Source organism: Heteronotia binoei, chromosome 2, assembly GCF_032191835.1.
Source record: "Heteronotia binoei isolate CCM8104 ecotype False Entrance Well chromosome 2, APGP_CSIRO_Hbin_v1, whole genome shotgun sequence".
Taxonomy (NCBI): domain Eukaryota; kingdom Metazoa; phylum Chordata; class Lepidosauria; order Squamata; family Gekkonidae; genus Heteronotia; species Heteronotia binoei.
The window spans coordinates 89493704-89637882 of record NC_083224.1 but is presented as its reverse complement, the minus strand read 5'-3'; the positions used below and the strand labels follow the sequence as shown (position 1 = coordinate 89637882).

General features: G+C 43.2%; 1 protein-coding gene across 1 annotated transcript; it reads right to left on the bottom strand.

The window, feature by feature from the left end:
- Nucleotides 1–31611: 31611 nt before the first annotated feature.
- CACNA1S (calcium voltage-gated channel subunit alpha1 S) lies at nt 31612–138307 on the bottom strand. Its single transcript, XM_060231563.1, is given in 45 exon segments — nt 31612–31980; nt 32976–33113; nt 34307–34410; nt 34813–34880; nt 36484–36692; nt 38483–38611; nt 39133–39257; nt 39435–39536; nt 42402–42504; nt 42724–42820; nt 43800–43927; nt 46745–46904; nt 48297–48388; nt 48953–49018; nt 49186–49326; nt 51738–51794; nt 54686–54769; nt 55714–55824; nt 56226–56384; nt 59242–59443; nt 59938–60084; nt 63571–63623; nt 66238–66345; nt 66614–66701; nt 68588–68694; nt 70293–70352; nt 71427–71556; nt 73874–74006; nt 77356–77425; nt 78595–78688; nt 78792–78906; nt 80913–80976; nt 80978–81034; nt 81304–81511; nt 83807–84032; nt 85769–85929; nt 91308–91389; nt 92106–92254; nt 94709–94812; nt 96783–96988; nt 97690–97842; nt 101187–101320; nt 103472–103611; nt 120947–121052; nt 138078–138307. Coding segments are annotated over 45 exon segments (5550 nt in total). The 5' UTR covers nt 138242–138307; the 3' UTR covers nt 31612–31764.
- Nucleotides 138308–144179: the final 5872 nt, after the last annotated feature.

Sequence of the window (144179 nt, the reverse complement as noted above, 5' to 3'; positions counted from 1 at the left end):
AACAGCCCCTCTTTTTTTTTTTTTTTTTTAAAGGAGAGAAATATTCATTAGTTTTGGTGTGAGTAGCAATAACTTGCTAAGTGGGTCCTATCCCTCATCACTGATCACCACTGAAAGAGGAGACAGAGGCAGCAATGGAACTGCTGGGATCACACCTTCAGCAGAACCTGGCACCAGTAAGCAATGTCCCCCCTCTGAGTTCTATTAGCTTCTAATCGGATATGCACTTCAATGGTGCTGTAACCGTGTGAGCTTATTTAGAAGGTGTCAGCAGGGGAAGATTTTGGCATCAATGGCTTGTTTATTAGCCCTTATGGTAACTTTGTGAAATGGGATGTGGGACTAGATGGACCATTGGTTTGATCCAGCTACCTCTTATGTTACTAGTAACCCTGGAAGTATTTTAGGCTGATAATCCAGTGTAATAGAGATAAGATATAAGGCTTAAGGACAAAGATGATTTACATAAATAAAAAGCTGGCTGGTATCAGCTTTCATATTGTTGTTTATTAAAATGTTTAAATGTTAGTATTCTTCAAGTGTTTATGCTTTTGTTGCTCCCAACTACAAATCCAGTACTTAAACTGTTGTCATTTGTCAACACTTGACAGAAGCATTTTATTGTTATGGCACTATATGTATGTGATGAATTAGTGTTTCAGAAGCACTATCTGTATGATGGGTGCATATATCATATTCAGTACATAGGTTGACCTTTATGTTTCTTTGAACATAATGTGATAATTCTAATTATCTATGAACATATGAACATATGAAGCTGCCTTATACTGAATCAGACCTTTGGTCCATCAAAGTCAGTATTGTCTTCTCAGACTGGCAGTGGCTCTCCAGGGTCTCAAGCTGAGGTTTTTCATACCTATTTGCCTGGACCCTTTTTTTGAGATGATGATGATTGGCAAGAATGAAATACTGACCTCAAATGATGGAGCAGTTTTCTAAGCAATTACTCATTGTCAACATATATCTCATTATCTGAAACTCTGAATGTACTGTGTATTGGCTTTCCTTCCAGTTCTCATCACAATATTGGTTCTGTAGAAATATACTTGAATGCTTCTCATCAGAGCACTTGATCTCAAGAAGGACCAGCCAGAGACAGCATAGCAAGAGAAAATGGGCATATCTTGCTATGACTGACAAAATACCTTGGACCAGCCCTAAGAAGAGAGGAATGAGAGGCAGCCAATATAGCATAATGGACAGAGAACTGGGCTTTGAATGGAGACACTTGGCCTCAGATACACCTCCTTACACAGACCACTGCATGTATCTACATGCTTCTAGCTAACCACGTTGAGGACCACACACAATCCACCAGCTGAGCACTACATTATAACCACATTTATTCCAGCTCCTTGGACAGGGACCCACATATGAATAGTTAACAGTAGGCATTGTTGGGATTACAATACCTGATGTTGTATAGTGGTGACCAAAGCAGCTTACATTGTTCTCCTCCCCTAACAACAACCCAGTGAGCTTCCACAGCAACATGGGGATTCTCCCTGCTCTGAAGTTCTAAATGGTGTATCACACTGGCTTTCATAGGTAACTGCTGTTGAAAAGTAGAAAGCAGCCAGTTTAGGTGAGCCATGCAAGTAGGGTGTTATCAAGTTATCCAATGGTTGCTGTCAGGCCTAGCCCTGATGATTCTTCCCTCAAAGGCCCAAACAGTCCTGGACGGAATCCTCTCCCATTTTACTCACAGAAACCACACCATGGAATGCTGTGGTTGTCTGGCAACAGCCACTGAGGAAATCTGTTTGTTATAGGGTTGCCAAGTCCTCATCAGCTGCCGGTGGGGGACTTTTTTTTCATGTGCGTGGAGCGTGTGAGGCATGATGATGTCACCTGAAAGTGATGTACCGCACCAGGCATGTCAAGTGTGTGTGTGCTCTAGGAAATCACAGGAAACTCTATGGTTTCACACGGGGATGCTCTAGCAATTTGGGGGAAACCATAGAGTTCCCCCCAAAAAATTGCTAGAGTGGCCCCACTTGAATCTATAGAGTTTTCAGTGATTTCCTAGAGTGCCCTTGTGTTATGTTCCTGGTGCAATACATCACTTCTGGGTGATATCATCGTGCCATGGGGTGGCGGGACACTTCGGGGGCGGCCTTCTCCCTGCTGGCAAGCTTGGGCCCACCAAATGGGGGATCCCCCACCCCCAGCAGGAACTTGGCAGCCTTAGTTTGTTAAAGCTACAGGTATTACTTTTATTGTTTGTTTGTTTTTTTAAAAATTAGATTTCAGATTTTTCTGCAAAGCTGAGGCATTGTTCAGGTTTGTGAAAAGATGTCTTATCATTCACAGCTCCAGTCATAGGCATAAACTACGGGGTGGGGAAGGGCTCAGGGACTCGAGCTCCCTCCAGGCAACCAATACAGGACTTGGAGGCTCTGGGGCTCAGGTCTCCTCCAGATAAAATGGTTTTTCAGTCCATTTTAGATTTTCAAGGAGGAGAGATAATGATCTTCAAAGGCATGAATGGGGTAGTGGATTCTGTGAAGAAATGCATTTTTCTCCGGGGACATTGTGAGGCAGAAAAACCTCCCTGTGTGTTTTTTTCTCTGGGCTGGAAAGAAGGGAGTCAGTGGTGTAATGATCTTCCAAGCTCACCTTCTTACAAATGCTAATTGAGCTAGCAGAATAGACAATGGATAGATAAGAAACATCAGGCCCGTAGCTATGAGAGGGCCTGTGGGGGCACAGCCCTCTGACTGTTAGGCAACGCCCCCTGACTTGGGGCCCCTAACCAGCCTCCAGTGCCTCGGCTGCATCCTTCTCCATTCTGCCGTCATCATACACAGTTGCTTCTGCTTGCTTAGAGGCCGGAAGAATTCTCTGACCCCTCAGCAAGCAGAAACAACAGGGCACTTTCAGCGCTCAGGACTGAAAGTTAAGCTCTGTGTTGCTTCTGCTTCCTTAGAGGCTGGAGGAAATCTCTGACCCCTCAGCAAGCAGAAACAACAGGGCACTTTCAGTGCTCAGGACTGAAAGTTAAGCTCCCTGTTGCTTCTCCTTCCTTAGGGTCTGGAAGAAATCTCTGACCCCTCAGCATGCAGAAACAAGAGGGCACTTTCAGCACCCAGGACTGAAAGTTAAGTTCCCTGTTGCTTCTGCTTACTTAGGGGCTGGAAGAAATCTCTGACCCCTCAGCAATCAGAAACAACGGGGCACTTTCACTGAAAGTTAAGCTCCACCTTGGGTTGACATTGGGCTAGAGGGCGCCTGCAAGCAGAGGCCGTTCTGGCCCTCAAGTGGGGCGGTGGGGGTAGGAGCAAATGGCTTTCTCTGTTACAGGCTTTCTCTGTTACACCTCAACTAATTTTTTATTGGGGAATATATATATTTTTTAGCTCAAAATGGTGAGTCTACGAGAGGTGAAGTGAGCCAGGATCTCTGTCTATGTTTACGGAGACAGACCACTGAAAATCCTTTGGTTAATAATGGATTTTATTATAGGTATAGGGTTCAAATAGTTACATCCCAATCAAACAATTTCAAGCATACAAAAGGAATACAGTGGTTAGCTGAATAAGTATGGATGGGGGAAGGTGATACAATACCTAGATCTTGCAGGGTAGGCTCAGTCAGAGGAAATGAAAGGCCTCTGGAGGGAGATTTCTCTTGAGAAGAAGGGGGGTGAGGGTAGGAAGGGATGGAGGGAGGAGAGGATGGAGGAATTCCCTTTTCTTTCCGACTCTCTGACTTCTCTTTTTTCTTTCCTTTTCTCTTCTCTTACCTGACAGGTGGGGTTGCCTGTTTTCTAGGGTAAATTACGTCACATCAAGCGATTCAGTTACCCAATGAGGAAGCAGAGTGTCACACCAATGGAAAATCGGGGTGTCATATGTGGAATATCCAATCAGAGATAATTGTGTCATAGATCCATACCCCAATAGAGGAATTTTAATTACACTGGCCAAAAGACTTTTTATGGCCCTGTTTTTCCAAACTGATTCCTTTGAAGCTCCCCAAAAGTGATAGATCTCTCTCTTAGAGTCAAACATGGATAAGCATCCATCAAGTGTTCAGGAGATTGGTTGACTTTGATAGCCTTAGCAATAATTAAAGAAAAATAGAAACTTTGTTAAAAGTCATTCCCTGGCAGAAAATATGAGACCAGTTTACAGGTATACCACACATTCACAAGATGACCATTTAACCTTTAGCCTTTGTGTTTTTGCTGTCTTGCCCTGAAGAATAACAGAACTTATAAATATACAAGCCATTTATTTGTCTTGCAGGGTTCCTGGTAACCCTTATTTCTTTATGTTTTGATAACAGGACTTAAAAGGTTGCCAAAAGAGTGAAGGAACTTTTGCAGCTCAGCCCACCATATGTCCCTCTCTGGGCCTGGAATTCTTCATTTCCAGGAGCAGAAAGATGGATGCTTCTTAAGCTTTCAGCATTGGCCACTATGTCTGTCCAGCCTGTGAATCAGACTTGACATCATTCCAGCCTTCCTGAGGCCTAGAAGGAATTGGATTTTTCTCCCTTATGTGCAAGAAAGACCATTCCAATTCAAATGGGCATTGCTGTGTCATATTAATATTCTAGGGTTACATTGCAATATCACATTCCAGGGGTGCATGGCTTGGGAATCAGTACAGGGGTGTCTTTCTGGATATCATCTCTGCCAGACAGGGCAGGGTAGGGTAGACTGGCGCACACAAGTGGAGGTCCTGGCTGCAGTCTGAGGCTGGGGATCAGTGGAGAGGTGATGTTCGCCTTCAGGGGTTTTCTGGCCTGGTCTCGCTGGCCACCCGAGCGAGGGTGGGAGTTGCACTTGAGCAGCCTCGGCTCGCCCTCCAACAGGAAGAAATCCAAATCAGAGGTCTTGTAGCCCCAGAAGTCAGTTGCAACTTGGTGGTGCCTTCCACCACCTCTTGTCCCGCCAGGCTTGCCTAGCTGGATCATGCTACAGGTAAGGGCAGCAGACCGTGCGGCATAGGGTTGCCAAGTCCCATTTTTAAAATATCTGGGGACTTTGGGGGTAGAGCCAGGAGACTTTGGGGGTGGAGCCAGGAGACACTGGGGTGGAGCTGGGGGAGAGGGGGAAACGGCTCCGGGGAGCGTCGCTGCGCTGCCATGGCTGCTCCTCCGAGATGGGCTCAGGCTGGGCCCATCTCGGAGGAGCAGCTGCGGGGGGGGCCGTCGCGGCGGCGTCCCGCGCTCCGCCTCTGCATTGGAATGGGGGGGGGTGGAGGCGGGCCAGGAGCGTGGCGAGCCGTGAGTCCGGGTCCTAGAGGGGCCTGGATTCGCGGCTCGCCATGCTCCTGGCCTGCCTCCACCCTCCCCTTCTCTGGTTTGGCTGCTCCTCCAAGATGGGCTCAGGCTGGGCCCATCTCGGAGGAGCAGCTGCCGGGGTGGGGGGTGGCGCGGTAGCGTCGCGCGCTCCACTCAGCCTCTGGGTTGGAATGGGGGGGTGGAGGTGGGCCAGGAGCGTGGCGAGCCGCGAGTCTGGGTCCTAGAGGGGCCCGGATTTGCGGCTCGCCATGCTCCTGGCCCGCCTCCACCCTCCCCTTCTTTGCTTTGGCTGCTCCTCCAAGATGGGCTCAGCCTGGGCCCATCTCGGAGGAGCAGCTGCGGGGAGGGAGGGGGCGGCAGCAGCGCGGCAGCGTCGCCCGCTCTGGGATGGGGTGCCCGCTGTTTCTCCCCCTCCCCCCGCTTCTGTTTTTGGGGGGAGCGGGGGAAGAGGGTGGAAAACCTGGCATCCCCCGCCAGAGCGGGAGGGTTGGGAAGGCTAGTGCGGCACGTATCTAAACCTCTGAGTGGCTCCCCACCAGAGCTGCTGGAAGAGGGGTAGAAAGGATCACCTTGGGGCAAGTGGGGAGGGGGGAGGCTGTATGGCAGTGAGCTGGCAGCTTTCCTCCTCAGTGGTGGTAGGAGAGAATGCCATGGAGGCTGGGGCAACTATGTGCCCCCTGAAAAAAATCAGGGCCCCCCAATTCTTCAAATCCTGACTACAGGGCTGGGAAACATATATGTGAAGGTATCAAATAGTAGACTATCTCTGGAGACAGGAAAAACTGTTTTGACCTGAGCAGCCCTGGGTCAAGGGGGTGGGGAAAGAACTTTGATAATGTTTCTGGGCAATAGGAAGAGATGCTGCCTTGCTGCTGGATCCATCAGGGAGGACAGATCTCTCACCTGAGATCTAGGAAAGGTGGCAATTTTGTCCAGCCAGCCTAGAGGGCTGAAGGACACTTGATATTGTAAAAGGTAATGGTGATCTGCAAAAGTTTTTGGCTGTATCTTTGGACTCTCTATTGATTACTAAGGTTTTGATATCCAGAACACATCAATACTTAAATATGTTTCATTAGATACAGCTGAAACAGAATTTAGAATCAAGAGGCATAAGTATCAGGTGATTATAGCTGAGATTGGATGTGTGAGTCTATGAATGGCAGTAAATTAGCAAGTAAATACAAGCGTTAACAAGCAGGTGTGGGAACAAGGTTTGAGTCCAGTGGCACCTACGTAGGGTTACCAGGTCCCTGTGGCATCGGTCCCATCGTTGTAGGGCCCAGGGGGCCGGCGCAGAGGCCCGCTGAAGCAGCCTGTCGGTCACTTCCGGGTTCCTGTCCTGCATCTTGACCTGTGTTATTAGTGACAGGCTGCTTCGGCGGGCCGCTGCGCCGGCCCCCTGGGTCCCACAATGATGGGACCGATGCCACAGGGACGGGCTCGAAACACTCTATAACCCCCCAAAAGAACAGCAGTCTAGCTCGCTTCCCCCGAGCCCTGCCGCCATAAGCCTCAAGGGGCATCTCCCGGCGGGAGGGTGGCACCCGCACGGGACACATATCAAATGAAAGAGGGGGCGCAGGGCTATCAGAAACAGCCGGCGGAGGGAGTCGGGAGACCACCCCACTGGGGGATCCACACCCCGAAAGTGATGAAGGTGGCGCAGATAGAGCCAACAGAGCAAACAGGACAAAATAAATAGGCTGCATTATGCAGCACAGTTGAGAAAGTGCCTTATCCCATATACTGATGAAGTATATACAGGATTTGAGAACAAAATTGTTTCCGGCGGTGATATTTGGGGGATTTTTGGGGACGTCACAGGAAGTGCTGTGAAGTCACTTCCTGTTTCCGGCAGTGGCATTTGGGGGAAATGATGTCATTTGGGGGAAGTGATGTCACAGGAAGTGATGTCACTTCCCGTTTCCGGCAGGTGACGCGGGGAAATGATGTCACAGGAAGTGGTGTCACTTCCTGTTTCCGGCGGTGGCATGACATCACCGGAAGTGACGTCACTTCCTGTTTCTGGCGGGGTGCGCGCGCTTCGCGCGTGCACCCCTGCCTCCCCCCTTCCCCCCCAAGGTGTCCCTGGCTGGCCTTCAGACATTATGGTCACCCTAGGAGCAGGTGCTTAAAGGCATGAAGGCCTTGGATAGGCAAGATAAGTTACTGTATAATGATAAAAAAGTGTTGGTTTTTGAAGATTTATCACAGGAAACAATTAACAGGAAGAAAAAAGTTAAGAGTGTTTACCAAGGTGCTGCAGGATAAAGGAATGAAATACAGCTGGAGAATGGCACCCTTTGCTCTGAAAATGGTGCATGAAGGAGTAGAGTTTTTTGCAGAAGATCAGAAGCAGATGGAGGAGCTATTTAAACTGCAGCTGCCTAAGGATTACAAGCATTTCCCTGACCGGGACTCAGAAGGGGAAAATAGTTTGGAAGAGGAAATGGGGAACACTCAGAAACAGAAGAAGGGGAAAAAAAAGAAGGAGGAAAAAAAGACTTGGGACTTCAGGGAAAGGACTAAGACTAAGAAATGATTAAGGGAAGATGGATTAAGGAAGAAGGAAAGAAGATAGAAGGACCGGAATAGCTCAACATGAACAGTTTTTTTGGGTTTTTTTTTTATTGTTGCTGTTGCTTTTTTTGAGTTTACAGTGTGGGAGAGATGTCTTTTTTCTCCCCCCTCCCCAATATGGATGTCAGTGGTAGCTGGATGTCTGATGTGTTTAGTGGTATGATTGGGAAGAAGATGTGTAGATGGTGGCTGATTGGGATGATGTTGGTATGTTTGGATGGTGTGATTGGGGTATGGATGGATGATTGGGATCTAAGGGGTGAATGGGTGGATTATGAATGGAGTAAGAAGGTGAGTGAATGCATATTGGGTAGAATTTTTTATACAAGAGATATGCCACGAGCATTGGCATATTGCATTTCTCTTGGATGGGTAGAATTGGTGATGGAGGGTAGGTGGAGGGTAGATAAGCAACATCAGGTGGGGCTGGTTAAGGGTTGTTGGGGTTTAGAATTCCAGGCTGGTAGAGAACAGAAGAGATATGGGGAAGAGCTATGGTTAGGTATAATATGATAAAAAATGTTAATGTTATATGTACAACTCTTAATGTTAGAGGGCTAGGAAATCCAGTGAAACGGGCAAGAGTTGGGAGATCTATTCAAGAATTAAAAGCAGATGTGCTGTTTTTGCAGGAGGTATATAATGGGGGGGAAAGAGAGATGAATTCCCCTGGATTTGGGAAAGGTAAGAAATTTATTGCTCCAGGCTCCTCGAAGAGCAGAGGGGTGGGAATAGTATTTAATTCTAAAATAGATTTTGTTGCAGATAAGGTAATGAGAGATAAGGATGGAAGGTTTATTTTTGTACAGGGTCATTTGGAGGGAGAGCCGGTGGCTTTAGCTTCTTTGTACCTCCCTAATGTGCATCAGTTGAATGTATTGTATAGATTTTTGCAGAAGTTTGAAAAATTTTCACCCTATACTAAAATAATAGGGGGGGATTTTAATATTGATTTGCAGAGGAAAGGCAATGTTAAAAAAAGAAAGGCAGAGAAATTTAAAAGAGTGTGCGGGAAATTTGGTCTGCTAGAATTATGGATGGAAATGTTTCCTAATGATGATGTGTATTCTTTTTACTCTGCCGTGCATGGAACTTATTCAAGATTGGATGGAATCCTAGTCTCTCAAGAAATGAGGAATTGGGTTAAAGATATGGAGATTGGGATGATTAAGATTACTGATCATGCCCCTGTTTCAGCCTTTTTGCAAATAGGTCATTGTAATAGATTTTTTAATTGGAAGTTTAATCCATGGTTAGTGGCAGATGAAAAAAGTAAGTGTAATATTAAAAATGCAATGGAAAGATATTTTGAGGAGAATAGGAAATCAGATACTTCATTAACAATAATATGGGAAGCAATGAAAGCCACTATTAGAGGTGTGTGTATACAGAATTTGGTGAGATTGAAGAAAGGTAAAGATAGGAAAATTAAAGAAGTAGAAGAAGAAGTTAGAGTATTGGAGGAGAAATTTAGGAAATCTAAGAAGAAGGAGGATAAAGAACAAGTAGTTAGGAAAAGGGAAGAGTTGAATGTATTGGATGTTAATAGAACTACGTTAAAATTATGGTATAACAGACAGAAGTATTATGAGTTTGAAGGGAAAGGAGGAAGAATTTTAGCAAATAAAATTAAGAATTTTCAGGTTAGGAAAAATATTAAGGCAATCAGGAACGATATAGGGTTTTTGGAAACTGAACCTAAAATGATACTGGAGAATTTTATAGAATTTTATAATAAATTGTACGCAAACAAAGGGATTAAAAAGGAAGATATAGAAAAATTCTGTGAGGGGTTGGAATTTTTAGAATTAAGTGAAGATAGTAGGAAAGAATTAGATAAGGATATAACGGAAGAAGAAGTTAAGGTGGCTATAGATTCTATGAATATGCAATCTGCACCTGGACTGGATGGTTTTAATGCGATATTTTATAAGCATTTTAAGGATATATTGGTGCCTCATGTGACTGAATTGTTTCAAGGAATTTTGGATGGATCTCCTACACCGCCTACATGGTTGGAGTCGAGATTGGTGTTAATTCCGAAACCTGGGAAAGATCAGACTTTAAGGGATTCTTATAGGCCAATTTCAATTACCAATATGGATTATCGAATATTTGCAAAGGTTATGGCAATGAGACTTTAAAAATGTATAGCACAATTGATAGGGAAAGAGCAATTTGGGTTTATGCCTCAAAAGTATTTAGTAGAGGCAGTTAGGAAGGTGATGGGTATGGTTTATTTAGCTAAAAATAAGGATTTGCCGCTTACGCTTTTGGCGTTGGATATTTATAAGGCCTTTGATTCTGTGGATTGGACATACATGAAGATCATATTTCAAAAGTATAGGATTGGGGAGAAATTTCAAAATATGATTGAGGCAATATATTCTAAATCTAAGGCGTTGATAGGAGTTGGTGGATCAGTAGAGGGTTATGTTCAGGTAATGAGTGGTACGAAGCAGGGATGCCCTTTATCCCCTATGTTATTTATTTTAGCATTGGAACCGTTAGTGAATAAATTAAAAAAGGACAAAAGAATTATAGGCTTTGAAGTTCCAGGGAAAGGGAAAATAGATGGGAATCTCTTAACAATGTATGCAGATGACATGATGGTGACAATTAAGGATGTGGAGCCCGCAGTGGCACCTTTAAAAAAGATACTACAGGAATTTGAGGAAGTGTCAGGGTTAAAAGTGAATTTTTCAAAATCTTCGATGATGTGTGTTAATGTAAAACCAGGGTTACAATTAGCAGCTTCAAAAATTTTGGGTATTCCCATAGCAAATAAAATGGTGAAATATTTAGGGGTTAATATTCCTAGGAATATTAAAAAAATATTTGAGTATAATTATAAAAGAATCTGGAGTGGAATTCAAGTTAAAATGAGAGACTGGAGGAAGAGGAAAGAGTCAATTAGTACAAGGAATGCTATGGTTAAAATGTTTCTAGTTCCTAGGTTGACTTATTTATTTTATGTATTGCCTTGGCATATACCAGAATACGTACTGAAGAGATGGCAAGGAGATATAGATAGATTTGTTTTTGCATCAAAGAAACCAAGGACAGCTAATAGGTATAGATATTATGGTATTAAAGATGGGGGATGGGGGATTCCCAATATAATTTACTATTATGATGCATATCAATTAAGGCACTTAATGATTTGGTTGGAGGGAGAATTAGGAGAAGAGCTGAACGGGATAGAAAAGGAAAATTTAGAGGTAGTAGGAGGAAAGGAAAGTTTATTTGAGAGAACGAAAAGGAGGAAGAAGATAGGTGATAAATTATCAACCTTTATGGGGCCCAGTAGGGTATGGGAGAAGTGGAAAAAAGAACTCGCTCCGGAGATATCATCTATTACTAAAATGTGGTATTATGATAAATTTGCTCCATTAAGGGGATCGCTGTCAAAGGAAGTAGGAGATAAACTGAAGAGGATTACGATTCGAGAATTGAAAGAGGTTTGGGGTACTGATGGGGTGAAGAAAGAGGAGTATAATATTTTGAATAATATTAATTGGCTGTTAAAAAGTCAAATCTCCTCATTGCTGAAGGAGGAAGAACTTAAAAATATTGGTAAAAGAATTAATACTCCCTTTGAAAACTTGGTGAAAGAGTATAGCGAAGATAAGTCAAAAATAGTTTCAAAATTGTATAAGATTTTATTAGGTACAGGGAAATCCCCGAGAGAATTTTTGAAGGAACATTGGGAAACAGATATTGGAGATAAAATTTTAAATGAAGATTGGGAGAGGATGTTTAGATTACCTCCCTTTGTTACAACATCTAGGTTAGTGCAGGAGCAGGTACAGGGAAGATGATACAGAAATGGTATTATACACCCATTAAGATGTATTATATTTCTAAATCAGGGAGTAAAAATTGTTGGAGGAAATGTGGAGAAATTGGAACTTTCAGTCACATGTGGTGGGATTGTCCCTTAGTGAAAAAATTCTGGTTGCAGGTTGGCATAGAGATGACAAAGATTATGGGATGGAAAATAAGTATATCTAAAGCAATGGCAATTATTAATTTGGATGGTGTGGGATTAAGATCAAAAGAGGATAGTAAATGGATTAATTTGATGTTAGTAGCAGCAAGACAAGTGATAGCAAGGAATTGGAAAGAAGCTGAGGAATTGACAATTAATCACTGGAGGGATAAAATGAATTATATAATTATTTTGGAGTATTTAACGATGAAGATACGAAGAATGAACGGATTAAAGGTTAGGGAACAGGAGGAGGGGTGGTTTAGGAAGATGGTGAGATATTTGGAAAAGTTTAAACAATTTAAGATGATTGGTTGCTTAATAAGAAAATGAATGGATAAGATGTTTAAATAGAGTGATGGAGTTGTATTTGGATGAAATGTTAATAGTTATAAATTTATGGAATATTATAATGTATCTATGGCCTGGGACTCTCACAGAGGTGGATTGGTGTTGGAATATATAACAATAAAATTTTTAATAAAAAAAAATATTGGGGACTTTGGGGGTGGAGCCAAGAGACATTGGGGTTGGAGCCAGAAGACATTGGGGTGGTGCCAGGAGCAAGGTTGTGACAAGCATAATTGAACTCCAAAGGGAGTTCTGGCTATCAAATTTAAAGAGACCACACACCTTTTAAATGCCTTCCCTCCATTGGAAATAATGAAGGATTGGGGCACCTTCTTTTGGGGCTCATAGAATTGGACCCCCTGGTCCAATCCTTTTGAAACTTGGAGGGTATTTTGAGGAGAGGCATCAGATGCTAAGCTGCAAAAATCAGTTTCACCAGAGCCCTAATACCCATGGCTCAATTATTCATTTTATCCTATGGGATTCGGTCTTCATAGGGAATAATGGAGCGCCCAGCAGTCATTCCCCCCCCCCCCGCTTTCTGATGACTGAAGTGGGGGGAGGAACTCCAAACCGGGGGATCCCCTGCACCCACCTGGGGATTGGCAACCCTATACCTACGAGTCAAGTAAAGTTCCATTATGAGTATAAGCAAGAACTGAGAGACTTACTATGTTCACTACCTAAGATTAATTGAAACAGATTTCTCCAAATAATATATATAGGTAAGGGAAAGTTAAATGGCCAGGAAGACCTAATTGGAGTAAAAATGTCTAAGTAATTGAGTAATACATATCGCTAAGACTGGAATAACACATTAGGTAAGACCTGAAGATTGCGCTAAATTGGTATACAGATAATAAACAATTAACAATGGATTTGGGAACCAGTGTTCCCTCTAAGCTGAGTTAGCATGAGGTAGCTCACAGATTTTTAGCTGCCAGCTCACACATTTTTGTCTTAGCTCAGGAAGGATGACCCCAGAGCTCAATAATTTATGCAGTGGCTCACAAATTTAATGTCACTAGCTCACAACTTTAACACCAGTAGCTCACAGAGTAGAATTTTTGCTCACAAGACTCTGCAGCTTAGAGGGAACACTGATGGGAACTAAGTTTGAGTGGCATCATTTAGAACAACACAGTTTGAATTCTGAGTATAAGTGAGAACTGAGTGACTTAGCATGTGTAGTGAGAGAAGAAGCCATATCTCTGTTAAGTTCCATTGTTCTGAGTGTTGTAATAGCTTGCAATTCATTAATCTCCTATTCCCATCTGTTTCTGAAGTTCCTTTGCAATAAAGCAGCTACTCTGAAGTCCCCCATTGAGTGTCCCGGAAGGTTGTTCTTCTGTTCTTGCATATATTGGAAGTACTTCTTCAGGCATAGATGGAAGAAAAAGTCTTTCAGATCCCCAGACACAATGGATGCAAATTTGACCTCAAGAATCACAAAACTGAGCAGCCTGTAGGAGAACACTTGAACCTTCCAGGACACTCAATGGGGACCCTCAGAGTAGCTGTTTTATTGTATAGTTGCTTTGAATGCACAGCAACTTTCTATTCTGCCCTAGCTCAGAGACTCCAGCCATGTATTTACTAAATGAAGGTATCTGTGATACCATAATTTTGTAAATTTCACTACAATGTTACCCTTATGAATAAGGCAGAAACAAGACACCTCTAAATGAACATCCAGGGGAACTTTTAAAAAAGTTTTAAAGGCTTTTCTGTGTTGCCTTTTACTGTCAAATTTGTGACCATTAGTTTATCCTATACATGTTTATCCTATATGCATGTTTGCAGATCTTAAAGGATTTGCACCTGCTGGCATGGCCTTGGGTCAGCCATAGCTCTGGCAGAGGTTGTCCTTGAAAGGGCAGCTGCTGTGAGAGCCCTCTACAGCCCCACCCACCTCACAGGGTGTCTGTTGTGGGGGAGGAAGGTAAAGGAGATTGTGAGCCGCTATGAGACTCTTCGGAGTGGAGGGCGGGATATAAATCCAATATCTTCATCTTCTTCTTCTTCTTAAAGTGACTGTTCATTCTAAAAGTGAATTTCAAAAACAGGACATAGTAGGAGACTGCTGAGAGACCACTATAACCACTGATCACCTCCCACCTTTTCCTGGGTTCAGCCCAGCCAGGGGCATTGTTAGGGGGGTTCCCGCTAAATTTCTGGGAGGCTTCTCCCTAAATCTCCCATGGCCCCACCTCCATAGGTAGTGATAATGGAAGTCCCTCCCTATGATGTCACTGGCTCCTGACCCTATGATGTCATTGGATCCCAATTCTTTTACGGACCTATCATAGCAATGCCTCTGACTGAGCCCCAGCCCCCTCCCCCAGGAAATTTGAAAGTCTGTGCCCCTGGCTCAAGTAACTGGATTTAGGCACCCTCAGATTTGGCTAACATTGCATCTGACATCAGGAATTACAGAACTGAGAAACCTGTGTGGGAACACTTTAACCTTCCAAAGCATTCAATGCGTGACCTCAAAGCAGCTGTTTTACTGCAAAGGAACTTCAAGAACAGAATGGAGAGAGAAACTACTGAATTACAAATTATTATGAAACTTGGAACAAACACCTCCCCAGGACTGAACAGGGATATAGGTTTTTTTCATCTCATTACAGATGCTAAACTCACTCTGAGTATAGTTATACATCCATAGTATTCCAACGTATTTCTCTTTTAGAATAGTGTATTAGAATAATTTTTTGTACTGACATACTCAAAATAGGGATATTGGCTGTTTATCTCATTACATATACTTAACCCATTTTCACTATATTTTATTGTATTCTTTTTTCTATGGCAGACTAGAATGATGTTTACGTTAAAAAGTAAATTAGGTGGATACGAACATCACTATCCAATGTAATTCTCTTTTAGCTATATTGACATACTCAAACAGGGATATTGGTTGCTTATCCCATTACATATACTGAACCCACCTCCTACTATATTTTAATGTATTTTTCTCCTAATGGCAAACTATATGTATGCTACATGTTAAAAACTGAATTAGTTGGATGGGAACACTTCTGAGATAGAAATGCTTTCCTTGTGGCCCAGGAACAGGCATTCTCACATTTTGACATATTACTGTTTTATTGCTTTCGCATGCTCATGGTACTCAGATTAAAGGTTTGCTCAATTTGTTAATTTTACTATTCTGTCATTGGATCTTAAATTTGTACCATTTTGCATTCTGAGCCACTGCCTACCAGCTATGTGTGGCTCTGCTCACTGTACTGGATTCCTCGTCTGATGAAGTGTGCTTAGAGCACACGAAAGCTTACGTTCTGAATAAAACTAAGTTGGTCTTAAAGGTGCAACCTGACTCCTGTTTTGTTCTACTACTTCAGATCAAACCATGGCTGCCCACTTGGATCTACTGCAATCTCTTAAATGGTTTTTATTAATGGAACTATATAGGGGTAGAAGGGTTAAGTCACTCCTCCCTGAATAGCACCAGAGTCCAATTATATGGCTGTAATTTTGCTTTAAAAAGACATCATCTTGTCTAGTCTAGCTAGACTGTTGAGATACTGTTTAAAGCAGTATGTAACATATAACTTTCTCACCTGCTTTGATATATGCATGTGCATGGAACATTTGGAAAATTGCCATATATATATATATATATATATATATATATATATATATATATATATATATATAGACATAGACACTTTTTCTAGCGTGTTAAAATAGAATGCCATTATGTGTTGTCATGAAAACAGCCTTTTGCTCATTGATGAAGACCAGGGGTGTCAAACATATGGCCCATGGGCCAGAACCAGCCCATCCAGGGTTCTTATCCATCCTGCAAGGCGCAAGCAACCAATTGCCATTATTGCCAGATGACAGAGGCTGTGCATTATGTCCCTGTATACTGTCCCTGTGCTAATAAGTAACAGGCAGTGGAAGTGAGAAGGTGGGCATCTGGAAGATACTTTAAGGAAATACTGTAAGAGCATTAATGCTTTAAGCATGTTTGTATTTTCAGTAAAAAATAATATTGCTTATTGGGTTTGCCTGTGTCCTTTATAAAGTTTATTTCTCCAGTACCTGACATTAAATTTCATGGCACATGGCCCAGCCCAACAAAGTGACATTTATGTCAGATCAGATCTGGCACTCATAACAAATGAGTTCAATACCTCTAAAAACAATAGTCTCGTTCACATTACAGCAAATGCACATACATCTTGCATATACGTATGTACTTCTGTTTACAGGAAGGAGACGACACATATTCACTTTATAAATAAAATCATGGTGCAATACCTGGATAAGTGTGTGGTTTTCATTACACATTCAGCTCTACATGCTTGCACGTAACATGGGGATTATTCAAAGCATTTTTTTAATTAAGTTTCCACAGTGTACAAATATTACGCAAGCCCTCTGTAATTTGTGGACAGGGCTAGTATAAGTCAATGGCAAGATACTTTAAGATGAGCAGGGAGGCAGGCACTCTACCACATCAGGCTTTGCTTTCCCCATCTGTATCATGACTAGAATGAGGCCTGATTAAAAATTTCCTGGCAACTATTTGTCTTGAAAGAGCAGGCTAGAGTTTTGCCTAATAACAGGTTTTCTTGCACATTAGTGCCCTAGCTTACTATCTATCCCTCACTATGGCTGATTTCACATTAGCCTTTGCTTTGGCTCCGGCGCTGTGTTTCCCCCGGGGTAGATGTTGGTTTCCATATATCTTGACCCGGGGCGGCAGTTTGACTCACCTCCAAAGCAGTGTTGCCCCGCATTTAGGAGATCGGCAAAATGTGAGAAGTTTATTTTTTATGCGGTTTTGGGGCTCGAAATTTATGTGCAGAACTCACACCAATGCGCTGTCAAACTTCTCGCATCAGTAGAACACACCCACATAACTCCACGCCTATGATTCTGCCCAGTTATTTCGTCATACTTCCTTAATTTTACTTCCTTTGAAAATTATCCAATATTTTCCTGAAACAGAATATTTTTTTAAACAAATCACGTTTCGCGTTACAACGCAAAAAATATATAACGATGTAACGTGATTTTCTTTTACTGAATACATCCCTTGCTTTCACCCGCCCCCATTCTTTATGGTATTCCACGTGATTTTGATAATGTGTCATTGCATTGTGATTACTTTCTTCCCCCCTCCGATAAAAATCACTCCTGTTATATTTTTTTTTTCAAATAAGATCGTTACAACGCAACTAAATAAATAGCGATGTTACACGAACTACTTTAAAGATGCATGACTGCCACCTTTATCAATTCCCACCCCCCACCCCCCAGTATGGCCTCAAACGGGAATGGGAATTTGATTATGTTTCTAGGTTTATATTTTTGATATGTTGGGGAAACTTTCTCCCTTAACCCCTCTGTATAAATCCCCCCCCCTCCACTTTCATGCATCTGTTTGTAATTTGTTGTAGCTTTTAATGGAAAACTGTGTGCTTAACATTCAGTGTGTGTGGATAAAAATGGTGGATCGCCGACTCAGATTTCCTGGGGCTTAGATAATCTGCCAATGGCAGGACAAAAGGAAAACACATGACTTTGCCAGTATTATGCCTCTGGCATTACGTTGTAACGCAAACAAAGACGATCGCGTTGTAATGCGAACACGCATGTGTGTTAAAAAAAAAAAAGGAAACATATGAGGGAGGGGGAAATTGCTACGATTGTAGGGGAAACTCCAGGAGTAGCAGTAATGCAGAATCAGAACACACCGAACAGATTGGGAATTGAATCCAGGAGAAATCCTCTAGTGCAGAATTGGGAAATCACACCCGCATGGAACAACCTTGGAGCGAAAGGGAGGCAAACGCCAAATGCAGAATCAACCTATGTCTCTTTTTCCTAAACAATCTTTGGGGGTGGGGGGTGGTTATGTTGTGTATTGCAAATGGGATGGGGGAAGAGACATGAGAGATTACAGGGGACAAAGTGAAATGAAAAGAAATGAAATGTTCCAGACACAGCCATAATCTTCCTTTTGGAAAGCTCAGACCCTGGCAGTAAAGAGAATATCCTGTCTTGTTAGTCTCCTATAGCCATTTTGCTCTCTTCTCAACACTAAATTGTAATTAAATGTTTAGAAATGGAAACAATTCCTTTGACAGCTGGGCGGGTAGGTACTCGTGGCTCCAGGGGCTTCAGTTGCCTGGGCTGCCTACAATAGAGGTTGGCCCCCAGAGAGAAGAAGATATCCTTTAGCCACTCTGGAGAAAACCTTTTCCTGTTCCCTTTTCATAGGGTTTGGCTGTGTGTGCAGCCTCCTTTATTCTTTCTCCCTTTCTGGGTTAACAGCAACAACAAAAAAGCCCTGGCTGAGAGAAGCCAAGCTCTATTGATTCAGCTTTTCCCTGGGGATGCATAATTCCTCAGTATTTAATATCTATTAGCACTTGAGATGGAACCAGTTCTGTTAGAAGCTGGCTATGGTGATTGTGTCAGGCTGATTGTTCAACACACACACAGCATGTAATATGTAAGGAAACTGGGGTGCTATGAGAGAGACACTATGAAACTATAGCCTTTCAGCTGTTTTTATAACAACAAGCTTTCATGGTATGTTTGCAGATCAAGCTGCTACTAATGGTATAGAGCAAAGGCTGGTAGAAAAGTTGGCAACTATATTTGAAAGACCTACATTAAGGTTATAAAGGTAATTTCCATCTGGCAATGATTCCCCATTGCATACTTTTTACTGGTGTGAATGCAGGTTTTGTAGTTGCAAAAAAGCATTCATGTAGCGATATTCTCTGTGTTTTTCCTCCATTTCCCGTTGCACATATGAAGTCACTAACACCCACTACCAGAGGGGTTTTTGCTAATTAAAAAAAAAAATCACTAGTAGCTATATTGCTATATTGTAATGACGCATAAAACTGAATGGCAGTTGTTCTCCTTGAAGTATGAAAAATGTGTGATTCTAAATTGCAAGCACCAGTCGTTTCCGACTCTGGGGTGAAATTGCTTTCACAATGTTTTCATGGCAGACTTTTTATGGGGTGGTTTGCTATTGCCTTCCCCAGTCATCTTCACTTTATCCCCAGCAAGCTAGGTACTAATTTTACCAACCTCAGAAGGATGGAAGGCTGAGTCAACCTTGAGCCAGCTACCTGAACCCAGCTTCCACTGGGATCATGTCGTGAGCAGAGCTTGGACTGCAGTACTGCAGCTTACCACTCTGCACCATGGGGCTCCTACATATTATTTCTACATATTTAATTTGTTCCTTTAAAAATGATTAATACCACCAAGACCTCTTTTCCACCTGCACTAAAATCTGACAATTTATCAGTCTTTGGCTGTTTACTATTTTTAATTTAGCTCTGTGAGCTCAACAGAAAGCAGCACCTGCCCTGATTTAAAAAAGCAAAAATAGCAGCCATGACTATGCCTGCCTTATTGCAACGAAGCTACCCATTTTCTCTCCATCTCCCCATCAATTACATTGAAGACTGACACTAATTCAGAGATCACTCAGGTAAAATGTTAGAAGAGAAAACTGGTTTTTTAATCTTCTGGAATAAATGAAGGTATTAGTAATGTAAGTCTCTATACATTTGCTAAAGTGCTCAACCTGTGCAAATAGGCCTAATGTAACTGAACACAGATACCACACCTAGTATTCTCCTTCAGTATCTAGGCTTTCCAGCCACTAGGTCCTGGCAAGGAATTCCCCAGTTTTGCAGACTCCTCCCTGCCACCAGCCAGCTGGCCAGTGGGGGGGAGCCCCTCCACAACAGCCACCATGTGCCTTTAAATCTTGGGAAGTTTAAGGTAAGGTAAGGTAAGGTAAATTTATTTTTGTATCCCGCCCTCCCCCGCCAAAGGCAGGCTCAGGGCGGCTCACAGACATGGAACAACCATGATTTCTATAAAATACAATCAATACAATACAATAAGACAAATTAAAATACAATTAAATTACCATTATAAGTTAGGATAAAATTAGATAAAACAGCTGTTATATGTTAATAATTAATAATTAAGGTGCTACAATTCACAGTCATATAAAAGATTGCTAGAGGTTAGATGGCTAGAGGTCAGTTTAGTCGGGTTCTATCTTGAAAGCGAGCTGAAAGAGGGTGGTTTTGCAAGCCCTGCAGAACTGGTTCAGGTCCCACAGGGCTCACACCACCTCTGGAAGTTGATTCCACCATCGGGGGGCCATTACTGAGAAGGCTTGCTCCCTCGTTGTTTTCAATCTAGCCTCTCTTGGACCAGGGATTTTTAAAAGATTTTGAGAACTAGATCTCAGTGCTCTCTGAGGACCTGCCTACCTTAGGGAGAGGCGGTCCCTAAGGTAGGCAGGTCCTCGGCCATAAAGGGCTTCAAAGGTAATAACCAGCACCTTATAACGAACACGGTACACAACCGGCAGCCAGTGCAGCTCCCGCAGCCCAGGCTGCACGTGTTCCCACCGAGGTAGTCCCACTAACAGCCTGGCCGCCGCGTTCTGCACTAACTGCAGTTTCCGCGTTCGGTATAAGGGCAGCCCCATGTAGAGGGCATTAGCCTCGAGGTGACCGTTGTGTGGATCACAATTGCCATGTCGCTACGCTCCAAGAAGGGAGCCAACTGCCTCGCCTTCCTAAGGTGGAAAAAGGCGGATTTAGCAGTGGCAGCTATCTGGGCTTCCATTGACAAGAAAGACTCCAGTAGGACTCCCAAGCTTCTGACCCTGCACACTGGAATCAGTGGCGCACCGTCAAAGGCCGGTAGGGAGATCTCCCCTCCTGGTCCGCCGCGGCCTATGCAAAGGACCTCAGTCTTCGCGGGAGCTTCAGCCCACTCAGCCTGAGCCAGCCAGCCACGGCTTGTAACGCCTGGTCCAGATTTATAGGGACATCGCCAGTTCGGCTGTCCATCAATAGATAGAGCTGGGTGTCATCAGCGTACTGATGACAGCCGAGCCCATACCTCCGGGCAATCTGGGCAAGGGGGTGCATATAGATGTTGAACAACATCGGGGAGAGAACTGCCCCCTGAGGCACCCCACAATGAAGTGGGTGTCTCTGAGACAGCTCCCCTCCAATTGCCACCCTTTGTCCCTGACCTTCAAGGAAGGAGGAGAGCCACTGTAAGGCTAGCCCCCGAATTCCCGCGTCGGCGAGACGGGTCAGCAGCCGATGATCGACCATATCGAACGCAGCCGATAGGTCTAGCAGCAGCAGTACTGCCGAGCCACCTCGATCCAGTTGTCGCCGGAGGTCATCCATGAGGGCAACCAAGACTGTCTCCGTCCCATGGCCCGGGCGGAAGCCGGACTGGCATGGGTCTAAGGTGGAAGCGTCATCCAGAAAGTCCTGTAACTGCAGCGCCACAGCCCTCTCAATAATTTTGCCCAAAAAGGGCAAGTTTGAGACCGGTCGGTAATGTGCCAATTCGGCCTGATGTAGCCTTTTTCAGGAGAGGGCGGACCACTGCCTCTTTCAGGGGTGTTGGAAAGAGGCCCTCTGAAAGAGATCTATTTATGATGTCCCGTATAGAACATCTTAGCTCCTCTTGGCAAGCCTTAATTAGCCAGGAGGGGCATGGGTCCAGATCGCAGGTTGTGGGTCGTGCAGTGCCAAGAATTCTGTCGACTTCCTCCAAGCTGAGCAGGTCGAAGCAATCCAGGATCAAATCAGAAGACACGCATTGGGCCTCGAGTTCATTTACTGTATCTAAATTGGCAGGGCAGTCGCGGTGGAGCGACTGGACCTCATCTGCAAAAAATTTCGCAAAAGCCTCACAGCCTATCTCCAATTCCTTAACATTTGAATTGCCCTGTGGCAATGTAATGAAGTTCCGAATTATCCTAAATAATTGAGCCGGGCGCGAATTTGCAGATGCAATCTTAGCCGCAAAGTATGTTTTCTTTGCGGTCTTGATTGCCATCTCATAGGACTTCATAAACTTCCTATAAGATGTTCTAGTCGCTTCGTCGCGGGTACGCCGCCATTGCCTCTCTAGCCGTCTGAGACCTTGTTTCAGCTGGCATAACTCCAGGGTATACCACGGGGCCAGCTTAATCCGAGGTCGTAGAGGGCATCGAGGTGCGATCTCTTCTATGGCCCTAGAGAGCCGGCTATTCCAGGTCTCAACCAGGCCATTGAGAGAATCGCCAGAGGGCCAGGGATCCCGCAGTGCCATTTGGAACTGTTCCGGGTCTATTTGGCTCCGCGGGCGAGCCATAATAGGCTCATCGCCTAAACAGGTTTGGGGAGGCATATCTACACAGGCCCTGAGGGCGAGGTGGTACGACCATGGCACCGCCTCCGCTGTTATATCGCCCACTATAACCCCGGCCGCAAAGATCAGGTCCAACATGTGCTCCGCCTGGTGAGTGGGGGTTGTAACAAATTGAGAGAGTCCTAGCGTCGCCATGGAAGACACTAGGTCCGTCACCTGACTGGAGGATGGGTCATCAGCATGGACGTTGAAGTCACCCAGGATTATCAACCTTGGGTGCTCCAGCGCCCAGCCTGTCACCGCCTCGAGCAGGGACGGTAAGGCGCTAGCTGGTGCGTTAGGCGTACGGTACACCAGCCAGATCGCCAACCCCTCTCCGGCCTCCCACGCCAGACCGGCACATTCAATACCCTCGATCCTTGGGGCCGGGAGCACCCTGAAGGAGTAAGTCTCCCGTATAAGTAATGCCACTCCTCCCCCAAGCCCGCTAGTCCGCGATTGGTGGAAGACTGAATAACCCGGGGGAGCTGTTTGTGAGAGGGCTACTGTATCTCCCTCTCGAATCCAGGTTTCAGTCACGCAAGCCAGGTCTGTGTCCTGTTCGAGTAGAAACTCCCGAAGGACTGAGGTCTTATTATTAATGGACCTGGCTTGCATAACACCAATGATGGAGGCGGGTTATTCAGCCTGACCCTACTACCTGTCACCCTTGGGATGGGACGCAGATTGGAGGAAGATCGAGCACTGTCCTGTCTCAGTCTTCCTCCCTTATAGCATCTGCTCCCACCGCCATACCTCCCCCTCCCCAGGAGCACTGGAATCCCTGAGCCAGCCATTCCCCGTAGGCAGCAACCGCTATTTTAACCACAATCAAACACTGCTATCAGGAATACCCTCACACTACCCCGTCCCACTAGGTCCCAATATTCCAAACTAACCCAATAAAACCCCAGCCCTAAATTTCTCTTGTATATAATTGGTAAAAATTTAACTCAAATAGCATAATTAATTATAGTCCCCCCCATTAACCATTCTTAAATTAATTAGCATATTTTTTAAACAGTCCAAATCCAATATATACAATAAACTAATCAAAGTGAGTCAATTAGTAAACAATTTTTTTTTAAACTAGTGGATTACAGGTAAGTGGAGGTAGAAGTTGTTAAAATGTGATATGAGTGCGATATAAGTTCTTCTAATGAGGCAAGTAGAGGCACCAGCAGGGTATGGGTGGAGTGTTGCAGGCAGGATGTTAAAGTAGTAATGTGGAATAAAGTGCGAGGTGCAGAGTCAAGCTCAGACGCCGGCGACAAGGGGGTGCCGTATAGGATGTACGCTGAGTAGCGTTGAGGGCCGCAGACTCCCGGTGCAGGGTCCAGCGGATGAGGGTCTTGTCTGATGTTTCCCACATAGCCTGGCAAGCCCGTGGAGGGTAGAGACCCTCCCCGTGCTCCCCCGCCACGTAGTAGGACCCACGTAGTAGAACTCGGCCCCTCCGGCACTCCTCCCGTCGCACCCACTGAATAGACGTTGCTGTCCCCTCGCCGCACCTGCTGCCCCTCGCCGCGCTCGCACAGCAAATGTCTCCGGCCTCTGCCAAGCAGCGATGTCAGCTCCACTCCCGGTCTGGGCGCTTGCATCGCCGCCTCAACTGGCTCCGCAGTCCACGCCGCTGCCTCAGCTGCAGCCGCGTTCAGAACAGGCCGGAGCAGGCCCCACCCTCGGCTCGGTTTGGCGATGGGAGCTCGGCGATAGAAACAGCTCTGTCGCACCCCAACTCTCCACAGGCCCTCCAGTGTCTCACCGCTCTCCAGGAATCGGCACCAGCCTGTCCAGGTCTTACACCACTCGTAGGGTGGTTAATAGACAGGTAGGAACCCGGTTTGCAGGAGCTCTAGAACCTGAGCTCCTTCCTTGTCGCCATCTTGGAAAGTTTAAAAGAACCTTGCAAACTGCTTGTATTTCAGACTGTGTGAACACATTTAAATCTCAGCAGGAGGAGAGCTGCATGGGCAGGGTGAGCATGTGTTTTTAGTAAATGTTGGATGTTTCCGACAATCGTTCAGTTGCACTTCAGGAAAGTCTTTTCATGGGACTTCTATTGTTTTGGGGGATCAAACATTATGGAAAATTTGGTGGATGAAGAGCCTAAGATATAACTATTTTATGTTTAGCTTAATTAAATTGTGTTTTAGCATTATGGTTTGTCCTGAAGACAGGGATAGTACTAGACTGCTGTTATACAGCTGTGTGTGTGTACATACATATATACTTGTAAATAAATATGTGCATTTATGTATGTGTGTGTAGTTTTCTATGTATGCATAGTTTTCTTCATTCCTTGTTGCTGGCCCTCACATTTATTGTTAGATAATGGTGTTAATTATATGGTTAAAATGCTGTGGAATACATAAGGGAAACGCACGATAGGTCAAGAACAAAATGCCTGGATCTCAGGGGTCCCCATGATATAGCAAATGTGAGGATCTGTGTGCCTCTACTTTTCCCTAATCAATACTGGCCTAATTTGGATATTAGAAGAGCTACAGGGTTGCTTCATACTATCTTCCAAGGGAAAATGAGCCAGGGCTAGTCTAAATACGTTCAGATTTGTTAGTTACCCACAGTGATATATCTATTACTGATTTTTTTAAAATCTGAGATGATGGCTGAGGAAGGGGGTGATGGCAGCCAAGAAGAACTGAGGCAGGGAAACTGCAAGGAGGACTTTTGTGTAGACATTCTTTTGTCACTGTAAAGGCTTCTGCAAGGGGAAGGAAGCAGCCCCTTAACTAGCAACACAATCAGTGGTGGGATTCAGCAGGTTCGCACCAGTTCTATGGAACCGTTACCTAATGCGCTATCGGTTTTATAGAACCGTTTGTTGGTCGGGCACCCTCGGATCAACGGGGACTTTCCCCTCTAAGTGCCTAAAACCAGTTTCTTTTCCCCACCAGACTGCAAAAAAGCCCAAGCGAACAAGTTAGACGCGCGCCCTGCCAGGAATTGTGTCTCACTCCCTCTAGCCCCTTCCAGCTTCACCACTCCCACGTGTGATTAAAACCCAGGCGCCGAGGAAAAAGTAGCTCAAGCTAACCACCGTGGCGCCTTCTGGGACTCGTAGTCCTTGCGCTCGGTAGCGCAGCAGGCAGGAGGCTCGAAAGACTACCAGACCCGGCATGCCCCTCGGCAAAGAAGGGCTCCGCTCGCTCGTGCGCGCTCGCGGAGTCAGGAAGCCCCGCCCACTTTCATTCTTGGAAGGATGAGTAGGCGAAGGTCTGTGGGCTGCAAACGCTTGTGGGGGCGTCGGGCTTGTTTGGTTTTTTTGCAAATGGCAGTCAAATTAGGTGACAGATTTTTCTTTTTGCAGAGAGAGAAATATTGGAGCGTGTTGCCATGTATGCAAAACAAGGCTTGATAGCCGGGCTTTTCCCCAGCCAACGGTTGATCTGTTCAGATGGGTTCTGTGGCATACGTTTGGGTGCCCCAACTGTAGTAGCTTTCAGGTGATGGTAAAAAAAAACCTCTGCCTGGACATGTGAGTCCTCCACCCGTGTTTGCTCAAGCTTGTATAACCAGCTTTGGTTGGCACACTGCTTTTTTAGGGAGGCCAGCCTTTTAAGCTCACATTGCCAGAGTGACACTTCGTTCTGCAAAGCCGGGGTGTCAAACATCTGACCTGGGGGCCGAATCAGGCCCTCGGAGGGCTCCTATCAGGCCCCTGAGCAACTGATTGTCATCTGCTTCCTTCTTTCTCCTTTCTGTATAACAGCTTGCTTTGCAAGGCTCCCTCAATTGCACAGGAACTGCAGAGCAAAACTTCTATTTTCTCCATTGGCTGAGGCTCCTCCCTTGGGGTGGAAGGAGGAGGAATAGCTTGCTTTGCCAGGCTCCCTCAATTGCACAGCAGAGATACTGAGTGAAGCCTCTCTTCCTTCTATTTGCTGAGGCTCCCCCCCCCAGTCCCCTGGGGAAGGAAGGAAAGAGCCAGAGCTTCCTTTGCCCAGTTCCCTGGATCCCGTGGGAGAAATACAAAGAAAGCACCTTTAAGACCAACAAGTGCTAATGCTTTTAGCATGTTTTAAGTTTTTTAGGAAATATATTTGTGTTTGTGTCCTTTATAAAGTTTGTATCTTTGCTACCTAATCTTTAAATAGGAACACACATGGCCCAGCCTGACATGGCCCAGCCAGACAAGGTCTCCTTTATGTCAGATTCGGCCCTCATAACAAAATGAGTTTGACACTTCCATAGCAGTCTGTACACTGGTTGTAATGGGCTTGAACCTCCCACCCCCACCCCGCTTCAGGTTCCACTGCAAGATTCTCTGGTTTGATTTTGGTTCTCTGGCTTGACACATTGGCTTGTGGTTCCTCTGGGATTACTGAGTTCTGTAGAAGTTCTGCTGAACTCGCTGTCTGTCAGTGATTCCTACTTGCAGACATGGGGGGGGGGGGTTGCCCTGGAAGCAGCTTGCAGGGTTTTCTGTCCCCCCTTCCACTGGAAATAATGTTCAGAGGCCCATAAAATTGGACTCACTCCTTGGTCCAATCGACTTGAAACTTGGGGGTTATTTAAAGCAGGGGTCCCCAACCCCCAGGCCATGGACCGGTCCCGGTCCGTGGTGTGTTAGCATCCAGGCTGCACAGGGACAGCACTCTTGGCTTCCTGGATCACAGATCTGGGAAGCTGAGAGCGGTGGGATGGATCAGCACCGTGTGCTCTCCTCCAAGCCCTGCTTCCCAGCCATAGAGGAGAGCAGGCCTGCTCCACTACCCCTTTTGCCCACCCACACAGCCTCACTCCAAAGACGGTGGTGGACGAAAGAGGCAGTGTGGCCTCGCTCTGAGGCTGCCTCCCCTTCCAGGGGAGGTGGCCAGAAGCAGCCCGTCTCCCCCGTATTTAAAGACCCCCATGGGGGCAGGGACATGGGAGCAGGGTGGCCTGGGGCAGCAAGAACCCCTGCACCACCCCCCACAGTCTGTGGAAAAATTGTTTGCTACAAAACTGGTCCCTGGTGCCAAAAAGGTTGGGAGCCACTGATTGAAAGGACAGGCACCAGCAGCTTCCCTGCGATTGTGGTGCTTGTGCCTCTAAAAGCCAGTTTGGTGTAGTGGTTAAGTGTGCGGACTTTTATCTGGGAGAACCGGGTTTGATTCCCTACTCCTCCACTGGAACCTGCTGAAATGGTCTTCGGTCAGCCATAGCTCTGGCAGAGGTTGTCCTTGAAAGGGCAGCTGCTGGGAGAGCCCTCTCCAGCCCCACCCACCTCGCAGGGTGTTTTTTGTGGGGGAGGAAGGGAAAGGAGATTGTGAGCCCCTCTGAGACTCTTCGGAGTGGAGGGCGGGATATAAATCCAATATCTTCTTCTTCTTCTTCTTCTTCTTCTAAAAACAACTCCCCCGGCCACCTGGAAATCTTTCAAAACAACTGTTCCATTTCCCCAGCCATTCCCCATACAGAATAATGGTCCTGAAAAAACTGGAAATGGGGGGGGGGACCCTCCAAATCCAATTACCATACAGGTATCTGGAATTCAGGAATATTGGAATTACCAATATATTCCCAGTCCAATATACCTGAACCTGAAAAGGTACTTTTTTGGCACGTCCCACCCAGGACCCTGGGAATTATATTGTTATGGACAGTTGTTGGTATTTATGGTGAGAAAATGGTTGGATCCAACACTGAAGAGGGAAAAAAATCAAACATTACTAAGGACATAGGTGTATTAACAGCAGTTAGTGATTAGTTTACCAGATTTCTATCCTGTTTATCCTTTCTATCAAGACCCAGTTTGCTGTGGTGGTGAAGTGTGCGGACTCTTGTCTGGAAGAACTGGGTTTTATTCCCCACTCCTCCACTTGCAGCTGCTGGAATGGCCTTGGATCAGCTATAGTTCTTGCAGAGGTTGTCTTTGAAAGAGCAGCTTCTGGAAGAGCTCTCTCAGCTCCACCTACCTCACAGGGAGTCAGTTGTGGGGGAAGAAGATAACGGAAATTGTAAGCCACTCTGAGACTGATTCAGAGAGAAGAGTGGGGTATAAATCTATGGTCTTCTTTTTCTTCTTCTTCTTCTCTTCCTCAAAATTGTTCAAAGAAATTGTTCAAATTGTTCAAAGTTAGGAGCAATCGTGTTTTATTTAATTGGCCAGAAGAAGAAGCCAAGATTTGTTGCAATCAGAATTCTGGACTGGGAAGATTGAAGGTCAGATTCCTGCAAAACTCACAGGCTGATTTCAATCAGTCACTATCAGTGCAATCCTAAAGCCATTTCCCTATGCAGCCCAGTTGCATAGACCTGCGTGAGAGTCTGAGTTAGATCTCCTAAGGATGGTGCTGTGTACGTCAGCCCCACCTACTGCACAAGGTTGTGCGGATTTAAAGGGGAAGGCTAGTAAACCATGTATAACATCATGAGTACCTGAATACAAAGATGGGCTACATCAGGGGTAGGGAAATGGCTGAGAAGTTGAATGCATTTTTTGCCTTCACTGTGGAAGACGAGAAGTGTTTGCCCGCTCCAGAACCACTAATTTTGGAAGGGGTGTTGAAAGACCTGAGTCAGATTGAGGTGACAAGAGAGGAGGTCCTACAACTGATAGACAAATTAAAAACTAATAAGTCACCAGGTCCAGATGGCATACATCCAAGAGTTCTGAAAGAACTCAAAGTTGAACTTGTTGATCTTTTGACAAAAATATGTAATCTTTCATTGAAATCTGCCTCCGCTCCTGAAAACTGGAAGGTAGCAAATGTCACCCCCATCTTTAAAAAGGGTTCCAGAGGATTTCCGGGAAATTACAGGCCAGTCAGTCTGACTTCAATACCGGGAAAGTTGTTAGAAACCATTATCAAGGACAGAATGAGCAGGCACATTGATGAACACGGGTTATTGAGGAAGACTCAGGATGGGTTCTGTAAGGGAAGATCTTGCCTCACTAACCTGTTACAGTTCTTTGAGGGGGTGGACAAAGGGGACCCAATAGATGTTGTTTACCTTGACTTCCAGAAAGCTTTTGATAAAGTTCCTCATCAAAGGCTCCTTAGAAAGCTTGAGAGTCATGGAGTAAAAGAACAGGTCCTCTTGTGGACCAAAAACTGGCTGAGTAATAGGAAACAGAGAGTGAGTATAAATGGGCAGTCTTCGCAGTGGAGGACGGTAGTGCCTCTCCCCAAAATACCCTCCCAGTTTCAAAAAGATTGGACCAGGGGGTCCAATTCTATGAACCCCAAAAGAAGGTGCCCTTATCCTTCATTATTTCCTATGAAAGGAAGGCATTGAAAAGGTGTGCCATCCCTTTAAATGTGAGGGCCAGAACTCCCAATATGGAAATATCTTCAATAAATCTTTCTTTAAACATAATCTAGTTGTCTTTACCTATTTTACTGTTCTTATTGCAGTATTTAAAGCGTGAATTATTAAACTACCTTTCGGTATATCTTTTGATATAGTTAAAATGGTCATTAGGACATAGAACCTGTTGTTAATTTATTTGAATCCCACCACTGAACACAATAGACAGCTGTAGCAGCCTCCTATGGAAGTCTCTTAGGTCTTCATATTGCAGTGCTGGCTTTGTTGTATATAGGAAATCCAGTTCCCACAACATCAGAGGCATGACTAGTCAACAGTTTTTTCAGACAAAGGTTCACATAATCACTTTACATACTTGCCTCTTCCACTGTTGCCAAGAGGAAACAAGAATTTCTTCTTCATCTATGCACCAAGTCCAAGCTCACATAGAGGGAGATTTGGGGTGCCTGCTCATGGCCATAGAATGTTCTTTAAAGTTAGCTGCAGGATTCTAGTGTGGAGACCAGGGGCTTTTCTGCACCTTCAACTTACTCATAATTTTCTTGCCAGTCAATTTGCAAGAATTGGAATCAGTTTGGGTACACGTCTACCACATATCTGCCTTCCCTTTGCATTTTTACAGTTGTGGAGTCAATTTTCCTCCTTGTGTGCCTTAAAGCAGATTTTCAAGGGAAGATGCTGTCATCATCAGTGGCATCATCAGTGGTGTCATTGCACCCCCTTTATTTTTTATACATACATGCTTATATTGATAGATGGATATCATGGTTGCATTTTTTTAAAAGGTGGTAAAATAACAGTATACTGCTGTGTTGATAGGTCAAACAGGTTCTCTGAATTCCCTGATTTTTAAAAAAGTAAGTCTCTATATCCCTCCCTTGCAAAGATATGCCTTTCTTCTTGCATCTAACAAATGAAGGGAGTTAGAGACTTACTTTAAAAAAGAAAAAAGCAGAAATCTGGGGACTCAGAGAACCTGCTTGACTTATCTTTGCAGCACTATATCAATATTTTAATGCCATTTAAAAAATGAAACCACTCATCTTCAGGGCAGGGGGAAAGATGGAGTGGTTTGATGATGACAACAGTCCAATCATTGAAAATTTGGCTGCAGGTGTGTGGGAGTGGGGAGGATGAAAAAAACCGACAGAAACAGACTCAGAATCAACTTCTAGAAAAACACTGAGGTAAAACTGATCCCAAAAGTAATGGGAAAAGACCAGAAGACCCCCACTAAAATAGAAAACTGAAGGCACAAAAATGTGTGTGGAAATTAGGAAATAAACTGAAGCAGTAAGGGGCCAAAACCTCAAGAGCAACTAACAAGTCTAGAGTGTGTACACCCAAGTCTGTAGCATTTTCCCCAAATATTTATTGGGCTGGCTTTTGGAAGACATATTTAAACTTTTAACACATGGGATATTTTAGCATAGATAATCGCTTATATGATATTATTAAATTGTGAACTACACTGCATTCTAGGAATGGGGTAGGCTAGAAGATAAATAAAATAACTCCTTTGGTGCTGTTAATGTGAATATCTTGCAGTGGACAAAATCCTTTCATAATCATTTAAGTGGATTCATTGGGGAGGGTGTCCTTGTAAAATTCAGCAGCAGATGCCCTTCACACCCATTGTATGCATATATGCATATAAATCAGAGCTGATCACCTTTCTCGATTCTTCCAGTTTATTAAAAGTTTAAAACGATGTCATCACAAGACACTTTTTGAGATATTTGCCAAGGTGCTAGAACAAAGAAATGAGTTAGGAGGGAACTTGGATATCTCTCTTCAGAATATTTATCCTATTTAGCTCTACTGAGTAGTACCATCTCAGCTTGTGTGAAACACCCTGGAAGACCCATTTCTAAGAGCTCTTCTTTGGACAACCAAGGAAAATAAATATTTTTCCCTTCTGCTATCTCTCTATCTGCCTATCATGTTGCGGACAGCAACCAGTCTGTGTAGACAGTACAGTGTTTTCACAGGAACTACCTGAAAACAGGCAACATTGTATAGCAGCTCTTCTGGAAAAAAAGGCTAGGAAGAACATCTCACAGTCTGGTATCTGGAGTAGCCTCCAAGGAGCTGGTGAAGCCATGGGTCCTGCACAAAGACGTAACCAAACTTTCCTTTCTATTCAACAACACTGCAGCAACCTCCTCCACGTCCGTCAACTCAATCTGGAAAGCAGCAGCCATCTCATCTCGCACCAATTTCAGAAATGAACTGTCTTTGACAAGGGAGCTGAGTCCCCCAGAGATCAGAGCCTGTAGCAAAGGAAATGGAAGTTAAATTGTTTGAAAAGGTTTAGAAAGGACTCTTCTCAGCTCCATCTAGTGCAATCTGATGCCTATCTGCTTGGCTTCAATCTGAGTGGGCACTTCAACTTGAGGAAAAATTGCACAGAGCTAGATTTTTAGCAGTTAACCTGCTCAGATGTTATGCTGGATATTCCTTGGGTCAATTTATAGAAGAAGTTAAGCTTTCCAAGGAAATGGGAGAAGAGAACGATAGCAAAATGAGGTCTCTGAAATAGGGGACCTTCAATAGTCCTCTCTCAAGCAAACAACACTAAAGAGATTAAAAAGAAGTTTACAGAATCTCAGAATGCACTGTGAGAAGTCATGGGTTTGATACAAAAGACCCAGACTCCTCACTGTACGCCCCCCCCACACAGAAAGTTTCACAGTTGGATCAATAAACAGCCAATTTATACAATCAGTAGAATAAAGTGGTGAAGCTTTTCCTGAATTCCCTTTAGGATGTTAGTAAGAGGATACATGTCTGAATTCCCCTCCTCTCCATGAAAAATGTCATATATATATAGTAGAATTGCATCCATAAAAAGGCTAGAAAGCAAACTTCTCCATACTAATTTCCATATACAGGGAAGGGCTTTTTTGTAACAGAGTATTTAAATATAGTATGTGACCTTACTTGAAGCAGTATAGGCCAGAAAGAGACATACCACTTGATTCTACTATTAGTATAAATTGACCCTAAGATATGTTCTGGGAAGGATTACCAAGGTTGTCTTGGTAATTGCCCCCAGGGGAGGCTTCCTTTGCACATTTTTTTAAAAAGTGCATCACGTGATCCCTTTCTTAGTTTCTCTACTGTATACCCTCACTACAACCCAACATCCATAACTGATATCTATTTTCTTTTTAGATGCCATAGCTGGCCTTGTCTCCCTCATTCTGTCCTTGCATTCCAAGCTGGAACGTTCACCAGTCCATCCGTTGTCATGCTGCTGCTGTACCTCCTGAATAAGCTGGAGAATAGCTGGGGTAGAGGTTTCCTTGTCCTTTGATGTGTTTGCTTCATTGGAGTTCCTAGATTGTAGCATTTCCCGATCTTCTGCCTCTTGCTGAGAGCCAGTGGGCTTCTGTTGGGGCAACTGTGTAGAAACAAGAACAGTTATACTGGAGCAGGAACTACTTGGCATCAGCTGCCAGCCTCCTTGTTGCCCTGGGTGCAGCAGGAGCTCTGCCAACTGCATCTCATGTGCCTTTTCCCTGCTGCCTTTGACCTTCCTTAGAGGAAGGCTGCTATTTCCATTAGGCTCTTAGCATAATGTACAGATGGCATTATCTTCAGTAACGAAAATATATGCAGACTGAAATTTGCCTGGAGTTTAAGAATTAATACAGGGTTCATATAAGGTTGTACACACTAATACTTGGATGCAGCAGTATGCCATAATTTCCTTTCACCATTTGCATTCTTGGTTTTGTACACTGATAGTCCAAGAGGGAGTACAGCAAAAAGCAATTCATCTTTTCATGCACCAATTGAAGTTAACCGGCTGCAAGGGAATTCATAAGCCAAGCACCACCCTCCATCTGTGGGGAGCGGGGGAGAAGAAAGGGAAATGAGACCCAGTTTACTGTGTCATTGGTTTGGGCCTCTAGAGGTGAGTTTAGATGATCACTTACTCTGATTGGAATCTGGGCTCTCACTTTTACCAGGCAGTCATGTAGGCTGAGCAGGCCTTGTTCTGCATAGCCCCTCTTCTCCAGGGTTGCCAATCCCCAGGTGGGGGCAGGGGATCCCCCGGTTTGGAGCCCCTTCCCCCGCTTCAGGGTCGTCAGAAAGCAGGGGGGAGGGGAGGGAAATGTCTGCTGGGAACTCTATTATTCCCTATGGAGATTTATTCCCATAGAAAATCATGGAGAATTGATCCGTGGGTATCTGGGGCTTTAGGGGGGCTGTTTTTTGGGATAGAGGCACCAAATTTTCAGTATAGCATCTAGTACCTCTCCTCAAAATACGCCCCGAGTTTCAAAAAGATTGGACCAGGAGGTCCAATTCTATGAGCCCCCAAAGAAGGTGCCCTTATCCTTCATTATTTCCTATGGAAGGAAGGAATTGAAAAGGTGTGCCGTCCCTTTAAATGTGAGGGCCAGAACTCCCTTTGGAGTTCAATTATGCTGTGAGCTCCAGGCTGAATGTCTTTGCTGACAGTCCACAAACATTATGCCCATGTTCTCCAGTGGCATTGTAAAGGGACTACTGAAAGCACAGTGTGGGCTGAGGCTTTTCCAGAGTAGTGTGGAGAGAAGAAAGCAACAGGGCCAAGTTCACATTTACCTGGTGTGTGGGAAGTGAAAGTTCTGAACACCTTGTGACGCCATATATTTGCACCTGGCTAATTTTCCTTGGTTGCTTTTCAGGCTGAAGGGAGCATTTGTTGGCTGGAGGAAAGGAAAAGAGATATGTGGAATTGTGGAGAATTATACATGGCAACTTTTAAAATGGTGTTGCTGTTAGAGCTCTGACTGAACTACAAAATTGGGATGATTCCATTTTCACTTGGCCAATTTCTGTTAAAATATGAATAGGCAAGACACAAACAGACTGTTGCACTAACAGCAGAAAACTCCCTACCTCCTATGTGTATCTGTGTTTGTGTGTGTGTGTGTGTGAGAGAGAGAGAGATAGATTGTGAATATGTCTGTGTGTGTTGCATCCACCATTAGAATGGATGGGGACTGAGACTTGCTTTGGACATTTTATCTCCTCACAGACTAGCATCGCTTCTCTTGGACAAGGAATAAAAACCTTCTCAAAAGCATGAGCAAGAGGCAGGAACTTACCCAGGACAAGCGGCTGATGATATGTTGGTAGCACCCTCTCTCCCCTCAGCTCATTTTCATATGTCATCCTGTGGAAAAAAGCACTGAGAGTGAATTCCATTAAAACACCCAATTCCAAATGATGAGGTTATAATTTCCAAAGAAAAAAGCCCAAGTTACTGCCAATGTCACAGCTCTCCAGTTTCCCTGCCCCTTCCCCAAATGTTCTTCCCTTTGTGCGCACATAAACTTAACAAAAGTAGTGCAGTCTTCACATAGAATGGTTTTCACAGATTCCCTATGAAATTATGCATTTTCTGTTACCGCAAATAGAACTCAGGGAAACCAGAAATAATGAAGATTAAGATGGCTGTGATTTGAGTATAAGGAGGAACTCCCATTCTGATGAGGTTCAGTTCTCACCTTGGTCATGCAGGATAAACTTGGGCTGTTGTTCCTGGAACCTTCTTTACACTTAAATGGTCAGGTAACTACAGTGGCTAGGAGAGCTTTTCCCCAGCTCTGTCCGGAAACAAAGCAGTGCCTACTCTTTCAAACCCAGAGTCTCAGCAAGCATCACTTATGCTTTTGTACCTGCAAAGCTGGACTACTGGAATTTGATCTGCATTACGTATCTTATTTGTGATGGTTCAGAAGTTTCAGCTGGTGCAGAATGCTGCCTCTTGACAATAACAACACATTGGCAACTTATGCAATAGAAAAATGGAACTTCTCATAAGTTTAATTTTATTTAATAGGGAAGGCGTCAGGAAGATCGCTCTGGGCAAGATACTCAACAACAGAAAAGGCCTTCTATCAGATCCCCACCTACCTCCATTGGGGAAGGGAGTGAGAGAGAGGCCTCAAATGAGGATCCAAGCATGGGTATGTTTACATGGGAGAACGCTTTAGATATCCTCAGCCCAGGCTGTTTTGGCTTAAAGACTGAAACAACACAATTGTTAAAGGATTATTTATTTACTTATACGAGGAACAACTCACTCAGTTCTCTAGTTTATGAATGCTTGAACATCTGTCAGCTTGTCTTGTGTCCTGGTCACCAGTTGCAAAAAGAAACCTGGTTCTCCAACAATTAGTCTAGTAGTTTGTCAGTCTGTTTGTGGATGTGTTGGCAGGTTGTTTAACTGTACTCCTTACTAGCCATGCAGTACAGTTTAACTGGCTTTTCAAGCATGCACGTTCTCAGCCTAATTAAGTTCTGCTCCCCCTCTCCCACTCCTTGCTGTGTAAGTCCTCTGTTTTGTTTAAAGACAATTGTTTAAAGAGAGAATTAGATCACTCACAACTCATATAAATGAGTCATCAATAAATGCCTTGTCACAATAAAGTCCTATGTTTCAGAATTTCTCTGAGTAGTCCTTAGTGACACTAATGACCATCAATCAGTTTGAATTGAGAACATCTTTGCATATGTGCAACTCTGGAGAAACCCAGTGCAAACCAGTTTGGGAAGGCATTCATGGTTGCTCAGTATGAGCTTTCCAGACTGAGTGGTTGGCTCACATTTGATTGCCATCTTTGAACATGGTTAGTTAAATGTGTTTGTGGAGAAATTTGAAGCATCCCTACTCTAGAACTCATGCCAGAATCAGTCCTTTAAAATGAATATGACCATCCAATGTTGACAAGGACCAATGCATTCCTGTTTTCAGCTCCCAAACTTGAATTTACCATGTTGTTTTGTTGTTGTTGGCATTGCTGTTGCTGTTGTTCACATTGGTGTGCCGCTCTGGTGGGAAATCATCAAGGAAGACAGGAGAGTCTAAATCTTCACTCCCCACCTCTGTGAACTGTAGGGGTCTCTGGCTAGCCATGTGGGGCGGCAGAGGACTGCTGGGTTCTATGAAGGTGTCCACTTGGCCAAACAAACCTCCTGTCCTCTGAGGCCATAGGGGAGAGAAAGGAGACAAGGTCCTGAGGGTTTTGTTGTTGTTCTAAATCTATTCAATGAATTTTAATCTTTCCTCCAAGGAGCTAGGGAAACATACAAGTTTCTCTGTTCCCCTATTTTATCCACACAACAATTCTATGAGGGTAGATTATGCTGAGAAAGTGACTTGCCCAAGTTCATGCACTTAGTTTCACAGCTGACTAGGGACTTCATCCCTGATCTGAATCTGACATTCTAACCACTATACCATACCATCTCTCCAGTAGGGCAGTTTAGATGCAATTACATTAGGCAATATGCAATACATCCTTATAATAATTACATGAAAAATTACTGTTCCTGATATATATATCCCCCCAAAAAGATAGCCGATCAAAATGATTTTTAGATAAACTAAGACCAATGAGTTAACTTTCTACTTCCACAGAATTTCTAAGTTTTAATTACGCATACTTCCCAACTTCACACTGTAAGAACAAGTGGATTAATATAAGGCATTTTTTAATCATTTCATATCATAACAGTCTTTTTGAGAGCTGGTGTGGATGAAGTGTTGGACTAAGAACAGGGACAGCCAGGTCTAAATTGCTGCTCATCCATGAAAGCTGTCTTCATCCAGTCACTCTGCTTCAGGTGTGCCTATTCCTCAGGGTTCTTGGAAGGATAAAAATGTGTGTGCCATTTATACTGTTTTGATCTCCTTGAGATTATAAGTAAACATATAATTAAACTTTCTTTTTAAAAACCCACAAGTATGGTGGCTAGCTTTATGCTGATATCCCTGATTCAGCCATGTTCAGTCCATAATTCAGCCACGTGAGACACAGTATGGGCAGCTGCTAGCTCAAGGTATCCCAGGAGTATTCTGCACAGGAATTGGAAACAGTGTTTGCCCCAGCATTCCTGGCATCTACGCAACAACCTTGTTTCCATGGAAGACTAACCTCCATGCACTTGAGCAGGGCTGCTGCTGTAGACCATCACAAGATTTAAGGCCAGCTAATTTACACTTTAGATCTATATCTGTGTTGAGGATGGTTTGGATATAAGGTATCTTGCTTCAGGGCTGAGGAGCCTACTGAAAATCTTCAGTTCAGTAAAACAATTTCTCCTAGAAGTGTAGCTCTTCAGAACCTTAATCATCCTGTTAAGTCAGTTCCTTGATTTAGTCTATTTTAGTGCGACCAAAAATGGAACTTGTGCTGGGACTCAACAGACAGTGGGTTGGTTGCCTTGGCTCTCAGTGATTCCCCTTGAGTTCTATAAGACACAGCAAAGGGGCTGCCAACAGAGACACAGTTATGTGCATTGCTGGTGGGGAGAGGGGTGACAATGTAACCATAAACATTCTTGCCCCATGGCGGAGTGGCCTCCAGCACTAGCGATGCCCTTGAATGATGTGCACAGAGAGCATAAACAGATGCAATTTTCCCTCTAAGCATTGCAATATACAGGGTGCCCATTTTGCCAGTAGAAAGATTAGAAAGATCACTAACATTAGCTAAGAAATACTGATCAGCTCAGGTACTTCTTAATATTCTGCCCATTACCACAAAAGGAATAACATTTTGTTGTTAATAAGGAGCAGTGGTACTTTCCTGCAGGGGCTCTCGAAGGGAGGAAATGCTCTCCATCTATCAAGGAGCACTCAGTCTATCAGGTAATAAATATCATAGGGGCTCCATTACCAGCAAATGATACCACTGTGGACATTTGTAGTAGGGGTGGTGTATGTTAAAGGGCTCTTTAATTGAACATTACCTCTGTGTTCACACTCACCCTATAGATGCCTTCCTCAATTGCTGCCTCCACCATGGCTCTCTCAAGCTCTTCCTCTGCAGTCAGATCCCCAGAGATTGCTCTGTGGATCTCAGGAGCAGCTTCCTCTTCAATGGTTCTCAGGCCAGCCTCATTAGAACAGTACAGATGAGAAGTTATCACCACTACCAAGGGTCATTCACATCAGAGAGGGAAGAGGACAGAAAGGCAGCAGGGTGTGATCTAGTCATTTGTCCCAAGAGCTCATTTCCACCCCATGAAAGAACCCTAGGGGTTAGGATCAGATGCCACACATCAAAATCCTACAGAGGCATAATAATCCTGCAAGCTTCCCATAAGAGATAAATCTGGGCATATGCTGATAGGACCAGTAGGAACAGGAAGAAGTAACAACCATAAGTGATTTGAGGAGGAGAAAAAAAGCTTTGTGAGAACATTATTAAAGAAATCGCCATATGATAAACAACCAGCACCCTAAGTGCAAGTTGCAAACACCCTTATGCAGACACCACAGTATAAAATCTGTTGACCATGGCAATTCTTTAGAATTCAAGTTTTCATCTTGTTTAGCCCTGTTGTAGGTAGACCAAAATCTTCATTTACTAGAGAGAGAAGAAATTATGGGATCCCCAGTCTGATTTTCAACTGACCTGGATTTCAACAGCATTTTTCTTGGGTCGATATCCATAATACTCTTCCTGGCGTTTCATAAATTTCCTGAAGTGTTCCTGTATGAGGAAGGTGGCATAGAATTTGCCCACAGTCACCTCATCATCTAGGGGGATGCACACAAACAGAGGTATTAGGCTCAGCAATGGTATTCTGCCAGGCAGAACATGGCAGATTGCCTGGAAACACTGCAAAGCAGAACAATGATAGGCACAATACATGAATCCCAGACAGAGAATCAAAGATCAGAAAATCTCCCTTGATTGCTAAATGACAGACGCACCTCCAATTGGTGGGATGACTTGATCCAGGAGCTTCATGCTTGTTCTCTTCCAGATTTTTTTGATAATCATCCTCAGTTCTTCATTAGCTTGCTCAAAGTTACCTACAAAAGTGTCAGTCAAGCATACAAATATATAAAGCTGTCTTATACTGAGGCAGATCATTGGTCCATATTAACCAGTACCATCTGCTTAAACTGGTAGTGCCAGTAGCCCTTGAGGGTCTCAAGTACAGTCTTTCCCTGCAGAGCTATTTGAGTTTTTTCAAAAAATGAAGGATTAAACCATCTCCCTAGCTGCCTTTGGCCCTTTCTACATTGTTCTGCTCCAGATTTTGTGAGCACTCAATCCGTCTGCTACAGATCCACATCACCTAAATTGATTCTGCATTTAAAATATTGCTTTGCACCTTCCCTCAGGAAACAGTTTTATCTGTGGATTTTTACTTCTGCATTTGTATTGTTTAAAACATTTCTGGGATCTAGTGTGTGTGACTGAGAGTGTGAGAGTGGTGGTGGGGAGCTCTTAAGAGTCCTTTCCCCCCAAATGAGTAGTCAGCCAGCCCGTGCTGTCAGGAGAAGATGTGTGTGTGTATGAATAACTGGGAGAGTGGTAGCAGGGGGGAGTCCTTTTTCCTATCAGAAATCGGCATGCCAGACAGCACCATCTGGAGAAGATGTGTGTGTGTGTGTGGGGGGGGATGATTGGGAGAGTGGTAGCAGTGGGGAGCCCGCACAAGTCCTTTTCCCAATCAGAAATTGGCATGCCAGTCAGTGCTGTCAGGAGATGCATATGTGTGTAAATGAGTTGGAGAGTGGGAGTGCTGGCTACTCAATAAGTGTGGGAGTACTGGCTACTATTGGTCTCAATAATGTCTTGAGGTTCCACTCCAAACAATAAAGAGAAAACATATAATTTCGTTTAGGAAAATGTCTGCAATGTAAAAATAGTAAAAGTGAGTCAGAAAGCAACTTTCAAATGGAGAAAATAAACAACAGGAGGTGGAAGGGTGAAAAGACAACAATGAAAAGTAGGACGGAGCTTTGGGGAGGAATTTGAAAAAACAAAGGAAAAGTTCTACAGTTCAGACTTCAATCCAGATCTGGGGAAAGGATCAGAACAAACCAGTTAAGAGAAACATGGAACAACAGCATGGTAGAGGTGATGTTGGTACACATTAGCAAAAAACAAATGTAGAAGCTAAAAGAAGCTGCGAGGCAAGACAGAACTGAAGGCGGAATGGTAATGTAGAAGATTGCTTTGGAATGCGCACAAAAAATGCAGCAAACAGCTGGTGTAGAAAGTTAGCCACAATGTTTCACATTATTATGTTTCTTGACTGTCATCTCTATCTATTATGCCCCAATCAATCAGGACTATTTTAATTAATACACCATGTTTTCCAACTTTTTCATTTGCTGTAATAATCCATGGTATAATATTGGACCATGTTGTACGTCAATGGTTGATGCATCTGAGGAGTGATTTAAATATGGCAAAAGCCACATGGAGGCCACTGAAAAACACATACCTGCATAGGAGCTCCAGGCAGCTTCTGTCATATTTAAATGGCTCTTAACCCCATGCACTGGCCATATGTATGAAACATTTGCCTGGGCTACATTGGCAGGGGACATAGCTTGGTGGTAGGACATTTGCTTTAGTCTTACTCATTATAAGGTGGTTATGTGTTTATAGACTCATTGCTGGTGTGCTGTCACTGCTCATATGTGGGCCAGTAGTTGGTATATGTACATAACTGCCATCAAGTCACAGCCGAATTATGGCAACCCTTGCAAGGGGTTTTCAAGGCTAGGGCTGCCAGGTTCAGTTCAGGAAATATCTGGGGACTTTGGGGGTGGAGCCAGAAGCAAGGTTGTGACAAGCATGACTGAACTCCAAAGAGAGTTCTGGCTATCATGTTTAAAGGAACCACACTCCTTTTAAATGCCTTCCCTTCATTGGGATGAGAATACTGTGAGAGATGGCATGTGCAAGAGATAGTTTATGAGTAATATTTATTCAGCTTATGAAAAAGTGGCATTCAGCGAAATGTGATATTTCAAGCTGGCAATCACAAGAAGGCTCCTTTGGAGCCGATTTTTGCGGATAGATTCCATGCCAGTAATTTATTCAGGATTTTCAACAACCCCTCAAGGATCGAGAGCTCTTCTGGAGTCACACAGTGAAATTGACTTGTTCTTTATGGGACTCTGTGCTTTTAAGTTTTGTAGTTGTATTGTTGATACACTGATGCTTGTATACTTATAAAAAGGTTTTTGAATGTTTCAACTTTAAGGATGTGTTAAGCGTATGTTTCAGGCGCAGTTGTTTTGTATTCTGTTTTTTCACTGTGCCGCCACTGTTCTCCTTACCCAGCTGGGGACTAGCAACCCTATAAGAAGCAGTGGTGATTTGCCATTGCCTTCCTCTGCAGAGCATTCCTTGGTAGTCTCTCATTCAAGTACCGACCCTGGTTAGCTTCAAAAATCATATGAGATTGGGCCATTCCATCTTCCCTTCAATATAAGAGCCTTTTAAACATAGACACTGGCTTTGTGGAATATGGTGATCTTTGTAAAGTCGTTTATTGCCCCTATCAGCTTTCAAGTAGGTGAGGTTCTTAATATTTGCTTTTCGTAAACCTTAGGCTTTTTAAAGCAAAAGATCTCCAGATACAGTATGTTGGCAAGGCTCCATTGAAGTAGGTTATGCTAATTTACTACAGATGAGGACCTGATTCCTTGATTTCACATGATTAAATGCCTTAGACAGGCATTAGTTTGTATTGATTTACAGCATCTTCTATGGGGCTTGTGTAATTGTACAGTAATGGATTTTAAGGTCAGCAGAGTTCTGCTGGCTTGTAAGGTGACTAATGCTCTTTAGAACCCATGGGATGAATCAAAGTAGCTATCAGCACAGTGGAGTTCTCCTGGATGTACCCACAGGCAGGTTTAATCTCTCACCTTCTGTCTTGATCTTGAGAGCTGTTCTCACCAGAGCAAAGAGCGTGGCATTGAAAGTGACAGTACCATCACTATTCAGGGGCATATTCATGCCCACCAGGCGCTGCATAACAAACAGTCACATATGACAAAGTTATACATATCCTTGTGTTCTTTGCTCTCACAAAAAATCAGCCCAATATTCTTATACCATTTACATAACTAATATAGTCCACTGCAGTGGGAAGTGGGGTGCTATTTTGTGTAAGGACAGAGTTGGGTTGGAGGTGGACACGAATGCAACCCTTTTATGGTTCCAAAGGAAGTATCTTCTCAAGGTTACCTTGCAAGCCACACGATGTGGGCAAAACTTTCCAAAACCAAGAGGAGGCTGGATTCGTCTCAACAGAGTCACCACATCTAGATGTTTTATACGTCCCCTAAGAAAAAGCAAGAAAATAATTGTGTTGTGTAAGGGCTATCTTTTGATACACATGATATTTGGAATGTGAATAACTAATTAAGAAAAATAAAGTTTATTTTCCATGTATATATATTATTTAATAATTCTATTTTTATTCATTTTCATGCCTTATAATCAACCTGCCTTGGCACTAACATATGGTTATATGTCATAGTGTACACGAATGTACAAAATGTGACCACTGAGGAAGTCGTTGGAGGCCAATATGCATTTGGTCTTGTTTTACCATAGTTCAAAGTTATCAGCTTAGATATATTGAATTATTGGCCCTGCTTTATTGGTTCAAGGTTTTCAACCTAGAAATATAAAAATGTATCAGGTTATATAGATTTAGGACTTCTTAGTTCAAATATTTGCCACTTCAAGGGTGGATTGTGCCAATGTTTTTAAAGTATAGTTTTAGTGCCCTTTGTTTTATATACATGTGTGTGTGTGTTTAATTTATTTCTCAAAATATTTTCCCCTCACCCAAACTTTGAGTACTCAACTTTGTTGCATCTTAAGGTTGGTTCCCCCCTCCCCTTTTGTTTTGGTTTGCTGATAGCAATCACAGTACAAGATATGAATATTAGCATTCTGACATTACCATTCTCAAACATTTTTTTAAAAAATCAATGGAAATTCCAGGTTAGTGGATCAGAATCAAGAGTTTAAAACTGGAACATCTGGTGGAACATATAAAGCTTGCTATGATGCTTCTCATTCTGTAGCTCAGGGGTGGTCAACGGTAGCTCATGCTGGCTGGGGCTGATGGGAGTTGAAGGCAAAAAACATCTGGAGAGCTATCATTGGCCACCCCTGCTGTAGATACATGTAACTGTGACTTTGTTCTCAAATCACTTCCATCAGGACTAACATCACTAATACTGGGCTTTCTTTTCACTGCTAATGGAAACTCAGGACTGATAGTTACAAGCTACATAATGAGTTCTCACTTGGCTTCAGGGTCATATTCTGCCCAGATTCTTTTGAATTCATCCAGGTGATGTGGACCCAATATGGACCAGTCCCGTGTGAGGTAGTCAAAGTTGTCCATGATGACAGCAACAAAGAGGTTAATAATCTAAGGAGAGATTGTTGGAAGAAAGCAAGAGGTAATGGTGCTGATCACTTTACCAGGACAAATAGTGCAATCCTGAAATGACCTTCCTGAGAGTAATCCCCACTAAATAGACCTGAGTAGGAGCAGGCTACTTAGGATGGCACCAAAAGTCACATGTGCAACTGGAGGAAGTATAAATGAGAGGCAGTGTACTTGGCATGGAAGTTTCATCTCTAGCAACAGCAAATCCTTCTCTCGAAAAGGTAGTCTAAACAGCTGCGTAGTCTTCTCTGGCAACAAGGCAAAATATTCAGCACATTATGGACCAAATAATATTTTTTAAAAGTTCACAGGCCATACTAAGTGGAAAGACAAAACTCCACAGACAAATTCTGTAGTGCTGGCTGGTTCATAGCTCAAAAACTAACTCATATAGCCTTTGGCCCCTTTCCCATTTTTATTCTAAACCGGATGGTATCCATTGTTGGCTGTTCCAAATAAAGCAGTATAGGGACAAAGGTTTCATAAAGTAATCTCATTTCATTAATGAACATTCTCTGAAGAGATCTGGCTGTTTCAAATTCTGCAGTGCTTTTTTCCCTGCCCTTTTTTGGTGCGTGATCTTCCTTGAACTTTTTTTGGAATGTTCTAAGTTGAGTACTATACTGCTGGACCAATATAGCACTTCTCAATTTATCTCAATGGTGTCACTGTAGCACTAAAGTGCTATATTGGTCTAGTGCTATAGCACTCAACTTTGAATGTTCCCAAAAAAAGTTCAAGGAAGATCGTGTGGTGAAAAAAGGCAGGGGTGGGGGGAAGCATGGTGTTATTAGAAACACTGCAGACATTTTATACAGCACTCTAGAGCGATTCAGAAGTGCAAAGAAGAGGTGAAAATGGAAGAAAGCAGTTTACCTAAAGAACAGCTCAACCATGCTTTGATAATCAGACGCAAGTGGCTTTGTATGAAAAGGTATAGAAAATCCATCAGCAAAAAGCACAAGAAGCTGTTAGCAACCGGCTACTAAAATGATTACAAAGGCTGTCTAAGAGGGGCAGCACACCAGTCCAGGCAGCACATCAGTTTCAAGTGTTCTAGAAGAAAAGTAGTCATTGTACTAGGATGCAGTCAAGCACAAACCATGAATGGGGCAGACATTAAAAGAATGGTTCAGTGCTTTGAAAAGAATTATTTCTGGTTTTTCACCATGAACATTGTCAGTACATGAAACATGGCATAAAGGCAATGCAGGTTGAAAACACCTTCACAGTAGTATGACAAAGAAGGAAAACTGTGCTCAACTGTTTTGGATTTGTGACTATAATTGCCTGGTTAACTTGGCTCAAAGACATCTTCTCCATTCCTTGGATTCTTCTAGTAGCAAGGCTAGGTAAAAGAAGAGCAACTGGGTTTCCGTGTTTGCTAATACTATTTTACTGTTGTGTTGTCAAGTCTACTGCTTCTATCAATTTCTATTGCAAGTCAATTTGAGGTTGTTGTTTTTTTTAAATCAAGTTTCATTAAGTTACAACTGAGATGGCAGTTTGTAAGGCATTTGTTTTTCCAGGCTAGCTGATACAATCCTTACCACTTGCTTCCAATAAATGGAGTCCTATTTGCATGACCATAACATATGAGATTTTTTTTAAAGGAATGGTAGGATTTAAAAAAAAAAAAACTAAACTGACACCAGGGAAGTGAGGCACAGGAGAGGAGATGGTTCAGTACCCTTTTACCATACTCCCCCTTTACTGTTGAAGGAAGTCACCCGTGCCATTTTAAATGTGAATGGGGCTACATTAGATTTACAGTGGCCTTTAATGTTATATATTATTATCAAGCCAAAACGACTGTGGTGAACTGATTAGAATGTTGGATGAGGATCTGGGAAACCTGGGCTCAAATTTCTACTCACTTCTGAAGAGTCTTGGGGTTACTCACTTATGAGGGTAGGCATTCCAACCACTTGCAGGATGGGAAGCTCTTAGGGATGCCAACATCCAGGTGGGACCTGGGGATCCCCTGGTATTACAGCTCCTCTCCAGATTGCAGAAATCAGTTCCCCTGGATAAAATGGGTGCTTGGGAGGGTGGACTCTATAGCCAGTTTGGTGTAGTTGTTAGGAGCTCAGACTCTAATCTGGGAGAACAGGGTTTGATTCCCCACTCCTTCACATGTACCTGCTGGTGTGACCTTGAGTCAGACACAAGTTCTTTCAGAGCTGCCCTCTCAAGAGCAGTTCTCAAAAGAGCTCTCTCAGTTCCACCTACCTCACAGGGTCTGTTTTGGGGAAGGGAATGGGAAGGAGATCGTAAGCTGCTCTGAGACTGCAAGTGAAGGATGGGGTATAAATCCAATCTCCTCCTCCTCTCCCTCCTCTCTGGCATTCTACTCCACTAAGGGCCGTGTCCTCCCCAGGCTCCACTTCCAAATCTTCACAAGTTTCCCAGCCTGGAACTTGCAACCCTTTCCCCATCCCCTGCCAGTGACCAGAGGAGACCTGGCAACCCTAGAAGCCCTAGTGAGGAGCTAGAAGCTAATCTGGCCATTTTTGTGGCTTTACCCATTTTCCACCATTCTGGCACTGCCCAGAGATGCTGCCAATTAGTAGTTGGGATCTTCAGATCCCTTTAAATGGCTGTAGCTCCATCGCAGTTGCCCAAAGACTCTCCTCCAGAGGTCCCCAGTAAGTCCAGGGACTCTCCTGCTCCCAGACAGTGGGAGGACCATATGTGGAGAAGGTATGAAATAGGATTATATTGTAATGACATAAAACTGTCATTATGCAGCAAATAATTGTTCAGAAACTGTCCAAGAGAGTAAAAATAACTTACCAGGAATGCACATATCATGTAGAAACTGATGAAGTAGAAATAGGCAAAGCCTGTACCACAAGTGTATTCTTCCCCAGGGGCATAGTCTGACTCGGGGTCACACAGTTTCCCATAGCTGGCAGCAAGTAGGACCTCCTGCCAAGCTTCACCTGTTGCACACCTAGAGAAAGGGATAAGGTAAGGTAGGCACTCCTTTTCAAAATACCTTAACTGAGTTAGTAGGAGAGGACATACAATTTTCTGGGAAGAGAATGGGAACCAGTATCTTTAGAATCTAATCCTATAGCACGTGAAATTAGAAGCAGAGATCTGATCCCATTTTTGGAATTTGAGTTGTCAGAATGTTTACAAATCCATGAGCTATGGTCTATTGTGGCAAACTAACAGCAGGGTCAAAATGCAGGTACCTGCTCTGAAGCCTAAGCATTCCCTTGACCATTTCCATTGCTGTTACATTTTTTGCAAAAATTCAGTTGTGGTATGAAGTCTGGAATCCCAGTTCCTCAGTTTGTCAGGTACTCTCAGCCCGCAGATAAATGGCTGCTGAAGTTGAAGTCATCCACAAATGCATCCCTTTGTACCACCTCTAAGCTACACCAAAAGCCCCAAAGAAGATAATTTCTGCAACAGGTACATATCCACAGGAGGAGCAAGTGGTACCTAGTCTCAAAAATCCATGTGCTGTCTATATTTGAAAATGCTTCCTGTGTCTCTTCTCTGGAATTGAAGCTACCATGCCAAACATTTTGGATGTTGAATATATTGCTTTCTATATCTCAGATAGTTCAAGGAGGCAGACACTAATGCTTACAGGATAATGGATATCTCAAAATATGTTTTACTTTTCTGAAAATCCCACATGTTACATTTATTTGTTCACTCATCTCCCACAGTTAAACAGTTCTCAGACAATCACTAATCTTCCTGGAAGCAATTTTCCTATAAGGAAAGAAAACAACATGTTGTCAACATCTTTGCCTGAATCTTGAGAATTTCTGGGACTCTACCTTCCCTGTGTAAGCAACAAAAGGATTCCTAAATAGCTGACTGCAAAGAGAGGGTTTTGACCTCATCTTACTGTAAGTTAGCCCTGATTCTCTAACACTGCTGAAGGTAGCATCATTGCAGTTCCAGTGTGTTTGTCCATGAGTGCCCCCAGCACCACTAGTCTGAATACTTTCTATTTCATCCTGTGTGATTCAAACATTTCTTCATTTCTCCAGGAACAGGGAAATTATTTTTGGTGGCAACCACATGGTGACACTAATGTCTGGATGAAGCTTACCTACCAGATGCCAGGGTTTCAAGCAGACAAGTCTTTCCCATCTATTGGGATCTTTTAGTTAGAAATGGCTAAGATAGTTAATGCTCTGCCAAATCTTTGTAATAGTGCATTTTTGTTTTAAAGGGTCATAACTCAAGGGTGGTATGAACAGGAAAGAGAGAGCAACTACACAGAGAGGGTGAAAAGGCAATTCTCTACTGCACTGAGAACTGTGGTAGGAAAGGGTTTATATGCTACAACACAGGAAAGGGTTTATATGGTACAGACCTGAACAGCAACAGCACAGCTTGCGGGAAGGTCTGAAAATTGTTATTCCGATTGATTTGGGTTCCATCCACTAGAGCAACTTTCCCAAACATCTGTAAAGCAGAAGTTCTGGTTCAGCTCCCTTGTGCAAATATCAGTTCCAATCCTGTGTTTCTCTGAACAGCTCACACTTTTTTGCACCATTTCCCTTACATCTGTTGCTACTTTCTATTGTTTAGCTTTTCTCCAATCGTTAAGATTTTTTCCCTTAAGAAAATTAAGTGATTAAAGCTGCAGACAGTCCTAATTGTATTTACTTACTTTTATTGCTATCTTAATTAGTTTGTTGGGCTTAAATATTTTATAAGGCTTTGGTGTTGCTGTTGGTTTGTTAGTACTCAGATGATATTTTAATTGGATTTTCCCCCTGCTGATTTTAAAGATTAGTTTCTTTTTATAGATACTGAGTGATTTTTGTTTTTATTATATATAATGAGTTGTGGTGTGTAAGCCATTCCAAGAGCCTGAATTGATTGAGAAGTGCAGAATATACAATTTCTAAACTGAAAATGAGCTAGATATCCAAGGAAAGAGAATGAGTCTACATTCTCTATGAAAGATTAGGGATCTTGGCTGCATATGTGCTGAGGAATATAAGTATCTCATGGAATCCTGACCTGCATCCCAATCACAGCGTAGATGAAAAACAGCATCACAATCAACAGTGCGACATGCGGCAGGGCCTGTAGGACAAAGTATAGAATTCAAGAGTCATATATAACTTCAGTAAAGCAATGAGATAAAAGGTACTGGCCTGTAATGCTTGTTCTCACCTCCCTACACCCCACTTTTAAGTTCCTTCCTGCATCTAGAGCTTGGTTCATGCCCTCTCAACTAGTATGGCACACACCTGGAAGGACTTGATGAAGGTCCAGAGTAAGTTCCTAATGCCTTCTGCTCGGCTCAACAATTTTACCAGCCGCAGAACCCGGAAAAGCCGGAAAAAGGTGATTGAAATCCGCCCATTATCATCATTACCTGTGGAAGGAGGCTGTGGGAAGAGCAATCTCTTAGCAGTGAGTACAAATGGAAGCAGGCAGAAGACAGACTTCAGGAGCTGATCTGACCTGTTCAGCAGGCTTGTCATGTTTACCAGCAGCTCTTCAGTTCGCCAGCTGCTTGGTCTAGGGATATAGCCCATAGCAACAAACACGGCAATCATTGCAACAAGAAGGGTCTCAGGGACAACAGCATGCTAAAGGGAAAGGAATGATTGTACTACTCCACTAATAGCATGCTAACTCAAAATGTTTGGAATAGAGATTAATGCCACCCCTTCATACTCAGCTTCCTAACAGAAAGATGGATCTTTTGGCCTTGGTATTTCTTCTAGAGCTACAGGTGACACACTCTGTTGGTTCTGAAACTGCTGGCTTCTCTTTTACTGAAATTAAAGATGATTCTGCATCATCAAGAAGCCCCAAGTCCAACATGAGAGGAAGGGTCAAGTGATCAAGGGAGCAAACCCATTGAGAGGAAATGTACTTAATATGAAGTCAATCTACCTCAGAGCTCATCTGCAGATTCATATTTGTACAAATACAGGATCAAAAAATTAATTCAGAAACTGCCTCCTGCAATGTGGAGTTCAGTGTAATATCTGCAGGCTTTAGGATCTTTTCCTCCTGTTGTAATGTCTTCTACACTGAAACTGCACCAGATAGGCTTGCAAGTTGGACCAGATATGGAAGTTAGATGCTTCTCCACCCCAAACTCGGTTACATATTAGCTTGTACTTGCTGTCCATTGGCAATTTCACTAATAATGTAGCCACAGAAATATTCCCTGTAGACCTTCAGAAATCTCAATCAACAAAGCTGCACCTTGGAAAATGTTACTTCTAGGCAACAATATATTTCCCAGGTCCTACAAAATGTAGAAGACTATCCAGTCTTATTAACCAACTATACATAATGTGCCAACCTCTTACTTCTGGATAACTCGTGGAAAGCAATGTTTTATCTCTGTTGGGCAGATGGGAAATTGGTGGACAGACAGGAACAGCAATTGGACGTGCTGCTTACAAATCTAATAAAAATATTGCGATAGACATAGCATATCCATCTGAAACGTATGGCCGTGAGACTTCAGAGACAAGGCAATGTTGCAATCATGCAACCACTCCTTAAATGCATTGGTTTGGATATACCAAAAGGTTTCTGCAGATGGAAGGTGAAGGTTGGGTTTGTTTTTTGGGGTTTGTTTTCTGCCAATTCCCCCCTCCAGCTGAAGACCTCCAGCTCTACCATCATACTGTTCCTGGTGATCACTTGTTCCCCAACAGCAGCATTCTAGGAAGCATTCTGAGCTACAGTGGGAAGGTGGGTATGGCTTCAAACTATTGCTTATGCCACTATCATATTAGTAAGGAACAATGAGAGTAATGAGAAAGAAACTCACAGGGTTAGATCTTTTAGGGCACAGCCCTTTGCTCTCTGTTCTCTAGACCAATGTATAACAAATGTGAAGTGCAATAACATTAGAAAGAAAATTTTTTAAAAAATAGGCACTGCTGCTGTGAGCTCTAAATCCACAATGCAAAGTGTATTGACTACCCTTCTCTTGAAATCAGCGTCAACTGGTTTATGAATGGTATAAAGGCTAAGGTGGCAGGATCTGTATAGAACAAAGTGGTAGGCAGATACAAACTGTGGATACTGGCTATGTGCTGGATGACTATTAAAACCATCATATAGAAGATATGTCTGAAACTTCAGCTGAGTTGGCACTATCATGGGATGATCTCTCCCTCCAGTTAAACATATATTTAATGATACAGTGCAGAAAACCTCAACAAAGCAGACACAGTTACATCAGGGAATTTAGGAGTGTGATCAGCTCTCAGATCTAAATGCACAAAAAGTTCTCATATTGTCCTAGTTCTCATTTGGGTCCAGGCACTCCATAGGACAGAAGGGGAACAGTGAGGCATCAGCACCAGTTGTGTAGTCTGTACAACACACCTACAGATTTAGACTTGTTTAATAGTTATTCCCTCTTCAGAAAGAACTGAAGTTCTGGGAGCAGGATCTCAGCCAAACTACAATTCCTAACCTTATTTGGGGGACACAACAACAGTTCATTTGGTATAAAACCAATATATATTTGTAAGGTAGATAAGCCCTGACTTTCTAAGTTCAAGGTAGGGAAAATATACCTTATTTACTAAAGGGCTTTCCCCCAATTTGATACCTTTGCTTTGAGTTAGTGCAGACACTGCTATATGGACATATCTTTAGATTTGTTCCCCATGTCTCCCTGAAGACTCCATTTTGGCATCAATCTCATGCAACTCATACCAACACAGCAGGACACAGCAACATGGAATGGTCTAAAAAGGAGAAAAAAGAGCACTATAAAAGAAAAGGTTGTCCACAGCAAGCTCATGCAGCTGATATTTACAATGCCATTACAGCCACCGCTTAGGCAGTACAATCCGCCTCTGGAAGCAAGAACAGTCTGTCAAGAGAACAAGAGAGTCAACCAAAGGATCCCACACCTTTAGAGGTTGATAAATGAGGAGAAAAAATGAAGGAAAGAGACAGAGGGATAGATTAGATGAGTAAGAAGGATTGTGTTTCACAGAGGGAGATCATGGAAGATGCTAATGATAACCACTACAAGGAAGACAAGCAAAAAAGAGGAAAGGTTAAAGGGCTTGGGGGGATAATGGATGAAACAATGGGAAAATTGATCAGTGTCTAGTGCACAGGCTTGAAGGGAAGAGCACTGAGCTAAGAACTGTTACTGTCCTGAACAAAGTTTTGAATTTTAGGAAAAGTCAAAGTTTGATCTTCGTAAAAAGACTGGGGCTCATATGACTCTAGTAACTTTTAAAAGACCTGCATGCTTCTAAAATTAAGCCCTTGCACCTGTCTATGGCATATGATCAGCTGCAGCAATATGGTCTAGTGACTACTAGAGAACTAGATTTCAAATGGGGCCAGGTGCTGTTTGGTTCCTACACAAGAGATGAGTTCTCAACATGACCTTTCCCCATCAGGAGCTCCAACTGCAATACTTCATGGCCGCATCTTCAAATTCTCAGCATACCTCCCACCTTGTTGAGTCCTTCTGCAAATCTTAACTCTTTCTTCTGTATATGAAGGTAATCCAAAGACAAATGGGAAAGACAACCTGGGAAAAAAGGACCAGCAGCCTTCTACAGGATTTAACACGGTGGTCTGCTTCAAGAAAAAAAACCCTGGTACCTACAATATCCAAATGTACACATATAAAAATTCTGATTCTATGTTGTTTGAGTATTTCATTTCATACTTGCCCAAAATGGTGCCACTGAATCCAGTAACAAAGAAACACATGTAGTGTGGTTTGCTAGATCAGGGCTCTGGTCTGTTCTTTCTCTTTTCTTAACTAAAACGTTATTTAGACAATAAGTTTCTTGTATCCAAAGCAACATATGAACTCTATTATAGGCCCACAAAAATGCCAGAGGCACTTTCACACTATTGGTGTTGTTTATTCCTGGATGAGAGGCTATCAGCAAGAACATTTATTAATTCATCTAAAGAACTCAACTAACAGGATGCTTATTGAACATTAATATACAGATAAATGAGACAAATGGACAAGGAGAAAGGAAAGAGGAAGACAAAAGAGGAAGTACAGAAAGGGATAGAATTGAGAGGTTTGCAAATATCTGTGGATGGAAGAACAAGAGCAATAATGGTCTGCTTAGGATGGAGTCTATTGCTATTTCAACACAGGGCTGTGATTTTGTCAGTTTCAAAGGCTGGGGTATTGAGTATTTGTTGAGAATTATGGACCAAATATGACCCCTATTATGCTTGTGCATTTTCCACCTCAGTTGTTCAATATGAAGCAGCATTCCAGTGTGGTAGATAAGCAGCCCGAGGAAAAAATGGAAGTCAGGGCAAGAACTACTCTGTCTCTGACAGTGAAAGAAAATAACACATGCCAAGCTTACTCGCCAGTCCCCAGATTCCTAATTTACATTCTTAGATTTCATTAAGCTTTATCCTCTTTTGCCTTAATTGCTGTGCACCTGGATCTCCCCTCTGAGTGTTTTGGCCATCTAATGTGCCAAACCATGTTTAGGGAGAGCTCATGGTAGTAGGGTCAGTGTAAAGCAAGTAGATAAAATCTACCAGCTTTAAGGTTGTAAACAACAACACAAAATGCGTACATCTTCTTGCTGATTATGTCTAATACCTGGTTGATTCTATAAAGAGGCACATCATGTTTCTCCAAAGAATTGATACATAAAGGAAGACAGTGTTCAAAAATGGAAGGGAGAGATGGTTGTGGCAATATGGAATTAGGCACAGAAATGACTGATGAATGCTATATTGTAAATTGATCTACTTCTATAGCAGTTCCAGAAGCTACAGCTAACTGCAAATGCATGCATTAGCATGGACAAATGAAGGCACAAAGAGGCATTTTTAACCCAATAATAGCTGTAGTTGCCAGTATGTTCTCTCTTTATATGCAACACAAAATGCAGGATATGCATGTGCTATTCCACCTATAGAACATTTTAATATTCTCTGGTGTACTTCATAGCATCCATGCATCCATGTACAGACGGAAAAGTTCACATATGCAAGTGTTGCCATAAAGATATTCACACTATAAGCACAAATAGTAAGCAGCTACTTGGAGCATGGTTACCATGCTGGTCAGTGGCAGAAATTCTTTGTAGGCACCATGAGGCAAACCATCTCAAGTTTCAGCTATATATTGCTTGCTATACATTTAAAAAGCACACAGTGTTTACAGGACGGAAGAAATCTCCTGGGCATGGTGGCACATCAGTCTCCAGGCTAAGGACAAATTGCTTGATAGTGCTTCTTGGTAGAGATGTCTATAAGTCAAGGTACATACTAGACTCCTTTATGAGAGATGCCTGTTGTTCCCTTCACTCAACAATCACAGCATTTCTAACCCATTCTGAAGGCTGGTGAAGTGGAGACCAATGTTCCCTCTAAGCTGTGGAGTCTTGTGAGCAAAAATTCTACTTTGTGAGCCACTGGCATTAAAGTTGTGAGCTACTGCATAAGTTAGGTTGTTCTGGGGCCATTTTTCCAGAGCTGAGACAAAAATGTGTGAGCTGGAGGCTAAAAAATTGTGACCTAGCTCACACTAACTCAGCTTAGAGGGAACATTGGTTGGGACATGGCTACTGTTCACTGTGAATTAGAACTTTTGCTCAAACATGCAGAATTTTTCTGTGGAAAGTTGAGAGACCACAAGCTGCTGCATCGTAAAAGCTGGTCTTTGTTTTCTTCTGTAGTTTTCCACTCTTTACCACCCTCCAGTGCTGATCACTCAAAATGCAATCCCACAGCTGCTCCAATTTCACTTACATCAATCTGACTAAGGATGACATCAATGATGCTGCCAATAACAATGAGGAAATCAAATACATTCCAAGGGTCTCCAAAGTAGCCCTGAAAAAGAAAGGAGAAAATGGACCACAAAGAGTACAGAATAAGCAAGAATGCAACAGGAGAAAAACCCATGGGGGTGGGTGGGAGTATTTCCCATGTCTTTTTAGTACAGGGATGGCCAAACTTGCTTAACGTAAGAACCACACAGAATAAATGTCAGATGTTTGAGAACCTCAAGACATGAACAAATATTACACACGTATTTATTAAAACTCTTAATACTTTCTTTGTACAGAAAGATAAAATACATATGTATGCACATTACAATATGACCATGCTAGAAGGAGTCTTTTAAAAAAAAAAAAAACAAAGGAAACACACATGTACCATATAAATCATTGACCACTGTTTGCGTCATTATGCATCTCTCTTTGCCATGACACCAAGGTTAGTATATACAGCTCCTACAAGAGCTATGAAAATAAGGGGGAATCCTGCACCACTCTCTTTAATTCTGTCCCTCCTTCCGTGGTTTCCTCAGCTCTTGCTCTCTCTTTCCCCACTCTAGGTTTTCAAGTGACCTCTGTGGTGGAGAAGAGCTTGCAAGCCTGTCTATTTCCTCCTCTTCCCCCACTTCACACACAGCGGAAATAGTAGCCTACCTATGGGTCAGCTCTTAGAGGCTGACTGAGGTCCCGATGCTAAGCATGCTTACTTGAGAGTAAGCCTGCATTAAGTTCCTCCTTGATCTCTGGGAGTCACATAATATGTGTAAAAAGCTGCACGTGGCTTCCAGACTGCAATATGACCACCCTTGTTCTAGTACTTGTCCAACACAGGGACCAATTTTGAAACTTCAGGCTTATATGATGTTGGTTAGGATTGAAAACTGACAACCACCCTCTCCTGACAGCCCTGCACACCTCCAGCAGTCCCTCTGGAGTGTCACCATGAAGAGTTTAAGAGGTTGCACTGGGAGTCTTATGCATCTGCTCCCTACTCACCTTAGCCTTGAAGGCTATAAGTTTAAGAATCATCTCCACAGTAAAGAGAATGGTGAAGACCACATTGAGAATATCTGAGACCTGGTTCATTGTCTCCGATTGATTGTAATGCTGTAGAGATAATTGAAAATTGGTTTGTACACAGCACTCCTAATAAAAATCTTTAAGGAGGAATTTTTGCATATAAAGGCAACAGATCAAAGAATTGTGGCAGTAAAGTAGCTGAGTCAATGCAAAGATTCCCTTACCAATACAATTTTGGCAATATTTTGCTTACTAGCATTTCCATGTCTGGAAGCTCTGGAACAATAGATAGCCACCATGAAAGTTCAGTAACATGTAGCTGAATAAAACACACAACTAAGGAACTGAAAAACTAACCCATATTTGCAAGCACAAGATCAGCAACTGCTCATTAAAGGGGTCAGCTTTGCCACCCTTCTTCCACAGGAAGACTTTTCATAGGTTCATACTGCTACACCTCAGGGGGTAGGAGTTCTACTTATCCATACCTGCATGCCTAAGCAGATGGTGTTCAATGTGATCAGGAAGAACATAAGATACTCAAAGTAGGAGGAGGTCACCACATACCATATCTGGTACTGGTAGGGATTCTTGGGAATGTAACATTTCAAAGGCCGTGCTTTCAGTGCATACTGGACACACTGACGCTGCAGAGAGAGAAAAGGCAAAATGTAAAAGGTCAAGCATACAGAAATCACTCTTAGGATCTCTTCTAGTTCTTTGAGGTCCTGAGATTTACCAGCAAAGCCAAATAACTTATATGCCCTGTTCCTTCCTAAACAATTTCCCAAGTTCTTCCTGCAGTATTTATTTATTAAATTTCTAGCCTGCCCTTCTCTGCAATGCAGGACTCAGGGTGGGTTACAACAGAATATAATTTACAATAATTTAAAACAATTAAACAGTTAAAACCTGATCTACAAAATACTAAAAGGTATACAGTGACAATTAATACAATATCCAAGATGGCAGGCGCTCCCAAGAAAACTTTCAGATCAGGCAAATGACAAAAAGTAAAACAAGAATGCCAATAGTTAGTAAAAGGTGAAGTAAGGCAGGGTGGGGGAGGCCGATGTAATTTGATCTCTGCTGCCTCAACTAAAGGCCTGGCAGAACACCTCCATTTTACAAACCTTGTGGAATTGCAACAAGTCCCACAGGGCCCTGTTCTAGGGTTTCCAGCCTCCCACTGAGGATGGAGTTTCCCCTGGTTTAGGAGCCCTCCACCTGCCAGCATGGAGCTGCCCCCCAGGGGGAATCCCGCCCCCAAAGAGCTCCACTGCATATGACGTACCTGGCACAATGACGTCACTTGGAAGTGATGTTGTCACACCAGGCATGTCACACTGGGGAACACTCTAGCAATTTGGGTAAAAACTCTGTAGTGCCATAAAGTTTTTTTTATCCAAATTGCTGAAGCGTCCCCAAAATGACCTGGATCCCTACCCTGATTTCACTTGGGAGAGTGTTCCACTAGGCCAGAGTCAGAGCCAAAAAGACCCTAGATCTGGTCATGGCTATATGCAACTCCTTTGGGCTGGGGACCACCAGCAGATGTAGATCAGCAGAGTGTAAAGCTCTTTGGAAGATATATATAGGGAAAGATGGTCCTACAGATATGTTGCAACTTGGGAGAACTCAGCTAGAACAAGCACCAATCCAAAAACTGAACTGTTATCACCCTGGGACTTCTATCTGGCACCTGACTTTCTGTAACTAGTGCATTTGGAAATTGTTAGAAGGTTGAATGTTTTTTGCATTATGGTTTTGCAGTTCAATAAATAAGAGATTATTTGGAACAACAATGTCTCACTTGGATGCAAATGGGGTCCCTGCCAGTCCCCCCCTCCCCCCCCCAATTGAGCCAGGTGGGGATGGGAGTCCTGCACTCTTAATTTCCCCCAACAATTGCTGCATTGGCCAGGAAGCAGTATGTGGAGGTTAGCTAACATTGGTTTGTGTTTGCTGACTCTCCAGGAATCAAGAGAAAAGGTAAGTTTACTCTTCTTTCTGAGTTTGGGAGACTGTCGTGTTATTTAACAGTTTTGAAGAGGGACCAGGTGCACAGGGAGAGATTGAACAGTTCTGTGAAAGGTTAATAAGTGTATTATGAGGCTCTTATAAAAACAAAGTGGTGGGAGATAAGGTAAGCCCAGGAGATTCCCTGGCACTAGAGTTGCTTAAAGCCTTGTAAAAGGCAGCATTTGGGGAGTCCCGGAGAACCCCTACAAGAACCCCTACAAGAAGCCCAAACTTTGAGTGTTTGGCAATAACTTGGAGGATGCATAAATCTTTTTAAAAAGAAGCAGCTAAGTGGAGATTAAACCTTTTAAAAGAAGCTAAAATGTACTAGCTTGGTATCCCAAGGGTTCTCTTATTCTTTGATATTAGAGTAAACTCTTGAAAGCAGTGTATTGGAGATACATTGGATAAGTAAAGGCATCCAAGTTTTGCTCAAGTTTTATGTCTTGGGAAGTCCAGGGATCTGTCCCTCTTTGAAGGGCTGTCAACGTTCTGAAAGGAACTCCTAGAGAGAGGTGCTCAGACTAGGAATTTAGTAGAAAAGTATTTCAGGCTTTGTATATATTTTGTGTGGGTTATGTTTGATGCAGCTTGCTGGAGTGCATGTGCTGTGCAGATCTCCATTTTCAGGTTTGTTTGAGAACTGCATGAAAGTGACAATTCAATCAATGTGAGAAGTGGCAACTACTAATATCCATTACAAACAAGCATGCTCAGGACAGAGAATATGTGGGGGAATAAGCCTGAAGTGGAGTTTTCCCCAGGGAGAAAGATGTGAGTGATGGCATTTGGAAAAGTGGTTACATTGCCAGGAAAGGAATGCTAGAAGCATTATTTTGTATGCAGCTCTGGAAAGTATATGGAAGATTCTGATAAGGTTTGGAACAGGGAGTGATTTTGGTTTTGGAAGAAAAAAGGGGAGAGTGCCCCAATGAAATCATTCTAAAGTTAGCTGCTAGCTAGAATGTTCTAAAGAAAATATATTTGCAATTCACAAGAGAAAGAAAACTATGAGTATGGGTTTTGCAGTTTGTTTAAATTTTATCAATAGATTTAGCAAAAAGCTATTGGGAGAATGTGAAGGGCTGAAAGGTAATCTGTGGGAAAAGGTAAAAGGAAGACATATTATGAAAACAATCTCTTGGGGTAATGTTAGATTGAAAGGAAAAAAGGAAGAGACAAGCATTTGGTGTAAAATATTAATATGTACAAAATGTAAATAGTGAAAAACTTATGAGTAAGTGGGTGACCAGCTTAATGAAAAATTGGGAATCTAAAATTAATTAAAAGATGGGTGCACCTCTGTTAAAATTGCTGGTATAGTTTTATGATTCAGTTTGCTTGTTTCAAGAAATTTTGTTGAAGCTTCAGATCTGGATTACTTGAGTGGAAATCCTTGCACCTTCAGAAACATTAGTCTGCATGCAGTCTAATACCTAATTCAGGTCATGGCACCTCCACTCAGAGTCCATATTACTATACCTGGTTCTTGTTCAGTTCACAATTTTTGTACTCCGTTTCCCCTTGCTCCTGGAAGGTTACAATGACAAAGCCTACAAAGATGTTCATCATGAAAAAGGCTATGAGGATGAGATAGACGATGAAATAGATGGCGATGCCCATGCGATAGTTGTATATAGGGCCCATATCCTCACTGTGTGTATCAATGGCTTTGTACAGCAGCCTGTTGGAGATAGCATAACAACCCAGGTTAATAGGCATGGTCAAAAAATCTTTGAAGAAGTGATTTTGGAAGTCTTATACATCCTCCATTGCCATGGGTTGGTTGACAAGTGTCCTTTCTCAAAGGCTTTTCCAAAAGAGCATTTTATAGCTGAGTAAATGCATCTTCATTGTATGGATTACAGACATCTTTCTGTGGGTATGTCATATTTTCCAGTACTCACACTAGGATATATTGTGAGAACTGAGAATAATGAAATCCTTACCGATATCAATTGTAGTTCAAGCTGAAGCGATTGCCCAGATGCCTCGTGCACCCACTGATATACAGCAGCAATGTCATCACTAGTGATGCTTCCCCTCTCCCCCAGTAAGTTTGGTTGCATAGCATAGCTATGTCTGGCAGCAGTGCAAGTTTCATCTTTCCCAATAATCCTAGCAACCTACTTTTCACCTCACCCCAGCCCACCCCCTGCTGTTGGCTTCTGCACTCACTTGGGCCATCCCTCAAAGGTAGATACGGTGAAGAGAGACATCATGGCTGACAGGACATTGTCAAAATGGAATTCATTATGGGACCATATCCGTTCACGAAGGATGATCTGTGTTGAATCAGCATCAACATAATCGATGAACTGTCCCCTTGTAGAACAGAAACAACAAAACTTTTTTTAAAATTCCTGTTAGGCTGATGTTACTCATATTGAGACACTTGCTCTTGGTCTTAAAAATAGTAAAAAGTAATTTCCTCTGTTGATCTACTTATGATTAAGTAGCCAGTTTGGTGTAGTGGTTAAGTGTACAGACTCTTATCTGGAAGAACTGGGTTTGATTCCTGACTCCTCCACTTGCACCTGCTAGAATGGCCTTGGGTCAGCCATAGCTCTCACAGAAGTTGTCCTTGAAAGGGCAGCTGCTGTAAGAGCTCTCTCAGCCCCACCTACCTCACAGGATGTCTGTTGTGTGGGGGAGTGGGAGATAAAGGAGATTGTGACCGCTCTGAGATTCAGAGTACAGGGAGGGATATAAATCCAATATTAAAAAAAGTTAATTTTTAAAATGTTGTTTTGTGGCAGGGATATTACAAGAAATAGCAGCGAGAGAGCCAACGTAGTATAGTAGTTAGAATGGTGGATAAGGAGGGGAAATAATCTAACTTCTAATTTCTAATTCACACTGAGTTCATTGTGTGATCTTGCATCAGTCACATCTCTTATGGCTTAATTTATCTAACAGGGTTGTTATGAGGATAAAAAGGAGATGAGAACCAGATACTCAATGCTGAGACCTACAGAGGAAAGGTGGGATAAAAGTATGGTATTGCCATGGAATTGCCATGTCTAAAATTAGGAAAGATTTTACAAAACAGTCCTTTGAGTAATGGAAATAGGGCTTTTTTTGTAAAAGGAACTCCTTTGCAAGTTCAAGTTCAAGAACACATTTAAGACCAACAAAGTTCTATTCAAGGTATGAGCATCAGGGCTTTTTTTTTTGTAGCAGGATCTCCTTTGCATATTAGGCCACACACCACTGATATAGCCAATTCTCCAAAAGCTTACAGGGCTCTTAGTACAGGGTCTACTGTAAGCTCCAGGAGGATTGGCTACATCAGGGATGTGTGGTTTAATATGCAAAGGAGTTCCTGCTGCAAAAAAGGCCCTGAATGGAGATATTTGCATAGGAAAATTCTGGAACTTAGGTTATGAGAAATTTATAGGGAGGTCTATGCAAATATTCAAGGATAGGAAATCATATCCCTACTCAGCTGATAACAGATTCTTACAATTCACCCATCCAACTTTGTGATAACACATTTCAAGGCATTTTGGAATTTTAAAAAGTCAAATTTTATATTTTAAAAGTCTGTAATATATGTATAAAAATAATCAAAATTAATACATTTTAACTCATTATTTCTACTCAAACTACTTTGTTCCCACTTAAGATTTCGCTCTTTGTTGATTCTGCAAGACAATTTTGATTCCAAAAGACAAGGAAGGGAGTCCAACATTGACTATATAGTCTGTGCATTGAACATCTCATGACTGTCTTTTAACACAGTGATTTTGTCCAATAATATGACATCCCATAATGTAAGTAGCCAGTTCTCAATACTGGGCACTTGCTTCCAGTACTTAGCTAAGAGAGTTCTTGTGGCCACCAACATTAAATACTATTTACTATGTATTAAATACTATTTGAATTTTGGTAATGCTATCTCATGAAATCTCAACAGGCATATTAAAAGTAGGGTTGCCAGACTCCCTGGTGGAGGCAGGAGTCTCCTGCTGCCACACTGTGCCTCCCAATTGCCGATCAGGTGGCCAGTGGAGGGACTTACCAGGAGAAAGATGAAGGCCCAGGCCATGTTGCTGGTGGTGCACAGGAAATGACATCAAAATGCTAGTGATGTCCAGGTGATGTTTTGGTATTTGGGGGAAATTACCATAGAGTTTTTGCCCAAATACCAGAGGGGCCCAGCAATATCACAGCATGATGATGTCACTTCCTATGCAGCACCAGCAACATGATCTGGACTTTCCTCTTTCTGCTGGTAAGTCCCCCCTCCATCCACCACCAATTGCCAGGAGGGACCTGGCAACCCTAATTAAAAGTGACATAGGGAGTTTTACTCTTGTAATCAGGCAAATTCTTTCCACCATCGTTTTCCAGTACCCTTTAACCAGAGGGCAGTTCCACTGCAAGTGGAGCAGAGTACTAACAGATGTATTACATTTCTAACATATATTAGGAGTTCTTAAGTAGCAATTACTTATAGCTCAAACAGACAGGCAACCCTTGCCTTTAGAAGTGTGCATGATTTTTTTTCTTCTGAGCTCCAAATAAATCTTTCAAAAAGCCTTTGGATTTATTTAACTTTAACTATGACAGAAACGTGAGGACAGCTGAAAAAAGACAAATATTTTGTTAATGGTTCATTATTAGTACTACTTTACCCAACCAAGATAACTTTAGATTAGCCCACCTATGTATTTCTACGTTCTCATTCAGCAGGTCTTATATTGTTCATCAAAGGATCCTTTACTGCAGTGGCCCCCGACCTTTTTGGCACCAGGGACCGGTTTTGTGGAAGACAATTTTTCCATGGACCAGTGGGGGTGCTGGGGGTTTTGCTGCCCCAGGCCGCCCCTACACCTTGTCCCCCCATGGGGGGTCTTTAAATGAGGGGTAGGCAAAGGTCACTGCTGTGCTGCCCCTTCTGCCTGCCCAGGACCCAGGTGAATGAAAGGTAGTGCTTTGAATTGAGGCTGCACTGCCTCTTTTGCCCACCTGGGATCAGGGTGGGTGAAAGGAGCAGTGTGGTGCCTCAACCTCACTCTGCAGCCTGGTTGCTAACAGGCCATGGACTGGTACAGGTCCACGGCCTGGGGATTGGGGATCCCTGCTTTACTGTATCACCAATTTTTCATCCTAAGTAACTAGCTGGTTTTGTGGCCAATTGAGAGCTAGTTAATAATTAAAATTATCTTATGTCAATCTTCTAAGTTAAAACCAATCAATATTGACTTTGCTATGTTGATTCTATACCCAGACACTTTCCCAAAAGTTTGCAGTCTTGACAGAGTATACAGAACTGTACCATAAACTTGATGTCACTGGCATATAATAAAGCTTTGACCTTAAACTCTTGCCCTTTCAGTCCTTTCATCACTTCATCTTGCCTCACCATCAGGGTCAAAAGTTCAATATAGGCATTTTGGATTGTTACTGATGGTTTTTGTCTTGATATGTTTGCAGGACTTAGAGTGAGAAAAGGAGGTCCCACACGACTACCAGAAACATTAGAAATACCAACATCTGAGTTCTCAACACAAAATTCCAGGCACATATCTGATCTAAGTCTTTCTGGTGGCCTTGAGTCTGCCATGTGGACTATATATAATGTTGTTATCACAACCACCACTGGCAGCCCATGTGACATCACATAAGAAAAGATAAGTTCTGCTAGATGTTATAGAAGGCACAATCAGTGATTAATTTTCTGTTTAAAGTTTTCAATTGCAGCTGTAGAGTAGTGTCTAATTTGGTGCTCTTGCTCTTATTATACCATGAGTTCATAGTCCTGAACCGCAGAAGGACATATTAGGTCATCAGAGAATCACTTACCTGCATTCCTTTTCAGTTATCTTGAGTGGATCTGTGCAGCTGTAGAACTTCCCCTACATTTAATCAGAGATCAAAGAAGGACTGGTTTTAGTACTCTCATTTGTCTGACAGTCCTGAAAAATGAAAGTTTCCAGCTACTCAATGCCTAGACATTGGTTGAAGAAGAGGGAAGCAATCCATGACAGAGAGTTCATAATCTCTTCTTTTGCTACTGATATATGCCCAGAAATACATTAAGGCTGTGATCACACACACTAAATAATGTACTTTCAATTCATACGAGAGGATTACTCCTTCCGGGCTCTCCTGGCTCCAACGATCAATGGTATAGAATGTGCCGGTCTGGCGTGGGATGTGGGGGAGGGGTTGGCGATCTGGCTGGTGTACCGTTCGCCTAACGCACCGGCCAGCGCCTTACTATTCCTGATGGAGGCCATAACAGACTGGACATTGGAATACCCAAGGCTTGTGATCCTGGGTGATTTCAATGTCCATGCCTATGACGCGACCTCCAGGTGATGGACCTAGTGTCTTCCATGGCAATGCTGTCAAAACCACTAAGAAGGATTTCTTTGCGGCTAAGATTAAGAACATAAGAGAAGCCAATTTAGATCAGGCCAATGGCCCATCCAGTCCAACACTCTGTGTCACACAGTGGCCAATATATATATATATATATATATATATATAAAATCACAGTGCTCCGCCACGACCTCCCCGCCACATTGGATACAGTACAAGAACGCAAGGCTCCGTGCCTGTCTTCTGGTTCAGTTCTGGATCACTTCGACACACTTAGCTTGGGGGAAGTTGACTGAATCCTCTCCACTGTATGCCCAACAACTTGCAATTTGGACCCATGTCCCTCTTGGCTAATTAAATCCTGCCAGAGGGAACTTAGATGTCCTATACGGGACATCATAAATAGATCCCTCTCAGAGAGGCGTTTTCCAACACCTCTTAAAGAGGCAGTGGTCTGCCCTCTCCTGAAAAAGATTACATCGGATCTGGCCGAATTGGCACATTATCGACCGGTCTCAAATTTACCATTTTTGGGTAAAATCATTGAGAGGGCAGTAGCGTTACAGTTGCAGAGTTTTCTGGATGACGCTTCCATCTTAGATCCTCATCAGACTGGCTTCTGCCCAGGTCACAGAACGGAGACAGTGCTGGTCACCTTGGTGGATGATCTCCAGAGGCATCTAGATCAAGGTGGTGTGGCAGTGCTGATGTTGTTGGATCTATCAGCTGCTTTCGATACAGTTGACCATCGGCTGCTGACCCACCGCCTCGCTGATGCAGGGATTCGGGGGCTGGCCCTACAGTGGCTTTCCTCCTTCCTTGACGAATAGGAACAAAGGGTGGCAATTGGGGGAGAGCTGTCCCAGAGGCATTTACTAGATTGTGAGGTGACACAAGGGGCAGTGCTCTCTCCGATGTTATTTAACATCTACATGCGCCCCTTTGCCCAGATTGCCCGGAGATATGGGCTTGGGTGTCATCAATATGCGGATGATACCCAGCTCTATCTACTAATGGATGGTCGGCCTGACTGCGTTCCCAAAAAAATCTGGACCTAGCATTGCAAGCCGTGGCAGATTGGCTCAGGCTGAGTAGGTTGAAGCTGAATCCAACGAAGACAGAGGTCCTTTGCCTGGGTTGTGGCAGTCTAGGAAGGGAAATCCCCCTTTCAGTTTTTGATGGTGCGCCATTGAAAGTGGCACACAACATCAAGAGCTTGGGGGTTCTACTGGAGCCTTCCTTGTCAATGGAGGCCCAGATAGCAGCCACTGCCAAATCCGCTTTTTTCCATCTTCGGTGGGCAAGGAAGTTGGCCCCTTTCATAGAGCCATCACGACTTGGCAACAGTGATCCACACAACGGTCACCTCAAGATTGGATTACTGTAATGCCTTCTCATTTGTCAGATCCGGCCCTCATAACAAATGAGTTCAACATCCCTGCACTAGAACTATGTGAAACAAGCAAGATGGAGCTCACTACTAGTTAGCCAGGATATTTATTATTTTCCTTCCATGTAACCCTTTCACAAGTAAAGATTTTTTCTTTTAAACTGTGCTGTGTCAGTTTTATTCTGCTACTCTGCTAAAGAATCCAACAATTTTCCTGTCCTAAATTTGGGTGATAACTGTTGGAAAGCTTTAGACCACCAACTGAGTAACACTGGACAATTTGTAGATGTCTGGTGGTCCATTGATAGAATAGACAGTTGGGCAGGGTTTTTGCAAGGTATAGTTGTCTCTTTGAGTGTAAGGAACATTCTCCTGAGAGGTTCTGACGTTCTCTTATGCCATTCCTAATGTATTCTGCTCTAAGGATTCTTTACATGATCAGGTGTTAACCCTCTTAGTGAATTCTTGAGATATTTGTTTCATCTCAGAATTTCATACATAATAGCAAGGTCATTACCCTGAATATGCAAATTTTTATGGATGACATAGATAACACAGTGATCTGAGGAGTGACCAGATCAAAGGCTAACATGCTTTGGGATTCCAAATGCAAGGAATATTCGTCCAGGACAGAAACTCTGAACCAATGCTCTATGAAGCAACGTCACCTATCCCTAACCAAATAAACAAGCCCTAAACCTACAGATTTGGGGAACAGGACAGGGTCTGCAGTTTATCTAAGAAAAAACTTTTACCTTGAACAGCTGTACCCCAATGCAGGCAAACATGAACTGCAGTAACGCGGAGACTAGTACAATGTTGCCAATGGTCTTGATGGCCACAAAAACACACTGGACTACATGCTAGAGAGGGAGGGAGGGAGAGAGAAAGAGAGAGATTGGCTGGATTTGATTTGGCCATCATGTGATGTGGTTTTCCAGATACTAAGATATTACAATGCCTGATAGCCACAATCCAGCAAATTCTAAGTAGAAACAGCTTTGCCTAGTTCACTGATAAACTTAAAAGTACTTTATTAATTCAGAGGTGGGAAGTCATCACATGTTCTCCCTGACATGTCCTGTTTTGGGGCTAATGAGCACTAAGCAGTATTCCAGTTACCCTGCTCACCTTTAGGCCCTTTGCTCTATTAATGGCTCTCAGTGGTCGTAGTACTCTGAGAACCCTTAGGATTTTCACAACTGAGATGGCACTGGATCTGTTGCAGGAAATGGGAAAGACATTTCAATAAATACAGACATTTATGCTCAGTATACACAGTCTCAGTCCTTTCCATTAGCATAGCATCTTTAGAATGTTTCTAGCAGTATAGTGAGGCAGTTTGTGGATGGGAATACTGTAACCTTGCCATTGGGTGGCTTGAAAAAACTCTTCAGAAGGACACAATCACTTCCACTGTCCTGGCAGATTCATTTGATATGGAATTATTACACAGAATTTCCCTCAAATTATGTTGGAAGCAGGCCGTAGCCATGGTGGAGCATCTCATGGCCATGCCCCCCAACTTTACAGCCATGCCCTACAACTTTCTAATTTGGGATCAGGACTATGGTTTGGGGTGGTCACCCAGAAGCCCCTCCAGCATTGCTGTTTGGAGAGCCACCCTGCAGCAGCACCAGAGCCAGCAATGAGGCAGTGGGAGGAGCATTGTGAGGAAACCTACCCAAAGGCTGGCTGGAGCTCATGTTCAAAGCTTGGACCTGGCACACAGTTCCCTTCAGGTACAGTCTGTAGCTACAAGTATCCCCACACCAGTGCTGGGTGGCAATGCACAGTTGTGTGTTCCCTGAGTAAGCTAGCCCAGTGCCTCCTGCCAACTGCAATGCCAAGGCAGAGTTGCTCTCAAGTGAGTGAGGCTTTTCTTTTTCCTCTGTATAGGAATGGCAGCAACCACAAATAACTTAAGAACAGCCCATGTGCTTATCTCATTGCAGCCACTGCCACTGGGCTTTGCTTCCTGGGCTTCAGGCACCCACCTGGGGCCATGCACAGCCAAACCAGGGGTGGTGGAGGAGTTTGGCTCTTGTGCCCAGCCTCACCTCTCTACCACTGGGCAGCGCAGGTCAGTCAGGGGCTCTGGGTGAGCCAAGGGAGGGCTGGGGTAAGGGGGTGGGGGTATCAGGTGCTGGCAGGTCCTTAGCCTGTCTCCCCCATGCCGTGAACCATCAATAATTACATTAAAGGTAATTTCATTAACTTTGGCTTTGGCTTAATCAGCCACTGCCCACTAAGGAATTTAAATGCCCCCCAACCAAAAAATTCCTGGCTATGGGATTGGTTGGAAGGCAGTGATAATTACTACCTAAATTGCTGCCAAACTGAACATACACCAGAAGCCTGAAACCAGGTATCAAAACTCCAATCCCTAATCCACCATCAATAAATAAAAGAAAGTAAGACCCCATATGAAGGAACATTTGTGGTTAATGAGAGGAGGAAGAAGGCAGGCCAAGGGATAATGATACCTAATCAGGTAGCAGGATTAAATTGTAGAAGCTGATTGTACCTCTAATTTCCATCCTGATGTGGAAGTGAGAAAGGAATTACTTTTACTCAGGGCTTTTTTTAGCAGGAACGCGCAGGAATGCAGTTCCAGCTGGCTTGGTGTCAGGATGTGTGGCCTATTATGAAATTACTTCCTGTTGGGCTTTGTCTACAAAAAGCCTTCTGTGAAATAATGGTGATGTCACGGTATGGCCTAATATACAAATGAGTTTCTTCATTTTTATTGCTGAAATTACTCTTCATTTTAATTATGGAAATTACTGTCTACTACTTTTCAAAATTCAGTTTATTCCCCCTCATCAAGGGTCTAAGGTGCAATCATCTTCCCCGCATAACATCTTTCTAAGTTTCTTCAGAAATACATATATCTTTATTATCTTTCATATTATTCCCTACTCTGTAGTAGCACACAACTATTCTTCGTCTAATTATATTCCACAGGCCTATAGTTTCTGTCAAAGACATATGGTTGGTTTAATTTCAACTCCCCCTCCCAAAGCATTAGTACAGCTGGCTAAGGGTCAGCAAGAAATAATGCAATGGTCCTCTAGAAAAGCAGTCCCTCTGTTGCAGGCTTACTGAATTCCCATGGAGATGAGGGAGACAGCTACCACAAGCAAGTCCAGGATGTTGAAGTAGTTGCGGCAGAAGGAGCCCTTATGAAGGAAAGCACCATAAGTAGTCATCTGTGAGGAGCAAGAAGAGCTGGTTAGCTTTCAGGAGATCCAGTTCCAGGTGTCTGTTGGTGTATGAGGATGCTTCTTTCAGTAGCCATATACACAAGATCATTTGGACATGTTAAACCATTGGTTGATATACCAAAATGGTGGTTGCCTGAGAATGACCGTATGTGCTAGATAACAGGCAAGTCTGAATTTGGGATAATTGGTTCTCTGTGTTTGTCAACATTCAGAGGAGTGATTCAGCACAAACAAAAGGCACGCTATGAATACAGTAATGCTTGGACTGGCATTCTAAAATGGCTACATGAATTGTCCTTATGACTCTCTCACTGTGAGGGTATTTATAAGGGTATTTCATAAGGGTGGTTTTTTTTTCTCTGTATCTGTCACAAATATGTGTGCAGGTGCCTTTGTATGAATACATGAGTGATTTGCAAGATTATCTATCCAAATTTGTGTCTCCTTTCCTGGCTATCTCAGTTTGTACACTGGTGTTTTTAAACCTACAATAGTTAAATTAAGTGAAGGACACTGAATACTTTATGGGGTTTACTACCTTTTCAGAAACAGTGGGTAAGTAAACAGACAGCCACTTTACCATGGATGCCATTATTAAGTCTTCCCTATGGCAGTTCTAATTTTGTGAAAATTAACCAGCCAGTAAGCTTTACCAGAGTTATGAAACTAATACTGCTATGCTTTCATTTGGAAATCCAGGGTAACATTCACTTCACCATGTGAGTGAAGTTCACAGATCATCAGGTCTGTAGCAGAGATGGACAGGGGAAGTTTTAAAGCCATCTGTTTCCACTCTGAGAGTGAAGGGGATATGTGGCTCATTTAACTTATTGTTAGAAGAGCTCTGCAGCACAGCAGAGTCAACGGTACAGTACATGTTAAAATAACTCATGCACATCTGATTAAGACTGAAATGACATATGCATTGCAAGGCAGATAGGCTGGGGATGTAATTGCAATTGTAAATGAACCTTCCTACATGACCATAAATTATTTCCCAAGTGGAACATCATTTAGAACTGCCTGTTTTTAACATGTGCACACTAACAGCAGAAGCGGCATGTATGAACAGAGCAAGCTTAATGGGCAATAATGAGCAGCACAGCAAGTGCCAGTGCCAAAGCTAGTAGCTGGTGGCAGAAAACACTATAATTCCTTGTCTCCAGCAACACAGAATAGAAATCTTCACTTTCCCAGTCCTACCTCTCAACATCTTCTGGGGTTCCACACATCAACCAGGAGGGAATTCTCTTGTACTGCTACCCCATTCAATAACTTTTTTCCATTCAGATATTAGCCTCAAATTTGATCAGAGGCCACTGAAGAATAAGGTATAGTGAGGAAAGCCCTACACTCACATCACATATTGGGCTGTTGTTTAAAGAGGGAGCCCACACCAACACCATCTGCTAAACAGACAGGTGCAGGGGCTGGCCCAGTGTTAGCTCTGGATGCTCAAAGAATGAGGGGACCCAAAATCCCTTGATCTAATTCAAACCCTGGCAGATGCACATCCAGCCCTGTTAAAAATCATTTAAATTAGCATGACCTTTATGTAAGAATTTAAGCCCTAAGTAACTTACCTTTAGAACGATTTCAACTGTAAACACAGAAGTGAAGACATAGTCAAAATATTCTAGCACCTGGAAACAATTCCCCCAAGAAAGAGGGAATTAATTTTGTAAATACAGTTCTCTCAAAAACATTACATTTTTTAATTCAGTATTTATGTTTTGTATGCATGACACTCAAGAAAAGAAACTAAATACATATTTCTTTATAGTTCAACTGAAACTTCCAATTATTCACATTGTGAAGTCTCCACATATCTCCAGCCACTTTGGCACTATAAACTTCTATGGAAAGTACTCTGCAGAATGATTATGTAAATGTTTTAAGTTACCCTAGGACATTGAGGTATAGGAATTACTTCATAAAGGCATGATTAAATTAAACTGTCATTATTTTTCTGCACATTATTTTAATTTCTGACTACATTTTCCCAATGCATTAATTATTACAGCCCCATAGTATTTCTCACTGAGATTTGAGAAGATCTAAGGTGCCTTTGGGGCAGGGCTTTTCTTGGTGATGTCACCAATGAAGCAGAACAACTTCTCTAAGAACTATCCAGTAACTTTTAATTGTGCTTTAAGAATGTACTTCAACTTTATTCAGTTTTCAAAGTGGAATTTTTTCATGCTGGTTGAGTACTGTTACCTTCTGTTTATTTTATGGCTACTGCATGTTAGCTATGCTTTTAGAAAAGGCAAATGGCTTATTTAGTAATTAAAATCAGGCCTTTTTTGAGCAGGAATGCACAGGAACACAGTTCTGGCTGGCTTGGCGGCAGTTCCAGTTGGCTTGGTGTCAGGGTGTGTAGCCTAATATGCAAATGAGTTCCTGTTGGACTTTTTCTACCAAAAAAGCCCTGATTAAAATAGAACACAATTCAGAATATTTTTAAAACGAATAGTAGCGTGTAATTTTAATGAGTTTATTGGAGGCATTATGTTTCTTGTTCATGTTTGTCTCAAACCAGTTCCTTATAACCATCTGCAGCCCTTTGTCATTGCCTTTGATAAGTTATCCAAATTAATTTCAAACAGTATATATCTAATAAAAGGAAACAGAAGGAGATTTCCTGTGATTCAGTATCAATTATCTGCTATCACCATGCCACACACTGAGGCACAGTCACTGCTCTCTCTGGTCACCTGATTCCTGAAGGACTCAGCTCGGATGGGATCCTCAGCTGCCAATGAAATGCTACTCAGCAGGATGAAGAGGAGGATGAAGTTGGTGAACCAGGTGGCATTGACAATTCGGTGGCACAGTACTCGAATTCTGAAGAGAACAGAGGAGGGAGAAGAATAGAGGCCGGCTGGCTAAAAAGCTACTTAAGCAAAACTGGAGAGTAATTAGGGTATTAGAACGGGTCTTAACTGAGAGTAACTGATTAAGTTTTTTGCAAACTGTTTCTAAGCAGGAATTAAAAAAGCATTTATTTTCTACTGGTACCAAGTTGGTTATGCATTAGTTTTTACATTTGTAGCTAGCTCTTCTTCCGGATCATTTGTAGTTGTGGATATGGGTCTCCCATTCATGTGTTGGCCCAATTTGAAGCAATATTCCTATGAGTTATTGAATTACTGTTTCTGTTTCACTGTTGTAGTGCAAATCTTGGACCCTGTTTGGATAAGTCTGAATACAGAGAATAGTCTGAAGCTGCAATCACACACACTAAATAATGCGCTTTCAATCCACTTTCAATGTACTTTCCAACTGGATTTTGCCAGGTGGAAAGTGCACTGAAAGTGGATTGAAAGTGCATTATTTAGTGTGTGTGATTGTAGCCTGAAGGTACTAACTGGGATTCCACCTCTGAATGAAGCAGGCCTGGTCAGGTATAAATCTGTGTTTGATGGTAATTGATACCCCCAAGGCCTTCATACCTGGGGACTCCCATTCCTGTCATGGCTTGTGCCTTCTTTTTTGTGTACACACGTACATCTCAGTATGGGCCTATAAATGATAGATGGATCTTGAATTAAGGTGACATCAAAAGGCAGTGGGTTATGCTAAGGCAGAACAGAAAGCAGGGCAGCTCCTGTATCAGTCATGCAAATACCCACCTAAGAGGCATTCAATCAAGGGCCATTTCCCCTAATCAGGCCCTCTTCCCAGATAATCTCAGCCTAACAAATGACCTAGATCAAAACAATTAACAATGGGCCAATTTCAGCAATTTCCTAGCTATCCCAACAACCAGACAGGAAGATCCCTGCCCTTCCCCAATCATGACAAGTACCTGGCTATAGATACTTACCTATCTAACTTCCAAATATTCTCAAGGGAACACTTTTGATGCTCTCAAGACACAAGGGGAACACCTCCACAATCAGGGCCGGTGCATGGGGTTTTGCCACCTGAGGCAGAACCCCGACGCCCCCCCCCCCCAATAATTATTGTGCACGGCATGATGTTTCTGCTTGCTGAAGGGCCGGAAGATTTCTCCAATCCCTTAGAATGCTGAAACAAGGCGGCACTTTCAGATTGAAAGTTAAGCTCCGCATTGTTTCTGCTTGCTGAGGGGTCAAAAGATTTCTCCAACCCCTCAGCAAGCAGAAACAAGGTGGCATTTTCAGTCCCGGGTGCTTGAGAGTGCCTGGGACTGAAAGTTAAGCCCCGCGTTGTTTCTGCTTGCTGAAGGGTCAGAAGATTTCTCCGACCCCTCAGCAAGAAGAAACAAGGCAGTCCCGGGTGCTCAAGAGCGCCTGGAATTGAAAGTTAAGCCCCTCATTGTTTCTGCTTGCTGAGGGGCTGGAAGATTTCTCTGGCTCCTCAGGAAGCAGAAACAATGTGCCCCACCAAGGGCGGTGCCCGAGGCAGCTGCTGAATGTTGCCTAATGGACGCACTGGCTCTTTCCGCAATAAAGACAAAGGGCTTCCTTTCAGGCTGGCTCATCTTCACATGATTGCCTTTCTATTTATCCTGCATTCTGATGCCAGCACTCATTTCCCTCTTTATTCCAGGCACAAAGGTATAAAGAGCCCCAACTTTTGTAGCCAGTTTGTAAATAATTTTGTTATCCCATTCTCTCAGTTGACCTCTCACTCCTCTGTTCCATAGACCTCTCTCCATGTCTTCTTTCCCTGACTGGTCTGTCTCATCCACTGGCATTGCTTCATCACAGCTTGAGACAACCTCCCTTTGTCTTCAAGGGCAGAATTGTATGTCTTGTTTCCCCCCTTTTAATTTTTTCCTCCCAATGGGTAGGAAATTTTCTAGGGAAAGGTTTTGGTGTATCATTTACCACATTGTTTTTTCATTTTTGTAATTTTCATAGCAGTTTTTCTACTTGGATAGATTAATTTGGTCTCTTTTCTGTTTATAAAATAAATACCCCTTCTGTTTAGGAGTCTCTTCCCCTTATTATTTTTATTATTGATCTGGATCTTGGCATACACAGACTAGATCTCAAGTATAGTAAAATACAAAACATACACGTTTGCTCCATGAAGGGATGCCTTTGCCATGTTATAGCCCTGATACATGTGGACTGATCTGGGTAACAAAAAATTCCATGTCAGATCTCCACAGGGGCTACTTTTTTACCAAAGGCTAACAGCCATGGCAGAGAGATAAAGGAAGAGGGCATACTTGTTGGTTGGGCTAAAGATGAAGAATGCACTGGCTTCTGGCATGGGCACAGCTTTCTCCTTCAACTGCAGTTCTGCTAGAGGACGTGGCCGAGGACTCAGTGGGATTTCAGGCTCATCTTCTTCATCATCACCTGCAGGGTACACAGCTAATCACCAAAAAGCTAGTTTGTTGCACAAAATTATGTTCTGGACCTGATAAACTCCAAAGTTCCTAGAAGACAAACTTCGGGGGAAGCACTAATGGCTCAATAGTTCTATGTTTAATGTTCAAAAACACCTCTGTGTTGCTTCTTAAGTTCTAGCACAGGCAACTTGCTCACATACCCTGGCTTGCTGACCTCAACATCTGCCATTTCTTTTATTCAATATTTGTACTGTAATTTGACCTTTGCCTATGTACTAGTAACGTTAAGCACAATCCTTTGCTTTATCAGTGTTCCTTCTCCCACATGGAGAGACCCTTAATATGTACATAGATCCAGGTGGGCAGCTGTGTTGGTCTGAAGCAGCAGAACAAAGTTGGAAGACCAACTTTGACCAACAAAGTTTTATTCCAAGGTATGGACAACACACTTCCTCAGATACATGGAAAAAGAAGTTAACACTTTATACATAAAGGCAGAAGATGAACAGCAGATTAGCATATAACGTACTGAAGATGTTTTAACAAATGCAAGGTTGAAGTGTTCTACTGAGGAGCATGAAGCTGTGCACTTCTCTCCAGTCCAGTCTTGGATTGGACATTTTTACTATATGGCATACCATACAACTATTCTGGCAAATGCTTCTTAGTAATACATGAGCCTTACAGCAGCATGTGTAGTGCTGACAGGACTAAACCTCTTACACCAAAGGATAAATGGACACAAATCTGACAACAAGAATCTCAAGACTGAGAAATTTGTCAGAGAACATTTCAACCTTCCAGGACCTCAAAGTAGCTATTTTATTGCAAAGGAACTTCAGGAACAGACTGGAAAGGGCAATTGCTGAATTACAAGTTATTACAACACTAGGAACACATACACCCCCGAATTAACAGGGATATTAAATTCTTATTTCACTACATATGCTAAACTCATTAAGTTCTTATATATTCTCACCAAAAAGAACTATACATCCTCTTTATTTTAGTGTGTTTCTTATTTGGAATAGTATATTGGAATAGTGATTGCTATGTAATACGATGAATATTGGAATGTATTTCTCTGATCTGGTGATGGAGGAGACATAACACTGTACAACCATTCACCCACCTCAAAGAAAAGGATGCGGTTAGCTAACTCTCTGCCTGAGATGAGACAAATGGAGCATAACAAAGGAGTGTCAGTTAATTACTCTTAGGATTCCACAATTAAGAAGGATACATTTATACATCAGTCTTCTATTTTGACATATTTATTTGCTTCACTTAGGCGTCCCAAATCTCCCGCCCTGGCGGGAGAACACTGGATTTTGAGCCTCCTCCCCCGGTATGCAAATATTCGGAAGCGGGAGGGGGGACGATGCTTCCCCCTCACAGCGTCGGGCCGCTGCCGCCGCAGCAACACCAGCGCAGCGCCGCCACCACAAGCGCTGCTGGCCCAGGCCCATCACCGCGGCTGCGGCCCGAGCTACAGGCTGCCAGTGCCTGAGGAGAGCGGCAGAGGGTCTCCTCTCCCCCCCCCCCTTTGATCCTGCCTTCTGGGAGGGACTTGCGAGATTTTTTTTTACAATAAATACCAATTGCCCTTCCTTCCGAGGAGCGGCTGTAGCTGGGAAGGAGCGATCAGGAAAGTCAAAGGGAGGAAAGGTAAAACAGAAAAACAACAACCCCATGCAAGCCCCCCCCCCCCCCCCCGTCTGAGGCTGCCAATTACAGGCCGTTTTCCAACTCGACCCCGAAGAAAAGCTAAAACCGGCATGAGGAAGCCCGCGCCTGCCTGCACTCTTTGCTTTCTTCCTGAGTGAGAAGGAAGCCGTCCACTTTCTTAACGCTTGCAAGGTCCGGGTAAAGTTAGAGAGTCCAGCGGCTCCTTTAAGACCAGCAAAGTGCTATTCAAGGTATGAGCTTTCGTGTGCACGGCACGCACACCTCAAATACGCAAGGTCTGGGTAAATAATTTTAAAAGCACATTATGCGGTGGAAAAAAAGGCCAGCAAGGCATCGCAACCAGCCAGGCAAGACTGCCTCCCTAGCGAGAGAGAGCATGTGACTTACCAGACTGGGGAGGAAACTGACTGCTGGGCATTCATTATTCCCTATGGAAACCGATTCCCAAAGGGAATAATGGAGAATTGATCAGCGGGTATCTGGTACTCTGGGGGGGGGGCTGTTTTTTGAGGTAGAGGCACCAGATTTTCAGCATAGCATCCGATGCCTCTCCTCAAAAGACCCTCCAAGATTCAAAAAGATCTGACCGCGGAGTCCAATGCTATGAGCCCCCAAATAAGGTGCCCCTATCTTTTATTAATTCCAAGGAGGGAAGGCATTGAAAAGGTGTGTGGTCCTTTTCAATGTGATGGACAGAACTTCCTTTGGAGTTCAATTATGCTTGTCACAACCTTGCTCCTGGCTCCACCCCAATGTCTCCTGGCTCCACCCCCAAACTCTCCTGGCTCCACCCCCAAAGTCCCCAGATATTTCTTGAATTGGACTTGGCAACCCTAGCTTCACTGTGTTTTCTCCGTAATTAAATCTAAACAAATGGTGACCATATAAACTTAGCTTGTTATTCCTGTTTAGTCTTTGCAACTGTTAAAACATCTTCATTATGTTATATTCTAATCTGCTATCTACCCTCTTCCTATATATGAACTGTTAACTTCCATTTCCATATATTTGAGGAACTGTTCATGCATACAAAAGCTCATACCTTGAATAAACCTTTGTTGGTCTTAAAGGTGTCACAGGACACAAACTTTGTTCCTTAACATGTACAGTTGATGATTTCATTCATAAAGTATAGCTACTAGGGCAGTCTATTTTAGATGAATTGATGTGGGTCAGAAGAAGTACAGATGGATATTTGTTTCTTCTCAAGCTTCTGGTAAGTGGCAGTGCCTTTGCAACAGGCAGCTTCACTCGCTACATAAACTACAATTTGTTTTTCCTCCACATGAGTGTAACAGAGCCAACTACTGTTTGTCTTTGGCAGACTCATAGCAAGGAGTAGGGCAGAGATGACAAGCTGCTGATTCTGAGGTTCCACATTTTTTCAGCTGAATGCGCACCTAAAGAATGGGAACAGCTCCCACCATTTTCAGAATCTAAAGGAGGTTTTTGGTATTCTTTTTGTTGACTCTACCCCTGCCAGTGCTACATGCCAGGAGACAAAAGGGGTCTACCCAAAACAGCTGTGCAGCATGTGGCAGCATAGTTATGTGAGACATGATCTCACCTCACATACCATCATAATATGATGTAGGTTATTTCTATTTATAATTCAGTCTTCAGTGTTTGTGTGTCAGGATGCACAAATGGAGCTGAACCATTCTTACCTGGGAAGTCTGCAGAGGGATAGGGGTCCTTTATCTCATTGACATTGGACTCAAACTCATCTACTTTCAACTGAAGAAAGAAAAACAGAGGGAAAAGTGAATGTTCTTTCTCCATTGTTCTGTACCAACATTACAGCTGGGCAGTAGTGTAAGGACACCACATAATCACACCTTTTCTGCATGAAAAGCACTTATGTATGGGTTAACACATAGGTTATGGCATGTGATAATTGTGTATTAGAACTTAAGAAGAGACCTGCTAAATCAAACCAATGGTCCATCAAATCCAGTATTCTGTTTCATATAGTTGTCAGCCAGTTGCCCCAGAGGGCCAACAAAAAAGGTAAATGGCCTTGCTCAGCTAATCTCTAAAAAAATGCTGCATCATTATCTACTCAGTAACTCTCTGATCAATATTTGCTTTATATATTTATATATTTGTAGTGTCTTGCTTCATGTCCATCTTATATTCTGTTTTGGGGTTTAATTTTATCCTTTCTTTGAAATTCAGTATTAATTTTAACAATGTTTAATAATAAAGTTTATTGTGGAGTCCTTCTAAAATTTGATCTAATATAAAATTACATTTTTATAGATCCCCTTGACACAGCTTTTATAGCAAAATGCATAGAGGCTTTGTATAATAATAAAGCTGTTACATAGCATCTTTTTTTCCTTATATGGCTATTTGGTCACCATGGCTAGTAGCCATTGATTTATTCTCCATGAATCTACATATTGCACTGTGTAGGACTATTCTGGGAAGCCACAGTCAACTGTGAAATAAATATGCACATACAACCATTTCACTACATTCTGTTCCCAAATGTATTTGCTTTGGTGCAGAATATGTGCATCATGTGAAGTGGCCCTTAGATGGCTCTGTTGTGTGAGTGATGTGGTTTTATGCATCAATGAAAACCTATGCTTTGTTTAATCAACATTTTTGTTTTTTATTTCAAATATGGGGCTTGTTTCATCCCATTTCCATTGAACCCAGATACTTCCCAAAAGGCCAACATAATTTCAAAGTAGGTTGAATCAGGTCTCTTGGGACAAGATGATGTTTGAACTCATAAATTTAGACACTGAAGATCTTGTGGCAATTTGGAACAATTTTAAAAATGATCTAGAATCTCAAAGGCAGTCTGAATGCTTGTTCCTATGAGGCTTCTTTAGGGCACTGGAAATCATTGGGGTAGATAGCTATGGGACTCATAGATGGCATTCTTGGCTGACCTTAGCTGTGGTAGGGATTCCTTCTCCCTTGGCTTTCTGTTCCAGCTTCTTAGCCAGCAACTGTTTTTCCTCATCTGATTTCTCAGGGTAACCTCTAGAGAGAAGAGCCAAGAGGAGAGGGGGAGTGAAGCCAAGATCTTGGATCTCACGAAGCCCCAAGGTAATCATTGTTGTGCCCAGCAAAAGAAAGAACTGACCTGGCCATTTTCTTTCTTTTTTTCTCTTCATCTTTGGCCTTCTGAGCAGAAGTTAAAGTTTCAGCTTCAGCAAGGTTATCCACAGCAATGGCCAAGAAGACATTGAGCAAAATATCTGGTATGAGGAGAGAAAGGCTAAGGAATTTTACAGTATGTTTAGACAAAGTAGAACAAAGGAGTCAAGAGTCTGACATTTCTGTAAGGACTCTGTCCTGACACTGGGAGGGATCTCAACTTCAGCATGCCACATTATTCAATTTGGCACATTAGAACAAACCCACAAATGCAGGGCAGAGTATCAGGAGTCTGGCAAAGGTAGGTTATCTTTTCACAGTTCCAAAAATCAGAATCCAGACGTGGATATTCTACAACCTGCACAGGTCCCCCAACCTTCCCTGCCCACTTGCAGTGTGAATAGGTCTCAAGGCAAGGGACTTGCTTGGATTGATGGCCCCAGTGCAAATGGACTGTGGAAATGAGAAAAAACACTAGATGTACATATCAGCTGTGTACATATGCTTTAGGCTGCACAAAGGAGAATGGTATTCTGTAACTGAGATTAAACTACCTGCATATTTCTAGCTTCTTGTCATAAGGAAATGAAGTTTCTGAGTTCTGATGTGTGGTCACACTCACAGAATAGCAGACAATCCATAAAAAGGCCAACTGTACAGCCAGCATGGGTTGTTGCACTGTGATGATAGACAATCCATTCTCATTACAGCCAAACTCTCTTGATTCTCCATTGTGATGACACTATCTTGACATAACAGATCTGATCTGATGCAAACAAATCAAAAAAAGGAAGTCAAATCTTTTTTCAATTACTGTTTTACACCAACCTTAATTTATCATTTCCTTCATGGTTTATTGCTCTGAGTGAAACATGATTTTAGGTGTCACTGATGAGGTATGAGAAAGAGAGCAGAGATGAAAGGAAAAACATTTAGCCAGTCAGCAAGTGAAATCTGTACAGGCCAAAGATAAAGGTGCTTCTAAAACATGATCACATGTGGGTGGGATCTTCCTTCTCCTGACCTTACTAAATGGCAAAATTATTTGAAATGAATGAACATACTATATAGCTAAGTCTAATGATGTGGAATCTACTTACTATCCATCTTGGCCCTCTATTTGAACATTCTGCCCCTCCACCTGTGACAGTCTGGATTACTAATCTAAATAATGAACAATCTTATTTGCATAGACAGAAGAAAAAATATCCTTCTAGGCAGGCCTCATTTTGGGCAAGAGCTTACAGGAGTGGAGCTCTGGAACCCCTAAATTTTATTGCACTTTCTTTCTTACACCCCACTCCCCCCCAAAAAAACCTTGCTTCTGGGCTCCATTGTTCAACCCCCTGTGAGAATTTTGCTGAACTCTACAATCTGACAAACTTTCTAATATTTCCCCCCACAAAAATGGGAAAAACAACCAAAACACATAAAGCAGACAGACGGAAATCTTCATCAAGCCACTGTGACCACATAGGAGAAAGTCATTTAAAAAGTATGATGGGGAAGTAGGTTTTATTATAACAATTATAATTCAAGAAGCATCTTAAGGTAGATGCTGAGCTGATATAATTTAGTACATCTTCCAGTGATGTCAGGGGTGTGTGGCATATATAATAATAATAATTATAATAATAATGAATTATTTATTAACATAAATAAAATATGCAAATGAGTTATGCAAATGAGTTGTGCTAATGAGCTCCGGCATCTCTTTTTCTACAAAATGACCCCTGCTTCTAGGAATACCTATTGTTCTCCTGGTCATATTAGTGACCAAACTTTTATATTGAGATAAATTCATCTCTACAAATTCAAATATATTTCTCCAATACATACATATTTTCCTCCCCCCCCCCCCCACTCTTATTCATGACCTCCGCCGGTACTTAAAACAAATTAAAAGCATATTAAAGGTAAATTCACACACTCCTGGTCATATTAGTGACCTGTTCATAGTTTGAGGCAAGACAATCCATCTTTCCTGGTTGATTAAGATACTGAGCTAGCAATGAACCTTAAAATAACCAATGACCAACTGAATATAACCAATGACCAATTGTCAGATGAGGCCAATAACTAAGCAAACAGGTTAAAGAAAGGATACAGTTCCCACAAACAAAGAGAATTATGAAATAAATGCAGACCAGCATGCCAGGGTATGATGGACCCTCCATAGGCCATGATTCCATTGTACATTATAGAAGTCCAGTCTTCCCCAGTCAGGACCTCAGTAGAGGAAAGAAATTTTTGTAAATAGCAGGACACCCTAGCACAGCCATTGCAGTAAGACTTCAAACCCAGAAGAGGACCTGGGAGGCAGAATTCCTCCCCACCCACCCACCCCTGGACTTTTAGGACCAAGAAAGCATCAGAAGTCAGAAAATGCTTCAGGAGTTATGATTCTGTTTTTCTACTAATCACTGTCATATTCCTAGAGCTTAGTACAGAACACAAAAGTTTTGGCCACCAGAACCCTGCCCTTATCTAGATAGTACCTGGAAGACACTGATGAGAGCCTGAGGAAAGTTATCAAAGGTGCTACGTCGTATCTCTGCATCATCAAAGTCAAACCTGCCTCCAAAAAGCTGCATCCCTAAAAGGGCAAAGATGACCATGAACAGGAAGAGGAGGGTGAGCAGGGAGGCGATGGAACGCACTGAATTCAGCAAAGATGCCACCAAGTTGTTCAAAGAGGTCCAATATCTAAAGAGAGGGAGGGGGATGTCATTCTTAATATGCACACATCTGTACCTGTATCCTACAGTCCTTTTCCATAAGGGATGTTGCACAGAGAGAAGTGGTATAAGCTTGCACTAAATTATCTCCACTGTATTAAAATGTTGGATCATGCTAATGCAAGGTATAGTGCAAATATAACTATAGTCTTACAGATTAGATTGCATCTGTACACATGAAAAATAGAATCTGCTTGTGAAAGCTATTTGGCACTTTTGCAAGGCTGATTGTATTAATCAAACAATGCTGAGTCTAACATAGGTCTGTTAACATTTGGACAGATATTGACGAGTAAACCCCAAACCATCTATCCCACTTCTTGGGAAGCTCTCTTATGAAACCAAGTTTTAATTAAATAGCAAAAAGTATAAAACAATCTCATAAAGTGGGCTTCCTGAGCAGGAGTTCCAAAGGGTTGGTGCAACTACTGAGAAGTCCCTACTCCATATCTATACTAATCTCACCTCCAAAATGGAAGGGATTATCAATTTCTCCAATTATTTTTTTTTAAATCTGAACTAGTAGCTCTCACTACATCTTGCTGCACTACATCCCCACTCCTCCACTTGCACCTGCTAGCATGGCCTTGGGTCAGCCATAGCTCTGGTAGAGGTTGTCCTTGAAAGGGCAGCTGCTGTGAGAGCCCTCTCCAGCCCCACCCACCTCACAGGGTGTCTGTTGTGGGGGAGGAAGGGAAAGGGATGTGAGCCGCTCTGAGACTCTTCGGAGTGGAGGGCGGGATATACGGTAAATCCAATATCTTCATCTACCTCACAGGGTGTCTGTTGTGGGGGAGGAAGGTAAAGGAGATTGTGAGCCGCTCTGAGACTCTTCGGAGTGGAGGGCGGGATAAAAATCCAATATCTTCTTCTTCTATTGTTAGATTATATTCCATGCTGGTTGTTAGCCTATTCAGTTTTTAAAACAAGCAGGATGTATATCTACTAAATAAAATCCCTCACTGATATTAAACAACAATAGAGGGGGGTTTTACTATTGCAAATTATTCGTAGCATGCTGTATTGCAAAAAAAAAAAAAGAGCATCAAGGTAAAATAAGATGGCTGTCTTGTGCTCTATTGTGATGTAATGGGTGTACTCAACAACATCAAAGGCATTTGGTAAATATTGTTCTACTTTGAATTTAACATTGTATTTCTTTTTTAGTGGACTTACAGTGGATGACTCTAAACGTGATGGGCCTTTGTTACAGATTTTATTTATGAACAATACTATTTCTAAGTAAGTGTGTTTCAGTTTAGTTTTTTTCAGAGTTTCTAGCTTGACTATAGACTAGCACTATAGAGCAGTGGATTTCAACTGGTGCGTCAACACCCACATCAATTACACCCACTCCAAGGCAGCACATCCTTTTATTTTGTGTGTGTGTGTAGGCTTTTTGGAGAGAAGGGAGACTGTGTTGGGAAGAGAAAGGAGAACAAGGAAGTATAGCTAATAAATATATTAGCTTGCTGCAGTGAATTCCATAAGTTATTTTAATGTGCATTGTGGGAAAACAGTACTTCTTTTTGTCTGTTATGAACCAATCAGTTCAAGCACTGAGTGAGGAAGAAAAACTTCTGTCCTCTCTCCACATCTGTTGAACATGCTGAGCATGTGCTGGCACATCCAAAATGGCTGAGCTAACATTTGTCTTACAGTCATTACCATTTTTGATGTGGCTGTTCCAGAATGCCTCATATAGAGTCAAATCATGGCCCATTTACCCCAAAATTGTCTTCAGTGGGTGGTAGCAGCTGTGCCGGGTCCAGGAAAGGATATTTCACACATCATCCTTTAAACAGATATGCTAGGGATTGAACACAAGACCTTCTGAATGCAAAGCCTGTGCTCTGTCACTGAGCCACAGTGCCATCCATGCTTAGATTTATTCCAGATGGTAGACATTTTGGGACAAGTAAGAAGAGAACAAAAATCCAGGAACACTTTGGGAAGGAAGAAGGAAAACTGGCAGATACATTGAGGCTGCCCTAGTAATCAGGAAGTACAATTTCATTCTAAATAACTGTGATTATAATCAAGCTATAAGACTGAAAATTTATGAAAGAATTCTGGCCATCCTTATTGACCTATTTACCCTACCAAGATGCCATGGGGAGATAAGTTAGATGTGTGAGGTGTGTTGAAGTGGGCAAATGCATATATACACATCCCAAACAATGACTGGCTGGGAATTTCAAGATAAAGGACTCAAAAATATTCACGGCAGCAGTGCACTCTTTGCCTCCTAGGGGACACTCACTTGGTTATCTTGAAGAGCCTCAAAAGGCGAATGCACCTCAAAACCGAGATGCCCAGAGGAGTCATGGAAACAATCTCCACCAGTATGATCTCCAGAATGCCAGTGCAAACCACCAGGCAATCGAAGCGGTTGAAGAGGGACATAAAATACTGATGCAGACCCAACGCATACATCTTCAGAATCATCTCTACTGTAAAGAGGGCCAGCAGCACCCGGTTGGCAATATCTGTGAACAAGAAATATGATGAATGGAGGAGTTCTCCTCTGGCCACCAGGAACCGTCCAAAAGTCTGATTCCTCTTCAGAGGAATGAGAAAGAGAAGGGAAGAGATTACTTTCTCCACCTAACTCTGCACTCCTTTCTGCTGCAAGAACAACACATCCACTTCCAGCCCTCAGAGGAGTCATTAAGAGTGTGCATGAAGGTTAACCTCATGCTGGTGTACGAGTCATTCTGTTGACACTTTTAACTTGAAAAGCAATGTTGCATGTTATCATTGGAAAGGGGATGGGGAGGTGCTGGGCTTTATTCTCTTTCATTCTGCTCAATCGAAATTATCTAGCTGCTTTCTTACTTGGTGAGAGGAGGGTATGGGTTCTCTGTATCCCTGAGCAGACAAATGGCAAGAAAAGGAACAGTCAAGTAGTCCCTTTCCTCCCTACTTGGTGGAGAGAAAGTGAATCTGTAGTGAAGGAGGAAATTAGTTTGGGATAAAGTCCCCTGTGCAAGCACCAGTTTTCTGCTTTTGACTATGGGTTTTTTTTTGGGGGGGGGGGGGTTAAACCAAAACAAAAGAAAACACTGCTGTGCAATCTTGAGCATATGAGGCTGGATCTAGGGGGTGATAGGCTTACTTTAAGTCCAAAGCCAAGGGGAAAATTGTGTGCATACAAACTCATACATGGATGTGGAAATACAGGCAGCAATGCTAGGTGGAGAGAAAGTAAATCTGTAGTGAAGGAGGAAATTAGTTTGGGATAAAGGTAAAGGATGGGTGTTTTTACACTGGCAGTTTGCAACTCTCTATCACAGCATTGGAAACTCACCTTTCACATTACCTAACGTTCTCACAACTGTTTTGCATCGTTGCTGCCCGAAGCATCTATATTTGTTTCGGTGAGATGAGTTTTGGAGCTGCTCCTGCAACGTTTTTCTCCACACTAGTTTTGATCTGGTCTTTTCTCTACAGACATTTCAAACTTGTATTGTAGAAGTTTTCATGCATTTTAAAAGACTCCTCCAAAAGCCACCACAGGTGCAGTAATTTGCATGAGAACTGACAGCACTTGAAATTTTTATATATCATTGCTTGCCTCATCTAGTAATTTAAATGTGCATTGTTTTTGCAGTGTTGACACGATTTCCAAGCAATTATATACGTTTAACTAAGCACTGGTATTCCGGCTGCCCTCTGATCAGAGACACCCCCCCCCCCAATTGAAACTCTTAAATGTAAAAGGAAAATAATTAAAGCAGAACAGTGGCAGGCGATTTGAAGACTCTAAAACTCTGGATCAAACTGAATGTAAAAACACCCATGCAAGCACCAGTTGTTTTCGACTCTGGGGTGATGTTGCTTTCACAATGTTTTCACGGCAGACTTTTTATGGGGTGGTTTGCCATTGCCTTCCCCAGTCATCTACACTTTCCCCCCAGCAAGCTGGGTACTCATTTTACCGATCTCAGAAGGATGGAAGGCTGAGTCAACCTGGAGCCCACTACCTGAGCCAGCTTCCACTGGGATCGAACTCAGGTCGTGAACAGAGGGATCCGACTGCAGTACTGCAGCTTTACCACTCTGCACCATGGGGCTCTTAGTTTGGGATAGGAGAGGGCAAAAAGTTCAAAACAAGCAATGGCTGAGGCAATGATGTTCAAGACTGACATCCTCACAGACTGACATCAACCCACCTGGTTAATCAGAACCTGGGAAATCCCTGAAACTGGAATGCTTGGCTCACCTTGTACCTGAGTAAGCCACTCAGGCTGCTGGTGATGCTCAGATGCTATTGAGAGGGTGTTCAAGGAGACAATCAGGATCACAAACCAATAGAAAAACCTGGACTTGACCACTTCACGGCATTTCCGGCGGAAAAGACGGTTCCATCGCCGCCAGTGCCGGCTAGAAAAGGCAAGGAGAGTCAAAATGAGAACTGCAGATCAGCCTCCAAGGCCAGCCCTACATAGGCTTCAAAACCACTGCTATTCTAGGTGCAGAGTCAAGCCCAGCAGTCATAAGGCTCTTGAGCCATCTGAAGTCCCTTCTGTTTATCCCAGCCCCCCACCACAGTTGCCAGGCACAGTCTAGAAACCAGCAGGAATATGGGGGGGGGGGGTGCATTCAGACAACAAACGTAGAGTTTCAGGTGATTCTAAAATGATGTCTCTGGTCTTTCCCCAGAAAAAAAAAAATCACTGTCTGAAACATTTTGCTGTCCCACCAGCCAGAGTGGAAGTGAGAAATAGGAGCTGAGGCAGGGGGGTCCCACATCTAGTGGGAACCTGGGAATTGTGGGCCCCAAAAACAGAGTTCAAAATACCCATTGTTTTCTGCCCTTTTGTGTGAATATTTAGGCCTACTAAAGCTCATCAAAACCAGGAATGGGAATTGGAAAATTCCTGAGTGAATGTGCTCCATTGCTCCTTTTTTGTTCAGAGGTATGTGGTGGAATAACTAGGTATAAGCTTTTCCAACCTTTGCAGCCAGCCTGCCATCCATCTTTGCCACATGACCCGCATGTTCTCAGACTTGCTTAGTGTATTAGGAACATGAAAGCCTTCTGTGCTTCAGGAAGGAGAAAGAGAAGGGTAGAGGGTGGCACTTACTTAACTGTCTTTTAGGCACCAAGCCAAACCATTTTGTTCATGTAGGCCAAGAGTCCTTGGCTTTGTTGAACCCATGGGCATTTCTGGAATTTTGACAGCAAGTAGTGAGCACTGCAACAAAATGGCTACTGTGTTGATTGGGGAGGCCAATGGCAAAACATTATGTTACATTATGAGGTACCAAGCAAATAATTCTCCAATTTCCAAATGGGTGTTTCCCATAGACAGAGGTGATACCTTTTGTGGTCTTCTGAATCCTCTCTAGGGAGAGAAGCATTAGTACAGCAAAGACTATGCAAATAGCATCACACGACGCTCTAGGAATCCCACCATAGAGGAGATTCCTAGAGCTTCATTCGATGCCAATTTAGTGTTGTGTTATCCCCCTCCCCATTTTGCTCCCACCATTCCACAGATCAAATGCAAGACCCTGAGCAGCAGTGGGGAAGGGATTTATTTATTTTATTTTATTTATATCCCGCCCTCCCCGCCGGAGCAGGCTCAGGGTGGCTCACAACAGAAATCGGTATTACATATCATTTGGTGCTAAGATCTAAGTATTATTTTATTTTTCAGTGTGATGGCATTCCATTTGCGCTGTAGGCACTATGTTAGTTGAAGGCCAACTTGAAGAAGATGGTTTTGCAGGCCCTGTGGAATTGGCCAAGATCTCGCAAGGCCCGTATTTCATCTGGTAGCTGATTCCACCAGTGGGGGGCAGCGATTGAAAAGGCCCTTTCCCTGGTGACTTTCAGTTTGGCCTTCTTCGGCCCGGGGATTACCAGTAAGTTTTGAGAGCCAGATTGAATTACCCTCTGGGGAATGTATGGGGAGAGACAATCCTAAGGTAGACAGGTCCTTGACCATACAGAGCTTTATAGGTAATAACCAGCACCTTGTAACGAATCCAAGTACACTATTGGCAGCCAGTGCAGTTCCCGCAGCCCCGGCTGTATGTGCTCCCACTTAGAGAGCCCTAGTAACAGCCTGGCCACCGTGTTCTGCACTAGCTGTAGTTTCCGGGATCGGCACAGGGGCAGCCCCATGTAGAGGGCATTACAGTAGTCCAGTCTCGAGGTGACCGTTGCGTGGATCACTGTTGCCAGGTCATCGCGATCCAGGAAGGGGACCAACTGCCTCACCCCCCTAAGATGGAAGAAAGCGGATTTAGCAGTGGCTGCTATCTGGGTCTCCATTGTCAGGGCAGGCTCCAGTAGTACCCCCAAGCTCTTGACCTTGTGCGCCACTTTCAGTGGCTCACCGTCAAGCGCTGGTAGGGGAATTTACCCTCCTGGACCGCCCTGACCCAGGCAAAGGACCTCTGTCTTCACTGGATTCAACTTCAACCTACTCAGTCCGAGCCACCGCACCACAGCCTGCAGCGCCAGATCTAGATTTTCTGGGACACAGTCAGGCCAGCCGTCCATCAGTAAATAGAGCTGGGTGTCATCAGCATATTGGTGACAGCCCAACCCATACCACTGGGCAATCTGGGCAAGGGGGCGCATGTAGATGTTGAACAACATCGGGGAGAGCACCGCCCCCTGTGGCATCCCGCAATTAAGTGGGTGCCTCCAGGACAGTTCTCGCCCAATTGCCACCCTTTGTCCCCAACCATCAAGGAAAGAGGAAAGCCATTTCAAGGCCAACCCCTGAATTCCTGCATCGGCGAGGTGGCGGGTCAGTAACCGATGGTCGACCATATCAAACACAGTCGATAGGTCTAACAGCATCAGCACTGCCGAGCCGCCTCGATCCAGATGCCTCCTGCAGATATTTCTGTTCTCCAATGAAACAAACAGAATTGGCTCTTTGCTTTAGGAAGAAGTAAATAGACATCAGCAAACATTTTCAGATGACATGGAGCCCATGATGGAGATCACTGATAAAGACTTTTAACTGAATTTTATTTCCTTGTATGTTTTCTCACCGTTGACTTTTCTAGTTACTATTATGCCCTACTTTATGCTTACGCTGCTAGTTTTATTGGTTGCTGTTTTCAAATGCTTAGTTGGATTTTATTGATGATGTTTCAGAAATTATTTGTTATATTTTGATTTTACAATTGTACCATTCATGATTTATTTTATGCTATTAGCCACCATGGGCAGATTTTAGGAAGTGTAGGATATAAATGCCTAAATACATAAATAAAAGGGAAAGTAAGTCAGATGTGGCTGTGGGGAAAACAGCAATAAGAGGGTAACCAAGGGCTAGGAATGCCAAAAGAGCCTTGCAATGGAACAGAGAGAGAATGAGACAGAGGAACAAGGGGGGGGAAATGTTCATAGTGACCTCTGGTGATGCTAAAGTTGCCAATTCCAGGTTGGGAAATTCCTGAAGATTTGTGAGGGGAGCCTGAGGAGGGCAGTTTGGGGAGGGGAAGAAGCTCAGAGGGGATGTGATGCCATAGAGTCCACCTTCCAAAGCTGCCATTTCTTCCAGGGGAACTGATCCCTGTAGTTTGGAGATAAATTGTAATTTCATCTAGAGGTTGGCAACCCTTGGAGGTGCAGAAAGAGATGAGAAAATATGCAGTGGGCTAGGAGAATGTTGCAGAAAGCAGGTTTTATGGGCCTTTGGACAAAGATCAAAGTTCTTTCCACTGACACTGCAGCCAGAAGGACTAAGAGCTGTAAAAGAGCTGGGGTTTTGTGTTTTTGAACACTCTTCCTGCCAGAAAATGGAAGCGGTCTCTGAAGTATTTACTGGTGGAAGGGATGCTTGGAGAAAATAACAGAATGTGTGATTTTCGTAGGGTTGCCAATCCCCAAGTGAGGGCAGAGGATCCACCGGTTTGGAGGCTCTCCCCCTGCTTCAGGGTTATCAAAAAGCAGGGGATGGGGGGGGGGGGAGGAAATGTCTGCTGGGCTCTACATTATACCCTATGGAGACTGTGGCAGAACCGGCCCGATTGTGCCTTCAGGCCCGGTCCCGTCAGCTCCCTATTGAGTCGCCAACTCCTGGAGGGAGCTATTTCTCCTCCTGCCCCTTGGGCTCGCTGCCACCACCTGCTCAGTCCCGGGGTTCAGATTGAGAGGAACAGGACTCCCAATCCCCCTCTCCAGCTGTGAGGCTAGGCCTCCAGGTCCTCTGCCACCCTGTACTTGGGTTTCACAGAGACCTCAGCACTTCTTTGGGGCACCCCTGGAGGATTGGCACCTTATCCAACTGCATGCCTTCCCCCTTCCCCGGGGCCCCCTTCCTAAAAACAGCGTGGTCTAAAGCGGTTTGGGGATCTATGTGGTACAGAGTTTGACTGCCAGCATTTAAAACAGAAAAAACATTTATTTAAAACAGAAAAATATAGGGAAAGAAAAACAAAACAAAAACAGTTGCATCTACAAAATTAGCACAGCACAGCACAGCAAACAGCCTGACAAACAAAATGTGTTATAAACGCGTCCTGCTGGCCCTGATCTAAACTTGCCCTGTCTTGTGAATTACTTACTTAGTCTGCCTGCCTGGGCCCTCCCAGGCAGGAGCCTCCATTGCTCACCACATGCTCGCTCGAGCCCCAGTTCAAATCTGGCCTCTCTTCCTGCCTAACACATGCAAGGAACAACAGCACTTCCTGCCTCTCTAGGAGACTTTCCCCCTAGAGTTGTTGGTTTGGCTCTGGAAGGGAGGGGGGGAGTGAGGGGAAGGCTACAAAGCCTGCTGAGGGATTTACTGACCCCTGCCAAATGAAGCACCACCACTGACTAAAATGGCGTTTCTCCACAGAGACCAATTCCGATAGGGTATAATGGAGAATTGATTTGTGGGTATCTGGGGCTCTGGGAGGCTGTTTTTGAGGTAAAGGCACCAAATTTTCAGCATAGCATCCGGTGCCTCTCTTCAAAACACCCTTCAGGTTTGAAAAAGATTGGACCAGAGGGGCCAATTCTATGAGCTCTAAACGAAGGTGCCCCTATCCTTCATTTTTTCCAGTGGAGGGAAGGCATTTAAAATTTATTTTATTTACTTTAAATTTCTATCCCGCCCTCTCCGCAAGCGGACTCAGGGCAGCTAACAACATTCATATTTACAAGTTAAAACTAATAAAACATAGTTACAATTTAAAACCATTTCGTGGTGCTGTACCACTGCAATATAAGCAAGTTCTTCTTTTCTGATGGTGATCACATAGTAACTCTATAATGATGTGGGGTGGCAGTTCTCTCCTGGCTAGATATCAAAGGCCTGCTGGAACAATTCAGTCTTACAGGCCCTGTGGCAAGTAGAAAGATCCCACAGGGTCCTTATGGCCTCGGGGAGAGCATTCTACAGTTCTGGTGCTGCCACCAAGAAGGAGCATCCCTTCAGAGTTCAATCATGCTTGTCACACACTGGCTCCTCGCACCACCTCCAAAGTCTCCTGGCTCCACCCCCAAAGTCCCCAGATATTTCTTGAGTCAGACATGGCAACCCTAGATTTTCCTATGTTCTGCTGTCAAGCATTAGATTGGCCCAGCATCTCCAGTCAGTGGTGAGTCCTCTGCTGAGCTGCAGGTCTGAGCAGGAAAACACCAGGCTGACCCCTTCAGCATAACTGTAACATTTTACAGCTAAAAGAAAAATGCTTTTCTACAGTTAACAGCTTTCTTAAATTATTTCTTTTAAAATGTTAAAATAGCTTCAGAATTATTTGAGCTGTGCACTAGAAGCAGCAAGTATCTGCATTCTACTTACAAGAAGAGGATCCATTTATTCATGCCCTCAATTTCATATAGGCTCTCTGTCTCTGAGCCACCTTCATCCAATGGCATCATCCCTGTGGAAGATGGAAACAGGAACTGTTGTCTTATTAGCAACTCAAGCACACCATAAGTTCCAACAAGGCTTATTTATAAAATTAAACATGTATGTAAGAACTAGGGATGGGCATGGATCAAAATACGAATTAGGCCTGTTCATTGGTTTGAGAACCATGTTTCATGCATTTGACGAACTGCCCATGGACTATCACACTTTTCCTGGTGGTTCGTGGAATGGTTTGTGGACCAGATATGATGGCACTGATTAATCAATTCCCCAGGGAATGGGGGGAAGACTTCTGCAGACCTTCTGCAGCCCAGGAAACACCAATACTGGCTCTCTCAAACGTGATAGGTGGCTCTGGCTGCCAACAAGAGAGCTCCTATCCTATGGGAGTAGAATTCATATATAACCCAGCTGTGTTGCTCTTCCTGCCTCCCTCCCTGATTTCCATGAACTGCTAATCCTGAGGAAGAGGAGACCTTCAAAAACAACATGAGGGGGCACCTGGAGTCTGCAGTGGGTGGGGAAATCAGTGAATATCCACATTCCATACATAGAAAATATAAGGATCCAACCCTCAGAGGCTCATCTGTCCAAGTCAAAAAGGCCCTTGCTTGAAGATATTCTCTACTGGAAGTTCCAGCAGTTTTCATCTCATAGCGTTTAATTTTTTTTTTTAAACCTCTGTCTTCTAACTGGCATCAGTCTGGTAGATGATGATTTTAGTACCTTCACCACGGGTTCGGTCACTGTCCATGACTTCTGCATGAGTGATCCAATCCATGTAGCCCTTCATGTCCTCCTCTAATTGCTGCTTCTCCCTCAGTTTCTGGAATGTACCTCGTGATTTGGCTTTTTCACGCTCTTTGGTGAACTCCCTGGAACAAACCCAGTTAAAAATTAGTGCATACAACATAGTGGTTAAGAACATGAGAAATGGGCTGGGTGAATCTGAATCTTCAATTTACTTGAAAAAATACTTAATACATCTATTTTCCCAGTGCCTCATCTCATTGGACCTTTACTCATTCTCCCTCTACTTCTTGCACACTCATCCTCATAGTGATGTTGTCCATCTCCCTATAACTGTTGATTAACTCTCTTAACTTCAGTTAGACTCAGGCATTGCATTGTTGTCAGTTAGCAGTCATTCTTTATTGATCTTGTTTACAGTAACGCCACACATTTTCTTGTATTTCAGACTCAACAGGCAGAAGCTCCAGTAGACTTATAGGCCCAAGTCTTTTCATTTATCATGACTGATTTTTTTTTAAAAAAAACATAATTTAGTTCTTTTTTTTAATATAAAATGTTTTTATTGATAAACAAACATACAAACAAAAAACAATACAACATACTTAAACAATTAACATCTAAAGGAGCTGTCGAATTAATTCCAATACATATATCTTATTCTACCAATTCTATTCCCAACTGTTTTGCCCAATCATACATAGGTTTCCAAGTTTTCTTTGAAGAGAGAGGACTTTGTCAACTTCAAATTTTCCCTCCAGATTTTTTCCCCATTCTATTATTTCAATATTGTACCCAAAATCTTGCATCCACCTTACCCAGGATTCTTTTACAATCTCATCTTGCATTTTAGATTCTAATAGCCAACTATAAATCCTGAATATAAGTTTTCGATCTGACTCTAGAATTATGGAGTCAAATTCATTTAGATTTTTTGAAAAGCCTACTTCTTTATCAATTTTGAATCTTGACTTTATTTGTACTTTAAGCCACCAATCCAACTTAGAATTTTCGTCCAAGTTTAGCTCATCCTTATTATCTAATAAATAAGCATAGTTCTTTTCCCAGCAATAAAGATTTGGGTGTATAGACGCCTCCACCGGAGAGAGCCACCTAGGTGTGTATTTATATACTTGAGTTTTTATTTCTGTCCATATTTTAATAATGTTTTCCTTATTTCATGCCTAAAAAAGATGTTGCCTTTATCAGAAGCTTTATACCATATATAGGAGTGCCACCCTCTTGTTAAATCAGCTCCTTCCAATGTTAACAATCTTCTCTTTTTTAATAAAAGCCAATCTTTCACCCAAGTCAAAACACAAGCTTTGTAATATGTCTGCCAATCCGGTAGAGCAAATCCTCCCCTTAATTTACTATCTTGCATGATCTTTAACTTTATCCTAGGTTTTTTGCTCTGCCATATAAATTTAGTCACCATTTTATTTAGTTGCTGGAAAAAGGTTTTAGGAAGCATGATTGGTATCATCTGAAACAAAAATAAAACTCTTGGCAAGACATTCATTTTAATCGAGGCAACCCTTCCTAATAGAGAGATTTGCATATCACACCAACTTTCCAGATCTTTTTTTATTTCTTTTTAAAAATTTTCATAATTATCTCTTAGAAGGGTTTTCAATTCTGCTGTTAATAGCCAATTCTGCTGTTAATAACAGTAGCAGTACTATGAACACTAAGAGGTGTTCATAGTAGTTTACACAGCAGAAAATTAAGCCTCATTAAACATTCAAGAGTTCAATCAATTCCAAAATAGTTGAGAACAACAGCTGAGAACAACTGCAAAACAAAACACTGACAGCATTCAGATTAAACCCTCTGTGAAGTCAAGGCAGAAGTAAGACTTTTTTGTTAGATGTCAACAGATCTCAGTGGACACGTTTACTCAGCAACCCTGGGCAGGGAAATCTACAGTCCAGATGCCACCCATAAAAAAGCATATTTCTGGGAGAAGATCAAATCACCACATAGTGGAACAATCTCTCTCCCAGGGATTTAAGATGTAAGATAAGATATTGGATTTATATCCCGCCCTCCACTCCGAAGAGTCTCAGAGTGGCTCACAATCTCCTTTACCTTCCTCCCCCACAACAGACACCCTGTGAGGTGGGTGGGGCTGGAGAGGGCTCTCACTGCAGCTGCCCTTTCAAGGACAACCTCTGCCAGAGCTATGGCTGACCCAAGGCCATGCTAGCAGGTACAAGTGGAGGAGTGGGGAATCAAACCCGGTTCTCCCAGATAAGAGTCCGCACACTTAACCACTACACCAAACTGGCTCTCTTTCATCTTACAGAGGAGTGAGTGTAAGCTGCAGAGGGCACTTTGTATGTATATGTTGATATCTATATTAAGAATCCCTGCCTCATGTGTGAGGCATTCTGCTCTATGACTGAGGCCAGCAATAAGAACAGTAGCATGAGAATAGGGGTGAAGAAAGGAAAGATTCCATGTTTTGCTTGTTTCCCATAAAGAAGCTCCCAAGATCATCCTCTTGCGAAATTTTAAGACACATTCAAGTCCCATATCAATGATGCTGAGAGAAAAAAGATCAGGGCTTTGCTTACCCACTGAGCACACCCAAGATCAAGTTGAGAATAAAAAATGACCCAAGTAAGATGAGGCTGACGAAGTAGATCCAAGGCCACTCATTCCCAATGGCATCATTTACCTGAGGCAGAACAGAAATGTGATGAGAAACATTGTCAAGACCGGCATTTTGGAAAACCTCTGCTTCTACATGAAAAGGCTGCTTCTCCCTCTGGATCTGGGGAGACAACCAGGAAAGTCACCTGAACCTTGTCCCCTAAAAGCTGAGAGATTTGATAGCAACTACGTAATTGCTAAAGATGAGCACCTCCGTCCTAGAGTCCATGCAATGTCTGCTTTGACAGGTTATTTCTAGTTTAAATCACTGCCATTTTCAAAGACAGGTTCATACAAAGAAAAAAGGCTCAAAGTATATAAGACACTAGCAGTATCATCCTTCACAGAGTTCTACCCCTGTCTGTCTGTTGGTCAATGGGCTTAGAAGGGCTGCTTCAGGAGGCACACTAGGAGTCCCCAAGCATTTGTGCAAGGCCTGATTCAGACAGGGACAATGCAGAAATATATATTACCGAACAATATAAAATATATATTAAAATCACCTTATACAGAAAAGAATTGTTTAAAAGAATAACCATATTGTACGAAATCATAAGAAAATCCAGTCATCAATCTAAAGTACAACAAAATCCAAATAATTAGGAGGTATAACAGTATCAGCAGAGGTACTTGTATTCACAAATTCAAGAAAGGGAAACCATTTCGCTAATAGATTGTTTTTATAACATAAAAACTCCATGACTAAAATCTGTGTAGACAATTTGTCTTGGATCAGTATATCTCTGACTTTTAAAAACCATTCTTCCAGGGAAGGAATCTTATTCATCTTCCATTTTTGAGCTAGTAATAGTTTCCCTGCTACTAATAACAGGGAGATAAGTTACCTTTTATATGGAGTAAATATATTGTCAGGCCAGAGATTCAAGAGTACTGATCCGGGAGTTAATGGAACTAAACAACCTATTATTTCTGAGATTTTAGAGACTAACAAAGCCCAATAAGGTTTGATTTTGGGACAGGACCACCAGCAATGTAGAAAGTCACTGGTCAAGCCACAATCATTCCCAAGGCTTTTTTTGAGCAGGAACACACAGGAAAACTGTTCCGGCTAGCTTGGTGTCAGAGAGTGTGGCCTAATATGCAAATGAGAACCTGCTGGGTTTTTTCCTACAAAAAAGCCCTGCACAAAACAATGGTGATGCCAGGGGGTGTGGCCTAATATGCAAATGAGTTCCTGCTGGGCTTTTTCTACAATCCCCCCCTGCTCCTTCCAACAATGGGAAGAACACATTTAGAAGCTCTGAACACAGAAATCCCAGGGTTTCTTGTTGTTTGACCTAAAGTCGCACTTAGGTTAAATGGGGCCGATTTCACACTCAACTTACTCCGCCCTCACACCTGTCTTCTCCGTGCAGCATCCTCCCAATTTTCCACTATTTGCATCGGGGCTGCAGCAAACATCGTGGGTTTTGTACAGCAAACAGAACCTGGGTTTTAGCAGTTTCCGTTTGCTGTGCGAAAACCGTGATGTTTGCTGCAGCCCTTGGGCAAATAGTGGGAAATCGGGAGGATGCCGTGCAGAGAAGACAGATATGAGGACGGCGTAAGGGTGAGTGCAAAATCTCTCTGGGTCTCATACTTTTGGGAAGTGTTGTGATTGGAGCCCATACCTTAAGCTCACTCTGGAACTTGATCTGTACCCTGAACAGACTGATGCCCTGACTCATGGGCTGCAATCACACACAATAAATAATGCACTTTCAATGCATTTTCCAACTGGATTTTGCCACTTCACATGGAAAAATCCACTTGAAAAGTGCATTGAGAGTGGATTTAAAATGCATTATTTTGTGTGTGTTATCGCAGCCATGGAATGTTCTTTCTAGGGAACAATAGCATCATCCTGCAGTGAGTGTCACTGCCCTCTGTGAGTAATCTACTGCCTAGGAAGTGACAGGATCATAGATCCACAGCCTTGTATTTGCCACTTGGCCAGTGAACCATACAGCATCTTTTCTCTCATGCTTAGCATACCCAGTAGAGGACTTGAGTCCACCCCTCCATGGAGATACATTGGTAGACAGTCAGCATAGCAAACCCAATGTTGTCAAAGTGAGTGATGCCATTGTTGGGTCCCGGCCACCAGCCTCTGCATTCAGAGCCATTGATGGTGCAGTGGCGCCCGTGACCTGAGTTTGTACACGGAGATGGTTTTTCATTTTCTACAGTGGCAATGATGTCTAAGGAAGGAAGTAAAGGTATAGATGTGAAACTTGGCAAAGTATGGCAAATGCACTCTTTCCCTTATTCATTTATTCAATTTAATGAAACCCAACCAAGGCTGGGCTCTGGGCAATTTACAGTAATAAGTACTAGACGCATTCATAGAAAATCAATAAAATCAGTTAAATTAAAATAGAACATAGACCCCGATGGCATCCTATTAACAATTCTGATCAATCCCAGTTTTTTAGATGTTGCATTGGCAGGGAGGGCAATAAAATGGAGGAGGAAGGTGCCAGCTTGATAGCCATCACTGTCCTAATCAAAAGCCTGGGGAAACATCTCTGCCTTACAGGCCCTATGGAACTATAAAGGATCTCACAGAGCCCTGATGTTCTCTGGCAGAGATTTCCACCATGTTGGGGCCAAGACTGAAAAGATCCTGGCCCTTGTCACAGATAGCTGGACCTCCCTGGGATCAGGAATCACCAGTAAATTATGACCAGTAGAGTGTAATACAGTACTCTTCCAGGGACATCGCATTTAAGCATGTACTCTACTCTTCCAATCTAATTGCAGCAGAGCTTGAGAAACTATGATCGATGCTGTACCTCTGCCCAGCTCCTGTTTATGTAAGAGCATTTTGCTGCATGCCCCAATGTAATGTCCCAGGCATCTTTGCACCTTCATTTAAGAGGAGTTCAATAATATCTCCTACCTGTCCCAATGAAATAGCAGGTCTTGTGCATTTTGCCCTTAAAAAGTTCTTCTCCTACAATGGCATAGATAATCAGCATGAAGACAACAAGCACAGCAATGTGAAACAGTGGCAATACAGCTTTGATAATAGAGTTCAGTACCACTTGCAGGCCTGTAATGAAAAGAAAGTGAAAAAAGACAAGTGTTATATTCTCCTTTGCACTGCATTTCCAGCCACCATCATATACTGCCCTACAATCTCATTTATGATTGACAGTGCAGCTCTAAGCAAAATTACACCCTTCTAAACTCATTGAAACTAGTGTAAAGGAGTAATTCTGCTTAGCCTTGGATTGTGAATCTTTCAGACTCACAGGCATCTGTCTGCATTTCAATGGGGAAAGCTACTAAATTTTACAATGATCTTGTAGCTATAATCAGGACCGGATCTACACATTTTTTGAGGGGGGGGGGATAAAAAATGGCATCCCCTTATGGGCCATTCTGTTTTATAGTCCCATAGAATACAATGGGCTCCATACACAATTTGGTGCCCCCCCTCCGTCGGCGCTTGGGACAAGCACCCCCCCCCCTTTGCCCCCACCCCCTAGATCAGGCCCTGGCTATAATATAGCCACATGATCAAACAGAAGAGGCCCAGTGGAAATCTCTTGCTACTCTGACTTTCCTCTAGCAAAATGGCCTGCCTTATTCTTTCAGGAGTTGGAGAAAGGAAGAGAGAATCCAATCTAACAAAGAACAAGTTTGGGTTTCTCATTGGCAATGGTTTTTGAAGTCAAGAATGGCTTTGAATTCAAAAAAGGAACAGGATTAATTTGCATTAAGCTTTGTGGGGTAATTGCCTTTATTATCATAAACGAAGAAAATAAAGCCAACTGCAAAAACAAACCAACAGAGACTATAACAAAAAGTTTTGCAAAGCTGAGGAAGCTTCTTGAAGCTTGGTCAGACAAGCTGCATAATTGCACAACTTGTTTTTTTCTTTCAAGACTCAAGAACTTCCTTTACTGTAGTGATACTTACTCAATGGCTTTTCTGAGTACTAGTTCATAATATTTGCCATGTTGCTTGTGGCTCTTTTGGGCAGTAGTTTCCTGATGTTTCAGGAAAGTGATCAAGGTCCTTTCCTGGTGGGACTTAGGGTTGTAACCACCAGGAGAATTCCTGGAATTACAGCTGATCTCCAGACAACAGAGATCAGTTCCCAAGTAGGAAATGGAGGGCAAACTCTACGACAGTATATCCTGTTGATATCCTTCCCCTCCCCAAACCCTGCCCTCCCTGGGCTCTACCCCCAGAATCTCCAGGAATTTCCCAACCCTAGTGAGACTTGTGGTTGGCAGGTGGTTTCAACTTTGAAACAGCCACTGTCAGAGAAATAGGTAATCCATGAGCCTCCCTGAAGTGAAGGCCTCATGTCAGGGATGAAAGGAAATGCAGCTTTTTCAGTTGATTATAATTGCAAAAGTACCTCACCAAGAGGCACAGACTGAGTACCACTACTTTAATGAACATAAGAAGAGACCTGCTGGATTAGACCAGTGGTCCAATTAGTCTAGCACCCTGTCTCACACAGTGGCCAACCAATTACTCTAGAGGGCCAACAACAGGGCTTAGAGATGAAGGTTTACCCTCTGATGTTGCCTCCTGGCACTGGTATTCACCTTTTAAAGCCACCCCCCACATAATACGTGTGTGTGTGCGTGCATCTGTCTGTCTATATGTATGTATATGTGTATGTATGTGGAGTTATACATACATACATATGTATACACATATACACTGTGTGTGTGGTGTGTGGAGTTAAAACCTCTATAGAGGGGGTTAACTCGCTCTGTGGCTGTGGGGCAGGGAGAAGTGTGCAATAGGAGGGTGGAGGATGGGGCAAAGAAGATGTGGGACATGAGTGGAAGTTTGGGAGAGCAAGGCATGCAACCAGAGGGTTAGGGAGGGACAGAGGAGAGTGCATGACAGGAGGGTTGGGGATGGGCCAATGGAGAGGTGAGAAAGGAATTCCTCTCCCTCTTGGGTCCACAACTTGTGATAATATCATTATTGTTTTGGTATGTCTGATCTGTTCTCTACCTTGCCTGAGAACTGAGCAGCATTGTATAGGGAGAAATCTCCTAAGGTTTAGTACACCCGGAAGAAATGCTAGATGCCTGATTGTTGAAATCACACAAAATCTAACATTGAGTCTAGGAACTTGAACATTCTATATAAATTTGTGCAGGGCTAGTATCAAAAATTTCATGTTGTCTTCCAAAAGAAATGAAAAGAAAATAGCTCCCAGGATTTTGAAGTATTTTCTTAGTCCTTAGTTTCCTTGCTATATTTTTACTTGATAAAATATGTTCCATTCTTAGTTTTGCTGCTAGAAAGACTTTTGATGTATCTTGTGGGGTTCAGGAGCCTACATGCCCCTGTCCACAGCAGCTCCCTCCATCAGACCCTCTTTGCCCTGCTTATAGTAAAAAAAAAGGGGGGGCGGGAAGCACCTCATTCATCCTCCTGTCCACTGGATCTCTCATGTGCAGCTTGGACAAAAACCCAGCCACCTTGGTTATCTCTAATTGTAAGCAAATGTGTAACATCTGCTATATTTGCTATACCAAGTGTAACAAGAGTCACTGCAGTTTATGGTGTTGGACTAGGTAGATATGATTGCAATCCCCTCAGTCATAAAGCTCACTATGTGAATTTGAGCCAATCATTATCTCTGTCAGCTTAGCATACCTCACAGGGTCATTGTGAGGATAAAATAGAGCACAGCTATATGCACCATCCTGAGCTTGCAGGAATGTGAGATACAATATATTAGCTAACTACCTGCTTCTTCTTTCTTTGTAAAGAGTTGCATTATTTTTTTTTTATTTATAAGAACATAAGAAGAGCCCTACTAGATCAGACCAATTACATGATGGTCAACTAGTTCCTCTGGATGGCCAACAACAGAGCACAGAGGCCAAGGCCTTCCTCAATGTTGCCTCCTGGCTCTGAGATTCAGAGGCTTAGTGCCTCTTAATGTGGAGGTTCCCCTCAGTCATCATGGGTAGCCATTCTCCATGAAGCCTATCCTCCTTGAATCTATCTAATCCCCTTTAAAAGCTGTTTATTCTTGTGGCCATCATTAGATCTTCTAGCAGCGAATTCCACATTTTAATCATGCTCTGTGTAAAGTGGTGTTTCCTTTTGTCTGTTCTGGACCTACTCCCATCAGCGTCACTGGACACCCTTGAATTCTAGTATTTTGGGAAAGGGAGAAGAATTTCTCTGTTAACTCTCTCCACCTCACGTATAAAGCCTCTATCATGTCCCCCCTTAGTCATCTCTTTTCTAAAATAAGAACATAAGAATGCAATTACATAATATTTTTGATATTATTTATTTCTCTGATTACCTATGATCAAAAATGTAATGAAACTGTGATCCATCATCTCAGCTCTAGACTTCCCCATGCATCCAATCATGAAAACCTAAGAAAGTGTCACTCACTTGGTACTCCTGAGACCAGGCGTAGGGGCCGTAGAACACGAAAGGCTCTCAGAGCTTTGACATCAAAACCACCCTGTCCACTGAGAAGTGCACTCTCCATCACGCTGATTCTCTCCAAGATCACTGTGAAGACTCTGTGAGAGAAAGGGAAGAGGAAAGGTTAAAGGAAAGAGACTGAAAGGAGACAAAGTAGAAACAGAAAGGAAGATAAGGAATTAAAGCAAAGGTGGATCAGACACCTTCCTGTTTATATCTTCAGAGGAAATGGAGCATGCCTCCCATGTTGCAGGGTTGCTACTGTGATGCCCTGTACAGAGTTACTCCACTGATTTCAAGACATTTGGATAGCAGTAACTCTGTTTATCAGCAGTTTTCATCACATCATTATAAACAGTTGACAAGGAAGGTTTATAGCAGAATGGCAAAATCAGCCTGATTTGTACAGGATAGCCCAGCATTGGCTCAGAGCCTCAGAACATGTTAACTGTAGTAGAAGAAGACTGCAGATTTATACCCTGCCCTTCTCTCTGAATCACAGTTTCAGAGTGGCTAGGGTTGCCAAGTCTAACTAAGAAAATACCTGGGGTCTTTGGGGGTGTGGCTGGGAGACTTTCCCATTCCCTAATATAAAGAAATAAAAATACAGCAGCACAGTTCTTCTGAATACAGACATTTCCTCATTGCCCCCCAAGGTCGGAATGAAGAGTCAGACACAATGCATTGGAATAAAATTTGGGCCACTTTATTAATTAACAGCATAAACAGCAAGGGAACCCCACCAGCAGCCTGGCCAGGGCTAGGGGTCACCGCGACCGCTCCCCTGCCATTAACGGGCGAGAGACCCAGCCCCCCAGCCGGAGCTGAGCAACTCAGCTCCCTCCAGGCAGGCCCAGCAGGGAGGCCTGCACCAGAGGGCCCAAACCCAGACGCACGTCTCGGCAGAAAGGCACCCTCTAGCCAAGCCTCCTGGACAGTCTGCAATCTCCAACCCGGGTCTCCAAACCCCAAGGTTGTTCATGCCAGACCCCAAATTCCCCAAAAGGGGGATGCTTCGCAGTCCTCCCCTAGCCTCAGTGTCCTAAACCCCAAAAACCTGCCAACTAAAGTGACCACCTATTTAAAGGCACCGTCCCAAAGCCAATTCCACAATCCACTGCACTGCTATGCAGGGTAGGCGAAAAACACACCCCAGCAACAGCCAAACAGCCGAGGCGTAAAAAATTCCTACCCGGCTCCTCAAATGAGGCAACCAGCAAAGCCTACATAACAGACAGGGCGGGCGGGAGGGCCGATCGACGAAAGACTGCTGGGGGAAGCAGGAGCCAGCCGATAAAGCGGCTGGCCCCACCTCCCACATTGCGTGCCCAAACGGGCGAGCTCCGACTCCTCCCTCCCAGGGAGGCAAACAGAGCCGGCGCAGCCTAGCAGCTACGCTGCAGGCTGCTGGCTCACGATTCCCCAGTAGCTGGCTGCTCTCTCCCTCTCTCTCTCTCTCTCACACACACACATACTCACTCGGGTTGTCAAGTCCCCTTACCTTTCCAGTGGAGGCCTTTGGGGGGGATGTTCGAGGAGGTGGGTAGGAATGCAAATATTGTTTTGGACCACTTCTAGTAAAAGCAGAAGTAGCCCAAACGGGAAATGGCTGGCAACCATTTGAGTGGTATTATGAGGGATGAAAACAGACCACTGAAATGGCTGCCAGCCATTACATGACTAGTTTTGCTCCTCTCTTCCTTCTAATGGGGGGGAGGGGTCAGGCGCAAAAATGATCCCTGAAAAGGGATAGCTGTTAGCCTAAACTGGCTGCAAGCCTGCTCAGTGATCAGAATCACTGAAGTTTTGCAGCCATTTGAGTGGTCTTTTGTGCTTCCCCACTCAAATGGCTGCTCTGGGGCAGCAGTCTGGTTTTTCAAGCAACTTCTGGTTTTACCGAAAAATGTCATTTTGGGGTGGGATTTCCCCCACTGGCCAGCTGGCCGGAGGTGGAGGAGCCCTCCTCAAATCGGGGTATTCCCCGCTGGGACCGGGAAATTGGGATCCCTAGTGGCTTACAATCTCCTATATCTTCTCCCCCCACAACAGATACCCTGTAGGGTATCCAAATAGCCAAATTGCACAAGCATCAAAATAGTTATTTTCTGGGGATGAAGAAATCTGTCCTTCCATGATATAACCAACCATACCCTTGAATTAACACTGTTTTCCATGACATTTTAACATTTCCCTGCAGAACCTTATCCTCTGCAGCATGTAGAGAAATACATGAAACTCAGATTCTTTACCCTAAAAAGACTATGGTAAAATCCAGTACATTCCAGCCATTTCGTAGATAGGCATCTGCATGGAATAAAAATCCATAGGCTATGATCTTTAGCACTGCCTCAATGGCAAACACAATCAGAAAGAAATATTCCAGCTTCTCCTGCAAGACATAAAAGGGAGAGGGAAAAGATGTGCAATGTTTATTAACAGCCTCCATCAGATTTCTTCTTTGAAGTCGCATATAGATTCCACAAAAGCATAGTTGAAAAACCCAAAGTTGTACATATTGATTTTCTGATCTGTGGTGATGTGTCACCATCAAATCTTACTCTTGTTAACCTGACATTTTATAAATTCTGCTTTTTAGTTATGTGAGAATATCCAGATTGTGTCTGTTTCCCACTCTGCTTTTTGTGTGTGTGTGAGTATGAACCAGAAACTCAGAAATGTCAGCCACAGAAATGCGTGTATTTTTTTATCTGACTCATCATCTAATAAGGAGCTCAGGGCAGCATGTGTGGCTCTCTGGGAGGTAGATCCCACAGAGAGAGAGTGAATGGAGCAAGGTTACCTGGTGAACTCGATGGCTGAATTAGGATCTGGATCCAGGTTTCCTAGGTCCTAGTCAGACCACTACACAATACTAGCTGGGTGTCATCCCCTGGGTATATTTTGTAACTAATAAAATCAGCTGCAGCTAAAATATGTAATTTTCCAGATGCTATATGGGGTACTGATGCAGTGGAACTGTTAAGCGGCAAACCTCTGATGTCTAGCAGTAGACCCTTCTTGCTATTCCCAGCTATGGATTTTTCTTCTCAACAACAAGAAACAGGGCCTAATATCTATATCAATAATAGTATTGCCTAATATAACTCATGCCAAAGCAAGAGACCAGGTACAGAAGAACTCCTCTGTTGTGCATGCTGAAGGCCCCACTTCCAATTAATCAGCATCTTCAGTTGAAAGGATCTGGTAGTAGGTGATGCGAAAGACTTCTTTCTGCCTGAGACCCTGGAGAGCCACTGCTAGTCTGAGTAGACAATACTGACCCCGATGGACCAAGGGTCTGATTCAGTAAGGCAGTTTCATATATGATCTCTTCCCTCACATGAGATGTAATCCTTTTGGAAGTACTCCTTCATTTCCCAAAACTCCTTCAACAGAAGCTCCTTAATTGTCATCAGTGACTTCCATGAAAATGAACATAAGAACATAAGAGAAGCCATGTTGAATCAGGCCAACGGCCCATCAAGTCCAACACTCTGTGTCACACAGTGGCAAAAAATTTTATATACACACATACACTGTGGCTAATAGCCACTGATGGACCTGTGCTCCATATTTTTATCTAAACCCTTCTTGAAGGTGGCTATATTTGTGGCCGCCACCACCTCCTGTGGCAGTGAATTCCACATGTTAATCACCCTTTGGGTGAAGAAGTACTTCCTTTTATCTGTTTTAACCTGTCTGCTCAGCAATTTCATCGAATGCCCATGAGTTCTTGTATTGTGAGAAAGGGAGAAAAGTACTTCTTTCTCTACTTTCTCCATCCCATGCATTATCTTGTAAACCTCTATCATGTCACCCCGCAGTTGACGTTTCTCCAAGCTAAAGAGTCCCAAGCGTTTCAACCTTTCTTCATAGGGAAAGTGCTCCAGCCCTTTAATCATTCTAGTTGCCCTTCTCTGGACTTTCTCCAATGCTATAATATCCTTTTTGAGGTGCGGCGACCAGAACTGCACACAGTACTCCAAACGAGACCGCACCATTGATTTATACAGGGGCATTATGATACTGGCTGATTTGTTTTCAATTCCCTTCCTAATAATTCCCAGCACGGCGTTGGCCTTTTTTATTGCAAAAGCACACTGTCTTGACATTTTCAGTGAGTTATCTACCACGACCCCAAGATCTCTCTCTTGGTCAGTCTCTGCCAGTTCACACCCCATCAACTTGTATTTGTAGCTGGGATTCTTGGTCCCAATGTGCATTACTTTGCACTTGGCCACATTGAACCGCATCTGCCACGTTGACGCCCACTCACCCAGCCTCAACAGATCCCTTTGGAGTTCCTCACAATCCTCTCTGGTTCTCACCATCCTGAACAATTTAGTGTCATCCGCAAACTTGGCCACTTCACTGCTCACTCCCAACTCTAAATCATTTATGAACAAGTTAAAGAGCATGGGACCCAGTACTGAGCCCTGCGGCACCCCACTGCTTACCGTCCTCCACTGCGAAGACTGCCCATTTATACTCACTCTCTGCTTCCTATTACTCAGCCAGTTTTTGATCCACAAGAGGACCTGTCCTTTTACTCTTGACTCCATGAAGACCATGCTGGAAGAAGCAACTATATTACTTGCTAACTACTGATGCTGAAGTTTGACTGTGGGACAGGATATTCTACTGGCCTGGTCCAGACCAGATGCAAAACCAAAAGATGCTAAGATGTTGCAGGTGAAGCTCAGTCTTAGGTAGCTAGGAGTGAACCGAGTGGTTGTCCCCTCAACTTCCAAACCAGCTGCTCATCTGTAAGATAGCCAGCTGAAAATAAGGTTTAGAGGGCCTTTATAATAAATAAAATTGTGACAAGCAAATTAGCCGTGGGGAAAGGGTGGTTATTGGATCACTTCTAACATGCTCAGAAATGAGGAGAGGCTAACGATCATTATTTTCTTTCTTGTTCCGTCATCTGGCAGTTGGTTGTCAGGCAAATTAGTCTTAAAAGAAATAGTGCCATGTTACAGGACAATGGAACCCCCAAGGTTTAACTAAAACTCTAATATTTTCACCCAGAGGCTTAACAGGATTATAGGAGAGTATATTTCTATTGAGGAGACAGGTTTCATACCGTCTCGTGACATGACTGACAATATTTGAAAACTTGTCAGCACTATTTCGTACAGTCATGAGCATAAGCTACCTAACAAGTGCGTTGGCTTTGGATATAGAGAAAGCATTTGATACTGTAGAGCCTTCTTATCTACAAGCTTTGTTACAAGCAATGAGATTTGGTCCTAAATTTTGCTCTGTCTTACAAGTGTTATATTTATCTCCCTGTGCTTTTCTCTGTGTTAATGCCCTCAGTTCACCTGTTATATCCCTTTCCAAGGGTATATGCCAAGGTTGCCCCTTGTCATCTCTGCTCTTCGCACTTGCAATACAGCCGCTATCAGTTCTAATTAGAAATGATAATCTTATTAAGGGTATTCCCGTAGGGCGTTCTAGTATAAAAATTAGTTTATTTGCGGATGACATGGTTCTTTTTATTTCAGATCCAATAGCTTCTCTCCCCAAAATTCATTCGCACCTTGAGTCCTTTGGTAGTGTAACAGGCCTTCGAATCAATCAAAACAAATCTACTCTTTATTCTATAAATCTGGATCCTGATGTTTCTTCATTCATTAAAAGGAGATATCATTATTGTTGGGTGAATACTAAGTGGAAGTATTTAGGTGTTTTTATTCCACTTTCAATGTCTGACTTATTAAAATTCAATCATAAGGAGCTTTCAAAAACTATTTCTGACCTTGTTGTGCACTGGTTGACTAAACACTTGTCACTTTTGGAAAGAGTTTTAATGGTTAAAATGATTCTATTGTCCAAAATGATGTTTTATTTTTGTGCTCTTCCTATTGATCTCCCCCTTTCTCTTTTGAGAAAATGGCAGAAAGATATTAACAATTTTATTTGGCAAAATAAAAAACCCCATATATGTTTTTCTACTTTACACTTATCCAATCAGGCAGGTGGTCTGGCAGTTCCTGACATTTGGAGGTATTATGAAGCCATTGTGTTAACCAATGTTATTAAGTTTTACCGATCCTCCTATGTTGCTGAATGGAAGACGATAGAAAACTTGTCTGTTGCACAATAGTTTTAGGGAAGCTCTTTGGAACAGTCATCATAGATGTTTTACCTCTTTCTGTAACCCTTTTTTAAAAGCTTTGTTCAGGGTATGAAATAGATGCTCAACTAGGATTGCCCCTCCTACTTCATTACTAGTGGAATTTACAAATTACTCGCCTTATATACCAGGTACTATCGTCAATTCTTTTAGTATCTGGTGTAAATCTAATCTCACTAGATTTTTTGACATTTTGTCACATGGACGTCTAAAGCCTAAGATCTCACTTGATCGTATTTCCACTGCCGCTTTGCCATGGAAGGAATACTTACAAGTGTAAAGCTTCTTAGCTCGTTATTCCTTTAAGCCAGCATTGAGAGCAAAGTTTTCGGACTTTGAACATCTTTTGTGTACTGAGGACAATCAGATCAAAGGTCTGATCTCAAAAGTTTATAATTTGCTTCTTAATAGGGACTATTATACTAATTGATCTTGTAGGAATGCACGGCAATCAGAATTATTTTGTAGGTTTGATGACACAGGTTGGCTCAGCATTTGGCAATCCCCTTCTCTTAAATCAAGATCAATTAATATTAAGTTTCAGGAATATAAAATGTTAGCTAGGTGGTACCTAACACTGGTACTTTTGTCTCATCTTTTCCCATCTAGTTCCGCCCTCTGTTGGAAGGGGTGTGGCAATCGTGGCATGTACCTTCACTGCTGGTGGCTGTGTCCATTGATTAGGCCTTTTTGGTCTTTAATTCAGTCAAAGGTTTTATTGTTAACAGGCATTGTAATACCATCTGACCCTAAGGCTATCTTTTTAAATATTTGGGGGGATTTCCTAATTTCTAAGTCACAAAGAGAATTTATTTCCCTATTATTCACTGCCGCCAAATATGCTATAGCTTTAACTTGGAAAAAACCTGAGTCTCCCTCTATCCAAACTTGGGCTTCTAAACTCTGGGAATATTTTATTTTAGATAAATTAGTTAGTATTCAATCCCGCTATGGGTCTAAGTCTTCTTCTTCTATGTTGCTTAAATGGGAACCTTTTTTGAAAAGGCATTTTGGTTCCTCCTTCACACTTCAATGTTACCACAAGATGAATATCTTTCATTAATAACCTTGTATTGATTGTTTTCATAAATGTAGCCTTGAGTCTTATGTATGTATCTATATGTGTGTATGTGTATTGTATTTGATTTTATTGTAACGTCCTCATTAATTTATCTATTTAGTTTAGATTTTCAAAATACCTTAGGTAGTGAAGTGCAGTATTATTATTATTATTAGTAGTAATATTTTTGGTAGTATTGTGTTTATTGCAATGTTCTTTTTAGGTCTATATTCAACCTTGTAATGTGACAGCCTAATCTCAGGATTGAAATCTTCTCATTGTTTCTGTTTTATTTACCATTACTTATCATCATTCAATTTTATATTGTACTTGCTTATGAAAGTTTCAATAAAATCCTTTTTAAAATGTAAAAACAAAGGTTTAACTAAAACATTGTTTTTTCTATCTCACTACACATGCTTAAGGTCATTTGGTTCTTGCAGCTGTTTGTAAACTCCTTTATTATGCTGTATGCTATTTTGCTGCTATTCACAGGTCTTACTGATAGCTATATTTACTGCTCAGTTACTTGTGCATGTTGACTCTAATTGGCCCTTCCTGGCAACATCCTCCTCACCCTCTACCTATATGCAATGGTTGGTGACTTCTGTTTCAATGTATCTGAAGTATGTGTGCACACAAAAGCTTATACCCAGAATAAAATGTTATTGGTCTTAAAGGTGCCTATGGACTCAAACTTTGTTCTGCTGTCATGTGTTCCATGAGGACTAGATTATCCAGCTTTGGTTTTCCAAGGTTACCTTAGTTTTTTGGAGTAAGGCTGAAGGATGAAAAAGAAACAGGGGAAAGAACTACAAATACTGAAGGAACTCTTTGCCCACATGCTAAACTGGACAGGAGGCAGCCATTTTAAAACAAAGTTATTCATTTGAATGTTAATTGAGCAAATCACTAGTTTTACTGTTGTTTTTTTTTGTGTTAAGAAACTAAGATAAATTGAAAAATGAACACCATTCATTAATGTTCATAGTTTTATCTCCACTATTCCTAGCATTTGCACTCTGTTTCAGAGTTCATAGAGCTTAAAGGAAAGGGGTGAGAAGAAGGAAGTGGACAAGGAGGTATCAGACAGGAAGGCTTTCCTCTTTCTCCCCCCACTATCTGTGTGGGTTAGTGCTGGTTCCGAGGCCATTGCTGGCCTAGCCAAATGAGGCAGGAGGGTGACACAGCTCAGCAAGAGATATCTATGTCCTTACCTAGCATCTCAGATACTCTTTTTGATGCATGCAAGGTGCCACACCAAAGTGTACCCTGCGAAATGTAGTTCTAAGCAGGGTTGCAAACAGAGCAGTTTTTCATTGGTATAATCTGGCCAGTTGTCAGATGAATGGGTTTCCTTATAATGGAGGGAATAATAGGAGAAAGTCTTTTAAAAATATTATTTCCTTCATGTTTGGAATGGCTCACATCTTTTTAGGTGCGATCAGGGAGTCCCTTCCAATTCCACCCAAAGTCATCCAGTTCAGTCTTACTGGGATATTTTCCACATGGGTGATTTGCCCTAGGTTCAATGCTGTTGGAAAGCAGGGATTTGCCAAAAATGATTCTTGCCATGTCTTACTTGGTGTATCCATTTTGGTCCATCTGGTCTTAAAGTGCACAGGGGTGCAGCACATCAGATGCATCAATCCCTGATGGCTCTTTGACCTGACACCAGCCCAGATGACTCAGGGTATGGAGGAGAGGAATAAATAAATAAATAAATAACAAAACATATACCTGTAATAACTAAAAGAGTGAAAATGAATAGTGAACTTGAAAATGAAAGCCATTTTTTGTACACACCACGTTCTTGAAGACTTTTTGCTATTTATGAAATCAATTTTCAGGGATAAATATGACTCATCTAGATGCTCCATCTGTGTTTGATCACAGACTTTACAATGATACATTTCATCTAGGGTTATCATCACCAATCATATCAACAACAACAAAAAAACCCTCCCTCCTTTTTCTTTCTGACTAGTTATCAAAATAGTGGGGGGAGGGGGCTAGGATTAATCCCGCTCCCATTTTTTACTGCTGCTCACAAGAGGATAAACTTTGAGAAGGCAATATGAATCTGGTTTTGTGTTACTGTAGGGAGAACAAATGCATTCCAGTTCCTCATGAATGCTGTGGACCTACACCAACACTTTGTTGATCCAACTTGCATTCATTTCTCACAGGACATAGAAGCTGTCTAAAAAGGGTCAGAAGCAAAGAAAACTCTTTAAACACCATTGGAACAGAGAGAACATTTACTATTTTTATGCCCTGTCCATTCTCTTCTGCTTAGTGCTTCAGCTGACTCAACGGTCAGCATGGCTACCTTTGGCTGTCACAGCCTAGAATAGTTATTGTGGAATTCTCCCCCCCACCCCGTTCACATTAGAGGCTGCTGCCTGTTTCTTACCCACAGCTGCAACTGTCCATCACCCTAAGCTTCCCATGGGGTTGCCAGGGCCCCTTCCCTGACAGGCTATGCATATTTCAGAATAAAGCAGACAGGCAGGGTACAAGTGCACAACCACATTAGGGTATGTTAATCAGTCTTTGTCATGTCCATCAGTGGTAATGTAATCACATCAACATGAGTGCATAATCCCATTTTGCATGTTTTAGTGATCAGGAAAAAGTAATTTCTAATGTAATCCTAAAACCATTTTCCTGGTAGTAAACCCCATTGATTAGATCTGAGTAGGATTCTAAACAGATCTGCTTAGGATTGCGCTGTACATCAGGGATGTTCAGTATGGTAATGCGTGTTTGTGGATTGCAATTAAAACTTAATGTCAACTGATGAATTGAGGAGGGCAAAACTAGTGCCCACCCTCTGCTTAATGGTCCTTTAAAAGCCCAAGGGAAATAAAGTCACATTACAAAATGCAACAAAGATGAACATGTCACCAGATGCTAATGTGGTTGTTAGAGATGTGCATTTGTTCACAAAGAAATAAACCAAATAAATAGGAAAAAGGCATTCATTCAATTCACTTGAAAACCAAAACAAAGGAGAATGAAGATGAATTGTTCATTCACTCCTCCTTTCCATTCTTCTCCCTTCTCCCCTAGCCCTCCCCATCCTGCTTTCCACTTCCTCAAGGTACTCAATGGCTTGCTATGGCTACTATTGCCAGATACTCTGAGGCCTACATTCCCTGGGTGCAGCACTCACAGTGCCTCAGTTGTACCAGAAACAGCACCCAAGCTGTTGGGGAGGGAGAAGTTTTTTAGCCTCCTTCTCACCTATCAGCCAGCTGTCTGGCCAACCACCACAGCCACAAGCCTGGATTTGAGCTCCTGTTGTAGCATCAGGAGTTGTGGCCACCCATTAAATGCTGCTAGGTAGGCTTCCCAACCCCCCCCCCCCGCCCTGGCGGGGGACCCCCGAAATTGCATCCTCCTCCCCCGCTCTCAAAAAATCTGGGGGCGGGGGGGGAGAGAACATACCTTTAGGCATCATGTTGTAGAGATTCTGATCCGTTTTAAAATGTGTCCCTTTAAGGCTGCACAGGAAACAGGAAGGGCTTCATGGGAAAGTAACAGTTTCCATGGAGAACGGCCCCTCCTTTCTTTTCCTGTGGAGCCTTGCTTTTGTTTTCCCAGCAAGCACATTCTGCTGGAAGAAGACCAAGTACGGTAAGTGTTTGTGTGTGTGTGTGAGAGAGGGAGGGGGCAGGGAGGGGGGATTCCCTGGTATGGAGGCCCTCCCCCCCTTTAGAAAGCATGGGGGGAGGGAAATGTCTACTAGGCACTCTATTATTCCCTATGGAGAATGATTCCCATAGGGAATAATAAGGAATTGATCCGTGGGTATTGGAAGCTCTCGGGGGGCTATTTTTTGAGGTAGAGGCACCAGAGTTTTAGTATAGCATCTAGTGCCTCTCCCCAAAATACCCCCCAAGTTTCAAAACGATTGGACCAGAGGGTACAATTCTATGAGCCCCAAAAGATGGTGCCCCTATCCTTCATTATTTCCTATGGAAGAAAGGCATTTTAAAAGGTGTGCTGTCCCTTTAAATGTGATGGCCAGAACTCCCTTGGAGTTCAATTATGCTTGTCACATCCTTGTTCCTGGCTCCACCCCCCAATGTCTCCTGGCTCCACCCCCAAAGTCCCCAGATTTTTCTTTAATTGGACTTGGCAACCCTACTGCTAGGGGAGTGCAGGAAGAAGAGGAGATGGCAGGCATCCATGTTTCCATTGATTTCAATGCAATGAAAACGAATTAAAACCTCTGCAATGAAATATAAACAAATAAATGATGTGGTAAAATAACATTTTACACTAGGTATTTGTGTAAAAAATTCCACTTTGCTTTGTTAATGTTGGGTTTATACTCTGTGAATGCTCAAACTTTCTGTCGGGTCTTCGGTGCCCCTCCCGGTCTCCCGGCATCGCCGTTGCCCCTCCCGGGCACTCTGGGGCGTTCCCTGGAGGTCTCAGAAACAGGGGGGTGGGCGCTGGGTTACTTCACCGCAGGCCCCCGTTCCCCTCTTGGCTGTGCCGTGGCTCCTGTCCCTCTCTCTCGCGAGGCAGCCTCTTTGCGCATCAGCCAGTTTCCTCAGCGACCTCCTCCCTCCCTCCTTTTATGCTTCCCGACCCAACCTTCCCCCTTCCCGGGTCCTGCCCCTCTCTGGCTCTCGGGAGAGGCGCGCCGGGGCTGGGCTGACTGGGCGTGCCTCGGGCGTCCTAGCCCTCGGCTGCGTGCTGCGATGGAGCGTCTCACGCTGCGACGAGACGAACGGCTCTCCCCCTCCTGGCCCGGTGCTGGGCTCAGCTTCTCCCTCTTGCTCCCGGGCGTCTTGCCATGGCCAGACTTCACGGACTCGAAGCCGGGCTCGCCATCTGGGAGGCGTCGCTCGGGCGGCTGCTGTCGCCCCGTCAGTTGAGGTGAGGGGTGGGGCTGCCACAGGGGCTTGGAGAGGTGGGGAAGGCTCTTGTGGCGACGACGAGGGCTTGGAACGGCTGGCAGGCGCCGGGGGGTCTCCTCCGCGCAGTCCCCGCCCGGGCTGGGCGGGACACTTTCATTTCAAGTAATCTAGTCAAAAGAAAGAGCCATGTGCCCCTGCCCCAGTTCCTTCTAAATTCTTATGAGCACAGTCCAAGAGGGCACAGGAGAGTCAGGACAAGGGTGGCTCGAAGACTGTGGCTAGTTTTAAAAAGTATCTCTCTCTTAGGAGAGAACAGGCAGGGAGCCAATTGCTCCATGTCTAGCCACACCCAGCCAGGCTTTAGAAATGTAACTGAAGATAGTAAAATATCAGCTTGTGCCTCTGAGTGCAGAAAATGACACCCAGCAGGGAAGAAAGATTTGAAAGGTTTAAAATGCTAGAAAGTTTCTTCCTGGACATTTCAGGAAAAGCTTCATGGAGAAGGGCAAACAGATAATAAAACCCTTTGGCAAAGGGGGAAGTTCTCTTTGGCAGAGTCTACCTTCAGGGAAGGAGCTGCTACATCTGGGCTCTTCCTGAAGGCGAGCATTGACAAAGGCTCCAGGGTAAGCTTTTAAGACACTGTGATTTCTAAGTTTAAAAGCCTGCCTTAGAATAAGAATCAGCAGAGCCGGCTCACTCACTAGGCAAATTAGGCATTTGTCTAGGGTGCCAGGAGGGGGGGCACCAAATTGTGCTCTCCCCACCTCCTGGCACCCAAGACAAATGCCTAATTTCCCCCCCGTCCCCACCACCGCAGTCACCGTTTGTCCGCTGGCTGGTGGCAGTGAGCTACCTTCTGCGCCCCCCCACCCCAGCCCAAGGGCGCGTACAGAGGAGCACTGCTAGCCTAGGCCCAACCCGCTTCATCACAGGCATCTTGGCATTCTCTCTTAAGAGAGCGCTGGATGAGGCTTCGCTCTCCCTCCCTTCTGGTTCCAGAAAGGAAGGAGAGCAAAGCCTCCTCCAGCGCTCTCTTAAGAGATAACGCTGAGATACCTGCATTGAAGCGGGTAGGGCCGAGGCTAGCAGCGCTCCTCTGAATGCACCAGGGGGCAGCAGAGTGTGGTGCTCCATTGCAGCGCTGCAGAAAAGAAGAGAAGAGAAGGGGTGGCAGGTGGTGGCTCAACCTGATGTGTGTGTGTGCGCATGCCTAGGGCTCCCAGGGGCTCGGGGGGGGGGGGGGGCAGGCAGTTAGTCTGCCTGGGGCACCACACACCCTAGGGCAAGTCCTGAGTATCAGATAGAAGCAGAGACAGCCTATCTGGTTGGAAATATAAGAAGTGAGATTTCCAACTAAGTTTTCCCCTACCTATATGGTGTCTGAAGAAAAGGAGGATATTTTGAAGTTGAACAGAGGGTCTGACTGCAGACCTTCAGAATGCAGTGCTTCTAATAGCCTCTGGTGGCAACAGAGAGGAAACCCCATTTATCAAAAGGAATTTGTTTTATTTACTTTACTGGGTTTATATCCTGCCCTATCCCAAGACAGGCTCAGGATGGCTTACAGTGAGTGGATATAAACAACAACTGTACAATATAATAAAATCAGTTAAAACAATCAACCATCATACAATAAACAAGAGATAATAAGAACAAGATGGCAGTAAATCAATAAGGCAAGTCCTTAAGGTCTCCTGCGAGATGATTACTCCAGTGATGATTCTGAGGTGTGGTTCTGTGGCAAGGGGAGGCCGAGAACGACTGGATGTCTGCCACCTCAGCTGAAGGCCTGGTGGAACAGCTCTGTTTTACAGACCCAGCTAGGCTTGCCAGCCCCCAGGTCCAAGTGGGGTATCTCCCGGTTTTGCAGGCCACCAGCCAGTTGGCCAGTGGTGGAAGCCCTGCCCCAACAGTCATGATGTGCCTCGGCAGATTTAGAAGAAGCTTGCAATGCGTTTTGGAATGTGTGTGTGCCTTTAAATCTCAGCAGGACAAAAGTTGCATGGGGGATGGGGAGCAAGCAGATTAGGCTTCCCAATCCCCAGGTCCCAGCGGGGGATCCCCTGGTTTTACAGGCTTCCCCCCTCCCCCAGCCAGCTGGCCAGCGGGGGAAGCTCCACCCCCATAGCCATTATGCACCTCCAGGAACGATTCCCATAGGGAATGATGGGGAATTGATCCGCGGGTGTCAGGGGCTCTGGGGGGGCTGTTTTTTGAGGTAGATGCGCCAAATTTTCAGTATAGCATCTAGTGCCTCTCCCCAAAATACCTCCCAAGTTTCAAAAATATTGGACCAGGGGGTCCAATTCTATGAGCCCCAAAAGAAGGTGCCCCTATCCTTCATTATTTTCTATGGAAGGAAGGCATTCTAAAATGTGGGCTGTCCCTTTAAATATGATGGCCAGAACTCCCTTGGAGTTCAATTATGCTTGTCACACCCTTGCTCCTGGCTCCGCACCCAGTGTCTCCTGGCTCCACCCCCAAAGTCTCCTGGCTCCACCCCCAAAGTCCCCAGATATTTCTTGAATTGGACTTGGCAACCCTAAAGCAGATGGACCCAGGTGGCTCTTCCCAGTGAGTGTGTGAGAGAAGAGAGCACAACCTCTATTTGTTTTGCATTCATTTCAGAAATTGTTTGTATAGTAAAATGGATAGTAAAGAGTTAACTGGAACCTTATTATGAGATGTAGGAAAACTCTATCCTCTATATTGCCCTCTTCCTTACTTTCATTTTCTTGTGTTAGTCTGAAGAAGTTGGTTGCAATACAGCAGACTGTTACATTCAGCAACTCCTGTGAGTAAAGCAGTTCATACCATTGCCCAGTGAGATCACAAAAGTGCTGGCTTGCAAACTGTTTGTGTTTATTTTGGCTGCTTTTTGAGTGTATGTATGTGTGTCCCTCAATAAAGCCAGGTTTGAAATGCTACCAAAGCCTGGCAAGGGGCTTATGGAGGATATGACAAATTACAGTTTCACCTAGTGGAAGCACAGCTGGTGGGGAATCCTTTGAAGGCAAAAAAGAAGACGAGGAAATGAATATTGTATTCAGGAGAACTGCACTGCTATATTTTTATTTATTTATTTTAGGGAATGGGAAAGTCTCCATGCTCCACCCCCAAAGTCCCCAGGTATTCCCAGAGTTGGACCCAGAAACCCTAGGCCCTGTGGAACTTTAACAGATTCCACAGGGCTCTAATTTCACATGGGAACGTGTTCCACAAGCCTGGGGCCAGGCCAGGCCAGGGCCAGGGTACTAGTGAGATAATGCTTAAGAGGTGAACTCCTCATTGTGGTCTAGCAGCTTGAGACTTGGGCCAGCAAAGTTCCTCATTCTCTATGGGAAAAACAAGGACCTGAGGGGTTGTTTTACCACAAATTGCAGACAGTAATGGCTGCATATGTGCACCCTGAGATTAGCAAAGATTATTTTTATATAGTCTGTATTAATAACCAGTAAGATGTAGCTTAACTGATATATATGGATAGTTCTTCCATTATTCTGTTCCCTAGTTTGAAGTAATCCTTAACTAATAAGTAGGGCTGCCAAGGCCCCGGTCCGGGCAAGGAATCCCCTGCCTGGGAGGTTCCCAACCTGCTGGCCCACATTGGGCCACTGGGGGAACCTCCCCCGACATCACCGGCACAATGACGTCACCCAGAAGTGATGTCATCGTGCCGGCGATGTCACACGGCGTCCACTCTAGGCATTTCTGGGAAAACTCTATGGTTTTCAGGGCCACCCTAGCCATTTGGGAATGAAAACTCTATGGTACAATAGGTACCATAGAGTTTTTCCTTCCCAAATGGCTAGAGCATCTCAGAAAACCATAGAGTTTTCACGGAAACGCCTGGAGTGGCTGCTGCGCAATGTTGGTGGCGTGATGACGTCACTCGCAGGTAAGTCCCCTGTCAGAGGCTCTAAGGGACTTGGCAACCCTACTAATAAGAGTTATCATCAATGCTTTCTTACTTCAACTTTTGTGGACTCAAAGGGGTGCAACTCTGCTTAGGATGGCATCTTGTTTCTGTAACAGCTCTGTATGTTCAGCAGATTTTTCTTCAATGACTGACAGCACTGCATCTGGCAAAATCCTCCTTGCTATGCAAGGTGTGAAATGCATAAGAGAACTGCCTATGATGCAGGCTAACAACTCTTTGAGGAATTCTGCATGTTCTGGTTTTGTACTCCTGGCAGAGCTCCTGCTGTCAGTCTGCATCATTCAATATGTCAATCTGTCGATCTGCTGTTGATCTGCCTCCTATTCCCTTATGGCAAAGAGAAGCTCATCAGATGTAATATTGCAGGCTGTGGGAATACAGTCTGCTGCTTCATAAGGAAGGCACTTCTCATAAGGGTAAGCTCCTCCTGACATGTATGTAGGGAAATGCAAAATCTTTATTTTTGATGTCATGTTCAGCAGACCCAAACAGATGTTTTCAAGGAGTTCTGTGTTCAGAGCTAAGTGTAGCACAAGGGGCAAATATTGGCTCCTTGGGGCCATTTTAGATTGGGACAAACAGCAAAGCCTTTGCCATCATCCCCAAGTCAAACTAGGACCTGGTGCACCTGAAAATTGTTTTAGAATCACTGGGGAGTGGGGACCCTTTGGGAAAACTAGAAATGAGTGATTTTACAAAGAACACATTTTACAAAGGGGTTTGTGTTGTATTTGAGATGGAAAGAAAAGTGCTGGTTCAATGTGCATATGGTATCACAAATCAATTGAAAAAGTTGGAATGCACAGAATGAGGCTAAAGTTAACCAGCATATATCTTTCTGGATTGCAGCTGCTATGCATACTAAGGGGGATTTTTTTTTATCCTATGTCTTTTGAACATGTAAAAAAAATCACTCTTAAACAGAGGTGGTTTTTTAGTAGGAACACAGTTCTGGCTGGATTGGTGTCAGGGGGTGTGGCCTAAAATGCAAACAAGTGCCTGCTGGGCTTCTTCTACCAACAACAACAACAAAAAGCCCTGCTTTTAGGGCTTTGCTAAGTATGAAGACATTAAAGAAGTCAGGGTTTAAAATAATTCTAACTTAGGGCCAAACTAAATATTTGCTTTTGAAAAGCATTGTCTGACTATTTAAGAATAAAGCAGAGCCCATTTGGCCTTGGAACTCTGCTGTGGGAGAGGGGCTTCCTGCTTCCCTCCCTGCAGCCATTTTCCATGGAGCAGTAAAAATGGGGAAATAACTTCATCTCCATGATGTTTGGTATAGGCAGGGCTTTTTTTGAGCAGGAATGCACAGGAACGCAGTTCTGGCTGGCTTGGTGTCAGGGGGTGTGGTCTAATATGCAGATGAGTTCTTGCTGGACTTTTTCTACAAAAAAGCCCTGCGCGAAACAATGGTGATGTCAGGAGGTGTGGCCTAATATGCAAATGAGTTCCTGCTGGGCTTTTTCTACCCAAAAAGTCCTGGGTATAGGGAAACAGCTAGAGGGGGCAAGAATCTCCCCACACACACACACACTTCTGAGTCCAAATGGGTTCTGCTTTATTTTTAAATGGCTATTTAAACAGAACATGAACTGGTGCCAAGGAACCCAACTCTTTGGGTATGAATGCAACTCTTTTATAAGGTGAATATCTAGTTTGGCCCTTAGATTGCAAACATTGAAAAGAAGCTGGAATTCTGAAGTAATTGTTTTCTAAATCCAAGGAAGTGACTAAGGGGCTTGGCTTCTAATTCCATGGATCAATTTGCATGACAAAGGCAATGTGGGCTGCCAATTCCCAGTTGGGTAGAAGAAGGAGCAACGCTTCTGTGTAGAGCATCTGCAAACTACTTCTTAAAGATATCCACATTTACAAAAGTTAAAAGCTTAGAATAATTTTTTCTTTTCCACATAACAACAATATACTTTATACATAATAAATTAAATGAGAGAGGGACAGGTCACCAACAAAACTTATGACAATAATTCAACAGGTTAGTCCAATGTACTTCTTTTCTTTTGGTGAATGTCCACTGCTTTCACAACCACAACTGTAGAAATGGCAAGACGGACTGAAGAGTGGAAAGACTTGATGGCGAGCTTCAGTCCGATGGCAAAGCAATTCTCAGATGTATGGTAGATATTTTCAAGGCTCTATATGATAGCTAAACAAGTCCTCCCAGAATATTCTGACCTTATTTTCCCCAGAGAGCTTTATCTAAGCTTCCATTCACAACAAGGCACTTCAATCGATGCAACACTTCAAACTCTTACAGTTCCCAATGGTTCTAAGAGGAGGTGGAGGAAGGGGAGATGGAAAGAAAGCAACTTTAAATGCATTCCCCAACCTGCCAGCTGGCTTGGTTTGGAGAAGTGATTTAAAGAGACAAATGCCTTCTCCAAACTGGCCAATGGGACTGTGGGAGCTTTGAGAGCCACACAATATGAGAGCCACATTTGGCTCCCAAGCCACAGTTTGGTCACCCCTAAATTATTCCCTTATTCATCCATCCAAGTATATAGGCTTAGACTGGAGTAACTGTATAAGATTGCAGTGTAGCAGAAGATGGATTAATGCAGTGTTTAATGCAGAAGATGGATTATTTACTTATGCACATAGTACATGTGGAGAAACGCCATCTTGGTTAATGTTGGTGCTTGGTAGGAGGGGAACATGAAACTATAGGCAGGCTGTGCAGCCTAGCCTTCCATTCACTCCACCCCCTCCCTTCCGGAGTTAAACCAGCAACTCTAGGGGGAAAGCCTCCTAGAGGGGCAGGAAGTTCTTTTGGTTCTATTTATTTGAATTAGGCGGGAAAAGTCAGTCTGCAGCTGGCCCTCCAAGAGAGAGGTTTGTGAGTCTGTGGGCTCCTGACTGTGGGAGAGGCCTACTCAGGAGGAGGAGGACCCCAGGCAGTCAGACCAAGTAAGTCATCCACAAGGCAGGGCAAGTTTAGACCAGGGACAGTAGGATGCGTTTAAAACCATCTTTTATTTGTCATGCTGTTTGCTGTGCGGGTGCTGTGCTAACCTTTTACATGCAACTGTTTTTGTTTTGTTTTGTTTTTCTTTTCTTTTTCTCTTTTAATTAAATATTTTTATTGTTTTGAATGCTGGCAGTCAAACTCTGTACCACATAGATCCCCAACCGCTTTAGACCACGCTGCTTTATGAAGGGGGCCCCGGGGAAGGGGGAAGGCATGCAGTTGGATAAGGTGCCAATCCTCCAGGGGTTCCCCAAAGAAGTGCTGTGGTCTCTGTGATACCCAAGTACAGGGTGGCAGAGGACCTTGAGGCCTGGTCTCATAGCTGGAGAGGGGGATTGGGAGTCCTGTTCCTCTCAATCTGAACCCCTAGACTGAGCAGGCGGTGGCAGCGAGCCCAAATGGCCGGAGGAGAAATAGCTCCCTCCAGGAGTTGGCGACTCAATAGGGAGTTGACAGGACCGGGTCTGAAGGCAGAATCAGGCCGGTTCCGTCACAGTACACAAAATCTACGGCACAATTGAACCATATTTTTCTGCAGTGTGGGATTTGAGATTTCACATGTTTAAATATGTTTAAACATTCTTAATTCTGCCTTAGCAATGTTCCAGCAATCATTCTAAAGCTAGTTTAGAGTACCATTCGCTTGAATTCAGCTCTTAAGGGGTCACTTTAGGAGCATCCCAACAGAAAGATAAAAGGGAATAATTTCTTACCAGTCTGGAGTTGACTTTGTTGGAGTCATCTTCAGGCATAGGCAGGTAGATAGCCAATGCCACACAATTGGCAAAGATGGTCAGCAGGATGATGGTCTCGAAGGGCCTGAGGAAGCTTGTTAAAGGAAAGTTGATTGCAGAATGTTGTGCCATAAACAGGAATAATTGAAAACCACATAAAAGCCATTAACTTCAGTGTGGTGTAGTGGTCAAAGTCTCAGACTAGGATCTGAGAGACTCGGGTTCAAATCCCCATTCTGCCATGGAAGTTTGCTGGGTGACTTTGGGCCAGTCTCACACTCTCAACCTAACCTCCATCACAAAGTTGTTGTGAGGATAAAATAGAGGACAGAATAATGTAAACTGTTTTGGGTCACCCTTGGGGAGACAGGGAGAATATAAATAATGTAAATGATTAATAATAATAAATATTTCTCAAGAGGGTTGTCAAAGGTTGTCTCATACCAGAAGAAAGAATTTTAAACGAACACAATATTTGCAACACTGTTTTAATAATCTGCATAAAAGGTTCATGACTCAAAGAGGAGTTGGGAAAGGATCATGATTTGCCTCAGCAGGTGGAGGGAAGAGTTAAATAGCCTGAGACTGCCTTCTTTGAGATGAAGTTGAGTATGGTAGGCAGAGGACAAGTCCATACAGGGGGCAGCATCAGCCCCACCTGCCCCTCTTTTGACCATCTGGTAAGGAATGCAGAGGATGGCAAGGAGTAGCGGAGCGAGGCACATGTGGTGGAATAAGTAGGGGAGGGGAACTCAATGAGGGCTAAGGCAGTTTTAGCTTGTTCAATGGGAGCCTTTCAATCCATCCATACCCCTCCCCAGATCATTCTCTTAGGCTCTGCTGGGTGCTTCACATAAAAACTCCTGATGTCATCCTTTGGTACTTAAATTTGTCCTAAAATTAAACATATGTTTTAAATTACTATGTTGTACTGAATTCCTCCTATTCCTGAGAAATCTGGGTATATGCATATCCTTTGTATAATGGGATCTGATCATAAGAACATAAGAGAAGCCATGTTGGATCAGGCCAACGGCCCATCAAGTCCAACACTCTGTGTCACACAGTGGCAAAAAAATTTATATACACACATACACTGTGGCTAATAGCCACTGATGGACCTGTGCTCCATATATTTATCTAAACCCTTCTTGAAGGTGGCTATACTTGCGGCCGCCACCACCTCCTGTGGCAGTGAATTCCACTTGTTAATCAGAGCACCACGGAGCGCCGACAGACTGTTTCTTGGCTTCAGTACAGTTTACAAGGAGCCCAGAGATCTGGGGGGCATTTAAGGTTCTCTGAGATGTGTACTACTGTAACTTGATGCTAAGGATTCTCTCTCACTCACATAACTATTCTGCTCCCTGTTAGCAGAGATAATTCACTTGACGTTTCCCCCCCAACGGAATGTTTGTTTCTTTAACCCTTCCCCAAATCATTAAGAGCCAAATGAGTCCTTTCACACTCAAGCATCTTGATATGTCCTCCATTTTGTATGTGCTACATAAATACATGAAGCTGTCTTATACTGAATCAGACCCTTGGTCCATCAAAGTCGGTATTGTCTATGTCTGTTCAGGCCAGCAGTGGTTCTAGTCTCAGGCTGAGATCCTTCACATCACCTTTCAACTGGGACCTTCTGCTTGCCAAACAGACGCTCAGATGCCACTGAGCCACAGCCTGTCCTTACTTATACAAGACTGCAACTACAAAATACAGCTAATGGAACAAACTCACATCTAATCATGTAAGAGTAGAAAGTGAAGGCTGGTAGATAACGTGGAGCAACATGAGCTCTTGGGAGTTTTATTTTACATAACAAAATAACTAGGGATGTGTGAAAAACCAAGGGGATCAGCTATGAGATCTATCTTTTCCCAGACCCATGGATATCTACAGAAAATCTGCGGAGACAATCAGTTTCCTTCTGTTCCATTTTGTGCTATCTCTTTCTCTTTAACATTTTATGGGCCCTAGAGGTACTGTACATTTGATCAAAATAATAGTGCATCATAATAGGTTCCCTAGTCTGGGGTAAACACAATGATGTAGAGGTAGACTACATTGCATGTAAGCAGGGGTGGATAAGGCTCCCAAGTTCCCACCAGGGGTGGGGGATCCTCCAGTTTAGTTGGTTCCAACCTGCTGGCAGGGAGGAGGCCGCTGGGGGATCCCCAACCCCCAAAGAGCCCATCGCCACGCGGCACAATGACATCACCCAGAAGTGGTGTGTCATGCCAGGCACGTCACACAGGATGCTCTAGGAATTTGTTTGAAACTCTATGGTTTTGCACAGGGATGCTCTAGCAATTTTGGGGGGAAATCTATGGTACCATAGAGATCTCCACCTGGAGGTTGCCAACCCTAGTTTCAGGCTGGGGTGTCATCAGACAGAACTACAAATTTAGAGCAAGCAAAATCTGTGGAAGAATAGCAGATAAAAATGTCTCTGTCCATCAGCCTGGCCTTAAACAAATTCAGCACATTTTTCTATCTTAGAAGAGCTGGAGATTGTTTCAAAAGATTTCCCCCAAAATCACATTTCTGGTGAAAATTTGTCAGCAATTTCATACATATTTATTATTCCACCATCAGAAAATTGTTTATTAGACATCTTTAGGTTTGCCAATCCCCAGGTCCCAGAGGGGGTTCTTCTGCTTTCCCAGGCTCCTTCCCGCCCCCAGTCAGCTGGCTGGCAGGGGGAAGTCCCGCCCCCAGAGGACCATGTGCCTTTCCACCTCAGGAGGCTTCAGTCTCCAATTGAAAGGCTTCCTCTTGGGATGGTGTGTCTGTGTTGCTTTGAAGAAGTTGGCAGCAACTCACGAGTAGGGAGGCCAATCCCTCACTTCAGAGTTGCCAGAAAGGAAGGGAGGGGGAGGGAAACATCTGCTGAGCACTTCATTATTCCCTATGTGGAGATCGATTCTCATAGAGTATAATGGGGAATTGATTTGGAGGTTTCGGGGGCTCTGGGGAAGCTGCTGTTTGAAGTAAAGACACCAAATTTTCAGTATAGTATCTAGTGCCTCTCCCCAAAGTACCCCCCAAGTTTCAAAACGATTGGACCAGGGGGTCCAATTCTATGAGCCCCAAAAGAAGGTGCTCCATCCTTCATTATTTCTTCATTCCTTCATTATGGAAGGAAGACATTTAAAAGGTGTGCTGTCCCTTTAAATGTGACGGCCAGAACTTCCTTGGAGTTCAGTTATGCTTATCACACCCTTGTTCCTGGCTCCGCCCCAATGTCTCCTGGATCCACCCCCAAAGTCTCCTGACTCCACCCCCAAAGTCCCCAGATATTTCTTGCATTGGACTTGGCAACCTTAGACATCTTATTACCTGCAACCTCTTCACCTACTATATAATATCACAGCCGCGTTGTCCCCTAAGTCCTCCCTACCATCACTAGTGAAGAAAGCATATTTAGCAAGAACTTTGAATATCTCAAATCTGCATACTCACACCAACAAGTTTCATTAAAGGTATCAACTACCTAACCTATTTTGGGTCTATCAGATCTACTAACCCATGTTATCCTGTTAACACAGATACTGTGCAGCTAAGTAAGGGAAATTGCTGAAGCTCAATAACCTGCAGGTGCTTGGTAGGTTGGGTACAAAAGATGCAGGCAAGTCTGCTTGATCTAGTGGGATCAGTTTACTAATGCAGTTGGCTACTGATCATAAAACCTTAGACACAGCACATGCTGTCAGGCTGCAGCAGCCACAGAATGGGCTCTGGTACAAACGAGGGCCCATTCTGAGCACCCTTCTTCCATTTCCTTATGCAGATTTAGCTCTACCATTGCTTCCTGCTACAGAGGTCACTTTAATAGAATGCCTATTACCATTTACACTGTCACCTGGTCACATTAGAAACTATTTGATTTTCTGTTCCTTTGCTGCCTTTTAAACTAGCACCATTTTATTCAGATGTGGGATGACTTCCCAAGATCTCATCAGTGATGCATGGATCATACAAAATCATTGCATAAACAACCACATGGATGTATTTCATATTCTGAATCCATAATCACTATCATCACACTGGGAAGAAGATACAAAAAAGTGAAAATTTAAAATGATTATTTCTCAAGTGGCACAATACAGGAATTTGATGTTATACAGCCATGTAGACAATAACACACACACACAATGTTCACACAGTTGAGCTTCATAAAAACAGGACTGTAGTGGTAAGAACACAAAACCGGCTGTACTGCATCAGCCTCAAAAGCCCTGCTTTCTGTACTTGTGCTCTGCTCTCTGTGCTTATGTTTTCAGAGGTGAAGAGGGTGGCAAACAGAGACAGGGCCTTTTCAGTAGTGGCACCTTGTCGGTGGGATGCCCTTCCCATTAAGGCCCACTTGGTGATTATGTTACTTTCTTGTAGGTGCCAGGCCAAAAGATGTTTGTTTACCCAGGCTTTTAATTTAAAGGGTTGAGCTTGTAAAATAATTGTATTACATGCTTTCATTGCTTTTGCATGCTCATGCCACTCAGATCAAAGGTTTGCTCAATTTGTTAATTTTACTATTCTGTCATTGAATCTTAATTTTTTTTACCATTTTGCATTCTAAACCACTCCCTACCAGATAATTTTATTATACTGTCATTGGTTCTTAAATTTGTACCAATTTGCATCTGACTACCAGCTACATGTGGCTTTGCTCACTGTAACGGATTCCTTGTCTGATGAAGTGTGCTTAGAGAGTACACGAAAGCTTAAGTTCTGAATAAAACTAAGTTGGTCTTAAACATGCAACTTGACTCCTATTTTGTTCTACTACTTCAGACCAACAAGGCTGACTACTTGGATCAATGCTTTCAGTTTGAAATTGTTAAATTCAGCTTGCAATTGTAAGCTGCTCAGCTATATATATATAGAGGGAGAGAGAGAGAGAGAGCCCCATGGCACAGAATGGTAAAGCTGCAGTACTGCAGTGGGAGCCCTCTGCTCACGACCTGAGTTCGATGCCAGTGGAAGCTGGTTCAAGTAGCTGACTCCAGGTTAACACAGCCTTCCATCCTTCCGAGGTCGGTAAAATGAGTACCTAGCTTGCTGGGGAGGAATGTAGATGACTGGGGAAAGCAATGGCAAACCACCCCATAAAAAAAGTCTGCTGTGAAAACGTTGTTAAAGCAATGTCATCCCAGAGTCGGAAATGACTGGTGCTTGCCTTGCCTTTACCTTATATATATATGTGTGTGTGTATAGCTGTATTTTCGACATTGAAATTTATTTTATGACTGTGAAATTTTTTTAGTATGACATATATTTATATATTTTAATCTACCATGTGTATACACACATATATATATGTGTATGTATATATATATATATATATATATATATATATATATATATATATATATATATATATATATATATATATATATATATATGTATATATATAAATTTTCTGGCCATTTTTTAAAAGGATGGGTTTAATGTATGCTTTTAATGTTTGTTTTTATAAGCCACCTCAGACTGATTCCCCAAGAGATGTGGCATAAAAATTCCCGAAACAAACAAACAAACCAGGAGTCAGTCTAGCCCAGCATCCTGTTCAAGTGTCCCTGGAAGGCCTCCAGGCAGGGCATGAAGGCTACAGCTACCTCTGAACAAGGGGGCTCTATTAGACACCATGGCTAACAGCCACTTATGAATCCATCCTCCATAAATGTGTCTAATCCCTTTTTAAAGCCATGTAAGCTAATGTCCTCAGCCAGAGGGAAGCCAGCATTCCATCTTGGAAGCTCAGCAGAGTCTGTACTTGGAAGGGAAACCACCAAGGAAGACTCTGCAGAGGACTCAAAAAATATAGAGGGAACTCCCCAATTCTGTTATTTATGAGAACTATAGCTGTATTTTCGACATTGAAATTTATTTTATGACTGTGAAATTTTTTTAGTATGACATATATTTATATATTTTAATCTACCATTTTTTATTATTCTTGCTGGTCTTGGATCGTAGTAATAAAATTGTTGCTGTTGACTCTGCAGAGGAAGGCACTGGCAAACCACCTCTGGCCTTGAAAGCCCCTTGCTGGGGCTGTAGGGTTGCCAAGTCCAATTCAAGAAATATCTGGGGACTTTGGGGGTGGAGCCAGGAGACTTTGGGGGTGGAGCCATAAGCAAAGTTGTGACAAGCACAATTGAACTCCAAAGGGATCCCATTTAAAGGGACCACACACCATTTAAATGCCTTCCCTACTTTAGAAATAATGAAGGATAGGGGCACCTTCTTTTGGGGTTCATAGAATTGAACCCCCTGGTGCAAACCTTTTGAAACTTGGACAGCATTTTGAGGAGAGTCATCAGATGCTATGCTAAAAATTTAGTCCCTCTATCTCAAATAACAGCCCCTCCAGAGCCCCAGATACCCAGATACCCCCAGATCAATTCTCCATTATACCCTATGAGATTTGATCACCATCGGGAATAATGAAGTGCCCAGTTGACATCTCCTTCCCCCCCAGTTTCTGATGACTCAGAAGCAGGGGAGGGCCTGTTTCCACCTGGGGATTGGCATCTCTACTCACAAGTTGCTGAACTTCCAACTTCTTTAAAGTAACACAGAGCAACCAAAGGTTCACGTTTACCTTTCCTATGCAAATGACCTCTGAAAAGATTGTGCAGCCAACAGAGGGTCTGGGCTGCTTTCACAGCCACTTGGAGGAGCCATGTTCTTCTGCCTGCTCCCTCCACCCCCATTCTGCTTTAAAGACTCAGACACACCATCCCAAGAGGAAGCCTTACCAAGTGGAGTCTGAAGCCTCAGGAGGTGGAGAGGCAGATGGTGGCTGTGGGGGCAGGGCTTCCCTCCACTGGCCAGCTGACTGGGAGTGGGAAGGAGTCTGGGAAAGCCGGAGAACCCCTGCTGGGACCTGGGCATTGGCAAACCTATGGGGCTGCCATATATCGGTTGCGACTTGACAGCACTTTACACACACACAGGCTAGTAGCCATCACTATGTGTCTCCTGTGACAATGAATTCCATAAGAAAATCACTCTTTTATTAAAAACATGCTGTGTATTATCTGTTGTAAATCTACTGCATATTGTCGGATGCCCATGAGTTGGAGGAAAAGTTCTCTCAATCAGGGCCTTTTTTGTAGAACTCATTTGCATATTAGGCCACATCCCTGACTCACCAATGTTGCACACAGGGTTTTTTTGAAGAAAAAGCCCAGCATGAACTCATTTGCATATTAGGCCGCACCCCCTGACACCAAGCCAGCTGGAACTGTGTTCCTGTGCATTCCTTCTCAAAAAAAGCCCTGCTCTCAGTCCACCATATGTAGCCCATGCATAACTTTATAAACTTTTATCTTCTGAACAGAAAACTCCCAAACTTCGTAGCCTTTCCTTGTATGAAAGATGCTCCAGTCTCTTGGTCATTCTGAGTGCTCTTTTTCTGCCCCTCTGCTGCTACCATTACAGTGTCCTTTTGAGAGAAAATGATTAAATGTCTCATTGGCCTATATCCTACCATGCCAGCACCAACTTTAAAAGAAGAAGTAAACTGAATGGAAAAAACCCTCACCTATGGTTCATAGCAATCAGAAGCCATGTGATCTGGTGGCATCTCTTGTCAAAAGGGGAACTGCTTGTAACCTACCAAAGTCAAACAAATAATAAGGTGACTGACAGCTCCAGACTGATCAGGAGTTTGTCATGGAACACCTTGCTGTATTAAATGACTTCAATTCTTCAGGGTAGGATGTGGATCTATTCTGGTGGTCAGGGGTCTAGTGGTAGTGGCGTATATGAATGCTGTGCTCAACACTTTGTGGATAAAATCTCTCACATCCATTCCAACTTGGGCTACATGTGCAGTGACATGACTGGATAGTCCCAGGTGCCAACTTGTCCAGTTGTGTGAGATACTTTTCAGCTTGATCAGTCTGAGGATGTAGACAGGATTCTTAGAAGTTTGAGAACTACCAGTTACTTCAAGCAAGTTTGGTGTCGTGGTTAAGTGTGCGGACTCTTATCTGGGAGAACCAGGTTTGATTCCCCACTCCTCCACTTGCACCTGCTAGCATGGCCTTGGGTCAGCCATAGCTCTGGCAAAGGTTGTCCTTGAAAGGGCAGCTGCTGTGAGAGCCCTCTCCAGCCCCACCACCTCACAGGGTGTTTGTTGTGGGGGAGGAAGGTAAAGGAGATTGTGAGCCGCTCTGAGACTCTTCGGAGTGGAGGGCGGGATATAAATTTAATATCTTCTTCTTCTTCTTCAATTACACCTATTTCCTGGCTGCTTAAATATGCTTTGGGGGAGGCTCATGGACTGGGCCCAGTTTGCTTCTGAGCCCAAGAGGGTTGCCAGGTCTGTGCTGAAAAATACTTTGAGATTTTGGGGGTGGACCCAGGGGAGGGTGGGGTTTGGGGAGGGCAGAGGAAGGGCCTCAGCATGGTACAATGCCCTTCAAAGCTATTTTAGCCAGGAGAGCTGATCTCTGCTAGTTGGAGATCAGTTGTAAAAGCGGAAGATCTCCAGGCCCCACCTGGAGGCTGGCAACTCTAGGGCCCTAATTCAAGGTGCTGGTATTGGCCTTTGGGGTCAGCGTATCTGAAAGATCACTTTCTCTTATATGAACCTACCCAACTGCTCCTGTAATCTTTGGAGGCTCTGTTTTGGGTGCCACTGCCACCTGAGGCTGGTTGTGTGGCAAGTTGAGAAAGAGCCTTCTTGGTTGCAGTGCTGAAAACTTAGGAACTCCCTCCCCAGAGAGATTCATCTCCCTCTGTCAAGGTCTCTGTCAGCAGATTAATACTTTTTTTGCCGGGGGGGGGGGGGGAGCTGCAGTGTTCCCTCCGTAAGTTTTATTAGCTCTCTTCTCCATTTGTGGGGGGTGAGGGTTGCGTTTATGTTTATATTTTATTGTTTAAAAAGTTTAACGTCACAAATGTTTTAATGTTCACCACCTTGGGGACCCTGAATTGGATAGAAAGGCAACATAGAATTGTTTTAAATAAATAGCATCTCAGGGTACCGAAGGGCCTTCTGTTACTGTGGAAACTGCTTGATACTATCATACAAGTCAGTTTGTGTTCTATATTTCAGACCAACACGGCTGCCCATTAGGATCTGTGTTCTATATTATTCTAACTTGCAAAAGTTCAGGAGTGTTGTGTACAAATTTTGTTTTAAGAATTATGTTTCCAACTATGTATTGCACCTGAATAATATCTGTAAAATTCTTGTGGAATTTTGGTTCTGTATATATTTATGCACTTTTCACATGCTCAGTGCACACTGTATTTTACCATGTCTTTTAATTATTTTTAAATGACAATATATGTATTTTGGATTTATTTGTATTCTTAGATTCCCCTGAAGAAGGCAAAATATACAGAGGCAATATAAAAGCATTGCACTGTTTTCTTGTTCTTTTGCTCTGTCATTGGTGCTGCTCTCTTCTCCTACATTCAAGCACAAATCTCACCAGACTAATATTATTGCATTTTTGATAAAGTTTCTAGCCTAGTCGATCATGAGGATGTTGTGGACATAATGTCAGTAAAGATTTAACCAAGACCTCCATGATATTTTGGTCAGCAAACTAGTTAAATATGGGCTAGATATTAGTACTGTCAAATGGATTCACAGATGGTTGAATTCACGATGGCATTCCATCACAGTGGAAGGAAGACTCATATTCTATCCTAGCCCTAGTACTCTTCAACATTTTTATCAATGACTTAAGATGAAGGTTGATGGGAATTCTTATCAAATCTGAAATGAACAACACTGGGGAGAGAGCAAACACCTTCGAAGATAAAGAATAAAGTTCAAAATGAGCTATATGGTTTGGAAATCTGGCCTGCAGTTTACAAAATTATATTCAGCAGAGACAAAAGAATCAAATGCACAGAAAAAGGGTGAAGGATACTTGGCTAGTCAGTAGTAGAACTTCCTTTAATGCAGCCTAAATTCTCATTAACCTTTTTTGCAGCCATGTCACATTGCAGACTCATATACATTATCTGATTCGCTGAAGTCTTTTTCACATGTACTACTACAGTGGGAGCCTAAAGGGATGTCATATGAGAAAGAAAGAGTGGAAACATGTTCTTTGCCTCCCCGTCTCCATAGTGCAAAACTAAATCTAAATTGTAAACTAAAACTAAATTGTATGGGGGAGAGAGATAATAATTCAAAGCCTCATATGATGCCAGAAACTGGGGATAAGAACATTAAAGATTTGCAGAGAGTGGCGCATATGCTAGGTAATGTTAACTTGCAAGTTTGTACGGAAACTAAACCCTCGGGATGCATAAAATGTGGATTCTGATGTCTCTACACTAACGCACAGAGTATGGGAAACAAACAGGAGGAACTGGAAGTCCTAATACAGGAAGGAGACTATGACACAATAGACCTTACTGAAACTTGGTGGGATGACACTCACAACTGGAATATTAAGATTCAGGGGTACAACTTATTTAAAAAGGACAGACAAATGAGAAAGGGCAGAGGTGTAGCAGTATATGTGAAGGAGGTATATACTTGTGAGGAAATATGTGAATCTGAGCATGGCAGCTCAGTTGAGAGTCTCTGGGTAAAAATAAAAGGAGTAAGAAATAACAGTGTGGGGGTCTGCTATAGACCTCCAAGCCAGGCAGAGGAGTTGGATGAGATACTCCTACAACAGATTGCAAAGTTCTCCAAGAGAAGGGTACAGTGATCATGGGAGATTTCAATTACCTGGACATCTGTTGGAAGTCCAACTCTGCTAAAAATGAAACGTCAAATAGATTCCTGACTTGTCCTGCTGAAAACTTCCTTTTCCAGAAAGTGAAGAAGGAAACAAGGGGATCTGCTATCTTGGATTTGATTCTTACCAACAAGGAAGAGTTGATTGAAGAAGTGGAAATACTGGGCAGTAGTGACCATGTGATTTTGGAATTTACAGTCTTAGGGAAGGGAAAAGCTATACGTAGTCAGACTTATAGGTAAGACTTCAGAAAGGCAAACTTCGATAAACTTAGAACTATGCTGGGTAAAATCCCATGGTCAGAAATACTTAGGAAGAAGGGGTTTCAGGAGGGATGGGAGTTTCTTAAAAGCGAAATACTGAAAGCATAATCACAGACAATTCCTATGAGAAGAAAAAAATGGAAAAAGCCTAAAGAAGCTGAGTTGGCTCCATAAACAGTTCTCTAAAGACTTGAGAAATAAAAAAGATTCCTTTAGGAATTGGAAGGAGGGTCTTATAACCAAGGATGAATATAAACAAATCACCAGTGCTTGTAGAGAAAAAGTTAGGAAAACTAAAGCTCAGTATGAGCTTAGGCTGGCCAAAGATGCTAAAAACAACAAAAAAGGGTTCTTTTCTTATGTTCAGAGTAAGAATAAGAGCAAGGACATGGTAGGCCCATTGCGAGGGCAGGAAAGTGAAATTGTAGCAGGTAATGAAGAGAGGGTGGAACTGCTCAATTCCTACTTTTCCTCAGTCTTCTCTTCTGAGGGAAATGGTGCTCAACATAGCAAAACCCAAACATATAAGGAGGGTATGAAGTTCCAACTTAGGATCAGCATAGGGGTAGTACATAAACACCTAGTTTCTTTAAATGAAACTAAGTCTTCAGGACCAGATGAGTTGCATCCAAGGGTTCTGGAAATCTGGAAGATTTAGAAAGAATGGATGTGATTCAGCATGGGTTTCTCAAAAACAAGTCATGTCAGACTAACCTGATCTCTTTCTTTGAGAAAGTGACTACCTTGCTGGATCAGGGGAATGCTGTAGACATAGTTTATCTTGATTTCAGTAAGGCTTTTGATAAGGTTCCACATACTATCCTTTTTGACAAGCTGGTAAAATGTGGTTTGGATCCTGTTACCGTTAGGTGGATCTGTAACTGGTTGACAGATCGCACCCAAAGAGTGCTTGTGAATGGTTCCTCATCCTCTTGGAGAGGAGTGACAAGTGGAGTGCCTCAAGAATCTGTCCTGAGACCTGTTTTGTTCAACATCTTTATAAATGATTTGGATGAAGGAATAGAGGGAATGCTTATTAAATTTGCCAATGATACTAAATTGGGAGGGGTTGCAAATACCATAGAAGACAGAAACAGGATACAGGATGACTTTGACAGGCTGGAAAACTGGGCTAAAACCAATAAAATGAATTTTAACAGGGATAAATGTAAAGTTCTGCATTTAGGTAGGAAAAATCCAATGCATGGTTGTAGGATGGAGGAGACTTGTCTTAGCAGTAGTATGTGCGAAAAGGACCTAGGGGTCTTAGTGGATCATATGCTGAGCATGAGTCAACGGTGTGATGTGATGGCTAAAAAGGCAAATGCAATTTTCGTCTGTATCAACAGAAGTATAGTGTCCAGATCATGTGAAATGATGGTATCGCTTTACTCTGCTCTGGTAAGCCCTCACCTGGAGTATGGTGTTCAGTTTTGGGCACCACATTTTAAGAAGGATATAGACAAGCTGGAATGGTCCAGAGGAGGGTGATGAAGATGGTGAGGGGTCTGGTGACCAAGTTCTGTGAGGAAAGGTTGAAGGAACAGGGGATGTTTAGCCTGGATAGGAGGCAGCTGAGAGGTGATATGATCACCATCTTCAAGTACTTGAAGGGCTGTCATCTAGAGGATGGTGTGGAATTGTTTTCTGTGGCCCCAGAAGGTAGAACCAATGGGTTGAAATTAAATCAAAATAGTTTCTGGCTCAACATTAGGAAGAACTTCCTGACCGTTAGAGTGGTTCCTCAGTGGAACAGGCTTCCTCGGGAGGTGGTGGGCTCTCCTTCCTTGGAGGTTTTTAAACAAAGACTATGTGGCCATCTGACAGCAATGAAGATCCTGTGAATTTATGGCGAGGTGTTTGTGAGTTTCCTGCACTGTGCAGGTGGTTGGACTAGATGACCCTGGTGGTCCCTTCCAACTCTATGATTCTATGAAAACTAATGTCCTTAGGCATATTTCTGAGGCTGCAACATCAATTCCATTGAGACACCAAAAGGGATGTCATCCCATTAGCATGGTGCACTAAGATTCCACCCAAATTCTTTGATTTCCCATAGAGTTTTGAGGGAGTCCTACAGAGTTGCCTTGACACAATGAGATCATTTTGGGGATCGCGCTGGAAGTGACACCACTGGGTCAGAAGGAAAACCTGTCCTTTCTGTTCCCCCTTCCCTCATTCTACCAAGTGGCTGCAGGCAACTGGAGCTGCCAGAAGCCCTCAGAAATGTCCTAATGGTGAGAAAAATTTGACAACAGAACCAGTTACTGAGGAGGCAGTGGTCTCTGCCTCGCTTGGGGTCTCCAAGCAGAAGTCAGACAGCCCTCTGTTTGGAATACTCTAACTTTGAATTTCCTGCACTGAGCAGCAGTCTTATAGATGGCCTATAAGATCCCTTCCACTTCTGAAATGCTGACATATTAACATCAAAAGAGATGTAGAAGTAGCTTTCTCAACTGGTAGGTCCTCAGTTTGTATATTTGATTTCTACACACCTTATTGCCAAAACATTGAGATGTTTAGGATTTCAGTAAACACATAATAAGAACAGTGAGAACCAGCAGCCTATTAGGAAAGGTGGATTACAAATATCTTTAGTCAATCCATTTCAGATAAATAATGTGGCATCAACCAAAGAAGCAGTAATTTATTTAATTTCTACCCTCTTTTCTTCCAAATGGACTCAAAGCAGCTAACAATTAACTTTAAAAAAATGTACCTATACAATAAAAACTGTGATCCAAAATATGAGAAGAGATGGCAAGTGAGCTCAAATATGAAGTATCAAACTCGATACAAGTCAATAGCCAGTGTGCATGATGAAAAATAGGAACTGTACCTTTCAGGTATATTAATAAAGGATAGGAGGACGGCTAAACTAGGAAAGAGATGAAGCAGAAGTTATCAGTTGGATGACTGGGAACTGAAACAAAGAACAACTGAGGAAGCAGGGCAGATGGAGATGCCTACACATAACACATCTATGTATGTATAAATATACATGCACAGAAGTTAGATGCATTGAGTCATTCCAGGAAGCTCACAGCATCTTCTGGCATGGGCATGCCTGCTATCTTAAACATCCAAATGTCTAAGGCCATCTAGGTCATCCATGTTTTTGGTATTACTCCTATTTTATATATTACTGAACACATATATTATCCCAATAATTGTAACTACCTTGTTTGGTGGATCAGTATTATTACCCCTATAAAAATGACATGCAGCTGAGGCTTATAGGGGGTGGCTTGCTGTACATATGGCTGATTGACTTTCTAGTTCACAGTTCAGTTTCACAGGCCTACAGTCCGGTTTTGCCCCCAAATGGACTTATCTACATTTATTATCTTTCTCCAGCTAACCGTCCTTGCTGCTGGCTAGCCAGGGTGGCTGCAAGATTATTATGTTCCTTCACAGAAGAGGAACTGAAATAATTCACAGATCTCATTATATACTATGCCTGAGAATTAGGGTTGCCAAGTCCAATTCAAGAAATATCTGTGGACTTTGGGGGTGGACCCAGGAGACTTTGGGGGTAGAGCCATAAGCAACGCTGTGACAAGCACAATTGAACTCCAAAGGGAGTTCTGGCCATCACATTTAAAGGAACCGCACACCTTTTAAATCCCTTCCCTATTTTAGAAATAATGGATAGGGGCACCTTCTTTGGGGCTCATAGAATTGGACCCCCTGGTCCAAACTTTTTGAAACTTGGAGAGCATTTTGAGGAGAGTCATCAGATGCTATGCTGAAAATTTGGTGCCTCTACCTCAAATAACAGCCACTCCAGAGCCCCAGATACCCCCAGATCAATTCTCCATTATACCCTATGGCAGAGGTGGCCAACGGTAGCTCTCCAGATGTTTTTTGCCTACAACTCCCATCAGCCCCAACCATTGCCCATGCTGGCTGGGGCTGATGGGAATTGTAGGCAAAAAACATCTGGAGAGCTACCGTTGGCCACCCCTGCCCTATGGGTTTTGATCTCCATAGGGAATAATGAAGTGCTCAGCAGACATTTCCCTCCCTTCCCCCACCCCACCATTTCTGACGACTCAGAAGCGGGGGAGGGCCTGCTCCCACCTGGGGATTGGCATCTCTACTCCCGAGCTGCTGAACTTCCAACTTCTTCAAAGTAACACAGAGCAACCAAAGGTTCGAGTTTACCTTTCTGATGCAAATGACCTCTGAAAAGATTGTGCAACCAAGGGAGAGTCTGGGCTGCTTTCACAGCCACTTGGAGCCGCTGTGTTCTTCTGCCTGCTCTCTCTGCCCCCATTCTGCCTTAAAGACACAGACACACTATCCCAAGAGGAAGCCTTTCCAAGCGGAGTCTGAAGCCTCAGGAGGTGGAAAGGCACATGGTGGCTGTGGGATCAGGGCTTCCCCCCACCAGCCAGCTGACTGGGAGCAGGAAGGAGCCTGGAAAAGCAGGAGAACCCTGCTGGGACCTGGGGATTGGCAAGCCTACTGAGAATAAGCGTCGCCTGGAGTTTCCTTGGTGGTGATTAAATAACTGGAATGCTTAAATATACAAACTTCTCTACTGCTGCCCAGGGCCCCAATAGGTAAAGGTAGCCCCTGTGCAAACGCCAGTCATTTCCGACTCTAGGATGATGTCACATCACGATGTTTTCACAGCAGACTTTTTACGGGGTGGTTTGCCATTGCCTTCCCCAGTACCAATACCACCCCTTCATTTAAAAGCAGTTGAAAATTGGAACAACAACAACAACAAACAAAGCCTTGCTCTCCCTTCCCACATTCTTCATTTAACCAAAGTTGATATTTTTATCCACTTATTCCATCTAAGTAGAATACTGAATATGCACCATTTTGGTATCCCTAACAATGTAATATAATGTAATTGATTACCTGTTTTACATCTGTCTTGATCATGCCATCACAAAACTCAAAAAGACTTGTAAATCATCTTTTCCAAAACTTTGCCCTCAAAAAGACTTGTACATCATCTTTCCCAAAACTTTGCCCAGCATCAATCCAGAAACAGATCACACACTTCAATTCTCCTTTGTCTGAGTTATGGTGTATCATAAGCAAAGAGTAGCAGTGAACAAGAAACCTCATACCATTCAATAAACACTTCTATCAAACAATCTAGATCGCTCAAATAAATCAGCCAAATTGCAGACCTTTTGGATGCATTAAAAAAAATCTTTACAAGGTTAACAGCCAATCTATGGGGAGAATTTTTTTCATAATACTGTCCTGAGTTTGAAACAAAACCAATTCATTCTGTGGGACATTTTTATTGACCTTTTATCAGATATCCTTGTTGTTAAAAATTGTTTTATTGCAGTTGCTGCAAACCAAGATGGTGGGGGAAACTTTCTGGACTCAATATATACTTGGATCAAGGAGCCACAAACAAAATGACAATAATCAATGTTCCCTACTCTGTTTGAAATTTTTTGCAAGCCAATTTTTGCACCCATATTTCTTTAATTTTATTTCTGGAATTTCTATTCCACCCATTCCAGCAAGGCAGACTAAGGGCAGGTTACAACAGCTGTTCTGGAAAATTATTCTGGAATTATATACTTCTAATAATCAGAAGACTTTGATAGTCTGGGCTAGCCTGATCTTGTCAGATTTCAGAAACTAAGCAGGGTCAGCCTTGGTCAGTATTTGGATGGGAAACCAACAAGCAGTAGCAAACCACCCCTGAACCTCTCTTGCCTTGAAAACCCTATGGGATTGCAACTTGACAGCGAAAACAGAAAAATCAGAAACCTCCATTCTGAATTTATGATGTTAAACTTTGTGGAATAACTCCTGATTTACACTCACAGATATATATCCACCAGTCAAGTCAAAGCAAGATCAAGATATTGCTTTTCTTTTGAGATCTTCTCTGCCTCCTGAGCCTTTTCCTCTCTCAGTGACAGAGATAAATGTCAAGACCACTTGCTTTTTCAGCACTTCTAAGGAACAGAGGATCTGAATGTCCAGGAGAATCTCTTAACAAATATTTCCCAGTTCTCTTCCTTGCCTTTGCTCCCACCAAGTCTCGGCCCTCTATACATGGCTGCTGTTGGGCTCAAGCCCACATACAAGCTAGCCCTGAGGCAACCCCACAGTTTTCCAAAAGGATACTTCCATTCCACGAGAGCAATGCAGGCCTTGCGCACTGGGTTCTGGAGGGTGAGGCAGAACAGGGACCGGAGAGGCCTGGGGGGAGTTTCCAGTGCTGCTTTCTTCACCTTTTCTTTCTGTTGCTTTTTCTTCTGGATATCATCCTGGACAGAAGTGGGCTCCATGTTATCTCCCCCTCCCCTAATTGCCTACTAGAGCCAGGATTTCCTTACTGCCCTCCTCCTCTTCCTCCCCCTCTCCGAGCTTCCTTCCCCAGCACTAGGATAGCTGAAGACCCCTCTGGATCGTCTTTCAGCTGATCAAATCTTCTCAGCATGGTGTGGGGCTGCGGGGCTGGAAATTGCACTCCCACAGACACAAATACATCAGGCAGAAGTTTATAATTAGCTACCAGCCTGGCTCCCAGGGCTTTCAAATTTCCTGAGACAGCAAAAGAGTCCTGACAGCTGTTGCTTCTTCATACTCAGCTCATGGCCATTTTTGAGCTATCAAACCAGGTCAGGGAAAAGGATGTGTGTGTAGGAGGCGCACTTGATTTGAAAAGTGTTCATTCACTCCAGTGCCTCTTCCTTTCCATATGTATGTTTGGACCGCATCACAAAAATTATGTGAAGGTTGCTTGAAATTGCATCTGCGTAGTGGTTGCTTTGTGGTGCTGTGGATTCTCAGGCTGGTTTACTGAAATGTGGTTTTCTCCATCTAATCACAAAATACGAAGAAAATGTGTGTTGGCTGCCAGTCCAGGTAGTAAGGAGCTGCACATGATTGGAACAACTTGTTGTGTGAACATCCAGCATATTTATTCACTACTACATGTCCCTGGGTGTTGTGCAAAATGATCTGTTTCCTAATGATATTAGGATCCCCAATGTCTAAAAGAGCCAGTTTGGTGTAGTGGTTATGTGCACGGACTCTTACCTGGAGAACTGGGTTTGATTCCCCACTCCTCCACTTGCAGCTGCTGGAATGGCCTTGGGTCAGCCATAGCTCTCACAGGACTGTCCTAGAAAAGGACCTTTTCACCTTGGTGAAAAGGGCAAGTGATCTGCGTGCTTTCTGGTCCAACCCACCATACACTATCTTTCATAAAGATAAGGTTGTCTTATGTCCAAATCCTGTATTTCTGCCTAAAGTTGTCTTCTCTTTTCACCTCTCTCAACGTACAGTTTTGCTCATTTTTCCCAGACTCAGATGATGATTGTCAGAGAGCACTCCATACCCTAGATGTCCATAGGGCTCTGTCCTTCTGCCTCTCCAGGACTTATCCATTCTGTATTGCCTCATCTATTCATGACCTATGACAAGCCACATCAGGGACGTAGACTCTCACCACAGTGATTTGTGAAGTGGGTGACCTCTGCTATTTCACTCTGCTACAAACTGACCAAGCAGCCCTTACTTGATCTACTGAGGCCCCTTCTACCAGGGCCATCTCCACATTGTTGGCCTTTCTCAAAGGTGTTTCTCTGGAAGACATTTGTGCTGCTGCCTCCTGGTCCTTGCCATCTACCTTTGTGGTGCACTACACCCTCAATGTCAGAGCTCAGCATAGTGCATCCTTTGGGCAATCGGTGCTGTGGTGCATTTTCTGCTGACTCCTGCACATCCTTGGCCACTCAGGTAGGTGTCTGCAGGTTCAGTAGTGTACATTTTTTTTATTATTACTTGTTGTGCTGCATTGCCAGCACCCTCCACCCTCCAACTGCTCACTAATCACTCATGTGTGGGACTGCACAGAGACCACGAAAAAGATAAACAGGTTGCTTACCTGTAACTGATGATCTTCAAGTGGTCAACTGTGCCACCCAGCTGGCATCTCTCATTCACTTTCCTTTAGCTGAGGAAAGTGGCTGGAAGAAACTCAATGGGAGGGTGCTGTCTCCCCGCTGCAGGCATGCATAGTTGATGCATGCTCCCTAGAGTGTAAGAGAAAAGTGTGCCAGACACCAGAGGCCTTGGAGTTCTCCGAGGTCGGGTTCATGCTTGAGCATAGTACCCATGTGTGTGACTGACCACTCAGAGATCATCAGTTACAGGTAAACAACCTATTTATCACATCATCCTTGGTACTGACCACTGACTCTGTAAGAGATGGGTCTAAAATTCCCAGCAAGTCACTACAACCAAGCCATGTTTGTCATCTGTAGCATTGTGGTTAATTTGGCCATGACCTTCAATGCTGTGAAGTGACTTGCAATGGCAGATTCCAGTGGGGATACCATGATACACTGTGTAGTGATGTTTTTTCTCAAAAGTGAGAACAGGACCTAATGGACTACAGAATCTGGAAAATGGAATAAGAAATCTGCTGTGGTGACGTGGACAGAGCTGACCAGAAACTTTGGTACACCTGGGCAGGTGACTTTTGATTTAAAATGACCTTTGAAGTGGAACATGGTAAGAACAATCTAAATAATAAAATGAATAAGTAAATAAAAATCGTCATAGGTCAGAAAACCTTGCATCCTGATTTTCAGTGTCTTGTCAAAGATGGTATTGTTTTCATTGAGGTCTTCAAGAAGAGCTGACACGTACTTGGCAAAACTCCTGATACTTGTAATGGACTGTGGATTACAGCTGAGTTAAAAATAGCAGCAGGGTAATATTCATTTGGGAACCAGTAAGGTGAAATCCTCTAAGCCTGATATATATGAGCAAATAACACTAGTGTCATAGAATCACATATGTGTACTGTTTGATGGCAAGAAAAGGGAATCACAAGAGTGCCAAGTTATAAAAGGAGGCAGTTTTAATCTTTACACACTGGTGTGTGTGTAGAGTGATATCAAGTCACTTCTGACTTGGCAACCCTATTTATTTATTTATATGTTTGTTTATTTCTGTTGATTCATAGCCCGCCCTATCCCGTGATGGGCTCAGGGCAGGTTCCAACACAATAAAACCATCAAGCTAACAATAAAACAGAATCAAACAATTAAAAACAGATTAAAATTTAAACAAGTTAAGCCTATGAATTAATGTCCTCCAAAATGTCCTATCATTAACAGCCATTCTCAAGTCTTGCAAACTGAGGCTTCCCTGACTGACTCAATCCATCTCATGTTGGGTCTTCCTCTTTTCCTGCTGCCTTCAACTTTCCCTAGCATTATTGTCTTTTCCAACGAACTCGTCATCTCATAAGGTGACTAAAGTACAATAGCTTCTGTTTAGTCATGTTAGCTCTAGGGAGAGTTCAGGCTTGATTTGGTGTAGAATCCACTTGTCTTTTTAGCCATCCATGGTATCCATAAAACTCTAACACCATATTTCAAAGGAATCTACTTTCTTCCAGTCAGCTTTCTTCACAGTCCAACTTTCACACCCATACATAGTAATGGGGAATATTAAGGCATGAATTAATTTGATCTTGGTTGCCAGTGGCACATTCTTACACATCAGGATCTTTTCTAGCCCTTCTCTGCTCTTCCCAGTCTCAATCTCCCTCATTTCTTTGGTGCAGTCTCCCTTTTGGTTGATGGAGCCAGGAATATTTCAAACTCTTGAATAATTTCGATTTCTTTATTGCCAGCCTTAAAGTAGAGTTAATTCTGCAGTAGTAATTACTTCTGTCTTCTTGATGTTCAGCTGTAATCCTGCTTTGGCACTTTCTGCTTTATCCTTCATCAGTAGTCATTTCAAGTCTTCACTCTGCAGTAATGTGGTATCTGCATATTTCAAATTGTTAATATCTATTCTACCAATTTTCACTCCATTTTTATCTAAATCTAATCCAGCTTTCTGTCAATGTTCTGTGTACAGATTGAAGAGATAGAGAGATGTGACGGAACCGGCCCGATTCTGCCTTCAGACCCAGTCCCGTCAACTCCCTTTTGAGTTGCCAGCTCCTGAAGGGAGCTAATCTTCTTCCCACCACTTGGGCACACTGCCACCACCTGTTCAATTTAGGGGTTCCTGACTGAGAGGAACAGGACTCCCCAATCTCCGTTCTGAGGCCTGGCCCCAAGGTCCTCTGCCAACCCAGTACCTGGTTAACACAGAGACCAAAGTCCTTCTTTCAGAGACCCCTGGAAGACTGGCATCCTTGCCAACTGTATGCTTTCCCACCTTCCCTGGACTCCCCTCTTTCAGTAGCGTGGTCTAAGGTGGTTGGGGAACCTATGTGGTACAGAGGGACTACCTTTTTAAACAGACAAAATATTTATTTAAAATTTATAACTATATACAGGCATTATAAAATTGAGAACAGAAGAACTAAATCAAACTAGGAAAAAACGCTCCTTCTTTCCCTACTATACAACTGGCCCTGACCATCCGGAACCGATTCACCAGTCTCCAAGACTCCAATCAAAAACTCCCTTTCCCTCCCAAAATCTAAAATATAAAACCCCACCCAGGAACTGGCTTTCCTGCTTGCAGCATTCTGGGAGACCAGCCTGACAGACTTCCTGTCACTCTAGGAGGCCTCCTCAGAATTGCTGTTTCCAGACAAGAGGGGAGGGGGGGAAGAGGAAGAGACTAGGCCCAAAGCCTGTCTCCAGTATGACAACCTCCTTCTAGCCAACTCCCAGACAAACACCAGCCAAAATGGCATTTCTCCATAGGAGATAAAATGTATCCTTGTCTGTTGCACAACAAAATAATCAGATTCTGTGGCCCACCTGTTCTTTAAAAACCAACCATAGCTTTTCATTATCCTCACATTATCCATGGCTGTAATCTATGAAACACAAGCTGATTTTCTTCTGAAATTATCAATGTAAATTGGCAATATGATCCCTAGTGCCTCTTCCTTTTCTGAAGCCAGCTTGAACATCTGACATTCCTTATAAATTAGCAGTCTGGTAACACTCCCAAATCACAGGAGAAGATGCAATGGAGACTAAAGAGAAAAAATGGAGTATAAATATCAAAATACATACATAAATAAAAATGCATGCATCCATGTTTAGCATTTGCTTGGAGCAATAGCTAGTGCTAACTTTTATGTGCCAAACACTACAGTTGAAAAACTCTCAGAATTTCAGACATATTTGAAGAGCCAACTTATACTTGATTTGGGGGATCTGTTATCAGATCCATGAAGGTTTAAGCAGCCATGGTGGGATATGGACAGAGCCACAGAGCTGGGAAAGATATTTTACTATCTCTCTGTTCTTTACCCAGTGAAAATTGATCTCTCCTGCCTGCTTTTAGGTACACTGAGAAAAAAGACAGTTTAAGATGCTAGCATAACTGCCCTGCACCACTTAAGGCGACTTATGGCGACCCCAGCCCCTCCTGCCGACTTTATTTCTTCCTTCTGGTTTTACCTCCTGACTACTGAGAAAAGGGGGTGGATATAATGATTTCTAGTCTCTTCGGGATTCTCTTTTATTTTCAGATAGACAGATAACTATGTATATAGGGGACCACTGCTGATTTGCTGCTGATTCCAAATACTCAGGCACCAGAGAACTTAACTGTTAACCACAGATTTTCATTTACACACAGTCTTCAGGGGGGGGGAAGGGACGTATTTACATAGGCTATTTTGTATCTTGGATGAATAACAGTTGCTAAACAGTTCAGGCTTTACAATACAGAGATTCACTGAGGTATCTCAGGGTCCACAGTTCTCATATTCTTCACTCTCCAAACTCTAATTAGGTTGGCCTCTTGGGCTTTATGTGTCTGGTCTCTTGAGTCGACTGGTGTGTCTGCTCCCAGCCCTCCTGCCTCCCTCAGACCCACATCTCTCCCTCAGCAACCTTGTTAGTTCTTAAGAGTAGTGTGAATATTTCTGTGACCACTCAGGTCTTTCACTGTGACACTCGATTGTCACTCTCAACCACCTGGCTGTCTCCACAGAGCTAACAACGAGCTTCACTTCACCAGAAGTCTCTTCACAGCTCTCTGTATCAGCTCTCTCTCTTCAGCTCTCCTGCTGACCATATACTGCACACTTCAACTGTCTCCCTCTGACAGTTTTTGACAGTTGACTCTCCAGCCGTTATCTGTCACTCACTCATCCTGAGAGTTCCGAGCACTCCAACCCCCACCCTCAGATCACATGACTCAGACTCCCTGAGTCCTTAGCTTTTCTATTAACCCTTCCAATTCCATCACAGCTAGCTCCAGGTTCAGAAATTTCTGAAGATTTGG